Source organism: Podarcis raffonei, chromosome 10 (genome assembly GCF_027172205.1).
Source record: "Podarcis raffonei isolate rPodRaf1 chromosome 10, rPodRaf1.pri, whole genome shotgun sequence".
Lineage (NCBI taxonomy): Eukaryota > Metazoa > Chordata > Lepidosauria > Squamata > Lacertidae > Podarcis > Podarcis raffonei.
The window spans coordinates 71,235,413-71,363,333 of record NC_070611.1 but is presented as its reverse complement, the minus strand read 5'-3'; the positions used below and the strand labels follow the sequence as shown (position 1 = coordinate 71,363,333).

Below are 127,921 nucleotides of genomic sequence, written 5' to 3'. Positions count from 1 at the left end.
TCCAGTGAGCACTCAGGGCTGATTTCCTTCCGAATGGATAGGTTTGATCTTCTTGCAGTCCATGGGACTCTCAAGAGTCTCCTCCAGCACCACAAATCAGAAGCATCAATTCTTCGGCGATCAGCCTTCTTTATGGTCCAGCTCTCACTTCCGTACATCACTACTGGGAAAACCATAGCTTTCACTATACGGACCTTTGTCGGCAAGGTGATGTCTCTGCTTTTTAAGATGCTGTCTAGGTTTGTCATTGCTTTTCTCCCAAGAAGCAGGCATCTTTTAATTTCATGACTGCTGTCACCATCTGCAGTGATCATGGAGCCCAAGAAAGTAAAATCTCTCACTGCCTCCATTTCTTCCCCTTCTATTTGCCAGGAGGTGATGGGACCAGTGGCCATGATCTAAGTTTTATTTTATACTTTTTATTAAATTTTCTGGTTTTTTAAATTATTATTAAAGCTTCATTGCAGAACAATTTACATACTATGTAAAAAAACACACAAACCAATACCATACCCTCATAACAACTGAACACTAACTAACAACATATCATTTGACATCTCACACACTTTTCACTTCCTGTTCACCTCATTGTACGTTTTGCACACTACTGGTCTATTCTCACTTCCTTATTTTTTAACTGTCACATAGCAAAAGGAGATTTTTGCTTTTATGATTTCCTTAGTATACAAGGTTCAATCTAGACCTGTCAGGAGATATGCATTACCACACTTTTTTAGATATTCTTTGAATATTGCCCAATCTTTACTCACTTTCTGATTTGAGTTTCTTGTTAATCTCTCAGTCATTTTCACAAGTTCTAAATACAGCCATACCTCGGGTTACAGACGCTTCAGGTTGCACTTTTTCGGGTTGAAGACCGCCAAAACCCGGAAGTACCAGAACAGGTTACTTCCGGGTTTTGGCAGTCATGCATGCACAGAAGTGCTAAATCACGCTTTGCGCATGCGCAAATACACCGAATTGCAACATGCGCGTGCGCAGACGCGGCGCTGCAGGTTGCGGATGCTGTGGGTTGCGAACGTGCATACCGCACGGATCACGTTCGCAACCCTAGAGTACACTGTATTCTATTATCTTCGCCTGCCAGTCAATTTTTGTGGTCACCTTTCAAATTTTTTGCTATTAAAATTCTGGCCGCTGTGGTTGCATACATAAAAAAGGTTCTTTTCTTTTCTTTTCTTTTTTTTGGGTGGACATAATGCCTAACAGAAAGGCTTCTGGATTTTTTTGAAGGAGAATTTAAAAAGCTTTTTGAGTTTGTTATATATTATGTCCCAGAATTCTCATATCTTCACGCAGTCCCACCATTGTTTTGCAATTTAGATTATGGTAGTCATTTAAACATCCTTAAAAATATCAGTGACTCCTCCTCCTCTCTTTCCATGGTTCATTTTGCATATCATAAATCCCTGAATATTTTACATAAAGTAAACCATTCAGTCTTTGATTATTACATCCATCCAAACTTATTTACACTGCTGAATTTATCTTTATGCCGCCAACGTTTTCAGGTGTACACAATTTCCCCCCATGTATTCAATAAACATTTTCCGATCTTCTCTAAACATATATTCTTCTTGTTCTCTTATTCTATATGTTAAGTCTGCAAGCTGCGCATATTCCATCAGCTTCAGTTGCCATTATTCTTTGGTTGAGATCTCGCTCATTTTCCATTTGGGGCTAACAAAACATGGGCTGCTGTAGTGGCGTACATAAATAACCTTTTTTAACACCTGGGAATTTCCGTCTGAATTATACCCAGCAAAAAGGATTCTGTTTTTTTAAACAAGTACTTTTAAACATTTTTTTTCAATTCATTATAGATTATTTCCCAATACTCTTTTACCCTTTTACAGGTCCACCACATATGAAAGAATGTTCCCATTTCTTGTAACTTGAAACCATGGGTTCGGTTCCTACCTTTTGGAGCAGGAGAAAACATGTTTGCTTCATCCTCCGTGTGACAACCCTTGAGATATTGGAAGATGGCTCTCAGTCTCATCTTTTCCAGGCTAATCATGCCCAACTCCTTCAACCATTCCTCATCAGGCTTAGTTTCCAAACCCTTGATCATCTTTGTCGCCCTCCTCTGCTCCCGTTCCAGCTTATCAACATCCTTCTTAAATTGTGGTGTCCAGAACTGAACACAGGACAGCGGGTGTGGTCCATCCAAGACAGAATAGAGGGGTACATGAGCCCACAAATGGTCTCTGAAAGACCTAAAATGTTCCCTGGTGGGAGAAAGTCCTGGGTTTGCATCTGTGGCCACATTATTCTTTCTTTTATCAGATCAAAATGATCAGACAACAGCAAAGGTTGCTAGGTTTATCAAGGGTGCAATGAGATTAAGGGCCACTATCTGAACGACTGAATTCTGGTGCTGGAGGAGACTCTTGAGAGTCCCATGGACTGCAAGAAGATCCAACCTCTCCATTCTGAAGGAAATCAGCCCTGAGTGCTCACTGGAAGGACAGATCCGGAAGCTGAGGCTCCAAGACTTTGGCCACCTCATGAGAAGAGAAGACTCTCTGGAAAAGACCCTGATGCTGGGAAAGATGGAGGGCACAAGGAGAAGGGGGCGACAGAGGACGAGATGGTGGGACAGTGTTCACGAAGCCACAAACATGAGTTTCCCACAAACTGCGGGAGGCAGTGGAAGACAGGAGTGCCTGGTGTGCTCTGGTCCAGGGGGTCACGAAGAGGAGGACAAGACTAAACAACTAAACAACAACAACAACATCTGAATGATAATCTTGGCCATTTGATTGTCCCTTTTACCCATTGTCATCTTTTTATTTGTATATATTGCTTGTTTTATGTAGCCATGGCCGTTGGCTAATGCGAATAAAGATTATCTATCATCTATCTATCTATCTATCTATCTATCTATCTATCTATCTATCCTGGGCTTGCATACAAATAATGTGCTTGACAGCTAAACCATCACTGCCATAGTGCTTTAGAAACATAGTAAATTCAGTAGATTTGCCTAAATGCAAATTCAACTCACATCCCCCCCCCTTTCAATTCCTATGGGGAGGGGGGCGACCACAAATTTCAGCCTCGATGATGAGAAATATTCTAAAACCAATATGGAAAACAAAACAAACCAACAACCTTGTTTTCAGGAGTGACAAATATCTAAATATAGAGTTTCCAAAAATATGGCATTTTTGCAGAAATTCTCCGGAGGGGAAAAGGAGAGAAAAACAAGCTCCCTTTTATTTTTAGACCTCGTTTTCCAAGCTCCTGTTCTTTCTAATTTTGGGATGTTTTATTAGCGAAGCCTTTTTGACGTGGGTTCGAGTCGAATTCTTCCGAATACATCACCATGAATGGTTCCCGGTAAACGTTTGCTGCTTTCAATGTGGATAGCGAAAAGGGGGGGGGGTAAGTATTATGGACTGCATCCAGAAATGACAGCCTTGTTCCAAGAAATTGTTTCGTTTATTTTTGGTGGCATCAGTCCTTGTGAGTTTTGTTTGGGTGGCTGTCCTGGACAGATTAATCCCATGAGAAGTGGGGAAGCAGAAAAGTGATTTAAGGGCCACCCAGAGGGATTTTTAATTTTTTTTGCTTCGCCTCCCTTGAGACTGCAATGCTGGTGCCGAAGAGCATTGTGGGAAGAGAACGGATTAAAACGTTGCAGACTACAGCATCAGAAAAGCAAAATTACGGCACAGTGATGTCCAGGACCTGGCTAGAGCGCAAGGAGGACACGGCGATGCTGCCAGTTTGTGGTTTACAAAGGAATAATAATAATAATAATAATAATAATAATAATAATAATAATAACAACAATAATTTATTATTTATACCCCGCCCATCTGGCTGAGTTTCCCCAGCCAGTCTGGGCGGCTTCCAATCAAGTGTTAAAAACAATACAGCATTAAATATTAAAAACTTCCCTAAACAGGGCTGCCTTCAGATGTCTTTTAAAAAGAAGATAGCTGCTTATTTCCTTCACATCTGAAAGGAGGGCATTCCACAGGGCGGCTGCCACTACTGAGAAGGCCCTCTCTCTGGTTACCCTGTAACCTCACTTCTCGCAGCGAGGGAACTGCCAGAAGGCCCTCGGAGCTGGACCTCAGTGTCCAGGCTGGATGATGGGAGTGGAGATGATCCTTCAGGTATACTGGACCGAGGCCGTTTAGGGCTTTAAAGGTCAGCACCAACACTTTGAATTGTGCTCAGAAACGTACTGGGAGCCAATGCAGATCTCTCACGACCGGTGTTATATGGTCCCGGCGGCCACTCCCAGTCACCAGTCTAGCTGCCGCATTCTGGATTAATTGCAGTTTCTGAGTCACCTTCAAAGGTAGCCCCACGTAGAGCGCATTGCAGTAGTCCAAGCGAGAGATAACCAGAGCATGCACCACTCTGGCGAGGCAGACCATGGGCAGATAGGGTCTCATCCTGCGTACCAAATGGAGCTGGTAGACAGCCGCCCTGGACACAGAATTAACCTGCGCCTCCATGAACAGCTGTGAGTCCAAAATGACTGCCCTGTATCAAAGCAGACCATTGGCCCATCCAGCCCAGTATCTCCCACACTGATTGGCAGCAGCTCCTCAGAGTTCAAGCAGAGGACATTCCCAGCCCTGCCTGCAGACAGAGTCGTCTTTCCCATTGGGTTTACTGGTGCGCTACGCCAGGGCGCCGGCCTCTCAGGGGCGCCCCAGCGAGTGATCGACAACTTTGGGAAACGGGGGGGGGGGGGGCGGGGCGGGACACCCGAGGCATCTTTGCACCATAAGAGAAGCAGGCAGGTGGATTAAGGCCCCATCTGCAGTATACGTTTAAAGCGCCGTTATACCCCTTTAAGGTCCAGTGAGAGCTGGACCATCAAGGAGGCTGATCGCCGAAGAATTGATGCTGTTGAATTCTGGTGATGGAGGAGACTCTTGAGAGCCCCATGGACTGCAAGAAGATCAAACCTCTCCATTCTGAAGGAAATCAGCCCTGAGTGCTCACTGGAAGGACAGATCCTGAAGCTGAGGCTCCAAGACTTTGGCCACCTCATGAGAAGAGAAGACTCCATGGAAAAGTCCCTGATGTTGGGAAAGATGGAGGGCGCAAGGAGAAGGGGACGACAGAGGACGAGATGGTGGGACAGTGTTCTCAAAGCTACCAGCATGAGTTTGACCAAACTGCGGGAGGCAGTGGAAGACAGGAGGGCCTGGCGTGCTCTGGTCTAGGGGGTCACGAAGAGTCGGACACGACTAAACAACAACAACAATACCCCTTTAAACAGCCATAGAGTCTCCTAGAGAATTATGGGAACTGTAGTATGTGAAGCATGCTGAGAGTTGTCAGGGGAGACTCCCATTCCTCGCAGAAAGCTACAGTTCCCAGAGTTTCATGCGAAGATTGTTCAACCACTCTGACAGTCAGCATGGCGCAGTGGTTAGGGTGTCGGACTGGGACCAGGGTTCGAATCCCTGCTCATCCACGAAGCTCACCGGATGATGTGGGGCCAGTCGCTGCATCTCAACCTGACCTCCCTCACAGGGTTGTTGTGTGGATTTCATGAGAGGTAGAATCAGGCGCACCACTTTGAGCTCCTGGTGAAAAACAGGGGGCTGTGAATGCGAGAAATGAATCATAAATAAAAACGGTATCTCTGTTTGAGAAATAGGTAAAGGGACCCCAGACCATTTCCAGTCGTGGCCGACTCTGGGGTTGCGGCGCTCATCTTGCTTTACTGGCCGAGGGAGCTGGCGTATAGCTTCCGGGTCATGTGGTCAGCATGACTAAGCCACTTCTGGCAAACCAGAGCAGCGCATGGAAATGCCGTTTACCTTCCCGCCGGAGCGGTACCTATTTATCTACTTGCACTTTGACGTGCTTTCGAACTGCTAGGTTGGCAGGAGCAGGGACTGAGCAACGGGAGCTCACACCGTTGCAGGGATTCGAACCACCAACCTTCTGATCAGCAAGTCCTAGGCTCTGTGGCTTAACCCACAGTGCCACCCACGTCCCTGGAGGAATAGAGGTCTCCTAAACAAGTCTCTTAGCCCCCTTAACATTTCCCAGGAACTTTGAGGAATGCCATGACTGCTTAAAGTGGTATAATACTGCTTCAAAAAAGTAGTGCAGATGGGGTCTTTAATCCGCCTTCCCCTATTAAACCAGTCCTTTTTCCTGCCAAAGACATTTTAGGGTTATCTGACCTGGATATATGTGGCTGCCCCCCCCCCCGGGGCTTTTATGCCGATTTGCTGTTGGAGAGCATCTCACAACACTTTTTGAGCCACCCACTATAACCCAAACAGGAATGGTTAGGAACTTAGAAACTGGTTTTGCTGGGTTTGTTTGTCTCACAATGTCTCACATTGTCTCGCAGCGGCTAACGTGAAGCTGAGATCTGTTTATCTTCGCCCTTGACATGTTGCCTGAAGTGAATATCACTTCCCTTCCTTTTGCAAAACGTGGGCTCCACGATGCATTTTTAAAATCCCTTTGAATGAGCCCATTATTTTGTACCCTCTTACAAATTTCTTGCTTCCCTCCCACCCCCAACGGCAAGTACCGAAACACTTTGTGTTGTTTGGGGTCTGAGGAGCCTCGTATTTATATCTCTCCGGTCCAGATCTCTGCGGCGCCCAGTCCCAGCCTAGCTAATTGCCAGATGTCATGCAAACTCCTGCGCCGCCTAAGCCTAACAACAGCTGAGTCGAATCTTCATTGTGTACTTCCATTCTTTTTGGGGACTGTGCCAGAGGAGGGGGGAAATGTTCAGTCCTGGTTTGTGTTAGGAGAGGGAGGGAGGAACCGAGAAGGGCAGCGAAACGGCCTTGTTCTACTACCCCAAGCAAGGGATAGATCAAACAGGAGGATTTCCTTAACTTCTCTCATGGGAGCAAGAGGCAATGACCACAGGCTAAGGGCATATTCCAGCCAGGCAAAAGGAGTCAAGGAGGGTGCGGGACAGGGCCGGCGAAGGGTGCGGCCTTGTGAGAGGGGGTGTGGCCTGAGAAGGGGTGTGACTAAGAGATGGTGGCTGGCCCAAGGTCAGCCAGGGAGCTTCATGGCTGAGTGGGGACCACATGGCTGAGTGGGGACCACACTGCCTGATTTAAGGGCACCATGCAGATTTGTCCTCAGCGTCAGGCATCTTCATGCATTCAGAGGCCTGATGGGTCCTTCTCTGCATCTCTACTAAATAATAATAATAATAATAATAATTTATTATTATTATTTATATTCCGCCCATCTGGCTGGGTTTCCCCAGCCACTCTGGGCAGCTCCCAACTGAATATATTGGTACCTCTGGTTGCAAACAGGATCCGTTCCGGAGTTCCGTTCGCAACGTGAGCAGAACGCAACCCGCGCCTGCGCGTGCGCAGGTCACGATTCGCCGTGACGTCATTTTGAGCATCTGCGCATGCACAAGCGGCGAAACCAGGAAGTAACCTGTTCTGTGAAGTAACCTGTTCTGTAACAAGAGGTATGATGGTATTAAAAACACGAGAAAACATCAAACATTATAAACTTCCCTAAACAGGGCTGCCTTCGAATGTCTTCTAAAAGTCATGTAGTTGTTTATTTCCTTGACGTCTGATGGGAGGGTGTTCCACAGGGCGGGCGCCACCACCAAGAAGGCCCTGTGCCATTGCGAGGGTTGCGGGGGGTGCAGGGCTTGCGCCTATTGGATTCTATGTGCCCTGATCTCTTCTTTCAACGCAGCAATTCTCCTCCTGGGTTGTTCCCCCAGCTAACCACCATCAGCTTATCACTCCTGAAGCTCATCTTGGGAGCAGCTCCACCCAGCGTGGGAGGGTACAAAAGATAACAGCAGAGACAAAATCATCTGGTCTTCCGTCGAAAGGCTAAACAAACTCCGGCGCCTTGTCATCACTTTCTCTTTCCGGCTAGTTGTGCTGGGTGCAAGGAATTGGGGGGGGGGAAGGTTGATAATAAAAAGCCCCGCTGAGTCACCGAACTTCCGGCCTCTTCGCCAAAGCTCATCAAAACAAGCCTTTATCAGCCACACCTAAATCCACTTTGCTCACAAGGCCAATATAAGGCAATAAAGATATAAACAAACAATCCTCCCTTCTGTGGAAGGGTTGCAAGTGGGGATGTCTCTTTTGAAAACCGACCGGAAACTCCTCAATTTGGAAAACTACAAAATTTGCTAAGTGGGGCTGGGAGGATGAATCAAATTGTTCCGTTTACACAGGCTCCCAGTTGGATTCCTGGGCTCAGTTCAAATCCCTTTCAATTCCTGAAGTATTGGAAAGGGAATCAGTTACCCACTAGGGGAGAATGGTTGTGTAAGCTTTCAGAACATTTAGAATTAGCCATATTGACAGATATAATAAGGCAAAAACCAAAAAGTGAAGTGGAAAAGGAATGGGAGTGTCTAAATGAATACCTTAAAAGCCAAGGTTCGAGGACAGAAATCTGGCGGAGTCTGGAATAACCTTGTGAAGTGAAAGGATAAGAAAGAGGGATTTATATCTAGATGCTAGGATAGAGATGATCAGGAAAACAGGAAGACACAATGAGAGGTAAAGGAGGTGTTGTGGGATTGGTGGAAGTCAATGTTTGTTTTTCTTTTTAGTGTGTATATTATTAACTTGTAAGATATGGATTTGTTGTTTTATTTGTATGTTGGGGTTTGAGTATTGTTATTTTTCAATATTTTTCGTGTTGTTGTTGTGTGGAAAATACTAGTAAAATTTATTATTATTTTTTTAAAAAAAATAAAATTCCTTAACGGCTTGGAACCAGACTGCCTGCATGATCACCGACAGATTCAAACGACAATAAAGGAGATCCTGACGAAACATTAGGAAGAACTTTTTGATGGTAAAAGCTGTTTGACAGTAGAGCAGACTCCTTCAGAAGGTGGTGAATTTCCAGCAGAGGTTGGATGGGCACCTGTCAAGGGTTTTTTAGTCGTGATTCCTGCATTGCAGGGGTTCGACTAAAGGACTCTTGGGGTCTGTTGTAAACAAAATATGCCCTTCTTCCCTCATGGGGTACCCAAGAGCCCGTACAGAGTCCTTAAGTGGGTTCCCTATCGGTAGGAGAAAGTCACAGAGGCCAACCAGAGAATATTCAGAAGCAAAGCACCTAGTAAGCCTGATCTTTATTAAAGCTGTTGCAACAGGGTGCTCCCCTCACACGCAGGAAAGGAGGAGGACCCAGAACAAAGGTGTGCCTGCCCTTATATAGAAATTTTAAATTCCCTGCCCTGGCGCTCAAGACCACCCCTCCATACCTACATCACAGAAGGGGTGTAACCCAAGACCCCCCCCCCAAACATCATACCTACATCACAGAAAAGGCGGTCTACAACAGAAATTTGAATGTTGTTGTTTTTCCTGTCTGCCAGGTTATCTGATAATGTCTGGAATGGATCAATCCATTTTGCAGTACTTTCTATGGGAAAGTGCACCTCGGTTTTGGAACACTTTGGTTTCGGAACAGACTTCCGGAACGGATTGAGAACCAAGTGTACAGCTATATGAGGGTGTCGCTTTGACCATCAGCTGCATGTTTACGATCGGAGTGGAGTTTGGCTCCGAAAATGGCCTTTTCTTTCCTGGCGATTTGTCACCACCCAGTCTCATGTAAGAGCAGGTGAAGCGAGGCGGGGAGAGAAACGTCTCAGGTGTTGGGTTCGCGGTTGAACTTTTGCACCCGGAGCTCCAGGTAAGCCCTTTATTATTCCTCAAATCCAGGGCGTGACGGTGCTGGGTGAGTTTGGCAAGAAAGGAGACGCCGTCCATTTCTGTGGTTTGGTCCCAGCCGTGTCCAATAACCGCCTTCTTCTCTCTCCCTTCCTCTCTCTTCGCCACGGTGTCTCCTGGTGAGCCTTATGAAATGTTCTTGCAAATGACAAGCTCTGTGGGGGGGGGGAGCAAGTCCTCGCTTGTCTGGAAGGAAAATAAACAAGCCAAGGAGGTTTCCTCATAACAGGGAGGGGATGGAGGCCTCGATGGGTGTATCTCGGTGTTTGGCTTGGCAACGGCCTCTTTGCTTTAACATTTCAAAGCCTGCACAGGTAAAAACATGCAGGTAGAAAGGGGAGATTGCTCCAGGAAGCGTTGTTCAAGAAGGGGCCGAGAGAAAATTGAGGCTCCATTTTTTGTTTCCTTTGAGGCTCATCCCAGGTTTGGTCATTCCTGCTTTTTTAATATATATACATAGAGGAAGAGCCTCGCAAAATGAGATGCAGGACAGCAGAACAAGAGCCGACCTTCAAACTTTCTTTTTATTATTATTTTATTTATGATTTTCAATTTTATGTTGTTGGTGTTTAGTCGTTTAGTCGTGTCCGCCTCTTCCTGACCCCCTGGACCGGAGCACGCCAGGCACTCCTGTCTTCCACTGCCTCACACAGTTTGGTCAAATTCATGCTGGTAGCTTCGAGAACACTGTCCAACCATCTCGTCCTCTGTCGTCCCCTTCTCCTTGCGCCCTCCATCTTTCCCAACATCAGGGTCTTTTCCAGGAAGTCTTCTCTTCTCATGAGGTGGCCAAAGTCTTGGAGCCTCAGCTTCAGGATCTGTCCTTCCAGTGAGCACTCAGGGCTGATTTCCTTCAGAATGGATAGCTTTGATCTTCCCTCAGCTCATCTCTCTGGTTTTACAGCACATATTATTCTCTGCCTATTATAAAATTGTAAAGATCCTTAATTTATCTATCCATATGTTACCAATAAAAAAATTGTGTATGTTTATTCAAAACCTGCCAAGGAGTCCAGTTCATTTTGTTGTTTCTTTAAATACTTTGTAAAAGGTTCCCATTTTTCTTTAAAGTCACAGTTGTCCTTATCACGTAGTTTGTGTGTCAATTTTGCCAAATCCGCATAGTCCATCAATTTCTCTTGCCACAGTTCTTTAGTTGGGATTCCCTCGTTCTTCCATCCTTGTGCTATTAAGACTCTTGCCGCCATTGTTGCATACATAAAGATGTTTTTCAGTTTCCTTGGCAGGTCTTTTCCTACAATCCCTAACAAAAATGCTTCAGAAGTTTCTGACAGGAAGAGCTGTTCAAGAGTGGAACAGTCTCCTGTGAGAGATTGTGGACTCTCTTTCCTTGGAGGTTTTTAAGCAGAACTTGGACGGCCAGCTGTTGTGGATGCTTTAGATGAGATTCCTGCATTGCAAGGGGTTGGACTAGAGGACCTTTGGGGTCCCTATGATTCTATGATCCCACTGGAAATCTATTGTGTTGATGGCACCACCAGCAGCAAGTCCCCTGTCAGTTCAATCTCCCACAATGCACCAGAGCATTGTGGGTTATTAGAATGGCAGGCATCTCCCCGATGCAAGCCCTGGTAGGGGGAATTTAGGGGCAGCCTCAGCAGTGAGGGGTCTCTCTGGTGGGGCACACAGGCAATTGCATAGCTGTCAACCGTCCCTTATTCGGCGGGAAACTCCCTTATCCTGGCGCCGTGTCCCGCTGCTGTCCCGGATTGATGATGTCCCGTAAATTTCCCGGGTTTCAAAGGAAGCAGCTCCTCTCCCTCCCTCCCTCCCTGCCGGCCAGGGAGGAGGGAGGCTCCAACTGGGTTGCTTGGCTGCGTTGCTCACCCAATAAGGAGTCTAAGAACGACTGGGGGGGTGGAGCTTGCATGCCTTGTGCCGATCAAATCGGCCGCTTTGCCTGGGGACTCGCCTTTGCTCAGCGCTTCCCAGCGGAGAGGTGACGGTGGTTTTCCTTGCTGCATCCCCTTTGCCGGGTTGCTACGCTGTGGGAACCACCGCTTGAGGCTTCGTTTGGCTGCTGGCTGGTTTTTCTGCCTTTGGCTCGGAGGGGTTCAGAAGTCGAACCTAGCTGTGCCCTGAAAATCCCTTATTTTGGCTACTGATCCCTTATTTTCAAGGCTGCTGGCCCCTTATTTTCAAATTTGTAAGTTGACAGCTATGGGCAGTTGCCCTCGGGTGCCAAGCCCTGGCGCTCCAGACCTTGGGTGATGGGATCCTGACTAGAAACAAGCCTGCCATTTTAAATGGAGAGTTCACCCCCCTTCGCTTTGTCCAACGTAACGCAGAACAAACATTACATACTCCCCTAGAAAATGCAGATATCCCACAGAGTTGGAAAACTGGTCCTCAGTCTGGGAAGTTTAACAGCGACACCTTTGCAGAGTGAGAAGTCGAAGCCAGCAGACTTGAACCCCAGGAACAAAGGCCCCTACTAGCCAAAAAAACAAGATTTGGCTCCTCGCAGACGGTCTGAAAACAAGTCGCTGTAGGGCATGGAAAAGTCATCAGGAAGGAATCTGTCCAAGTCTGCCTGTTTTTCTTTTTCTCCTTTTTTTAAATGGATTCAAATGCCTCGCAGCCCCTCTCCGCATCACTTTCTCTAATTAAAAAAACAACAATTTTCCATGTCTCGTTTCTTTATTGTACTGAGGCAAGAGGAAGGGGAGGGAATGTGGACTTTTCGGCTGTCTGCGTCCCGGAATGACTATAAAAACTCCTGCTGCATAGGAGAAACGGGCTTTGGAAAGAAAGGAACAAAATCTACCTAAAAGAAACGAGAGATCTTTGCAGCCTGAGAGGGGAAATGTTTGAATTTAGGAACCTAGGAAGGCGCCTTGTGCCAAGTGACAGGAATGGTTCTTCTAACTCGTAAGAAGCAGCTACTGGATCAGGCCCATGGCCCATCAAGTCCAGTATCCTGCTCTCAGCGTGGACAATGGGAAAACCGCCAGCAGGATTCGAACCCAATGGGGAAAATTTATGTTATATATAGAGAAGATGATGTGAAACAGGGAAACCAGTAGAATTAAAATAATATCTCATAACGGGAAAATACAAGAAATTTACTGCATAATATAATATCAAAATGAATTAAAAATGTATATTAGGATTATTACTGAACAATATTTGTAAATGAATATAGACAGACAGCAAGAATTTGTAGATATAGAAAGATTTATTTGTTTACGGGCATTTAATGGAAAAAATGAAGAACAATCTTGTGGGAAATGGACAAAGACAATGCGAAAAGTCAAAGAGGACACAAAAAAGCCAGAAGAAGGAAGGAGGGAAGTTAGCTCGGGAGAGCAAGAATAAATGTGAAATATAATGTATGTGCATGTACAGTATGTAACTAAAAATTCAATAAAGATCATCTGGAAAAAAAGAGCAACTCTCCCTTCCTGCAGTTTAATCAATAGCTCTCTCCTCCTCCATGAATCTGTCTAATCCTTTTTAAAAACTGTTTAATTTTGTGCCCATTTTGGCCTCCAGTGGCAGGGAGTTCCACCGTTTAACTATGTGCTTCCTGAAGAAGGTCTTCCTTTTATCTGCCCTGAATCTTCCAGCATCCAGCTTCATTGGATAGCCACAAGTTCTCAATTTTTGTTTTTGTTTAATTATGAAAACATATAATACGCAACCATTACATAACCTTGACCTTTAAAGCCCTTTGTGGCTTAGGGCCCTCGTATTTACGGGACCACCTCTCCTGGTCTGCCCCGCAGAGGACCTTAAGGTCCATGAATAACCATAGTTTAGAGGTCCCTGAAGAAGTCAGACTATCCTCCACCAGGGCCAGGGCCTTCTCAGTGATGGCTCCGACCTGGTGGAATGCTTTGTCCCATGAGACCAGGGCCCTTCAGGATTTAAGCTCCTTCCGTCGGGCCTGTAAGACAGAGCTATTCCACCTGGCCTTTAATTTGAATTCAGCCTGAGCTTTTATTTCCCTTCTCTTCCCTCCCCCTCCCTTTTTATGAAGATCACCCGCTCTGAGACCCCACAGTTAATTCTCCCCTGGCCTCCTCACTGGCCCAATTCAGCCAGCTAGCCCTGGGGATTATCTAATTGATTATTTATTTTTGAGCTGGATTGGGTGGCTCCTGCGGACCAATCAGACTACTGTATTCTGCATCCTATTGTTCTAGGACCAATCAGGCTGCTGCATTTTGGATCCTATTCAACTCAGTACATAACAGTTCCATTATCAGATACTTGTTCATGCACGCCCACAAAACATTACTGTATATCAAGCATCCCCAAAATCAGCCCTCCAGATGTTTTAGGACTACAATTCCCATCATCCCTGACCACCGGTCCTGTTAGCTAGGGATGATGGGAGTTGTAGTCCCAAAACATCTGGAGGGCCGAGTTTGGGGGTGCCTGCCTTATATACTTAACATTCTTTAAAATCTTCTTCATCTTATTACAAAGTGACTTTCAAAAGTTATACGAATGTAAGAATCTATACCCAAAGCTTAAAAAATATGCTTCGAACAGTTGCCCTTTTTTGTAATAATTTGTCGTGCATAGTTCAGTATTTTATTTTGCCAATCTTCTTCTTTATCATCTTCTTTGACTGAGGCTTCTGATAAGGGCTGGCTGATCTTGGCCTGGTATCCAATCTCACGTATCGGAACAAAGTCTTTCGCTCAAACAATCCATCAAGTTTGATGGATTGCCAATGGCAGTCCAAGCCCCTCCTACCTGCCTCTGTGACACGAGAGCAATTCAACCAATCAGATGTTCTGTAACACTCACCACTGCCCAATCTTTTGGGGCAAGCCAACAGAGGTTGCTCTGTTCTCAGTCTAGCATGATGCTTGGACTTTGGACCCTACAGTCCTTTCTGAAAAGAATTATTTATGTATGCGACCACAGCTGCGAGGATGATATATGCCCAGGGATGGAAGGAAGAAAAACAGTCCCAACCAAGGAAGATTGTAGCAGAAATTACCGGAGTATGCAAAAATGGCAAAACTTACCGGAAGAATAAGGAAAAGTTTTTAATTTAGAATGGAGATCATTTATGGAATATTTGCAAAAAGTAAACAACTTAAATCATTAGCAGGATTGACATAAAAGCACGGAGTGAAATATTTTAAATCTGATTGTTTTGGACAAAAAATAATTAGGTTTAACTTGGATATGCAGAGGAAAAGATATAACTTAAGTAACCGCAGAAAAATGGGGGTCGATATTAATATTGGGCATTTGGAATTTATGGGACGCGGGTGGCGCTGTGGGTTAAACCACAGAGCCTAGAACTTGCCGATCAGAAGGTCAGCGGTTCGAATCCCCGCGACGCGGTGAGCTCCCGTTGCTCGGTCCTTGCTCCTGCCAACCTAGCAGTTCAAAAGCACATCAAAGTGCAAGTAGATAAATAGGTACCACTCCGGCGGGAAGGTAAACGGCGTTTCCGTGTGCTGCTCTGGTTCGCCAGAAGCGGCTTAGTCATGTTGGGCACATGACCCGGAAGCTGTCTGCGGACAAAAGCCAGGTCCCTTGGCCAGTAAAGCGAGATGAGCGCCGCAACCCCAGAGTCGGCCACGACTGGACCTAATGTTCAGGGGTCCCTTTACCTTTACCTTTATGTGGAATTTGTTGCGTTAAAAGATGTTTAAATTAGAAGATGGAAAGAATTAAATATTAAGAATAATAAAGAATAATGCCGTCCTTTCTGAAAAGAGTGAGAAGCGAGAGGCGCTGTTATGTCACCACCCCATCCGAGTTTGCAAGCCGCCGTATTTTCGCAGCGTTTCCCAGCCGCTTTGCCAGTAGCCAAAAAGGATTAAGGAACACCTGGAAATGTACGAGACAAGCGTCTCGGTGTGTTTGATCGAACTGTACAACTGGAGGCTTGTGAATGGAAACGGGATGGCAAACAGCCACATCAAAGAGGGGTTCTCAGAGAGCAGCTTGTCCATTAGTCCCAGAGTTTTTCTGGGTAACAATTCTGGAAAGAGGAGCTGGGGGGTGGAGAAGGGAAGAGTTAAAACAATCCAGCTGTTTCTGGGGCCTCCTCCCACCTCTGCCCCTCTTGAAACCTTCTTCTTCTTCTTTGGCGATCCCTCGTAGCCGAGTAAGATTTTCCTCAATTTTATTGCTCTGTCTTTTTGCAAACTGCTTTGAGGTTCTTTTTACAAACCAATTTTACGAAATATAGCCGATCCAGCCTAGGTAAGGATGGTAATCCGGGCTCGAGGCTGATTCCAGAAGAATTTCCCACCCAAGTCAATCCCTCTTTGTGTGGAATTCCTGGAATTGTAGATGTTATGTACTGAGTTGAATAGGATCCAAAATGCAGCAGTCTAATTGGTCCTAGAACAATAGGATTCAGAATGCAGCAGTCTGATTGGTCCTAGAACAATAGGATTCAGAATGCAGCAGTCTGATTGGTCCTAGAACAATAGGATTCAGAATGCAGCAGTCTGATTGGTCCTAGAACAATAGGATTCAGAATGCAGCAGTCTGATTGGTCCTATAACAATAGGATTCAGAATGCAGCAGTCTGATTGGTCCTAGAACAATAGGATTCAGAATGCAGCAGTCTGATTGGTCCTAGAACAATTGGATCCAAAATGCAGCAGTCTGATTGGTCCTAGAACAATAGGATTCAGAATGCAGCAGTCTGATTGGTCCTAGAACAATGCAGCAGTATGATTGGTCTACAGGAGCCACCCAATCCAGCTCCAGATGGAAGTGAATCCACAACCTGATTGGCCTACAGGAGATAGGAATTAGCCAATCACGTGCAGCCCATTGTGTAAATAATGTATATAAAGCAGATACTTTGGGGAAATTTTAATTCCTCCTCACCACTATGAGCTGAATAAAGAGCATGAAATCCACTCTCAACTCTGAGTATATTTTAGTAGATCTTTGAGGGGACTTGGGATCTCCCAGCAAATTTCGGCACCCGGAACAAACAGGTAATGGCTGTTTAAAGTGACATCATGGAGCAATGAATATATGGTGTGTATTTGGCCAAACAACCCCTGGATTGTTCCCTAGTAAAACATGCTATAGCTAAGTCAGTAGAGTTTGAGACTTTTAATCCCAGACTCATTGTTTTGAGACCCATCTTCTTTGGTGATCCCTTATTTTCATATTCCGTATTTTTCTGTGTATAAGACGCCTCCCATTTATAAGACACCCCCTATTTTTGGGGACTCCAAATTAAGAAAACGCCCCCTCAGCACTACCCACGTATAAGACAAGCCCCAATTTTAAACCTTTTTTTTTGGATAAAAAAACCCTAGTCTTATACACAGAAAAATACCGTAATTTTCTTTCAGCATACAACGTGCTGTGAATTTTAAGTCACATTTCCATAACTTTTCCCATGCTGTAAATTTTATATAATACCCAATATCTTTCGCCCAGTGTATCATTACAGATTTACAGATAAAACGTGTTCTCCCTAACAGCGAGCACGTGTTGCGGTGGCGGCCTACAGGACACCCCACTGTTGCTGAAAGGATGTTGGTAGAGACCCGGGCAGGGATTGGTCAAATCAGGTCTCTGGGGAGATTTCCTTGTTGCCAATTTGGAGGAGGGGTCAGAGGTTTTAAATGCTGGACGCCCAGCCTTGGGCATCCTCTTGGCCGAATTGCACCGGATCACCAGCCCACCCTCCCTGAATTGGGGGGTTGTTTGCTTTGACCTTGCTATGCCTGTCATGGGGTCGTCTGCTTTTGAGGCAGGGGCCTGGTAGGAATTTTGTCCATTTGGCTGATTGTCTGGTGCCATTTGGTTTTTGCCTACTGCATAGCAAATCCTCACAACTTGTAAGGTTGGCGGTTAGGCATTGGTTAAAATTGGTTGGTGGAGGGGTAAGTGTCTACCCCTCCAATGGTGGTGCTGAGAGGGAATTCTGTTAAAGGAATCCAGGGGCTTGTCATCCTTTTCGTCCAAGTCCCTGGCATCGGGCTTGGGCCGTGCAAGCCCCCGGGAGCATGCGGGTGAGAAGTGAGGGACTGAGGCCCAGCTTCATTTCTCCCCAATATTGTTTCCCTGACTGGCTTGAGCTGGAATCCGGAAGTCAGTTCTGTCCCTGGGGCAAGGGCAGAGAGTCGTAACCAATGTCTAAGCAACCACTCGTATGTGTGTATTTAAATAAAGTTGTGGCCAAAAACCTTAAACAAAATTGATGTGTGATGTGTGAGTTATTCAGGGGTGGCTTGGGGACCTCGACACGCAAATCTGTAAATCTGGAATGAGAGGCGCTTATTCTTGTTTGTGTGAGTCCGCAACAGGTAACTCAACTTTCAAAGGTTGTGGGTGTCAGGAAGCTGCTCTCTGTGACTCCCCGCTGACTTAACTCTTGGGCCAGACAGGGGCAAGTTCCCTCAAGAGGATTTGCCGGGCTTTCCCTGAAAAAACAACAACACAAAAGTTGGTGCTAGAATGGATAGCTGTGCCTTGAGGGAAAGTCTCTCTCCTGTGGCTCAACTCTGAGTCACCAAATCTTTCTGGAATCTCTGCTAATGCACACATCACAGTGGTTAGCTCCCCTCTTTTGCAGAAAAGCTTCTTCTAGGATAGATGAAGCGTGAGAAGTTTTCTTAGAGAGCTTAGTCACATTTGAGGCTGCCCCTTTCTTGCGTCATCTGCCTCGAACGACAGCCGGACACGGCAGAATGAAACAAGAAGAGACCAGGTTTCCAGGAAAGAGAAATCACAAATCTGGTTGTTGGTGTTGCTGCTGCTGCTTCTATCAGGTTTAACTCTAAACCCATGTCCATGTTAGGAGTTCTCGTTCCCTAAAAGGAATTGTTGTTGTTATCCGACTCTTCGTGACTCCATGGACCAGAGCACGCCAGGCACTCCTGTCTTCCACTGTTTCCCACTGTTTGGTCAAACTCATTCTCTAATCAGTTTGTGCATAAGGTCCATATTTGTGAAAGTGTCTATTCCACCTGCCTGAGAAAAGCAAATCTCTCCCCTCCTGCGGAGCGCTGGAAGAGAGGGCTTCAGGTGAAACGTGAAGCTGGCCCGCTCTGATTTCAGCAAGCGTTGAAACCAGACCCCCATGGAAAAAAGGGGAAAAGGAAGGGCAGGTCTGGAGGGGAGGGAAGGGAGTTGCAATATGTGAGCAGGCAGCTATGGGGAAAGGAGGTCAGGCAGAGAGCGAGGAGGGGGAGCCAGTGCAAAACGCAGGGAAGAGATTTGTTGTTGTTTAGTCGTTTAGTCGTGTCCGACTCTTCATGACCCCATGGACCACGCCAGAGAACGCCAGGCCCTCCTGTCTTCCACCGCCTCCCGCAGTTTGGTCAAACTCATGTTTGTCTCTTCGAAAACACTGTCCCACCATCTCGTCCTCTGTCGTCCCCTTCTCCTTGTGCCCTCCATCTTTCCCAACATCAGGGTCTTTTCCAGGGAGTCTTCTCTTCTCATGAGGTGGCCAAAGTCTTGGAGCCTCAGCTTCACGATCTGTCCTTCCAGGGAGCACTCAGGGCTGATTTCCTTCAGAATGGAGAGGTTTGATCTTCTTGCAGTCCATGGGACTCTCAAGAGTCTCCTCCAGCACCAGAATTCAAAAGCATCAATTCTTCGGCGATCAGCCTTCTTTATGGTCCAGCTCTCACTTCCATACATTACTACTGGGAAAACCACAGCTTTAAGTATACAGACCTTTGTTGGCAAGGTGACGTCTCTGCTTTTTAAGATGCTGTCTAGGTTTGTCATTGCTTTTCTCCCAAGAAGCAGGTGTCTTTTACTTGCGTGACTGCTGTCACCATCTGCAGTGAATAATAATAATAATAATAATAATAATAATAATAATAATAATTCCATTGCAGGGGGTTGAACTAGAGATGAACACTGGGGTCCCTTCCAACTCTACCATTCTATGACTCTTGGGAAGGAAGGAAGGAAGGAAGGAAGGAAGGAAGGAAGGAAGGAAGGAAGGAAGGAAGGATAGGGACATAAGGCAGTGTGAGCCAAACTGCGTTTGGTTCTGCGGACATTCAAGGCCCCTTTCAGACACACAGGCCAAGCGCTCAACAAACACACTTGTCGTCCTCCCTTCTTTAGTCCCTGAAGCTACGCCAAACCGGTTATTTGGGCTCTCTGTTTGTTTTTCCCAAAGTCAAAACCCCACCAGAGATAAGTAGTGTTTTCAACTCAAGCCGCAGGTGACTGCTGTCCCCGGCCGCAGGGCCAGCGATGCCCTCATTAAAGGCTAAGCGTCCTGCCCCATCGGATTGATGTGGTCGTAGGGCAGATCTGGAAATTGCAGCTTTGCAGCCGAAAAAAGAGGGGAAGGAGAGGCTAGTCGTCCCCTCCATCCTTTGCAAGTGTGGCGGCCGTCACGAATCACCTTTCATCCCAGCCGCCTGAGCGCAAAAGCTGCCTCACCTGTTATCGTGTGGCTCACAGCAGCCGCCTGGCCCACCTGCCACTCAGTTGCTCCACACCACTTGCCCACAAATACTGAGATAAATCCTTTATTTTCCTTCCCTGTGCAGGATTTCCAACCAGAGTTGGCTGGCAGGTTATATTGTTTTTCAGAATGCTACAGGTGTGATAAATGTTTTATAGGTAAAGGTAAAGGGACCCCTGACCATTAGGTCCAGTCGTGGACGACTCTGGGGTTGCAGCGCTCATCTCGCTTTATTGGCTGAGGGAGCCGGCGTACAGCTTCCGGGTCATATGGCCAGCATGACTAAGCCGCTTCTGGCGAACCAGAGCAGTGCACGGAAATGCCATTTACCTTCCCGCCGGAGCAGTACCTATTTATCTACTTGCACAGGTGTGCTTTCGAACTGCTAGGTTGGCAGGAGCAGGGACAGAGCAACGGGAGCTCGCCCCATCACGGGGATTTGAACCACCGACCTTCTGATTGGCAAGCCCTAGGCTCTGTGGTTTAACCCACAGCGCCACCCGCGTCCCCATAAATGTTTTATAGATGGTACTTAACACCTACCAAAATAGCTAAAATGTAGAAGACAAAAACAAATCTGTGCTGGAGGTGTGGTAAAACAGAGGGGACACTTATACACGTTTGGTGGACCTGTGGAAAAAAAAACACAAAAGCTTCTGGAGCACTGTGTATGACGAGCTTAAAAAAAATGTTTAAGTATAACCTTATGAAAAATACAGAAGCTTTTCTACTCGGGATAACGGACACAGGTATAGCAAGAGAAGATCAGAAAATATTCCTCTATGCCACAGGAGCGGCAAGGATTCTGCTAAAAACTGGAAAAAATTGTGCCAACAAAAAAGGAATGGCAAGACAAACTCTTAGAGTATATTGAACTGGCTAGATTAACAGAGGCAATTAGAGATTACACTAGACAAGAGTTTCAAAAAGCATGGGGGAAATGCAGAGAATACTTCACAAAACAGTGCCCTAAAATACATACCTGGACTTGTTTCAGTTAATGTCTGCAGGAGACTTTGTGGATATTTAAGTTATAATTGGAAAAATCTTAATAATTACTCATAAAGAAACAGCTTATAAGAAGTAAATAAGGAGCCCAGATACAGGATAAAGGAAGTCTTTTATTTGGTTGTTTGTATTGTTGTATGTTATGCTTATTGTATGTTATGTTCACGTTTAAAGAGGGTGGATTTCTGTACTGGGGTGGGGGGTTTATGTTATGTTGTAAATAAAATTTCCAATAAAAAAGAAAAAAAACGAAAAAAACAGAATGCTGCAGGTGTGATAAATGAGGCTACGGCGTCACGTCTCTGTGTTTTCGTTAATCCTTAATCATTCCACTTGGCATCTTTAGGATGGATGGTGGATTGGACCCCTACGGCTGTCGCTTGCTTGTTTATTGCATTGATATCCCAGCTTTTCCTGCAAGGAGCTCAAGGTGGCCTACGTAGTCCTCCACCTGCTCCTTTAAGCTCCACAACAACCTTGTGAGGTAGGCTGGGTTGAGAGCATAGCTGTCAACTTACAGATTTGAAAATAAGGGACCAGCAGCCTTGAAAATAAGGGACCAGCAGCCAAAATAAGGGACCCTGCAGCCTCACCTGTTCCAGGCACTCCAGTCTTCCTGTCCTCCTGCAGTCTGGTCAAACTCATGCTGGTAGCTCCGAGAACACTGTCCAACCAACTTTGTAACCAGAGGTTCAACTGAATAGAATCTGAATCACATGCACCACAAGGCCTATGCAGCCTCAACTTAAGACGGCTCCCCGGCCTGGCTTTGCACTGCAAAGTTTGCAGCAGCACGTGCAACAAAATGGCGTCCAGCATTCAAAAACCCCCTCAGCTTGCATTAACTAGCCACACACAAGGCATGCAAGCTCCACCCCCCAGTCATTCTTAGACTTCTTATTGGGTGAGCAACACAGCCAAGCAACACAGTTGGAGCCTCCCTGCTCCCTGGCCGGCAGGGAGAGAGGGAGAGGAGCTGCTTCCTTTGAAATTTAAGGGACATTTAAGGGGCATCTATCAATAAGGGACAGCAGCGGGACATGGCGCTGGAATAAGGGACTGTCCCTTCAAATAAGGGACACTTGACAGCTATGGTTGAGAGGTAGTGACTGCCCGCCCCACCAGAGTCACCAGGGAGCTTCATGGCCAAGTGGAGATTCAGAACTTCATCTCCAAGGACCTAGTCCATCACTCTAACCACTGCACCACACTGCCTCCGACATATGGAACATGCCTGTATTTATAGCTGGCAAGAGCACCTGATGGCAAGAAATTCCTTAGCAGACATGCCCAGCCACCGTGAAGCCATCGAAGGGTTTCTGGCTCTTGCCGTCCCCAATGGAAGGGGAACTGGGGGTCAGATCCTGGTGGCTGAATCACCGAAAGCTCAGCAGTGATGCTGTCGTTTTCAGTGAAGGCATGAGAAGGGTGGGATCATCTGAGCATCGGCTGAGTGAACAGGTGAGCCCATCGTGAGTCACAAGGGATGGGTGAGGGAGCTGTCCCAATCGGTCGTTTCCATCTTCCTTTTCTGTGACTGAGACAGCGAGGAATTCAGAGTCACTGTTGTGCTTTCAGATCCGGTTACATAAGGAGATTAGAAAAGTGTCTCGTTGCACTTCGCTGCCCAACAATAACGCTGCCCTGAAAGGCACAACAATGGCATTGCTAATATTCCGTCCTTCTTGAATGCTTGCACCATTGTAAAGGCTGATAATCTGAGGCTAGACACACAACGGTGGCAGAGAGGAATGGGCAGAGGCCAGACAGGAAAGGTGAGGTTCACCTTTGGATGGTGGCTAACAGATTGAGGTTGAATCCTGACAAGACAGAAGTACTGTTTTGGGGGACAGGAGGCGGGCAGGTGTGGAGGACTCCCTGGTACTGATTGAGGTAACTGTGCCCCTGAAGGACCAGGTGCGCAGCCTGGGAGTCATTCTGGACTCACAGCTGTCCATGGAGGCGCAGGTAAATTGTGTGTCCAGGGCAGCTGTTTATCAGCTCCATCTGGTACACAGGATGAGACCCTCCCTGTCTGAGGACTGTCTCACCAGAGTGGTGCATGCCCTAGTTATCTCACGCTTGGACTACTGCAATGTGCTCTACGTGGGGCTGCCTCTGAAGGTGACCCAGAAACTACAACTAATCCAGAATGCGGCAGCTAGACTGGGGACTGTGAGCAGCCGCCGAGACCACATAACACCAGTCTTGAAAGACCTACACTGGCTCCCAGTATGTTTCCGAGCACAATTCAAAGTGTTGGTGCTGACCTTTAAAGCCCTAAACGGCCTCAGTCCAGTATACCTGAAGGTGCATCTCCACCCCCGTCGTTCAGCCCGGAGGTCCAGCGCAGAGGGCCTTCTGGTGGTTCCCTCCCTGCGAGAAGCCAAGTTACAGGGAACCAGGCAGAGGGCCTTCTTGGTGGTGGCACCTACCCTGTGGAACGCCCTCCCACCAGATGTCAAAGAGAAAAACAACTACCAAACTTTTAGAAGACATCTGAAGGCAGCCCTGTTTAGGGAAGCTTTTAATGTTTAATAGGTTATTGTATTTTAGTGTTCTGTTGGAAGCCGCCCAGAGTGGCTGGGGAAACCCAGCCAGATAGGCGGGGTAGAAATAAATTATCATTATCATTATCATCATCATCATCATCATCATCATCATCAGGACTGAAGAAGAGAGTCATGGATCAAGCCAATGTTCTCACAGTGGCTGAACAGACGCTTGTGGGAAATCTGAAAGCAGCATTGGTGCACAAGAGCACTTTGGGTTGGTGGTGACCATTGTTTCCTGCAGGAAGGAGTTCCAGAGGTATCTGAACAGGATGTTGGAAGCTCGAGCCACAGAGACCTGCTTGCTCTGAGCTGGATCCAAAGCTGTGGCTAATGGAGAAGCGAGATTTGTTGGGGGTGTTGATGCTGTGAGCCCCTCCATCTTATTCTCAGGTGGTGTATGCATCAGAAAGACACCACAGTTTCCTCCAACCTTCATTCCAAGTACAGGGGTCCCTTGGTTCTCAAACGCCTTGGTACTCAAACAACTTGGAACCCAAACACTGCAAACCTGGAAGAATGTGTTCTGGTTTGTGAACCTTTTTCGGAAGCTGAAGGTGCTCCACTTTGAGTATTATGCTTCCGTTTTGAGCAGGGGTCAGCAAACTTTTTCAGCAGGGGGCCGGTCCACTATCCCTCAGACCTTGTGGGGGGCCGGACTATATTTTGGAGAAAAAAAGGAATGAATTCCTATGCCCCACAAATAACCCAGAGATGCATTTGAAATAAAAGGACACATTCTACTCATGTAAAAACACACTGACTCCCGGACCGTCTGCGGGCCAGATTTAGAAGGCGATTGGGCCGGATCCAGCCCCCGGGCTTTAGTTTGCCTACCGATGGTTCTGAGTGCCACACTTCCGTTTTGAGTGTTATGCTGAGGTCTGTCTGTTTTTGCTATTTATTTTGCGTATTTGTGGCTCTTTTTGTTTTGTTTTTGTGACTGTGTGGAACCCAGTGGAATCCACCCAGCTACTGATGGATTGGTTGTGTGACTGCAGTACATTGTTTATTGCTTTCGTTTCATGGATCGATGATCTCGTTAGATAGTAAAATTCATGTTAAATTGCTGTTTTAGGGGTTGTTTTTAAAGGTCTGGAACAGATTAATCCGTTTTGCATGACTTTCAATGGGAAAGCGTGCCTTGGTTTTGGAACGCTTTGGTTTTGGAACGGACTTCAGCATATGATGAAAACTACGTAATGAAAATGGTGTTCCTAAAGACCTTCCTTTCTAGAGATGCTGGCAGCCCGAGAATCAAAGCCAATGGGATTTTACTCCCCTCGTTTTTATTTTTAGATTGGGGAGGGGGTTGAGGGTGGGGCAGAGAAGGCCGACCCACAGCCCAGCATCCTGCTGTTTCTGTTTATTATTCTTTCCTAGCTGCTTTGATGTGATTATAGAGTCCAGGAAACTGGCTGCCGAGACCTATGAACTGCTGCTATCGATGGGCTACGCTGGGAGTTTAAGTGTTACCTATAAACCACAAAGCGAGTGGTCAAGAAGGCAGAGAATGACCTCCTGATGGGGCAGTTTTTATAAAATGAGCAACCAATCAGAAGGCTGTTCTAGCAGCCAATCAGCAATGGGAGCCAAATGGGTAATGAAAAATATTTAAAGGGTGGGGGGAAGAAATGGGTATGTTCCATCTCCCCCTAAAAAAAAAAAGACTCCCGCAAATGGTTGTTGTTGTTTAGTCGTTTAGTCGTGTCCGACTCTTCGTGACCCCCCGGACCAGAGCACGCCAGGCACTCCTGTCTCCCACTGCCTCCCGAAGTTTGGTCAAACTCATGTTCGTAGCTTCAAGAACACTGTCCCACCATCTCATCCTCCGTCGTCCCCTTCTCCTTGTGCCCTCCATCTTTCCCAACACCAGAGCCTTTTCCAGGGAGTCTTCTCTTCTCCTGAGGTGGCCAAAGTCTTGGAGCCTCAGCTTCAGCATCTGTCCTTCCAGTGAGCACTCAGGGCTGATTTCCTTCAAAATGGAGAGGTTGGATCTTCTTGCAGTCCATGGGACTCTCCAGAGTCTCCTCCAGCACCAGAATTCAAAAGCATCAATTCTTTGGCAATCAGCCTTCTTTATGATCCAGCTTTCACTTCCATACATCACTACTGGGGAAACTATACGGACTTTTGTTGGCAAGGTGATGTACAGTCATAGAATTGGAAGGGACCACAAGGGTCATCTAGTCCAACCCCCTTTGCAATGCAGGAATCTTTTGCCCAACACAGGGTTTGAACCCACAGACCAGAGATTAAGAGTCTCACAATTTATAATAACTTGAACTTCTGGGTCCGGTCCAAATACCACCACCTTTACTCCCTCCTTGCCATTATCAGCCTGGAAATGAAGTGAATCAGCTTCACCTGTTGATTTCCGCCTGTCTTGCAGCTGCTCAAGGCATGGCGCCTCCTGCGTTGCAGAGGGTTGGACTAGATGTCCTTTGGGTCCCTTCCAACTTGATGATTCTATGAAAAGAGAGGTCTCCTGGTCTGAGGAGCCTGAACTTCCTGGTTCATTTGGAAGCCATGGTGGAGTTCTCCGTGGTTCAGAGTTGTTATCGCTAGATTCAGACAGTGGATAAGCACGAAGGAACAGGCAGATATTCTAAACCACGCAGCGCAGAGGGACTTTTCCCATGCAACAATGCGCAATTGCCATCAAAGGACAAGGAACTTCCTGACTTGTTGTGAACCCTGAGCATTTGGCAGTTCTCCTGTGCATAATTATATACCTGCCGTTCTGACATGTCTAGCTACAAAGGCAGAAGGCAGAAATGCCCGGAGCTTCAACAAAAGAAAACTACCGTTTCCAGGAAGCCAAAGAGACCCCAAGGGACGCGGGTGGTGCTGGGGGTTAAACCACAGAGCCTAGGACTTGCCAATCAGAAGGTCAGCGGTTCGAATCCCCGTGACAGGGTGAGCTCCCGTTGCTCGGTCCCTGCTCCTGCCAACCTAGAAGTTCGAAAGCACGTCAAAGTGCAAGTAGATAAATAGGTACCACTCCGGCGGGGAGGTAAACGGCGTTTCCATGCGCTGCTCTGGTTCGCCTGAAGCAGCTTAGTCATGCTGGCCACATGACCCGGAAGCTGTACGCCGGCTCCCTCAGCCAGTAAAGCGAGATGAGCGCCGCAACCCCAGAGTCGGCCACGACTGGACCTAATGGTCAGGGGTCCCTTTACCTTTAAAGAGAACCCAATCAGTATTTGGTCATGCTTTTCTAAAGAGAGCAAGCTGGTTGTTTTCCGATGCTGCTTCGCTGGGGTGGAGGCCCACGTGGCATTCGCCTTCGCAAATTGTGCCTGTTCTGAATCAGGGAAGCTGTTCTCCCCTCTCCACCAGAACCACCATTTGGAACTGATTACTGGGGCCTGGGACTCCCTCTAAGTACTTTAGGGCAGGCGAAGAACAGCACGTAGCAAGCGTGTAATGATATTAATGAGAGACAGGTCTGGCTTTGAAGAAAGCCTCCATAAGGGTTGGGATATGGTGGTGGGGATGAGCTCAGATGCGCGCACACACAGAAACACCCCCCCCCCCAGACCCTCCAAGTGTCCCTGTTTTCCAGGGACAGTCCCGGAATTACAGAAGCCATCCCAGTTTCTGATTTGATCCCAGAAAGTCACTCTTTTCCTTGTTGTTGTTGTTGTTGTTTAGTCGTGTCCGACTCTTTGTGACCCCCTGGACCAGAGCACGCCAGGCACTCCTGTCTTCCACTGCCTCCCGCAGTTTGGTCTAACTCATGTTGGTAGCTTTGAGAACATTGTCCCACCACCTCGTTCTCTGATGTCCCCTTCTCCTTGTGCCCTCCATCTTTCCCAACATCAGGGTCTTTTCCAGGGAGTCTTCTCTTCTCATGAGGTGGCCAAAATATTGGAGCCTCAGCTTCAGGATCTGTCCTTCCAGTGAGCACTCAGGGCTGATTTCCTTCAGAATGGAGAGGTTTGATCTTCTTGCAGTCCATGGGACTCTCAAGAGTCTCCTCCAGCACCAGAATTCAAAAGCATCCATTCTTCGACGATCAGCCTTCTTTATGGTCCAGCTCTCACTTCCATGCATCGCTACTGGGAAAACCATAGCTTTAACTGTACGGACCTTTGTCGGCAAGGTGATGTCTCTGCTTTTTAAGATGCTGTCTAGGTTTGTCATCTTTTCCTTAGCACGTCCCTATTTTCACTGGAGGAATGTTGGAGAGTATGGAGTTATCTGACCCCTGAACCATCTGAAGGCAGCCCAATTTAGGGAAGTATTTTTAAAAAAATGTTTAATGTTTTTATATATGTTGGAAGCCACCTAGAGTGTCTGGGGCAACCCAGTCAGATGGGCAAGGTATAAATATTATTATTATTGTTGTTATTATTATTGAATAGGTAAAGGTAAAGGGACCCCTGACCACTAGGTCCAGTTGTGACCGACTCTGGGGTTGCGGCGCTCATCTCGCATTACTGGCCGAGGGAGCCGGCGTACAGCTTCCGGGTCATGTGGCCAGCATGACTAAGCCGCTTCTGGCGAACCAGAGCAGTGCACGGAAATGCCATTTACCTTCCCGCCAGAGCGGTACCTATTTATCTACTTGCACTTTGACGTGCTTTCGAACTGCTAGGTTGGCAGGAGCGGGGACTGAGCAACGGCAGCTCACCCCGTCGCGGGGATTCGAACTGCCGACCTTCTGATCAGCAAGTCCTAGGCTCTGTGGTTTAACCCACAGCGCCACAGTGCTGCTCTTATTATTGAATAGGCTGCCCCTATTTCCATCAGAGAAATGTTGGAGGGTATCCTCCTTCTCATAGCTGACACCTTGTCTCGAAGACAACCAGAAATGTGAAAGGAAAAGGAGGGTTTTGTGTATCTTTAATTCGAAAGAGGATCTGTACTGCGCCGGTACAGTTTGGCCATGCAAAGTGAAGGGAAACTTGCACCCATTTTGGCAACCAGCTCCTGTACTCAGATATTAAAGGTAGAGGAAGTGATTCTGCCTTTTCATCGGTCTGGCCCAGGAGCGGCCCATTTGGTCGCCCAAGGCAAAACAGGAAGGTGCAAAAATGCTTTAAAAATCTCCTCCATTCCTAGTTTTTTGGAGGGAACCTCAAATTTTGCAGCAGTGTGAACAATCTTTAGGGAGACATGCTTTGAAAAACACCCCCAGAATGATGGAAGGTGCAGAAATGGCGAGACTGGCGGGAAAGATCAGAAACCAGGAAGCCCAAGTATTTTTTAAAGAATGGAATAACATTCTAACAGCTGAAATCAATGGCAGGAATACAATGTCACTTGTAACAGTAACATGGGTTTTGGATACTATGATTATATAACAGATAAAGGTAAAGGTAAAGGGACCCCTGACCATTAGGTCCAGTCGTGGCCGACTCTGGGGTTGCAGCACTCATCTCACTTTATTGGCCAAGGGAGCCGGCGTACAGCTTCCGGGTCATGTGGCCAGCATGACTAAGCCGCTTCTGGCGAACCAGAGCAGCGCACGGACACGGCGTTTACCTTCCCACCAGAGCAGTACCTATTTATCTACTTGCACTTGACATGCTTTCGAACTGCTAGGTTGGCAGGAGTAGGGACCAAGCAACGGGAGCTCACCCTGTTGCGGGGATTCGAACCGCCGACCTTCTGATCAGCAAGTCCTAGGCTCTGTGGTTTAACCCACAGCGCCACCCGTGTCCCTTACATAACAGATAAGTTACAGTAAAAGATGCAGCAATAAAATTTAGAACTGGAACCCCTGGAGGGAAGGAAGGAGGTCTCAAGGTTCAGAAAAACCCTTTTTAAAAAATGTGTGAAAATGTTATGTTTATGGTGTATAACTTTTATGTAAAACTAATAAAAAATTGTTTAAAAAAGAAAAGAAAAAGACCCCCAGAAATTCAGATTAATGAAGACTTGTGGTCCTCAGTGCCCATAGGATACAGACTGAATGCTGGGTGGGTGGGAAATCCGGGAAGAGGGGAGACTGGAGTGGAATGGAGGAGCATAGTAATCCATAGGTCTACTCTCTACTGCTGAAGGAAATCAGCCCTGAGTGCTCACGGGAAGGACAGATCCTGAAGCTGAGGCTCCAAGACTTTGGCCACCTCAGGAGAAGAGAAGACTCCCTGGAAAAGACCCTGAGGCTGGGAAAGATGGAGGGCACAAGGAGAAGGGGACGACAGAGGACGAGATGGTGGGACAGTGTTCTCGAAGAGACCAACATGAGTTTGACCAAACTGCGGGAGGCAGTGGAAGACAGGAGTGCCTGGCGTGCTCTGGTCCACGGGGTCACGAAGAGTCAGACACAACAAAATGACTAAACAACAACAACTCTCTACTGCAACATTTTACTGCAGTTCCAACTTGCAGTTGTAACAATAACACACTTTCCCCAGGCGCCCTCCTGCCTTGTTGGAACTGTTCTCTCAAGAGACAACTACATTAGTACATTACATTTCCTGCAGTTCTACCACGAGGCCACACCCAGAATTTTTTGGAACATTTTAACACTCCGAGAGATCCAACATCCAGTGTTTCCTGCAAGCCGCGTGCTCAGGAAGGTACTGTGAGGAAAATTGGCTTTCGATCGGGGAAGAGCTGCATCTCAGTGGGGCAGCATTTGTTTTGCATGAAGGAAGTCCCAGTAGATCTGAGAGAAGCTCCTGTCTGGAATCCAGGAGAGAAGCTGCCAGTCTGAGTGGGCAATACTGAGGTGGATGGACCAGCGGTCCGATTTGGTATCCCTCAAGTTTCCCAGGTGTTTTCCTGACGATACCAAAAAAGAAAAAAGCAGCGGCAGCAGCCTGCACGCTCTCAGGAACAGGGGAACATGCGTGGGTTTTGGAAAAGCTAAAACCACACCCCACACTATTGGTGAAACACCTCTGGATTAAAAGTGTGTCTGGAGGCTGTTGGAGGATGGATGGCGGCTAACAGATTGAAGTTGAATCCTGACAAGACAGAAGTACTGTTTTGGGGGGACAGGAGGCGGGCAGGTGTGGGGGACTCCCTGGTTCTGAATGGGGCAACTGTGCCCCTGAAGGACCAGGTGCGCAGCCTGGGAGTCATTCTGGACTCACAGCTGTCCATGGAGGCGCAGGTCAATTCTGTGTCCAGGGCAGCTGTCTACCAGCTCCATCTGGTGCACAGGATGAGACCCCACCTGCCTGCAGACTGCCTCACCAGAGTGGTGCATGCTCTGGTTATCTCCCGCTTGGACTACTGCAATGCGCTCTACATGGGGCTACCTTTGAAGGTGACCTGGAAACTACAATTAATCCAGAATGCGGCAGCTAGACTGGTGACTGGGAGTGGCTGCCGAGACCACATTGGCTCCTAGTACGTTTCTGAGTGTTGGTGCTGACCTTTAAAGCCCTAAACGGCCTTGGTCCAGTATACCTGAAGGAGCGTCTCCACCTCCATCGTTCTGCCCGGACACTGAGGTCCAGCTCCGAGGGCCTTCTGGTGGTTCCCTCGCTGCGAGAAGCCAAGTTACAGGGAACCAGGCAGAGGGCCTTCTCGGTGGTGGCGCCCGCCCTGTGGAACGCCCTCCCTTGAGATGTCAAAGAGATAAACAACTACTTGACATTCAGAAGACATCTGAAGGCAGCCCTGTTCAGGGAAGTTTTTAATGTTTAATAGGTTATTGTATTTTAGTGTTTTGTTGGAAGCCACCCAGAGTGGCTGGGGCAACCCAGCCAGATGGGCGGGGTATAAATAATAAATTATTATTATTATTATTATTATTATTATTATTATTATTATTATTATTATTATCATCATTAAGCCACAGGTTCAAACCATACTTAACAACAAATTCTGCCTAGCAATCTTCGGCAAACCACTACTGTCTAAATCAGGTGTTCCCAACCTGCAGCACTGCTGCTCCTGTCACCCCCAGCCTGCCCCCCCCGAGGGGCACTGATAATTCATTGTGATTCCTGCACCTCAGGGGGTTAGACTAGATGACCCCTGGGGTCCCTGCCAACTCTACCGTTGTGTGATTCCATGACTCCATAATTCGCTGTGCCATAACTAGGAATTCAAAGGTGGAATTGACGTTCGGGGTGTGTGTGGATTTCTTAAAGGTGGCACTTTGTCCTGGATCTTAGGCAAGTCAATCAAAAAATTGCATTTATTTGACGTTACTGTAATAACAGCTCAACAATTTCTGGGTTTTCCTTTAAAATGCTCAACAATTATAGGCGTACCTTGGTTCTCGAACACCTTGGTAGTCGTACGTTTTGGTTCCCGAATGCTGAAAACCCGGAAGTAAGTGTTCCAGTTTTTGAACGTTCTTTGGAACCCAAACATCCGACGTTGCTTCTGTGGCTGCCGGTTGAGTGCAGGAAGCTCCTGCGGCCAATTGGAAGCTGTGCCTTGGTTTTCGAACATATTTGGAAGCCAAATGGACTTCCGGAATGGATTGTGTTTGAGAAGCAAGGTATGGCTGTGTTTGGGTTCCAGAAAAAGCTCAACAACGTTCAGGGTGTCCTGATTTTTACTTTGGGGGATATGGCAACCCTAGCTGCAACCCCACAAATTTTATGCAAGACTTCCCCCAATATACACTGAAGAACTGTGAAGCAAAATTTGGAGCCGTGCAAATTTTGAAGGATTGCTGTGGTTTGTTTTGAAATAAAAAATTAAGGTCTTATATACTGTATATTTAACAAATGTTCATGGATTTGCCAGGCAAACACGTACATAAATCAAAACAAAAAAAATTTTTTTTTCTTTTTTTTCCCTTCCAGTAGCACCTTAAAGACCAACTAAGTTAGTTCTTGGTATGAGCTTTCGTGTGCATGCACACTTCTTCAGATACACTTGAAACAGAAGTTGCCAGATCCCTCTATATAGTGAGAAGGTGGGGAGGGGTGTTACTCAGAAGGGTGGTGGGAATGGGTGATTGGCAGATAGCTGTGATGAGCCTGTTGACGACTCTTAACGACTGCAATAGGTCTTACAGGAAAAAGCAAGGGGTGAGAAGGTGAAAAATGGCTTTGTCATGTATAATGAGATAAGAATCCAATGTCTTTGTTCAGACCAGGTCTCTCCATGGTTTTAAGTTTGGTAATGAGTTGCAATTCAGCAGCTTCTCTTTCCAGTCTATTTCTGAAATTCCTTTGTAGTAAAACAGCTACTTTGAGATCTTGTATAGAATGTCCTGGGAGATTGAAGTGTTCTCCTACTGGTTTCTCTGTCTTGTGATTCTTGATGTCCGATTTATGTCCGTTTATTCTTTGGCGTAAGGTTTGGCCTGTTTGTCCAATATAGAGAGCTGAAGGACACTGTTGGCATTTGATGGCATATACAATGTTAGACGATGAGCAATTAAATAGTCCCGAGATGGTATGTGTGATGTTGTTGGGGCCAGTAATGGTGTTGTCCGGGTGTATGTGGCAGCAAAGTTGGCATCTGGGTTTATTGCAGGCTCTGGTGCCAGTGTCCGTGTTACGTCTGGTTGTAGTATTATTGTGGGTTAGGAGTTGTTTAAGATTGGGTGGCTGTCTGTAGGCAATGAAAGGTCTTCCTCCCAGAGCTTGAGAAAGAGAACTATCATTGTCCAGGAGAGGTTGTAGATCTCTGATGATGCGTTGTACTGTTTTAACTTGGGAGCTGTATGTGATGACTAGAGGTGTTCTGTTATTTTCTTTTTTGGGTCTGTCTTGCAGCAAGTTCTCTCTGGGTATCTGTCTGGCTCTGTTGATCTGTTGTCTAACTTCATCTGCTGGGTATTTTAGTTCTAAAAAGGTTTGCTGTAGATCTCTTAGGTGAGAGTCTCTGTCTGTAGAATTGGAACAGATACGGCTGTACCGTAGTGCCTGGCTATATACAATGGACTGTTTGGTATGTTTGGGATGGTAGCTAGAGGCATGTAGATATGTTTGTCGGTCAGTTGGTTTACGGTATAAGGTGGTGTCTATGTGCCCATCCTGTATTTTTATAGTAGTGTCCAGAAAATGTATTTCTTGCATAGATTGATTCATTGTTAGGTTGATTGTGGGGTGAAAATCATTGAATTTCTGGTGGAAGGTGTCTAGGGTCTGTTGACCATGTGTCCAGATGATAAAAATATCGTCAATGTATCGCAGGTACAAGAGAGGTTTGAGTGGGTAGGAGTTTAGGAAACGTTGTTCTAAATCTGCCATGAAGATGTTGGCATACTGTGGGGCCATGCGGGTGCCCATTGCTGTGCCGCTGATCTGAAGGAACAGGTCATCACCGAATTTGAAGTTGTTGTGGGTAAGGACAAATTGGCAGAGTTTGGTGGCAAAGTCTGCTGTGGTTTTATCTGAAATGGTGTTCCTTACAGCTTGTAAACCATCGTTGTGTGGGATGTTGGTATACAGAGATTCCACATCCATAGTAGCTAGTATAGTATTGTTGGGAAGATTATTTAAAGATTGTATTTTCCTCAGAAAATCTGTGGTGTCACGTACATAGCTGGGAGCACTGATGGCATATGGTTTCAGAACAGAGTCCATATAACCGGAGACACCCACTGTAATAGTGCCAATACCTGAAATGATGGGGCGTCCTGGATTTCCTGGTTTGTGTATTTTAGGTAGAAGATAGAAAGTTCCTGGTCGAGGTTCTGTTGGTGTGTTGGTGAGGATCTGTTCTTGGATGTGTGGCGGTAGCTCCTTAATGGTAGCTCCATTGCACAGCAATGGGCACCCGCATGGCCCCACAGTATGCCAACATCTTCATGGCAGATTTAGAACAACGTTTCCTAAACTCCTACCCACTCAAACCTCTCTTGTACCTGCGATACATTGACGATATTTTTATCATCTGGACACATGGTCAACAGACCCTAGACACCTTCCACCAGAAATTCAATGATTTTCACCCCACAATCAACCTAACAATGAATCAATCTATGCAAGAAATACATTTTCTGGACACTACTATAAAAATACAGGATGGGCACATAGACACCACCTTATACCGTAAACCAACTGACCGACAAACATATCTACATGCCTCTAGCTACCATCCCAAACATACCAAACAGTCCATTGTATATAGCCAGGCACTACGGTACAGCCGTATCTGTTCCAATTCTACAGACAGAGACTCTCACCTAAGAGATCTACAGCAAACCTTTTTAGAACTAAAATACCCAGCAGATGAAGTTAGACAACAGATCAACAGAGCCAGACAGATACCCAGAGAGAACTTGCTGCAAGACAGACCCAAAAAAGAAAATAACAGAACACCTCTAGTCATCACATACAGCTCCCAAGTTAAAACAGTACAACGCATCATCAGAGATCTACAACCTCTCCTGGACAATGATAGTTCTCTTTCTCAAGCTCTGGGAGGAAGACCTTTCATTGCCTACAGACAGCCACCCAATCTTAAACAACTCCTAACCCACAATAATACTACAACCAGACGTAACACGGACACTGGCACCAGAGCCTGCAATAAACCCAGATGCCAACTTTGCTGCCACATACACCCGGACAACACCATTACTGGCCCCAACAACATCACACATACCATCTCGGGACTATTTAATTGCTCATCGTCTAACATTGTATATGCCATCAAATGCCAACAGTGTCCTTCAGCTCTCTATATTGGACAAACAGGCCAAACCTTACGCCAAAGAATAAACGGACATAAATCGGACATCAAGAATCACAAGACAGAGAAACCAGTAGGAGAACACTTCAATCTCCCAGGACATTCTATACAAGATCTCAAAGTAGCTGTTTTACTACAAAGGAATTTCAGAAATAGACTGGAAAGAGAAGCTGCTGAATTGCAACTCATTACCAAACTTAAAACCATGGAGAGACCTGGTCTGAACAAAGACATTGGATTCTTATCTCATTATACATGACAAAGCCATTTTTCACCTTCTCACCCCTTGCTTTTTCCTGTAAGACCTATTGCAGTCGTTAAGAGTCGTCAACAGGCTCATCACAGCTATCTGCCAATCACCCATTCCCACCACCCTTCTGAGTAACACCCCTCCCCACCTTCTCACTATATAGAGGGATCTGGCAACTTCTGTTTCAAGTGTATCTGAAGAAGTGTGCATGCACACGAAAGCTCATACCAAGAACTAACTTAGTTGGTCTTTAAGGTGCTACTGGAAGGAAAAAAAAAAATTTTTTTTGTTTTGACTATGGCAGACCAACACGGCTACCTTTCTGTAACGTACATAAATGTATGGGCCACATGTCTGAGGCAGCACAGGAAGGCAGTCCTGGAGCCATTTTGTCTCCCAAACTGACCAAATATTTTCTCTGCAAGGTCAAAGGGAAATGGAAAAGCCTCCCCCTTGTCTTTTCATTCACAAATCCTGTCTTAAGGGTTTATCCGTGAATGAATAGGGTAAGCCTGTGACCTGGCTCAGGAACTAAGTATTTATCATTACAAAAGACTGGCCAGGCTCCCCAGGGTATCCAATCAAGTAACCATTAATAGGTAACCTGCCAGACAGGAGGTAAACAACGCACTCAGATTTCTGCTGTAGACCACCCTTTCTGTGATGTAGGTATGATGTTTCTGGGGGTGGTCTTGGACTCCAGGGCGGGCAATTTAAAATGTCTATATAAGGGCCTTGGTTCAGGGTTCTTCCTTCTTTCCTGCGGGTGAGGGGAGCACCCTGTTGCAACAGTTCAATAAAGATCAGGCTTACTAGCTGCTTTGCTTCTCAATATTCTCTGGTTGGCGTCTGTTCTTTTCTCCGACCAATGGAGAACCTACAAAGGACTCTATAAGGGCTCTTGTGTCCCCCATAAGGGAAAAGGGGCAGATTTTCGTTTATTACTGCTTGTTCTGGGAAATGGGCATCAGGTAAAAGCACAAACCGGAGTGAATTTCTCTCCATCCCTAACTCAAAGGAAGAGTCTAGTCTGTTGCTACTAAAGCAACAATGCTTGCAATAATGTACCGTATTTTTCTCTCCATAAGACACACTTTTTTCCTCCTAAAAAGTAAGGGGAAATGTCTGTGCATCTTATGGAGAGAATGCGTGGTCCCTGGAGCTGAATTGCCCAGGGGCAAAAAGCAGATCATGCTTCTTTTCTTTTTTCTTTTTTGAAAGAGGGAAGGGAGTGTTGAAACAAAGCCGCTGATCGTTTGCCGATTGGGGAGAGAGATAAGGGACGCCAGAGATAAAGGAGGCTGCCTGGGAGGGGGGAGGTAAAGACAGCAAACTTGCAAAGGGGGGAAACAGGAAGACTAAAGCAATAAGGAGAGAAATTGGAAGAAAAGGAGGAGCAAAAAACTGCTCCAGCTAAGGAAAAGACACAAAGGCAAACAAGAGAGAAGGGAGTGTTGAAAGGAAACAGCTGATTGGAGGGATCAAAAGAGAGATAAGGGAGGCTAGCAGAGGCTGCCTGGGAGGGGGGAGGTAAAAGCCCATGGATCCTCAGGATTTTTACATTGGGTCAACCCAAATTCACCATCAGATCACATAGCATGTCCATGGCTACAACCTGCACCAAAGAAATCATGCACCCACTGTTGTGTGGGGCCGCAATGGCGCAAAAACATGGTTACAAAGCACGGGTGCACATGGATCCTCGCATTGGGTCACCCCAAATTCGCCATCAGGTCACATGTCTGTGGCCACAGCATGAACCACAAAAATCATACATCCACTGTTTCGTTCAGAATATTTTTTTTCTTGTTTTCCTCCTGCGTCTTATGGAGCGAAAAATGCGGTGCCCGAACTGGGGACGACAGACAGAAAGGCAACCTATCCTTTCTGATTCCCTCGTAAGTAACAGCTTTCTTTCTCTCAGGCTTTCCTTCCTTCCCGCTGCTGCTGCTATTCTGTTCTTTTGTTAAGCTCAGGACTGCCTGATGGCCACACGGACGCTTGTAATCAGAATGGCTTTGTTTGCCAGGAGTAACAAACCTTTGGCTCCTTTATTCCTTAAAGAAGCCTTAACAACTGATTTCTGCCCAGCGCTTGCAGCATGTATTCCAAACTGAGACAAAACCCTGCAAAAGTCAAGGGCCTGTGTTTTATCTGGGGCTGGGGGAGGCGTTCCCCGACTTGCCTTGGGACCCAGGCGAGACCCTCTTCCTCAGTTTCCCTGCTCCCCTCTTTGCAGACAGCCGCATTGCCAGAGGCAAATCTTGCTGGCATGGGCCCTTGTGATAACAGGATTCCATCCCTGGGCCAGCCACATTTTGCTTTCCTTGGCCAGGAGGAGAGAACAATGGTCCGGGAGCACGCCAGGAAACTCTAATAAATGGGATGAAAATATCTCAGAAAAGCAGGCATGGGGTCCGCAAATTATTTATAAAATGCATTTCAGGCCGGTGTAAAGGGCAGATGAGGAGGTCAGAAAAAACACAGGGCCCAGCCCAAGCTCGGCTGGAAAAAAAACAGAGAAAGAAAAATTGGCGCCATTTCAGAGCGAATGGTAAAAAATAAAGGCTGCACTCAGGGAAAAAATGCACAAAGGGAATTTTCCACCCTTCTCAGGCCTTTTTCAACCCTTCTGTAATTTGCTTGTACACTCAGAAGCAAAACAGACAGGATTCAGTGGGGTTTACTCCTAGGTAGGATTCCAGGCCAAGTCCTGCTCCGTGGCCAGAGAATCATATACAGTGGTACCTTGGTTCTCAAACTTAATCTGTTCCGGAAGTCCGTTCCAAAACCAAAGCGTTCCAAAACCAAGGTGCGCTTTCCTGTAGAAAGTCATGCAAAACGGATTAATCCGTTCCAGAGTTTTAAAAATAACCCCTAAAACAGCAATTGAATATGAATTTTACTGTCTAACGAGACCAGCGATCCATAAAATGAAAGCAATAAACAATGTACAGTGGTACCTCGGGTTAAGTACTTAATTCGTTTGGGAGGTCTGTACTTAACCTGAAACTGTTCTTAACCTGAAGCACCACTTTAGCTAATGGGGCCTGAAACGTATGTAACCTGAAGCGTATGTAACCCAAGGTACCACTGTACTGCAGTCACACAATCAATCGGTAGCTGAACTGGGTTCCACACAGTCACAAAAACAGAACAAACAGAGCCACAAAAACAAAAATGCGAAATAAATAGCAAAAACAGACCTCAGCGTAACACTCAAAATGGAAGCGTAACACTCAAAACGGAGCACTTTCGGCTTCTGAAAAAAGTTCGCAAACTGGAACACACACTTCCAGGTTTGCAGTGTTTGGGTTCCAAGTTGTTGAGTACCAAGGCGTTTGAGAACCAAGGTACCACTGTAACGGCAGAATTGGAAGGGATCACAGCTAAAGAGTCCCTGACAGATGGCCATCCAGCCTCTGCTTAAAAACATCCAGTGAAGGAGAGTCCAGCACCTTTTGCACTGTTGAATGGCTCTTTATGTCACAGAGTTCTTGCCAAAGTTTAGTTAGCTTCTCCTTTGTTGTCTTTTGAATCCATTACTTTGGGTCCTGCCCTCCAGAGCAGCAGCACCTTGCTCTCTACCTTCCACACGAGAGCCCTTCCGATATCTGAAGAGGGCTACCATATCAGCCAGGGATGCGGGTGGCGCTGTGGGTTAAACCACAGAGCCTAGGGCTTGCCGATCATAAGGTTGGCGGTTCGAATCCCCATGACGGGGTGAGCTCCCGTTGCTTGGTCCCTGCTTCTGCCAACCTAGCAGTTCGAAAGCACTTCAAAGTGCAAGTAGATAAATAGGTACCACTCTAGCGGGAAGGTAAACAGCGTTTCCGTGCGCTGCTCTGGTTCGCCAGAAGCGGCTTAGTCCTGCTGGCCGCATGACCCGGAAGCTGTACGCCGGCTCCCTCGACCAATAAAGCGAGATGAGTGCCGCAACCCCAGAGTTGGTCACGACTGGACCTAATGGTCAGGGGTCCCTTTACCTTTACCTTACCATATCAGCCAACTTAGCCATTTGGAGCAAAACATACATCAGGAGGCTTAGTTTGGTCAAAATCAAGTGCACACTTCTAGTGTTAATGCTATATACATTACTTCCGGTAAATGGCCCACCATAGCTGCTAGAGGGCCGTGAAAATTTGTATCCCAGGCTTTTTAGACTCGTCTACCCATGTATCATCTGAAACCAAAGGGGCACATTGTTTGCCAGATGTGATGTTTTTCCAGGTCTCCTTAGAAGCCTACACTGGCATTTAGAGATCAATCATTGTTATGTATTCAGTGGTCTGTGTTTGCCTGAGCTTGAGTCTGGACTAAGGATTCTGAGCCCGTGTTCTGATTTGATACATGATATCCAATCACAGAACACTTCTGGATTTGGGCCTCTGCCACTGGCCCTTAAACTCTGAGTCGTGATTCGCAGCTTGGAAGTTAGGCAGCCAATCACATTGGGAGTGGGAGTGGCCCCGGCCTTCAGAAATATATATAAGCTGTTGCTTTGCCCCTGTTGTCCAGTTTTCTTAGTTCAATAAAGGTTCTTGCAGTTATCGCTGTGTCTTGCTTCGTGTTCTGATTTGATACATGATATCCAATCACAGAACATTTCTGGATTTGGGCCTCTGCCACTGGCCCTTAAACTCTGAGTCGTGATTCGCAGCTTGGAAGTTAGGCAGCCAATCACATTGGGAGTGGGAGTGGCCCCGGCCTTCAGAAATATATATAAGCAGTTGCTTTGCCCCTGTTGTCCAGTTTTGTTAGTTCAATAAAGGTTCTTGCAGTTATCGCTGTGTCTTGCTTCGTGGGACCCCACCTACACTTCAATCATTATGAAGATTGCCCCCTAAAACAACCCAGTCCCCTCTTCCAATAGCCCCAAATAATGCTCTCAACTCCCATATTGGCTTTTTAATTTGAAAAACTTTACTACTAGAAAAGACAGTTAAAGATGCATCTAAGTTTATGCAAGTAATTATTTTTAACAAGTGCTCAGAAGACAAATAGGAAGAACCCCAAAGAGCCATTTATTTCACTTTCTTGTGGCTCGTTTCATTTCCTCTCCCGCCAGCTGGAGAAGGGTAACTCCAAACAATTATATCCAGTCACTTATTGAGCTAAATGTGCTCCACTGCGTCTAATACAACATTTGTCCCTCCCATTTCCTTTTGAAGAGAAACAGTCATGGCTGATCCTTGCTAAACTTTGCAGAGTAACATGCAAACTATTACCTGGAACTAGAAGATTGTTCAGCTGCCAGCCATTCCTCCACTGAAGTCTACTCGTTCTTTGAAAGGGAAAATTGCAGCCTTGATCCGAGAATATATTCTCATCCTCCATTTTTCTGTGTGGACGCTGGTTTCTAATAATGCCCCAATAACACCCAACGAAGTTTACTGGAAAACCAACAGGAGAGTCAAATAAATTCCTGGGACAAGGTGAGTTGTGGAAATTTGGCACCACCAAAAATCACCGTGGGGAACGCACGTCCATAGCTGCTCCTTCCTGAAGCAGGCTGACCAGAAATAAGTGAAGTAGAAAGCAAGTTGGTAAGACAAACATTGCAATAAAGATCTAGGAAAGGCCTTCAATTACATGGAAGACATCTTGATGGGCGTTTCTGCTGTCTTGCGTCTACGAGCTGAGACTCCAGTTGCACCAGTTCTTGGGCTTTCTGGACCCTGTGCTCGATGTACTGATGGGCCTCCTCGTCTTCCGGTTGCTCCTCGTGAGCCGTTTCACGCGAGTACATCAGGTCGTGATCCGATATGCCGAACATGTGCAAAGAGTGGAGATACGCAATGTGCTCGTCCAGCTGCAGGTCCGAGTTCCTTTGGTTGGCGTGCAAAGATTGGAGCTGCAGTTGCGTCACCGAGCTCCTGGTATCTTCCAGTGTGAACAGTTCCCTCAGCTCCTGCTTGGTGAAATACCTGTAGGGATTCTTCTTATCGCCCGTGCCCTGCCGTATGAGTGAGTCCTTGAAGACTTGGCGCCGGTAGATCCTCTCCTCCACCGTCCCACAGGTGATGAGCCTGTAGATCACAACGTTCTCCTTCTGCCCGATCCTGTAAGCCCGGTCGACAGCTTGGGCATCCGTGGCAGGGTTCCAGCTGGGATCAAATATCACCACACGGGAAGCGGCAGTTAAGGTGAGTCCAACACCGCCAACCTGCGTGGTCAGGAGGAAGACCGAATAGCCTTTGTCGTTCTGAAACGTGCCAATCCTCTTCTCCCGCTCCGCTAAGCAAGTCACCGTCCCGTCGATACGCATCACCTTAAAACGCCGATGAGTCAAGATGCATTCTATGATATCGAGCATTTTCCTCGACTGGGAGAACACGAGAGTTTGGTGCCCTTCTTCCCGCAGATTCTCCAGCAGCGCCAAGAGGAACCTCAACTTGCCGGACTCCTCGATCAGAACCTGACTGGGCACGTGTTTGATTTCCCGGGTCATGTCAGAAACGGCCCCAGCTTCCCCTTCCTCTTGCTCAGAGTAGCCCGAGACCTCCAAGCCGAGCTGGATGCAAGCTTGCGCCGACAGAAGCCTGGGGTGATCGCACAGTTTCTTCAAGACAGTCAACTCAGCCAACGGGGAACGAGTCGTCATGAGCAACTCCTTGATATGATCCAAGTCGAGGAAATTCCTATAGATTTCTTCTTGCATGGGCGCTAGGTAAACCCACACAATGAAGTCGTTTTTCCGCGGGAGAGACGGCATCTCTAGGACAGCAGTGCTGTTCTCCTCTCCGGGTGAACAGCTTTCTCGTTCTGAGCTCTGCGTCTGTATCGTGCCTTTACTTCGCCGCAAGAAATACGGCTGAATGATGGTCATCAGGTTCTCAGAGATCTTAAGGCCTAGGGCTTTTTCTCCGGGAGTTGCGTCCTTCTCCCGGGCCTTGGTGATGGGGTTTTCATACTCCATCCGGAAGGTTTTGGCAGTGCCAAGCAGTGCCCCCTGGCAAGCAAAATCAAAGAGAGCCCACAGCTCTCGTAGGTTGTTCTGCACTGGAGTCCCTGTAAGGAGGATGCGGTTTTTGGCGGGGATGGCATACACCGATTTGGTGGTTTTAGCCGACGGCGATTTAATCTTGTGCGCTTCGTCCAAGATGATGTAGTCCCAGACGAACTCCTGCTGGTCCGAAGTGGAGAGCTGTTCACAGTTGGCCAAGATCATTTGGTACGAGGTGAGAAGGACCCCCTTTTTGTTCTGCACCCGTTCCAAGTTTTGGCGCCGCTCCTTCCGGCTAGTGCCGTGGAAAACCTTCACCCGGATTCCCGGGGCCCACTTGACAAACTCTTGCACCCAGTTGTTAACCAAGGTAACTGGCATGATGAGTAGCACGTGCCTGACCAGGTTGGCATCGAACATCCCTGAAAGAAAGGCGATGATCTGGATGGTCTTTCCCAAGCCCATGTCATCGGCCAGAATACCACCTTTCCTTCCATCCCGGAAGAGACTGTACAAAAAGGCAACACCTTCCTTCTGATGCTCAAACAACTTGTCGTGTATTTCCTTGTACAACAGGAGTCCACTCCGACAGACGTCCACATATTCATCCGACTCCTGATCCAAATCCAGGGTCACCAACTTCTCCTCCAGGTTTTTGATGCACCCCTTCAGACTTTCGCTGGGCTGGATTTCATCAGCCTGGCTGTAAAGTTTGAGGGATTCCTCCAGATTTCCGTTCATGGATTCTTGCTCTGCTTGGGTCATGTATCTGCAAAGCACAACATAATGACTGTTTAGAAGAGCAGGTGCGGGGAAACCAAAAAATTGGGGGCTGCCAGTCCACTTTCTACAGGGATGGAGGACCTTTCTGGCTCCACAGGCCAGAGTTTACTGGTAAGCAGGGATGTCAATCACCTGACATCACAGGTGCAAGGTGCTTTGAAGTCCCCAAATTGGGACTTCAAAGCACCTTGCAAGGAAGGTGTTTTCCTCCATTTTAGCAGGGGTTTCCACTGAGACCCCTTTCCTGAGCCAATCCTGCTGAACTAAGCAGGATTTAACCCCCACTCACCGACTGATGAGTGGAGATTAAATCCTGCAACGTTTGGCTATGCACCCCGTTCCCTGATTGGAACAGGCAAGACAGGAGCTAAGTCTGCCATCTGGCCTGTCAAATGACATCACAACTCATGTCAGCTGGTGGGTGTGGTTGGGGGAGGGGAATGGTCTTTCAGGACAAATGGGACCCCCTGGTTGTTATTGTTTAATTATACAGTGGTACCTCGGGCTAAGTACTTAATTTGTTCCGGAGGTCTGTTCTTAACCTGAAACTGTTCTTAATTTGAAGCACCACTTTAGCTAATGGGGCCTCCTGCTGCCGCCGCGCCGCCGGAGCCCGATTTCTGTTCTTATCCTGAAGCAAAGTTCTTAACCTGAAGCACTATTTTTGGGTTAGCGGAGTGTGTAACCTGAAGCGTATGTAACCCGAGGTACCACTGTACATTGAAATGGAAAATGTGTTTGTATGTATGGCAGGCAAACTTCAATTGAGCTAATCTAGAAATATCAACAACCTCAGATATGCAGATGACACAACTTTGATGGCAGAAAGTCAGGAGGAATTAAAGAGAGTGGAACAGACCAAACCGCAGACATGCATCCCATAAAACGTCCACATGGTCATCTAATCCATCCGCTTGCATTGCAGGAATCTTTTGCCCAACATGAGACTCGAACCCAGAACCCTGAAATTGAAAGTCTTGCACTCTCTACTGACTAAGCTCTGCCTTACACCAAGTCAGACCATTGGTGCATTGGGATTAGTATTGTCTATGCTGACTGGACCATAAAGAAGGTTGATCGCTGAAGAATTGATGCTTTTGAATTATGGTGCTGGAGGAGACTCTTGAGAGTCCCATGGACTGCAAGAAGATCAAACCTCTCCATTCTGAAGGAAATCAGCCCTGAATGCTCACTGGAAGGACAGATCCTGAAGCCGAGGCTCCAATACTTTGGCCACCTCATGAGAAGAGAAGACTCCCTGGAAAAGACCCTGATGTTGGGGAAGATGGAGGGTACAAGGAGAAGGGGACGACAGAGGGCGAGATGGTGGGACAGTGTTCTCGAAGAAACCAGCATGAGTTTGACCAAACTGCGGGAGGCAGTGGAAGACAGGAGTGCCTGGCGTGCTCTGGTCCAGGGGGTCACGAAGCGTCAGACACGACTAAATGACTAAACAACAACAACACTGACTGGCAGCAGTTCTCCAAGTTTTCAGGAAGAGCCTGGGAAATCGAACCCACGACTTTCTGCATGCAAGGCAGATTCTTTCTTTTTTAAAAGGTCTTTTTTATACTTTTCAAATTTATACATTTCACTAATTTTACAATCATTTTAACATTTCAAAGTCTGACTTCCATCCCCCTCTTTCTGTGGTTTCTTACATTTATTTTTTATTATCTTCCGCATATCCAAATTCATTCAATTAGCTACTTTAAATATATACCGTATTTTTCGTTCTATAGGGCGCACCGGCCCATAGGACGCGCCTCGTTTTTTGGGGGGGGAAATGAATAAAAAAAATTTATTCCCCCCCAGCCGCGGCTGCCGCCCCAAGCCTTGCGCACACCTGCCCGAAGCACGGGGCGCCCTCCGGAGGGCTCCGCATGCTTCGGGGTGCAGGCTGCCGCCCCAAGTCTTGCGCGCCCGGCGGGAGCTCCCGCAGGGCGCGCAAGGCTTGCGAACACTCGCCCGAAGCACGGGGAGCCCTCCGGAGGGCTCCCCATGCTTCGGGCAACAGGCTGCCGTCCCAAGCCTCACGCGCTCGGCGGGACCTCCCGCCGGGCGCGCAAGGCTTGCAGACACTCGCCCCAAGCCTCGCGCGCCCATTGGGACCTCCCGCCGGGCGCGCAAGGCTTGCAGACACTCGCCCCAAGCACGGGGAGGCCTCCGGAGGGCTCCCCGTGCTTCGGGTGACAGGCTGCCGCCCCAAGCCTCGCGCGCCTGTCGGGACCTCCCGCCGGGCGCGCAAGGCTTGCAGACACTCGCCCGAAGCACGGGGAGCCCTCCGGAGGGCTCCCCGTGCTTCGGGCGACAGGCTGCCGCCCCAAGCCTCGCGCGCCCGTCGGGACCTCCCGCCGGGCGCGCAAGGCTTGCAGACACTCGCCCCAAGCACGGGGAGGCCTCCGGAGGGCTCCCCGTGCTTCGGGTGACAGGCTGCCGCCCCAAGCCTCGCGCGCCTGTCGGGACCTCCCGCCGGGCGCGCAAGGCTTGCAGACACTCGCCCCAAGCACGGGGAGGCCTCCGGAGGGCTCCCCGTGCTTCGGGTGACAGGCTGCCGCCCCAAGCCTCGCGCGCCTGTCGGGACCTCCCGCCGGGCGCGCAAGGCTTGCAGACACTCGCCCGAAGCACGGGGAGCCCTCCGGAGGGCTCCCCGTGCTTCGGGCGACAGGCTGCCGCCCCAAGCCTCGCGCGCCCGTCGGGACCTCCCGCCGGGCGCGCAAGGCTTGCAGACACTCGCCCGAAGCACGGAGAGTCCTCCAGAGGGCTCCCCGTGCTTCGGGCGACAGGCTGCCGCCCCAAGCCTCACGCGCTCCCGCCGGCGCGCAAGGCTTGCGGACACTTGCGGGGGCTGCTGGCTGCTGCCCGCAAGCCTTGTGAGCCCGCGGGAACTCCCGCCGGGCTTGCAAGGCTTCCGGATAGCTTCCTGAAGCCTGGGGAGCGAGAGGGGTCGGTGCGCACCGATGCCTCTCGCTCTCCAGGCTTCAGCGGAAGCCTGCATTCGCACCATAGGACGCACACACATTTCCCCTTCATTTTTGGAGGGGAAAAAGTGCGTCCTATGGTGCGAAAAATACGGTACTCTTAGGAAATTGCAGGTTATTACAATAGTCCTGCCAATGTTTTTATCTGCCAATGCAATTTATCTGTAAATATTAAATAATTCAAATTTCCATTCTTTTATAAAAAGTTTTTTATCTTGATTTCTTATTTTTCCGGTAAGTTTCGCCATTTCTGCATATTCCATTTTTGTATCCATTCTTCCTTTGCTGGGACCGTCTGCTTCTTTCCATTTTTGGGCGAGTAGCATTCTTGCTACTGTAGAAGTATACATAAATTTATTTCTATACAATTTAGGTAGTTCTGTCCCTATAATCCCCAAAATTCTTTTGCATTCTTTCGGGAATGCAAGGCAGATTCTCTACCAATGAACCACGACAATTCCCTAGAGTTCTTACGTAAGCCCTCCCTCGCAGGCTGAAGTAACACAGGGCAGACACTGGTTTGTCACCCGAGGGAGAATTCGGACTGGACTCTCACCTTTGATACTGCTCCACCTCCCTGCGAGACGTTTTCTTCTTCACTACTGTCATCATGATGCTGTGGAACCAGCCAGCAAGAAATCTGATCTAGCAACCCTGGAAACAAAGGAAAACAAGAGGCGAGTAGGGTGGGAAGGATGGGCGAACCGAGAGTCTTAAAAGTACCGAGGGTGATGTTGGAAGTGTAAAGAAAAAAGATGGCACTTTTTTCATATGTGGTGGGAATGCAAAATAATTCAGAATTACTGGGAAATGATTTGTAACGAAACGAAAAGAATGTTTAAGGTAATAATAATAATAATAATAATATCTTTATTGTCATTGCCCCCTCTCAGGGACAACGAAATTACTCGACTGCTCCATAAAAACACTAATTAAAACAATACAATATAGTACAGCAAGGAAGATTAGATGACTTTCAAAGTCCAGGCTTCCCATTCAGGGCTGAGATCGCTCTGGAGAAGAAGCTGTTCTTAAGACGGCTCGTTCTTGTCTTCATCGTCCTGTATCTCCGTCCCGACGGCAGGAGCTCGAAGAGACAGTGACCAGGATGCGATGGATCTTTTACTATGTCCAGTGCCTTCCTATGGCACCTTGTGGCATAAATCTGCTCTACGGTGGAGAGTGGGCAGCCAACAATGCTCTCTGCTGCCTTAACAACTCTGCACAACCCCATCCTGTCCTGGGTAGTACAGCTTCCGTACCACACACATAAGCCATAAGTGAGCACGCTCTCAATGGCACAGTGATAGAAGGCAAGCAGCAGTTTCTGCGGAAGATGGTTTTTCCTTAGAATTCTCAAAAAGTACAGTCTCTGCTGCGCCTTCTTCACAAGCCCCCTTGTGTTGACACTCCAGGACAGATCCTCTTGTAATTCAATGCCCAAAAATCTGAACGTTGTTACCCTCTCCACACAGATCCCATCAATCAAAAGTGGCTGGACATTGCTCTTCTGTCTCCTGAAGTCCACCACAAGCTCCTTTGTCTTCCTTGTATTTATGAGCAAGTTGTTAGCTCTGCACCACTCTGTCAGCCGCTCCACCTCATCTCTATAGTCCGTTTCACCCTCCCTTTCAGGGATGAGCCCAATCACGGTTGTGTCATCTGCAAATTTGACAACCCTATTACTAGGGTGAGCAGCGACACAATCGTACGTGTAGAGAATATAAAGGAGCGGACTGAGTACGCATCCCTGTGGTGTTCCTATGTTAGTCTTAAGCATTTTAGAGGTATAAGGGCCCAACCGAACCCTCTGGGAGCGGTCTGACAAAAAGTCCAATATCCACCCACAAAGTGATAACGGAAGCCCCAGATCTTCCAGTTTAGACATCAGACGCTGTGGTAGAATGGTAGCTTTGCTAAAAGTCCAGAAGCCTTTTTTATCAGGCATTATAGGTCAATCAAATATCCTTTATTAGGCATAGCAAACCACACATTCTCAAACAGACACCGTATACAAATTGTGCAAAATATGAGCTCAACTTAACAAGGTTTGTCCCCAGTCAGATCTTTAACTCCAGAGAAAATCAATTTGCATAAATAATACAATACAACATTACCGCATCACCAGTCAATTAAGAACCACTAAATCTCTTTATAATGGCCCAGTCTTTCTACATGGACATCACTCAAAAATTCAGCCACTATTAAAGTAATTTGTTCATTCTATAGGTCAAGGGTTGCCAAAAGAGAAGAAGAAACTTTTTATGTATGCTACAACGGCGGCTAGGATGCTGCTAACTCAAAAATGGAAAAGTGACAAGACACCAACTAAAGAAGAATGGAAAGAAAACTAATGGATTATGCTGAAACGGCGAAACTAACTGAAAGATTAAGAGACTAAGACAATAGAAATTTCAAAAAAGATTGGGAACCATTTATGTTGTATCTACAGAAGGCCTTCTGGGAAGATGAAAAAGATGTTGAAATATACATTTTTTAAAAACAAGAAGCATTTTTACTTGGTATTATAGGTCAGGACATTAATAGGCAAGATGTTAAATTGTTTTTATATGCAACAACTGCGGCAAGAGTATTGTTAGCCCAGAAATGGAAAGAAGAAGAAATTCCGACGAAAGAAGAATGGCAGATGAAATTAATGGACTCTGCAGAATTGGACAAAATGACAGGAAGGATTTGACATCTGCAGGACCAGAGATTCGCAGAAGATTGGAAGAAGTCTATGAATTATTTGAAGAGCAACTGTAATCAACAAATTATGCTAGAAGTTTTGTAAGGAGAAATATACGACGTGTTACAAAGTAGAAAAAGGTAGAGATATTGGTTATGAGTTTGAAATGTAATAGGGAAGATAAGGAATGCATACTAAGAGATTAGACTGGAAAATTTTCAGACAGGATTGATGGAAGTCAAAAAAATTGAGTAAGATGTAAAAGCATGTTTGATTACTGTTGGAAATGGTATGTTAAAAAACGAATAAAAAATTTATATATATAAAAAATGTATGTACAGAAACATTGTAAAGAAACAGACTCACTAGCAGGATTTGACTAAGCACTTACAACCAGCAAAAAGAATACAGAAAGCATTTAATTTAGAGAATATGATATTAAGGTACTATAAAATAAGCAGAAGAAGTTTATACAAAAAATGAGAAGAGGAAGCTGAGGGAAATCATGGGGGGGTGTTTGGTATTGTTCTTTGATATGATGTTATTGTGACAAAGATAAAAATGTAAAACTTAATAAAAACTACTTTTTTAAAAAAGGTACTGAGGGCGCAGGGAAGGAAAGCACCATGCAAAATAAGAGGCAGCGCTGTGCAGTGGTTAGAGTGTTGGACTAGGGCCTGGGTGAGACACGGATTCAAATCCCCACCCAGCCACGATGCTCAGTGGCTTGGCCCAGTCACTATGTCTCAGCCTAAACTACCTCACAGGGCTATTGTGGGGATTAAATGAGGAGTAGGGCTATGGGTTAAACCACAGAGCCTAGGACTTGCCGATCAGAAGATCGGCGGTTCAAATCCCTGCGACGGGGTGAGCTCCCGTTGCTCGGTCCCTGCTCCTGCCAACCTAGCAGTTCGAAAGCACGTCAAAGTGCAAGTAGATAAATAGGTACCACTCCAGTGGGAAGGTAAACGGCGTTTCCGTGCGCTGCTCTGGTTCGCCAGAAGCGGCTTAGTCCTGCTGGCCACATGACCCAGAAGCTGTACGCCGGCTCCCTCGGCCAATAAAGTGAGATGAGCACCGCAACCCCAGAGTCGGCCACGACTGGACCTAATGGTCAGGGGTCCCTTTACCTTTTAGGGGAAAACCATGTGCTGGAAATGCAACAAAGGAACAAAAGGATCATTGCGAAAAAATAATGATGATGATGACAAAATGCCAAAATATTTTAAGTATTGAAATGGAATTAGGAAATGTATGTTACACCGAGGGAAGAGAAACACTGTGAAAGCAGGAAGGAAGTCAACTTTTAAATTTATCTTAAATTTGAATTAGTTTGGTGTGGATTTGTTCAATTGATTTGAAAAGCGATACAAATCATTTGGCAAAAACAATAAAATTATCATTGCAGCTGGAAGATCTGTGCCTGCTATCAGAGAAGGCAGAAACCACCCAGGTTTTAAGCGGCGGCTATAAACCACACTCTTTCGGGGGTCTCCTTTGCAGAACCAGCCCAAACCCACTTAAAACTGGGGCTTTTTTTAACAAGGTAAAAAAGTGAAATATAGGAATGTGAAGAAATTGGTAAAGTGATATGGAAGTCTGTTAAAGGGAGGAAAGGAGGTCGATGCTTTATTTAAGCAATGCTTTAAGTTACAAATTCTTTGATTTTTGATTCTGAAATGTAATGAAATATGGAAAACTTAATAAAAATTATATTAAAAAAACACCAAAAAAAAACCTGGGGCTTTTTTCTCTTCTTACCAGCACAAATAATTCTACTTCAGGTTAGTCGGGCGAAGAGGAGGAGGAAAAGGAGAATAAACTGTGTCCTGAGAGGTTTGGATATCTGGGTGGAAAGAGAACTCTCTCCAGTCTGCAGCAATCTCATTCATTTACAGCTGTGCACAAACTTTGGCTAGAATGACACCCCTCTGGCCCAATGAGAAGTTGGGAGGAGGGCGGGAAAAGGCAAGGTACCTTAGCAATCACAGCCCCTCTCTCCAAAGAATCCTGGGAACTGTAGTTTGTTAAAAGGGTGCTAAGAGTGGTTAGGAGCCCCCTGTTCCCCTCCCGGAACTACAATTCCCAGAATACCTTGTACTTGTTAACCTGCTCTGGGAATTGTAGGAGGGCCTCCTAATAACGTTCAGCACCTTTAACAAACTACAGCTCCCAGAATTCTTTGCGGGAAGCCATGGCTGTTTAAAGCGGTATCGTAGCGCTTTAAATGTATGGTGTGGATGTGGCCTCGTGGAGCTAAGATTCTTTGAGTGGTTTAAGCAGTGCCGGATTTACGTATAGGGCCCCACTCTCTTGGGATCCCCCCAAATTTTTTAAAGGAAAAAAACCCTGAATGTACATTTCCAAAATATAAGATAAAAAACAGATAAAATAAAACCTACATACAGCAACAGTGTTTTGTGTTGTGTTGGCTCCTATGATGTAAGTCATGCGCCCCGCCTCCTAGCCTGCTCCCTAAAATATCACTGGTTTGCTCATTTCTAAAAGATGCCTGCTTCTTGGGTGAAAAGCAATGACATACCTAGACAGCATCTTAAAAAGCAGAGACATCACCTTGCCAACAAAGCTCTGGTTTTCCCAGTAGTGATGTATGGAAGTGAGAGCTGGACCATAAAGAAGGCTGATCGCCAAAGAATTGATGCTTTTGAATTCTGGTGCTGGAGGAGACTCTTGAGAGTCCCATGGACTGCAAGAAGATCAAACCTCTCCATTCTGTTTTTTTTTTGTTTTTGTTTTTATAAAATTTTTTATTGGTTTTTCCACATATAATATAAGACAATACAAAAGACAGACACAAACAAACACACATATAAACATGTAAAATTTCATAGATTTTTTCATATACCCAATTTCAGCGACTTCCCCATGCCCCCCTTTTCTACATCTCTATTTTAAACTTTTTTTTTTTCCAGCAACCCCTGGTCCAAATTATTATTAATTCCTATCTTTAACTCTTATCCAATCATTTATCGCTGCAAATCTGTTATGCTTTACCCATGACATTTTAACACTCAATAATTTTACAAGTATTTTTAAGATAAAGTTTAAATTTCTTCCGATCTTCTTCCGCCGTCTCTTTCCCTTGGTCACGGATTCTGCTCGTCATCTCTGCTAGTCCCATGTAATCGATCACCTTCGTCTGCCACTCTTCCAGTGTGGGTAGTTCTTGTGTCTTCCAATACTTTGCTAGTAGAACTCTCGCTGCTGTTGTAGCATACATAAAAAACATCCTATCTTTCTTTGACACCAATTGGCCTACCATGCCCAGGAGAAAAGCCTCTGGTTTTTTATGAAAGGTACACTTAAGCACCTTCTTAATTTCATTATAGATCATTTCCCAAAAGGCCTTAATCCTTGGGCACGTCCACCAAAGGTGGTAGAAAGTACCTTCAGTTTCCTTGCATTTCCAACATTTATTATTGGGCAAATGGTAAATTTTTGCAAGCTTGACTGGGGTCATGTACCACCTATAAATCATTTTCATAATGTTCTCTCTTAAGGCATTACATGCCGTAAATTTTATACCGGTGGTCCATAACTGTTCCCAGTCAGCAAACATAATGTCATGACCAATGTCCTGTGCCCATTTAATCATAGCTGATTTAACCATTTCATCCTGTGTATTCCATTTCAGCAGCAAGTTGTACATTCTAGACAGATTCTTCGTATTGGGTTCTAACAATTCTGTTTCTAATTTTGACTTCTCCACCTGGAAGCCGATTTTCCTGTCCTGTTTAAAAACTTCATTTATCTGATAATAATGTAGCCAATCTCTTACTTTAAACTTCAATTTCTCATAACTCTGTAATTTCACATTTCCACCTTCTTGTTCTACAATTTCCCAATATTTTGGCCATTTAGATTCCATATTAAGTTTTTTAACTTCCTTGGCCTCCATTGGTGACAGCCACCTAGGGGTTTTATTTTCCAATAAGTCTTTATACCGACTCCAAACATTATATAATGCTTTCCTTACAATATGGTTTTTAAAGCTTTTATGGATTTTTACCTTGTCATACCATATATATGCATGCCAACCAAATCTATTATTGAACCCTTCTAAATCCAAAATGTCTGTGTTCTCAAGAAGTAGCCAATCTTTCAGCCAGCAAAAAGCTGCTGCTTCATAGTAAAGCTTTAAGTCCGGCAGGGCAAACCCCCCTCTTTCTTTTGCATCAGTTAATATTTTAAATTTTATTCTGGGCTTTTTGCCCTGCCAGACAAATTTCGATATATCTTTCTGCCACTTCTTGAAACAATCCATTCTGTCCACAATCTGCAATGTTTGAAACAAAAACAGCATTCTTGGCAAAACATTCATCTTAATAACAGCAATTCGGCCTAACAAGGAAAGTCTCAAGTTTGACCATATTTCCAAATCTTTCTTAATTTCTGTCCAGCATTTCTCATAATTGTCTTTAAATAGATTCACATTCTTAGTTCTTAAATTAACCCCTAGATATTTCACCTTATTTGCTACCATTAATCCAGTTTCACTCTGAAACTTCTCTCTTTCCTCCACTGTTAGGTTCTTTCCCAATCCCTTTGTTTTTTGTTTATTTAACTTAAAACCTGCCACTCGACCAAAAGCTTGTATTGTCTCCAAAACTTTTTTTGTACTAGTGTCTGGCTCTTGCAAAGTTAAAACTAGATCATCTGCGAACGCTTTCAACTTGTATTGTTTGGCTCCGACCTGAATCCCTTTAACCAGCTGGTCACCCCTGATCATATTTAGTAAAACCTCCAGAACAGTTATAAAAAGTAGTGGGGATATTGGGCACCCCTGTCGTGTCCCTTTTTCAATAGCAATTTGTTCAGTAACCACGTTATTTACAATTAGTTTTGCTTTTTGTTCAGAATAAATTGCACCTATACCATTCTCAAAACCTTGACCCACCCCCATTCCTTTGAGATTCTTTTTCATAAAGCTCCAAGAGATATTGTCAAAGGCTTTCTCAGCATCCACAAATATTAATACTGCCTTAGTGTTAATGTTATTCTCAAGTAGTTCCATAATGTCTATTATATTCCTCACATTGTCAGATAAGTGTCTTCCTGGGAGAAAGCCAGCCTGGTCCTTATGAATCTCACCCACCAAAACCCTCTTCAATCTTTTTGCCAAAATGTCTGCAAAAATTTTGTAATCCACGTTGAGCAATGATATAGGGCGGTAGTTCTTAATCTGATTCTTTTCCTTCTCAGATTTTGGTATAAGTGTAATATAAGCTTCTTTCCATGATTCAGGTGCCTTCTTCCCCTCTAAGATTTCATTGCAGACTTCCTTAAACGGTTGAATCAACCAGTCTTTCAAAACTTTATAATATCTGGAAGTCAGGCCATCTGGTCCTGGAGATTTTCCCAATTTCATGTTTTGAATGGCTCCCTCTATTTCTTGCTCAGTTATTTTCTGGTTCAAAATCATTCTACTTTGATCAGATATTTTTTGTAGCAAACCTCTCCATTCTGAAGGAAATCAGCCCTGAGTGCTCACTGGAAGGACAGATCGTGAAGCTGAGGCTCCAAGACTTTGGCCACCTCATGAGAAGAGAAGACACCCTGGAAAAGACCCCCCTGATGTTGGGAAAGATGGAGGGCGCAAGGAGAAGGGGACGACAGAGGATGGTGGGAGTGTTCTCGAAGCAACCAGCATGAGTTTGACCAAACTGCGGGAGGAGTGCCTGGCGTGCTCTGGTCCATGGGGTCACAAAGAGTCGGACACGACTAAATGACTAAACAACAATAACAAATATGTAGGGTGCCTACATTCTACATGGACTGGTTGCATGGCAACATGGGCAAATGGCTTGAGATACCTATTCAGTCCATATATTACCATATAGCATATATTCAAAACAAAAAACAGCAGCAACTTGTTGTTGACAAAGGGCAGCTGGACATATAAAGGCCCCATTACCTTCAGTAGCTTAGGGCCTCATCAAACGTAAATCCGGCCTTGTGTTAAACTATCACTCTTCATGGGGAAACATAAGGATTGTCAGGCTCCAACAGGACTCTGGTGCCAAAATATCTTGGGCCAACCCTGATCTGGAAGGCCATGGGTTTTCCATCCCTGGTGGTTTATGCTAACCAGGGTTAAAAATCCACACCATGGTTTGGGCTTCCAGCAGACAAACAATGGTTTGGAGCTGCTTCCTTTCCCTTGTGTTCAACACTTAGCTTCCTCGGGGCAGAGATTTCCTCTTGTCTCTACGGCAAAACCATTGGCTGAAGCAGAACCAGGGTCCTAATCTGTGGCTTGTTAATGATGGGTTGATTCAGACCGAACCGCAAGCCATAGCTAGTGCAAACTGTGCTCTGCTGTCCTGTCTTGGCCGACCCCTCCAAACCATGATTTGTTAGCTAGCCTCAGCCCAGACACAAAGCCGAACGGTTTGGGGTTACAAACCATAGTTTGGCATCGTGGGTCCACACACGCTAAACCAGGGTTTCTCAAACTTGGGTCTCCAGCTGTTGATGTGGGATTTCAACTCCCATCATCCCTGCTGGTGATGCAAAGAGGTGGCGGGAACGTTTTTTCATATGTGGTGGACTTGTAAAAGGGTAAAAGTGTATTGGGAAATGATCCATAATGAATTGGGGGGCGGGAATGTTTTAAAGTACTTTCCCACCAAAACCAGAGTCCTTTCTGTTGGGGATAATTCAACTTGAAATTCCCAGGTGTCAAAAAAAGGTTACAGTGGTACCTCTGGCTGCGAACAGGATCTGTTCCAGAGCCTCGTTCGCATCCTGAAGCGAACGCAACCCGTGTCTGTGCATCTGTGCGTGCGCGGGTCGCGATTTGCCGCTTCCACGCATGTGCATGACATCATTTTGAGTGCGCATGCGTGAGCGGCAAAACCTGGAAGTAACGTGCTCTGTTACTTCCAGGTTGTCGCAGAGCGCAACCTGAAAATATTCATCCCGAAGCATATTTAACCCAAGGTATGACTGTATTTATGTATGCAACAACTGCAGCCCATGTTTTGTTAGCCCAAAAATGGAAAATGAGTGAGGTCCCAATCAAAGAAGAATGGCAACTTAAGCTGACAGAATATGCACAACTTGCAGACTTAACATAATAAGAGAACAAGAATAATAAACGGTTAAAGATGATTGGAAACGTTTATTGAATATATGGGAAATAATTGTGTACAGCTGAAAACAGCAGCAAGATAAATTCAACAGTGTAAATAAGTTTTGGTGGATGCAATAATGGAATACTGAATGGTACAGTGGTACCTCTGGTTATGTACTTAATTTGTTCCGGAGGTCCGTTCTCAACCTGAAACTGATCTTAACCTGAAGCACTAATTTAGCTAATAGAGCCTCCCACTGCCGCCGCGCTGCCGGAGCACGATTTCTGTTCTCATCCTGAAGCAAAGTTCTTAACCCGAGGTAATATTTCTGGGTTAGCGGAGTCTGTAACCTGAAGCATATGTAACCTGAAGCGTATGTAACCTGAGGTACCACTGTATAGTTTTTCTAAAATTTATGATATGTAAAATGAACCATGGAAAGAGAAGAAGGGAAGTCACTGATATTTTAAGGATGTAAAATGAGCATTTTAAATTGCAAAACAGATACCTATCTATATCTCCCATCATCGCTAGGCAGCAGAACCCAGTGGTCAGGGATAATAGGAGCTGAACTTCAACAATAGCTGGAGACCCTGCACTAAACCATTCAATAACATTCGAAGCAAATTCCTGCAAAGAATCCTGGGGCCTGTAGTTTGTGAAGGGTTGCTGGCAATTATAACTCAGTGAGGTGTAAACTACAGTACCCAGAATCCTTTGAGGGATTGTTCTGTTGTTGCTGGACTCGCAGTCCCCATCATCCCTGACCACGGGCAATGCTGGCTGGGGCTGCTGCCAGTCAGAGTCCAGCAGGACCCCGCCCCCACTTTAAGGAAAACAAGGCCTTTTGTCCCTTTAACAGAGGTTTCAGCTGCAACAATTAGCAGGTGTTGGCGATTATCTTTAGTCCCCTTGTGCCAACAAACTGACTTATGCAGATCAGATATATTTTAAGGACACAGGAGCAGTCCATACCAATTTGTTTTTTCTCCCCGTGGTCAGCTGGCAACACCAGTAAGCAAAAGTGGATTGTGGCAAATGCAAAGTTATGTTTATTTCTGCTGAGTCGCAGCTGGAATTAATGATGCGAGGGTTAGCCCAAAGGGGGGAAAGAAATTAGATCAGCTTGTTCAAGGAGTATTGGTTGCAGATTTTTAAAAATAGATAAATAGTTGTTTTTTATTACTGTAAAATCAAAAGTACAGAAACAAAGAAAGGGTAATGAAAGTTGCAAAATATCAGAGCACTGCAAAGGTTATATTTTCCAAACTGGGAGAGAAAGCAAATAATGTAGAAAAATAAAAGCAGCAAAACACACCATGAGAGCCAATTTCTCAATATATTGGGGAGAGTTTAGTGTATCTGAATTTGGCACGTAAGAAATGAACTCCCACAAGAGTAAAAATGTTCCAGGTCTTCGTTACCCTTAAAAAGGTTAAGGGACCCCTGACCGTTAGGTCCAGTTGTGACCGACTCTGGGGTTGCGGCACTCATCTCGCTTTATTGGCCGAGGGAGCTGACGTACAGCTTCCGGGTCATGTGGCCAGCATGACCAAGCCGCTTCTGGCGAACCAGAGCAGCGCACAGAAACGCCGTTTACCTTCCTGCCAGAGCGGTACCTATTTATCTACTTTGACGTGCTTTTGAACTGCTAGGTTGGCAGGAGCTGGGACTGAGCAACGGGCGCTCACCCTGTTGCAGGGATTCGAACTGCCAACCTTCTGATCGGCAAGCCCTAGGCTCTGTGGTTTAACCCACAGCACCACCCGTGTCCCTCGTTACCTTTAGAAACGCATAATTTGTGAGTTTTTTCCTCTCTGCAATATCCAGAGTCCACATATTTATATACAGTGGTACCTCAGGTTAAGTACTTAATTCGTTCCGGAGGTCCGTACTTAACCTGAAACTGTTCTTAACCTGAAGCACTACTTTAGCTAATGGGGCCTCCTGCTGCTGCCGCACCGCCGGAGCCCGATTTCTGTTCTCATCCTGAAGTGAAGTTCTTAACCTGAAGCACTATTTCTGGGTTAGCCTGTAACCTGAAGCGTATGTAACCTGAAGCGTATGTAACCTGAGGTACCACTGTTCTACAACACCAGTCCTGCAGTATCTTTCGTTTCTGGGCCAAATAAGTTCTTACTGCAGCCAGCATCCGTGGAGGGTGTTCCTTGGACTGGAAAATGACCGCTTGATCACCTTGCGAGTTCAAAAGAGCAAGCCGGTTGCAGATTTTTAACTAGTGGCCCTTTTAAGCCTCAGTCTCAGGGTCTGAACTCAGCAACCCTGATAAACAACAACATTGCAAGCTCAGAATTGGAAAAACAGGAAACTCATTTTGTTCATCTCAGTGGAAACCAAGAAGTGTGACTGCCAGGTTGACCATCTCCTTAGCAAACCCATTGACTTTGCGGCGAACTCTCTGACTTCTCGAGGGTTGCTGAGCAGGCAGCTGCTTTTAACACCGTGTAACACATTTCTGAAACAGGCAGACACCTGCGGGTATCGCATAACACCTGTATTATCTGTTTTAAAACAAGAATTGAGGTCACTCGGTTTAAAAATTGCCCAGGAGGCAGCCCAGGCTAATGATAGCTCAACCAGGGTGCAGATCTCAGCATGGAACCAGAGAGTTGTCAAGTTGGGAGGGACACCAAGGGCCATCTAGTCCAACCCTCTGCAATGCAGGAAAATGCTTGTTTACAAAGCTATTGCACTACCAACCTTACTGTACGCTTGTGAAACATGGACCACTTATAAATGCCATCTCCAACTCCTCAAAAGATTCCATCAACGGTGTCTCTGAAAATTTTTACACATCACTTGGGAAGACAGGTGGACTAATACCAGTGTACTGGAAGAAGCAAAGATCACCAGTGTCAAAGCTATGATTTTTCAACATCAACTTCGTTGGACTGGTCATGTTGTGCAGACGCCTGATGATCATCTTCCAAAGCAACTACTCCGTTCCGAACTTAAAAATGGAAAGCGTAATGCGGGTGGTCAACAAAAAAGGTTTAAAGACTCTCTCAAGGCAAGTCTTTAAAAAATGTAGTATAAACACCGACAACTGGGAAACACTGGCCTGCGAGCTCTCCAGTTGGAAAACAGCCTTTGCCAAAGGTGTCATGGGCTTTGTAGACACTCGAACTCAGGACGCAAGGGAGAAATGTGCTAAGAGGAAGGCACACTTCGCAAATCCACACCGTGATCAACTCCTGCCCAGAAATCAATGTTCCCACTGTGGAAGGACGTGTGGGTCCAGAGTTGGCCTCCACAATCACTTACGGACTCATTGTTAAAACCGTGTTTATGGAAGACAATCTTACTCGGCTACGAGGGATCGCCAAATAAGAAGAAGAAGAAGAAGAAGAAGAAGAAGAAGAAGAAGAAGAAGAGGAGGAGGAGTTTGGATTTGATATCTCGCTTTATCACTACCCTAAGGAGTCTCAAAGCAGCTAACATTCTCCTTTTCCTTTATCCCCCACAACAAACACTCTGTGAGGTGAGTGGAGCCGAGAGACCTCAAAGAAGTGGGACTGGCCCAAGGTCACCCAGCAGCTGCATGTGGAGGAGCGGGGAATCGAACCCGGTTCACCAGATTACGAGACTACCGCTCTTAACCACTACACCACACTGGCTCAAGAAGATGGGGCTCAAAACAATGCCCCTGAGATTAAAAGTCTCTACTGACTGAGCTATAGCATGTTTTACTAGGGAGCAAGCAAAGGGTTGCTTAGGCCAAATACACACCATATATTCCATGCACCATGATGTCACTTTAAACAGCCATTACATGTTTGTTCTGGGTGCCAAGAGTTGCTGGGAGACCCCAAGTCCCCTCAAAGATCTACAATTCCAGGAATTCCACATGAAGAGGGATTTACCCGGGCGGGAATTTCTTCTGGAATCAGCCTCGAGCCCGGATTACCATCCTCACCTAGTCTGCATCAGCTATATTTCGTAAAATGTGTTTGTAAAAAGAACCCCAAAGCGGTTTACAAAAAGACAGAGCAATAAAACCGAGGAAAATTTGCAGTACCTACTTTTAAACATACAAAAGCTCAAATACTAAAACCAGTTAAAATGACCTCCGCTTTCTAAGCACCTGGGTAGGTTCTTGTCTAAACAAGAATAGCAGGGGAAACACAGCCAGCTGGGGGGTAGAAATAATAATTATTATAAGAATGTTTTCAGCAGGCACCAAAGGGAGTACAATGAAGGGGGCCGCTTGATCTCAATAGCCAGGGAGTTCCGAAGTGTAGGCGCCACCACACTAAACAATCACATTCTTACCAATAATGAAACAGGTATTATGTGGCACGTGTGGTAGTGCTGATTCCACCGATCGAAGCAGATATTGAAAGCACATTGCTGCCAAAGAAACCTGGGAACCATTTGTATTGTAATAATTTGGATTAATTGGTATGATATGTTTGATTTGGTAAATGGAAACTTAATAAAAATTATTTTTAAAAAAAGAAACCTGGGAACTGTACTTTGTTGTGGGCGCTGGGAGTTCTAGTTCATCATGATCATGGCCACTTGTCCCATCACCTCCTGGCAAATAGAAGGGGAAGAAATGGAAGCAGTGAGAGATTTTACTTTCTTGGGCTCCATGATCACTGCAGATGGTGACAGCAGTCACGAAATTAAAAGAAGCCTGCTTCTTGGGAGAAAAGCAATGACAAACCTAGACAGCATCTTAAAAAGCAGAGACATCACTTTGCCAACAAAGGTCCGTATTGTAAAAGCTATGGTTTTCCCAGCAGTGATGTATGGAAGTGAGAGCTGGACCATAAAGAAGACTGATCGCTGAAGAATGGATGCTTTTGAATTCTGGTGCTGGAGGAGACTCTTGAGAGTCCCATGGACTGCAAGAAGATCAAACCTCTCCATTCTGAAGGAAATCAGCCCTGAGTGCTCACTGGAAGGACAGATCCTGAAGCTGAGGCTCCAATACTTTGGCCACCTCAGGAGAAGAGGAGACTCCCTGGAAAAGACCCTGATGTTGGGAAAGATGGAGGGCACAAGGAGAAGGGGACGACAGAGGACGAGATGGGTGGACAGTGTTCTCGAAGAGACAAACATGAGTTTGACCAAACTGAGGGAGGCAGTGGAAGACAGAAGTACCTGGCGTTCTCTGGCGTGGTCCATGGGGTCATGAAGAGTCGGACACGACTAAATGACTAAACAACAACAAATCTCTTCCCTGCATTTTGCACTGGCTCCCCCTCCTCGCTCTCTGCCTGACCTCCTTTCCCCATAGCTGCCTGCTCACATATTGCAACTCCCTTCTCTCCCCTCCAGACCTGCCCTTCCTTTCCCCCTTTCTTCCATGGGGGTCTGGTTTCAACGCTTGCTGAAATCAGAGCGGGCCAGCTTCACGTTTCACCTGCAGCCCTCTCTTCCAGCGCTCCACAGGAGGGGAGAGATTTGCTTTTCTCAGGCAGGTGGAATAGACACTTTCACAAATATGGACCTTATGCATAAACTGATTAGAGAATGAACTGATCCACTGGGTCTTCTACTTTTTCCGTTGAGCTTTATGAGCTACTTCTGTTGAAATCTACAATTCAATACAATGAATAGTATACAGTATATCATTTTTTCAAACGTACAGCCGGTTACGTCTTGTGTTTTTTTTTAATATGTTTCATGTAACCAGAGGTTTGTTGTTGTTTTGCGCATGGTTAAATCATCTGCATTGGCCACCCATCTACTACCAAGCAAGGTTCGAGGTCGTTGTATTAATTTACAAAATACAGCAGTACCTTGCTTCTCAAACTTAATCCGTTCCGGAAGTCCATTCCAAAACCAATGCGTTCCAAAACAAGGCGCACTTTCCCATAGAAAGTAATGCAAAATGGATTAGTCCATTCCAGACTATTAAAAATAACCCCTAAAACAGCAATTGAACATGAATTTTTCTATCTACTGAGACCATTGATCCATAAGATGAAAGCAACAATCAATGTAAAAAGGTGAAAGTAAAGGGACCCCTGACCATTAGGTCCAGTCGCGACCGACTCGGGTTGCAGCGCTCATCTCGCTTTATTGGCTGAGGGAGCCAGCATACAGCTTCCGGGTCATGAGACCAGCATGACTAAGCCGCTTCTGGCGAACCAGAGCAGCGCACGGAAACACCGTTTACCTTCCCGCTGCAGTGGTACCTATTTACCTACTTGCCCTTTGATGTGCTTTCAAACTGCTAGGTTGGCAGGAGCAGGGACCGAGCAACGGGAGCTCACCCTGTCGCGGGGATTCGAACCGCCGACCTTCTGGTCGGCAAGCCCTAGGCTCTGTGGTTTAACCACAGTGCCACCTGCGTCCCAGCTTAGCAAGTCTACTTGGAGTTAAAGACCATCTGTTGATCATTTTCAGATAGTTCTCCTTCAGAGAATAACATGCTGTGAACTTCAAACCACTCTTCCAAAGTTTCCCGCAGAGATTCAAATGTATATTATGTCCTCTATTTCCTTGGCCATTGTGTCATCCCCAGGCCTGGGCAAGGAACCCAGGTGCCTGCTTCATTGAGACATGGAAACGGTCTTTCTCATCAGCCGGTAGCGCAGCCTGGATCGGGAGGTTATTAATAGCCCCCTGGTCCAAATCCGTCTCGTGCTGAGCTCCACCACAGCCGCCCGCCGGTCTCGGGTGTCAGCTGAGTTCCATCAGAGGTGTCTAGTCCAGCCGCCCATGTAGCAAGGCTGGCGCCTGGTATCGCGTCAGGCAGAGATGAATAGCCGGTCGCATGTGCTTCTGAATTCCTCCCAGGCCCCCTGAAGTCTGCGGGCCACATGGGAGAGAGAGAAGGAGCCGGCATGAATCTGGCACATGGATGTCTTGGGTGCAGACATGCATATGTACAGGCTGAGCATGAGCTTAGGGCATCAAGGGAAAGGGGCACCACAGAAATCTTCAAATGCCCATTTTACTATGGACCATACGATGCTGCTGAACCAGGTTCCACAAAAAAGGTTCCCACATTAAATGAAAAAATTACATACATACACATATATACATAAAAATAATAAATAAAAGAGATTAATGATATATGGTTCATTTACATTTTGAATTACAGTCGTACCTCGGCTCCCAAATGCCTTGGGAGTCAAACGGAAGTGAGTGTTCTGGCTTTTGAATGTTCTTTCAGAAGCCAAACATCCGACGGGGCTTCCGATTGGCTGCAGAAGCTTCCTACAGCCAATCAGAAGCCGAGCTTTGGAAATCGAATGTTTTGGAACTTCCAGAAAGGATTCTGTTCGACTTCTGAGGTAGGCCTGTAGATATATATGGAGGCACCAAAATCTTAGCGCTTAGGGACTCTAAAGATCTTTATCCATCCCTGGCTAATAATAATAATAATAATAATAATAATAATAATAATAATTATTATTATTATTATTATTATTATTATTATTATTATTATTATTTATACCCTGCCCATCTGGCTGGGTTTCCCACTCTGGGGTTCATACTCCTGAGTAGGGATGTATTTGGTTCAGTTCCCATTTAAAAGTGACCCTATCTCATTCCCAAACAATGTGGAGAACTGAGACACGGGTGTCCTTCGAAATCTGCACTTCTCTGAATTTTGCAATGTAGTTATTCAGCCAAGGGGTGTGCAAAACAACCCACATATTCTAGTGTATTGCATGCATATAAAGGCATGCGTTTGTGGAATATCTTATCCAATAAAACTGGTTAGGAGAAATTGCTTTGCAAAAAAAAAATAATGTGCAAATTGGGGGGAAATGCATACAAACAGGTGTATATTAGGAGAAATTCATTTCAAAACCCTGGCGAATTTTCATGAATTTTCGTTAAGGTCACAAACTGATGAGGAAATGTGGAGTAATGAATATTGGAGGGGAGGAATAAGAGTCCACATATGGAGAGGAGACTTGGTTTGGTTACCTAATTCATACATCCCGAAGCAATACACAAAATGAAACCAGAGCTGTCCTTGGAGAACTACACGCCTCTGAATTTTGCTCCTTGCCACAATTGAATTTTGTTTAAAAAGCCGTACGCGCTCTTGTCCTTGGTTTGGGTTTCCTGGCTCCATCACTGAATTTTCCAAAACAAGAATTCAATGAAGAACAGAGGACATGTCTCTTTCCTTGATGTCTCTCTGCATCGTGACCACCATAGTGGCGGTCATTGTTCTGTGTGTTAGTTAAGAAAACGCCGCTGTAATTTGGCCCTTTATCCTGAGAGCAGCCTTCTCTGAGCTGGTGCCCTTCAGATGTTTTAGGAGTTGTAGTCCGAACCATCATAGTTAAAGCTATGGTTTTCCCAGTAGTGATGTCTGGAAGTGAGAGCTGGACTATAAAGAAGGCTGATCGCCAAAGAATGGATGCTTTTGAATTCTGGTGCTGGAGGAGACTCTTGAGAGTCCCATGGACTGCAAGAAGATCAAACCTCTCTATTCTTGAGGAAATCAGCCCTGAGTGCTCACTGGAAGGACAGATCCTGAAGCTGAGGCTCCAAGACTTTGGCCACCTCATGAGAAGAGAAGACTCCCTGGAGAAGACCCTGATGTTGGGAAAGATGGAGGGCACAAGGAGAAGGGGACGACAGAGGACAAGATGGTTGGACAGTGTTCTCGAAGCTACCAGCATGAGTGTGACCAAACTGCGGGAGGCAGTGGAAGACAGGAGTGCCTGGTGTGTTCTGGTCCAGGGGGTCACAAAGAGGCGGACACAACTAAACAACTAAACAACAACAAGAAGTCCAAACCATCTGGGGGGCACCAGCTTGCAGAACGCCGACTCCAAGTATGAAACATAGCTCTGGAGTCGGGCTGCAAGGCTCCTCGGCTGGAATGTGCCGTCCTGGCTTGCTGCACGGTCGGATATCCCAGGAAGCCGATCTCAAAACCGTGCCAACACCTGTCTCTGCATTTCACGGGGCTCTTTGCCTTTCCTGAGTCTGCACAAAGGGAGTCTTTCATGGGATTTGGAGAGAGAGAGAGAGAGAGAGAGAGAGATATTCCCGGGTTAAAATCCCAAGTTGAAATGCAGGAAGCCGCTCTCCTTAGCTGTGACTAAACGGTGGCGGAACAGGCACAACAGGCAGGGCAAAGGAAGAGCCAAAAGGCCACAGGCCCACCTGCTTGCGAGAATTAAAAGTGCACAAAGCCCTTGCGATCTACAAGGCGTCCCCGACTTGACAAATTGTTCCGAGGTCTGGAATCGGAGAGCAGGGCCAGATCCCCCTCCTTCTGGCTCTTCTGCCAATTCGGAACGGGATTCCCTCAGCATGAAGCGTGCCCAACAGGTGTCCATCTGACCCGTTGCCTCTGAAGCCCCTCTGGGGAGACCGTCTTCCCCAGAGAAGGCCTCCCGTTGCCTCGATAATTAAGCGAACAGCCCAGCGAAGGGTTGGGGGGTCAGGAGGTTGGAGAACGCCAACGGAAACAGAAATGGCTGAGGAAAAGAAAGTCCTTCTTCACAGGCCGTGGAACCCGTTCCCACAGGAAACAGGGATGGCCACCAACTTGGATGGATTTAGAAGAGGATGAGATAAATTCATACAGGGGAGAGGGCTATCGATGGTTACCAGCCATGATGGCTAAGTTCTGCCTCCGCAGCAAATCAGTCTCTTAAACTTAAGCCAAGAAAGAGTATTCTCTATAAGATTGAATATCAATACACGTGTCAAGGGGACGTGGGTGGCGCTGTGGGTTAAACCACAGAGCCTAGGACTTGCCGATCAGAAGGTCGGCGGTTCGAATCCCCGTGACAGGGTGAGCTCCCGTTGCTCGGTCCCTGCTCCTGCCAACCTAGCAGTTCGAAAGCACGTCAAAGGGCAAGTAGATAAATAGGTACCACTCCAGTGGGAAGGTAAACGGTGTTTCCGTGCGCTGCTCTGGTTCGCCAGAAGCGGCTTAGTCATGTTGGCCACATGACCCGGAAGCCGTACGCCGGCTCCCTCGGCCAATAAAGCGAGATGAGCGCTGCAACCTGAGTCGGTCGCGACTGGACCTAATGGTCAGGGGTCCCTTTACTTTCACCTTTTTACATTGATTGTTGCTTTCATCTTATGGATCAATGGTCTCAGTAGATAGAAAAATTCATGTTCAATTGCTGTTTTAGGGGTTATTTTTAAGAGTCTGGAATGGACTAATCCATTTTGCATTACTTTCTATGGGAAAGCGCGCCTTGTTTTGGAACGCATTGGTTTTGGAACGGACTTCCGGAATGGATTAAGTTTGAGAACTAGGGCCTGGGAGAGACACGGGTTCAAATCCCCACCCAGTCACGGTGCTCAGTGGCTTGGCCCAGTCACTATGTCTCAGCCTAAACTACCTCACAGGGCTATTGTGGGGATTAAATGAGGAGTAGGGCTAAGGATTAATTCACAGAGCCTAGGACTTGCCGATCAGAAGGTCGGCAGTTCGAATCCCCGCGACGGGGTGAGCTCCCGTTGCTCGGTCCCTGCTCCAGTGGGAAGGTAAGCGGTGTTTCCGTGTGCTGCTCTGGTTCGCCAGAAGTGGCTTAGTCATGCTGGCCACATGACCCAGAAGCTGTACGCTGTATGTTCTGTGTATATTAATCGCCAATGTGTTGCACCTCCAACACTCCACAGCTGGAGATGGCAATGTTCCTGGGTGCCGGTTGCCAGAAACCACAGGAGGAGAGAGGGCTCTGTGTTTGAATCCTGCTTGCGGCTTTACCAGAAGAGGCCTTTGGTTGGCCACTGTGAGAACCTTTGGCCTGACCCAGCAGACTGTCATTGTGTTCATACTTATCCCATGCTCAGAATGGAAATCAATCCAGTGAATATGGGCAGTTCTTGCCGATTTCAGACCGCAAACAAGACACAATTTATTATGCTTTCCCCTCACTCCCATCTGCATTGAAATGAACAGGGTGGAAGAAGTTACAAAGACAGTAGATGAAGAGCTGTTCAACCTGGAACGGTCTCCCTCTGGAGGTTGTGGGCTCTCCTTCCTTGGAGGTTTTTAAGCAGAGGTTGGGTGGACATCTGTCAGGGATGCTTTAGCTGAGATTCCTGCATTGCAAGGGGGTTGGGCTAGATGACCTTTGAGGGTCCCCTTCCCACTCTACAATTCTATGATTCTATGAGGAATGTGATGACAACATAATTTAAGTACCGTATTTTTCGCTCTATAAGATGCACCAGACCACAAGACGCACCTAGTTTTTGGAGGAGGAAAAGAAGAAAACAAATATTCTGAATCTCAGAAGCCAGAACAACAAGAGGGATCGCTGCACAATGAAAGCAGTGATCCCACTTGCTGTTCTGGCTTCTGGGATAGCTGCGCAGCCTGCATTCGCTCCATAAGACGCACACACATTTCCCCTTACTTTTTAGGAGAGAAAAAGTGAGTCTTATAGAGCAAAAAATACGGTAATAAGAAGAGCCTGCTGGGTCAGGCCAATGGCCCATCCATCCTGTTCTCACAGAGGCTGACCAGCTGCCTGTGCGAAACCCACAATCAGGATTCGAACACAAGAGCCCACTCCCCTCTTCAGAAGCATTCACTGCCGCCAACCATGGAAGCAGGGCATAGTCGTCATGGCAAGGTTTCATATAACAAAAGGGCAGAAGCATACAGTACTTATTAGGAATTTTGAGTAAGGATATCCCCAAAGACAAAATTAACATATTTCTATACACAACAACAGCAGCGATAACGTTGGTAGCCAGTTATTGGAAAGGAAATAATATCCCAACAAAAAGGGAATGGTTAAGTAAATTATGTGAGTATCTGGAGTTAGCAAAATTGACGGATCTAATAAGGCATAAATCCAAAACTATGGTACAGAAACAATGGGAATGCTTAAATGAATATTTATACAAGCAGGGCTCAAATACGAAAGTTTGGTTGTGCTTAGACTAACCTTGAGAACACAAAGATTTGATGGACTAGGAAAGAACTTAAGGAAAGGAAGTGACTGAAGAACAGGTGTAAAGGTGAACTAGATAACTAAGAGACGTGTGGTGAATGCGGTGGAAGTCTTTTATAATATTTTAACTAGGATTTATATATTGTAATGTTTGAAGTATTAATGTGGTATTATTGATTATGAAAAGTATTTTTTCTCTTTTCTCTTTTCTTTTTTTTCTTTTCTTTTATCTTTAGTCTCTTTTCAAGTCTGTATTTTGGAAAATACATAGATAAATGTGTTTACAGCGTAAAAAAATAAAATTAAGTCATCAGGGCAAGGGGTCATCAATCGCCCACTCCTCCATGAATTTGCCCGATCCTCTTTTAAAGCCAGCCAGGCAGGTGACTCTCACAGCCTCCTGTGGAAATTAGTTCCACAGTTTAACTACACTGCCCCAACGATGGGGTCCAGAAGCAGACTTGTTGAAGGGTTAACTCCCAAGTAAGCGATGATGTTGAATGCTGGCGGCCTTTGGAGATTTGCTGGGCGAGGAAACTCCTTCGGAGGCTTTCTTTCCTGGAAAGTTGATCGTGGGGCAATTGCGCTAGATGGGGGAAGCAAACAGAACTGCTCCTTTCCCGTGGTACTGTTGCTGTTCTGGAGACACTAGATCACCCTGCAGGGAGACGGCTGTCTGTCTGTACGCCACATGTTCCAGGAATAAAGTGGCCCCAGGGAGGGGATTGGCTGCTTGTCGCTGGGAGCATGTACTCTTTCCAGACTTCAATGCAAAGCCTGCGCCAAATTAACGTGCGGTTCTTTAAGAAGAAAAGCAAAGAACACAGCGCTTTCTAGTTCTTCTGCAAATCGTGGCTCTTCGTTTCTGAGTCTGTAGACATGGCTGCTACCTGCTGGCTGATTTTCCATCACTCATTGAATCACCAACCGGCTACAATGCAGGAATGACCATCAATCTCTTGCCGTCCGTTAGAGATAAGCTGGTGCAATGGTGAGCACTTCGTAGGACAGCTTGATCCTGCGGAACGCTCCAGACAGAAGTGTTTTTGAAATATGACATTGAGGTGAGAATATTGCATCTGTGGTGGATTAATAATAATAATAATAATAATAATAATAATAATAATAATAAATTTTAATTTATTTATACCCTGCCCTCCCCAGCCAACACCAGGCTCAGGGCGGCTAACAACCGATATAAAAACAAATTGATTGTAATACAACTTAAAAACAAGATTAAAATACAACATTAAAATGCAGCCTCATTTCAGTAGAAACTCAAATCAAAAACTTTTGGGGGGATGAAAACATCAGATCTTCACCCAGGCCAGCTATCCAGACTGGTCCTACGTGGGCCAGAAAAAAGCCAGGGAAGTCCCCAAATAGGAGTTTCATCACAGAAGGAGAAAGGAAAAAGGGAAGGGGGGAGGGGATCAAGTTGATTCCAAGCCAAAGGCCAGGTGGAACAACTCTGTCTTACAGGCCCTGCGGAAAGAAATCAGATCCCGCAGGGCCCTGATCTCATGAGACAGAGCATTCTAACAAGTCGGGGCCAGTGCTGAAAAGGCCCTGGCTCTGGTTGAGGCTAATCTGACTTCCTTAGGGCCCGGGAACACTAGGGCATACCAGGAGAGGCGGTCCCATAGGTATGAGGGTCCATACTGGATTGTCCACACATTGTACTGCTTTGCTAGTTGTTCGGAGGTGCTTTTTCAAGGATAATGCATTCATGCCCCTGGAGGGGCCCTCCTGCACCTGCTGGTATCTGTCTGCTGCACTAGGTAAAAGGTAAAGGTACACCTGCCCGTACGGGCCAGTCGTGACAGACTCTGGGGTTGTGCGCCCATCTCACTTAAGAGACCGAGGGCCAGCGCTGTCCGGAGACACTTCCGGGTCACGTGGCCAGCGTGACATCGCTGCTCTGGCGAGCCAGAACCGCACACGGAAACGCCGTTTACCTTCCCGCTAGTAAGCGGTCCCTATTTATCTACTTGCACCCGAAGGTGCTTTCGAACTGCTAGGTTGGCAGGTGCTGGGACCGAACAATGGGAGCGCACCCCACCGCGGGGATTCGAACCGCCGACCTTTCGATCGGCAAGCCCTAGGCGCTGAGGCTTTTACCCACAGCGCCACCCGCGTCCCTATGTCTGCTGAGCTAGAGCACAACAAAAGGGCTGGTGGGGAAACCCAGCCCCGGAAACGTTTCATAGAATCATAGAATTGTGTGGCGAGTTCCCGCCCCCCCCAGGTAGAAATATTGACACATGACACAATTATTAAGGTTAATGGGCTAAAAAAGGCTACAACTTTATTGGTTACAGGTTAGAGTGGTATTGGCTTAGGCATTGGTCCTAACCGACTATACCCGACTTCAGCCCATCCGCTTGAAGTCCGGGAAGGGTTAACCACCATTGGGTGAGTCCTGCTGATGCACATCAACTAGGAACTCCCCTGGGGCCACCGCTTGGGGGCGTGCCTTAGGCCCTCACCTCCATAGGCTTCGGACAGGGCCACGTCCCCCAGAATCCTTTATCGGACTACCCTTCAATATGCGGGGCAGGTGATGGCATTACCTCCCCTCTTCCATCTACAAAACAATGCCTAACCGCCAATACCAAGAAAGATGTGATGATTTGCTATGAGGTAGGCAGAAACCAAGTAGCTGGTGCCAATTTGTCAAGTGGGAAAATTCCTACCAGGCCCCTCAAAGGTCCAAACCAAGGTCCATAGCAAGGTCAAGGAACGAAAAAGGCCACGCCCCCAGAGCCAGCTGATTGGCTGGCCAGGGGGTGACGCGGCCAGGAATCCCCCCAATAGTGCAGGGGCTGGGCTCCAGCCGCCGCATGCATGGTGGGGCCGTGAAGCCAGCAACTCCACCTCCGCTGAAGGGCAGAAGTGGCTTTGCAGGGTTGGAAGGAACACAAAGGGTCATCCAGTCCCAGTGGCGGAGGAAGCCTCTTGGGCACCTGGGGCGGGGTGCCCTGCCCATAGGGACACGGCGCACGTGGCTTCCTCTAGGGGCATGACGGCCCATCCCGTCTGCTGTCTGCCCGCTGCCTCCCCCCAGCTGTAGGGCGGCTGAGGCCCATGGCGCAGCAGGTCCCTATGGGTGCTGCACGTTCCGTCGTGTCCCTATCGACATGGCGCCGATCCGCCCAGGGGGGATTTTGTCACACACCCCTTCAGGGATGGCACCCGGAGCACGCCGCTCCCACGGCCCCTGCCTTTCTCCTCCACTGTCCTGTCCAGCCCCCTGCAATGGGGTAGTGTTAAGTTGTGGGTGAACATAGCAGACAATACAGTGATTCTTCAAACAGCTCTTGTTTATTCACAGGCCAGAACAGAACTGAACTGAAGGGTTCAGCCAGCCTGCTTATATAGAGCTCTACTACAATGCAACAGTAACCATTTTCTGCAACTATCCAATCACTGAACGTCACTTTCAATCCCTTATTTGCATATGTGGATCTGAGTGAAAACTATCTACAGTACCCCCTGCTAGCCCAGGGTGAGAACTTCAGTACATAATAGGTATAAAAGCTTGCAGGATTTCAGCAGGAAATTATGAGACAAGGGAAATGAAGCCCTGAAATTTCATTGGAGATGGGATTGTGCCGAACTGCCCCAATCCTACCATCAGCAAAAATAATCATAACGCACAATAGAAAAGATGGAGTCCTATATTGGGATCACACAGGAAGTACTAAGATGGCCATTTGTGTTTTGTTCCTATGCAATTTTGTTCCTATGCAGTTATCCCCTTGCCAAAATTTTATTTGTATAGCTTGCTCAAAGAGAGAGGGGGGAGGGAGAGAAAATAACTACTTTGGGAAGGTGTAACCAAATACCTCCAGCAGTTTTGTAATCCGTTGAATGTGGCTCCTGATTTGACCCAGCTTTGCTGCTCTCTTTGAAAGCACACTCCATTTCGAACGACCTAACCACATCACGTCATCGCCATTGTTTAGCTGGCTGGCTGCAGTTCTGAACCCTGGGGGAGCCTTCTGTGTAAATTGAAAGCGCCGTTCCAAATCCATCGAAACTCGTGGCTGAGGTCCTGCTGTCTTTTTTTGTGTGCCTGCATTGTATCAATTCAAGGAACAAGAGCTGGGGGTTAAAAACTAGACTGTTTATTTCTCAGTCGGCCTTCTTCCTACATGATACCTTCCGGACTACAACTCCCACCATCCCTACCTAGTGTGGCCATTTTGGACTACAACTTCCATTTTGGATTAACGTCAGCCCCTGACACTGCTAAATTCATCAGCAATCTCTAGGCAACACGACGGCCATGTACATACGCAATAGACAATAACAAGTCCAAAATGAAATCTTTAGTCTCAAAGTCTCTGGAAATCTTTAAATGAAGCGAGGTACCAGACTTTGTACAACTTTGGACAGATAACCACAGACTCTTGAACATATTGTGTTATTTGTGGAAAGCAGCCTTCTCTTCAGGAGGGTTACAAAACCAGCCTGTTTCTGGGATCTCCTGGATTCCCCCCCCCCGTAGCCCTCAAAGGAGGAGAGATGGTTGTGTGAAATGAGGGTCAAACCATCCCACAGGTTGAGGAACATTTTATCATATGTGGTGGGAATGTAAGAAAGGAAAGAACTTCTGGGAAATGATATAGAATCATAGAATCATAGAATCATAGAGTTGGAAGAGACCACAAGGGCCATCGAGTCCAACCCCCTGCCAAGCAGGAAACACCATCAGAGCACTCCTGACATATGGTTGTCAAGCCTCTGCTTAAAGACCTCCAAAGAAGGAGACTCCACCACACTCCTTGGCAGCAAATTCCACTGTCGAACAGCTCTTACTGTCAGGAAGTTCTTCCTAATGTTTAGGTGGAATCTTCTTTCTTGTAGTTTGGATCCATTGCTCCGTGTCCGCTTCTCTGGAGCAGCAGAAAACAACCTTTCTCCCTCCTCTATGTGACATCCTTTTATATATTTGAACATGGCTATCATATCACCCCTTAACCTCCTCTTCTCCAGGCTAAACATGCCCAGCTCCCTTAGCCATTCCTCATAAGGCATTGTTTCCAGGCCTTTGACCATTTTGGTTGCCCTCCTCTGGACACGTTCCAGTTTGTCAGTGTCCTTCTTGAACTGTGGTGCCCAGAACTGGACACAGTACTCCAGGTGAGGTCTGACCAGAGCAGAATACAGTGGCACTATTACTTCCCTTGATCTAGATGCTATACTCCTATTGATGCAGCCCAGAATTGCATTGGCTTTTTAAGCATATAATATATAATGAGATGAAAAAGATGTTGAAATATACATTTTATTAAAAAAAACAGAAGCATTTTTACTTGGTATTATAGGTCAAGACATTAATAGGCAAGATGTTAAATTGTTCTTATATGCAACAACAGCGGCAAGAGTACTGTTAGCTCAGAAATGGAAACAAGAAGAAATTCTGAAGAAAGAAGAATGGCAGACGAAAATTAATGCAGAATTGGACAAAATGACAGGAAGGATTGGAAACATGTGGGACCAGAGATTTACAGAAGATTGGAAGAAGTATATGAATTATTTGAAGAGCAACTGTAATCAACAAATTACACTAGCAGGACTACAAGTAGTTGTGTAAGGAGAAATATATGAAGTGTTACAAAGTAGAAAAAGATAGATATATTGGTTATGAGTTTGAAATGTAACAGGGAAGATAAGAAATGCATACTAAGAGATTAGATTGGAAAATTTTCAGACAGGATTGACGGAAGTAAGAAAAATGAATAAGATGTAAAAGTATGTTTAATTACTGTTGAAAATGGCATGTTAAAAAACTAATAAAAATTTATATAAAAGTAAAACCATCCGACTGGTCGAAGCGACCCGCATCTCCTGGTTTGTTAACATGCCAATATTATCAGTAGGTTCCACCTCATGTTCTGCCGCCCCTTTTCTTCCTAGTCACCCTCCCAGATGCCAGAGAAAACCATTTAGCTAAAATTAGCAGCGTCATTAGGCCCGAAGGTCAGCCGCCTTCTCCAAAATAGCAAGAGGGGTGGCTATGATGTCAGCGTTCAGGATCTGCCGATCGAGGCTTCCTGGATTCCTGGTGTCGTGCGTGACAGACTTGGAATCCAGGTCAACGCTCTCCTTCTCTGCTTCGCTCCAAGAGAAATTCCTCTCTCCAACGCTCCCCCAACCCGTCTCGGGTTGACTCACTTTCAGAAGATAATCCGATTTGCGCCCTGGCATCATTTCAGGGAAGTCTTACTGCGGGGAAACCTGACCCTGCAGACAGCGTTAGCATCAGTCTTTTGTGTTTGAGGGAGAGGCCCTTCTCAGAAGTGGCAAGATGGCCGACAAGGCACAGCGGCCAAGTGACAAAACGTTCTGTGAAAACCATTTTATTTATTTTTAAAGAAAAGCACAGCATCTTAAAAAGCAGAGACATCACCTTGCCAACAAAGGTCCGTATAGTTAAAGCTGTGGTTCGGGGGCCAGATAACTCCATACCCTCCAACATTCCTCCAGTGAAAATAGGGACGTGCTAAGGAAAAGATGACAAATCTAGACAGCATCTTAAAAGCAGAGACATCACCTTGCCAACAAAGGTCCGTATAGTTCAAGCTATGGTTTTCCCAGTAGTGATGTATGGAAGTGAAAGCTGGACCATAAAGAAGGCTGATCGCCGAAGAATGGATGCTTTTGAATTCTGGTGCTGGAGGAGACTCTTGAGAGTCCCATGGACTGCAAGAAGATCAAACCTCTCCATTCTGAAGGAAATCAGCCCTGAGTGCTCACTGGAAGGACAGATCCTGAAGCTGAGGCTCCAATACTTTGGCCACCTCATGGGAAGAGAAGACTCCCTGGAAAAGACCCTGATGTTGGGGAAGATGGAGGGCACAAGGAGAAGGGGACGACGGAGGACGAGATGGTGGGACAGTGTTCTTGAAGCTACCAGCATGAGTTTGACCAAACCGCGGGAGGCAGTGGAAGACAGGAGTGCCTGGCGTGCTCTGGTCCAGGGGGTCACGAAGAGTCGGACACGACTAAACAACTAAACAACAACAACAAGAAAAGCAAAGGCGCAGAAGCGAATTTCGGGGATCTCCTGACCAGTTTGGTCACACTAGGTCTGGAGCCTCAGGGCACCCCGTGTATATTGGCAGTGGCAGCCAAATTCTGCCACCATACAGAAGAAATTCCCTCTGTCCTGCTGCAGAACCTGGATGCAATAGCCCTCTCTCCTGTTGTTGAGTCTGGATGCAATAGCCCTCTCTCCTGCTGTTGAGTCTGGATGCAATAGCCCTCTCTCCTGCTGTTGAACCTGGATGCAATAGCCCTCTCTCCTGCTGCAGAACCTGGATGCAATAGCCCTCTCTCCTGCTGTTGAACCTGGATGCAATAGGCCTCTCTCCTGCTGCAGAACCTGGATGCAATAGCCCTCTCTCCTGCTGCAGAACATGGATGCAATAGCCCTCTCTCCTGCTGCAGAACCTGGATGCAATAGCCCTCTCTCCTGCTGCAGAACCTGGATGCAATAGCCCTCTCTCCTGCTGTTGAACCTGGATGCAATAGGCCTCTGTCCTGCTGCAGAACCTGGATGCAATAGCCCTCTCTCCTGCTGCAGAACATGGATGCAATAGCCCTCTGTCCTGCTGTTGAACCTGGATGCAATAGGCCTCTGTCCTGCTGTTGAACATGTCTGCAATAGGCCTCTGTCCTGCTCTTATCCCCCAGGAACTGATATTCAGTGTCATTCTGTCTCTGATCCTGAGGGCGGCTTATAGCCATCATCCACTGATCGCCTCCTCCTCTCGCTCCCTGGATTTCTCTAATCCCCTGTTTAGAGACAATTCTGGTTTCATCCAATGTGTTGTCAGCTCCCATGTTTTTATTAAGTCCTCACTCTCACTCGAACAGTACATCTCATCCCCTAACATAGAGCCGCCTGGCTGCGCTCTTGTAAATATGCGTTGATACTTTTAAGAAGCCGGGGAGATTCTGTTTTGCTTCAGCCCACCCCTGACGCCTCTGAAAACTCGCGGCTGTTCTCTGCTTCGCAGGATGGCTCCCTTTGCAGTGTCACATAAACTACTGATGGCATCAAGGAACGGCATTTTGGTTCGCAAACAACTAACAGAGGGAAAGGTCACGTATTTTTGGCCCTGGGAAGAAACAGCCAATAAACCAGAAACACGCCCTTTCCATTTCTATAATTGGAATTCCCTCGGGATGAGTTTTCTGCCCCTATCCCTGTTTAGGGTTCTCCTGTGCCCTTCTGTACTTTACAAGAGAGCCAGAGTGTTGCTGGGTCGCAGTTTGGAGATTTAAGCCACAACGGCACCAGACCCTTAAAGCACAGTTTTGCCACTTTTTCAGCCATGGCTTCCCTCCCAAAGCATTCTGGGAACCGTAGTTATTTAAGGGTGCTGAGGGTTCCCAGGAGGCCACAGTTCACCTCACAGAGCCACAATTACCAGAATTCCCTCAGAAGAGGGATCAATTGTTAAGCCACTCTGAAAATTGTAGCTTTGGGTGGCAGACAACTCTCAGCATATTGGAGCATCTCTGTGGGTCCGACTCAGGGGCACCAACTTGGGCCCCAGGTTATGGATGCCCAGCGCATGTGATGTGACGTCATGATGTCATGCGCCGCGCAGCCTCAGAACCTGACCTCTGGTGCCACCGGAAGTCAAGTTCTGAGGTCCCCCAAGGCCTCAGGCATGACTTCCAGTGCTTCGCGAGGCATCAAAGGTTGTATCGGGGGCCCAGCGGTCAGGGTGCTCGGGCCCCCAGGGCCCCCTAGAGATGGCAAGCCCCCTGGCCAGACTGTTTGGTACTAGATAGATCAGAGGTTGCCCCTCTTGATGGGCCAGTGGAATTCTGAGGACGTTTTCTGTGGACGCCAGTCGCAAAATGGCTGACGGTTGGGTGTGGCATAAAATAAAATGGCTCCCGCATCCAAAAGAGGCAGGAATGCAAAATGGCACAGGCATGTCCCACAATAAGTGAGTGGGGATGGCACCCACACCATCCATGAACAGTTTTGGAGAGGCCAAGCCATTACCAGCAGGAAGCGAGCAGGAAGTGCAGTCTCACATGATGGTTGACTTTTGAGGGGAGATTTGTGATGCCTTTTGCAGGTGCCACAGGAAGTAGCAGTGGGCAGGCTTGTACCTGCAGGTACACCGCATTGGCAGCCCCTGGGCTAGAAGGAGAATTTTTCTGACCTGGTATAAACCGGAATTTGCTTGTTAACCGTGAGAACCTGGATAGCAGACTGAACAGGAACACCTGCCACCTGGTCACAACCTTTCCTGCTTTGATGTGATGCCCTGTGTTTCTATTTTAAATTGTAATAGTCTGCATTTGCTTCTACAGTGGTACCGCGGTTTACGAGGGGGTGAGCTCCCGTTGCTCAGTCCCTGCTCCTGCCAACCTAGCAGTTCAAAAGCACCTCAAAGTGCAAGTAGATAAATAGGTACCACTCCAGCGGGAAGGTAAACGGTGTTTCCGTGCGCTGCTCTGGTTCGCCAGAAGCGTCTTAGTCATGCTGGCCACGTGACCCGGAAGCTGTGCGCTGGCTCCCTCGGCCAATAAAGCGAGATGAGCGCCGCAACCCCAGAGTCGTCTACGACTGGACCCAACGGTCAGGGGTCCCTTTACGTTTATTCTGCAGCAATAGTCATTAGCGATGGATTTATACTGGACCATCCACACCTTGTTCCATTTTGCAAGTTGTTCTGCAATGTTTCTGTGGCGTTGCCTCATTATTGCCGTCCGGAGGGTCACTCACACGCTATAGCCCAACAAAAGCGGGCAAAGAAGAACGCTGAGTATTTGTGCTGTGAAAAGTTTGAGAAGGAATTTTTGAGGGGGGCAAAGCGTATTGAAAGCAGGATGACTTCTAACCACCTTGATACCGTCATGAGCAAAAAGAAGGACATTTGAGGCAGCCAGATTTTTTGGGTGGGGTGGGGTGGGACTCTTAAGAAAGTCATGCATTGCAAAAGCATTTCTTGAGCTGAACCGAGTCGGTCTCAAAAAGGGAGGGATGCGAGTGATCCCTGAAAACAGACTACGGATGAAGGAGACCCAGTGCTGGATTTACATATACGCTAAACAAACTATAGCTTAGGGCCCCACTCTCTTGCCCCCCCCCCCAATTTCACTCTTAATATACTTCTTAATTGTATTTCAGATCAACAGTTACTTTGATAAAATACATATTTTGTTATGTGCAAATGGCTTTAAATACCTGATAAAGGTAAAGGTACCCCTGACCATTAGGTCCAGTCGTGGCCGACTTTGGGGTTGCGGTGCTCATCTCGCTTTACTGGCTGAGGGAGCCGGCGCACAGCTTCCGGGTCATGTGGCCAGCATGATTAAGCCACTTCTTACGCCGTTTACCTTCCCGCCGGAGCGGTACCTATTTATCTACTTGCACTTGACGTGCTTTTGAACTGCTAGGTGGCAGGAGCAGGGACTGAGCAACGGGAGCTCACCCTGTCGTGGGGATTCGAACTGCCAACCTTCTGATCGGCAAGTCCTAGGCTCTGTGGTTTAGACCACAGTGCCACTTGCGTCCCTTTAAATACCTATTTGTTGTTGTTGTTTAGTCATTTAGTCGTGTCCGACTCTTCGTGACTCCCTGGACCAGAGCACGCCAGGCACTCCTGTCTTACACTGCCTCCCGCAGTTTGGTCACACTCATGCTGGTAGCTTCAAGAACACTATCCATCCATCTCGTCCTCTGTCGTCCCCTTCTCCTTGTGCCCTCCATCTTTCCCAACTTCAGGGTCTTTTCCAGGGAGTCTTCTCTTCCCATGAGGTGGCCAAAGTATTGGAGCCTCAGCTTCAGGATCTGTCCTTCCAGTGAGCACTCAGGGCTGATTTCCTTCAGAATGGAAAGGTTTGGTCTTCTTGCAGTCCATGGGACTCTCAGGAGTCTCCTCCAGCACCAGAATTCAAAAGCATCAATTCTTCGGCAATCAGCCTTCTTTCTGGTCCAGCTCTCACTTCCATATATCACTACTGGAAAAACCATAGCTTGAACTATACGGACCTTTGTCGGCAAGGTGATGTCTCTGCTTTTTAAGATGCTGTGCTTTTCTTTAAAAATAAATAAAATGGTCCATCAATATTAGGTCCATCAATTACTCATATAGCATATAGTCAACACAAAAAAACAGTGACAGTTTGTCGTTGACAAAGGACAGCTGGACATATCAAGGGCCCCATTGCCTTCAGGAGCTGAGGGCCTCATCAGACCTTAATCTGGCCCTGAGGAGAGTCCTGTGTCTTCATAGCAGCCCATCTCCTCTGGGTAAACGCCACTCTTTCAACCGAGCTGTATTTCTTGGGATGGGAATGTAAACAGAGAGAGTCTCCTGAAGGTCAGGGGAGATTATAAAGATGTACTACCTAGGTAACCAAACCTCTGCGGGAAGAAAAATCTTTCTGTAAAGGCAGCCACTCTCCCCCAAGAAAGGGCTAAGGATTTCCACAGTTACACAAGGCTGAGTCCAAGCTCCTCTAGCAACTGGGTGGCTTTCAGCTGTGCACAAATAACAGTTTACATTTCGCGATGTGCAGTATGTACTGGTTTATTTTTGGGTATTCTTTTGCAAGCTGGCCTGGGGGATGATGATTTAAAAAAAATAAAATAGCAGAGTTGTCCAGCCCCATGATAATTTTGGTTGCCATTCCCGGAAACATTTTTAACTCTGACATTTCCTTTTTGAGCAAAGGCGACCCAAAGCGTCAGCAAATGTGGTCGCGCCATAGATTTGTATCACGGCGTAGGGATATCGGCCTTCTGTAGCTTTGTTGTTGCTCCCGGGAGAACATAAAAAGATCAGAAGAACGCTGCTGGATCAGGCCCACTTAGTGCAGCATCCTGTTCACACAGTGGCCAGCCACAGAGGAGGTTTTCAGGTGGCGCAACCAGTTCAGAAATAGCGTCCGGGTGGAATTTCCGAAATTTGTGGAAATGTCCAGGAAAACCTGGGTGTGTGGCACAACCCATGTCGGAAGTGTTGAATGCTTGCTAATTTCTTTTTTATTATTATTTTATTATTTTATTTTATTTTATTTTATTTTATTTTATTTTTGCAAAAGACATTCCAACAACTTTTGTGTCCAGATTTTCACTTTTTGAAATATGGCAGCCCTACTTAAACAGGGGGGACGCGGGTGGTGCTGTGGGTTAAACCACACAGCCTAGGACTTGCCGATCAGAAGGTCGGCGGTTCGAATCCCCACGACGGTGTGAGCTTCCATTGCTCAGTCCCAGCTCCTGCCAACCTAGCAGTTCAAAAGCATGTCAAAGTGCAAGTAGATAAATAGGTACCGCTCTGGCGGGAAGGTAAATGGTGTTTCCGTGCGCTGCTCTGGTTCACCAGAAGCGGCTTAGTCATGCTGGCCACATGACCCAGAAGCTATATGCCAGCTCCCTTGGCCAGTAAAGCGAGATGAGCGCTGCAACCCCAGAGTCGGTGACGACTGAACCTAATGGTCAGGGGTCCCTTTACCTTTAGCTTACAGAGCACCAAAACAATGCTGTAGAATGGAGTGCAGGGTGTCTGTGTATGTGCTGAATATGAGAGTTGCCCAGGGCGCCACTGGAATTTGAGAGCCCAAAATCTACCACTGCCAACCAGATGCCCATGGAAAACCTGCTAGCAGGATCCAAGCATAATAATAATAATAATAATTTATTTATACCCAGCCCATCTGGCTGGGTTTCCCCAGCCACTCTGGGCGGCTTCCAGCAAAATATTAAATTACAATAATTCATCAAATATTAAAAGCTTTCCAAACAGGGCTGCCTTCAGGTGTCTTCTAAAAATCAGTAGTTGTTTATCTCTTTGACATCTGGTGGGTGTTCCACAGGGCGGGTGCCACTACCGAGAAGGCCCTCTGCCTGGTTCCCTGTAACTTGGCTTCTCGCAGGGAGGGAACCGCCAGAAGGCCCTCGGAGCTAGATCTCAGTGTCTGGGCTGAACAATGGGGGTGGAGACGCTCCTTCAGGTATACAGGACCGAGGCTATTTAGGGCTTTAAAGGTCAGCACCAACACTTTGAATTGTGCTCGGAAACGTACTGGGAGCCAATGTAGGTCTTTCAGGACTGGTGTTATGTGGTCTCGGTGGCTGCTCCCAGTCACCAGTCTAGCTGCCGCATTCTGGATTAATTGCAGTTTCCGGGTCACCTTCAAAGATAGCCCCACGTAGAGCGCATTGCAGTAGTCCAAGCGGGAGATAATTAGAGTATGCACCATTCTGGCGAGACAGTCCGCAGGCAGGTAGGGTCTTAGCCTGCGTACCAGATGGAGCTGGTAGACAGCTGCCCTGGATACAGAATTAACCTGTGCCTTCATGGACAGCTGTGAGTCCAGAATGACTCCCAGGCTGCGCACCTGGTGCTTCAGGGGCACAGTTGCCCCATTCAGGACCAGGGAGTCCCCCACACTTACCCACCCCCTGTCCCCCGAAAAACAGTACTTCTGTCTTGTCAGGATTCAACCTCAATCTGTTCGCCGCCATCAATCTTCCGTGCTCCAACAAGAGCCCTCTCCCCTCCTGTAGTTTGTGGGAACTGCTATTCAGAAGTATTGCTGTCACCAAATGAGGAGACAGAGGACAGCCCTTGTGGCTGGTAGCCATCAACACCCCTTTCCTAGGACCCATGTACCAACGGCCTAGGACCCACATAAATACGGGACCACCTCTCCTGGTATGCCCCACGGAGGACCTTAAGCTCCACAAATGACAACATTTTGGAGGTCCCAGGTCACAAGGTAGTTAGATTGGTCACAACTAGGGCCAGGGCCTTTTCAGTACTGGCCCCAACTTGGTGGAATGCTCTGTCCCAAGAGACTAGGGCCCTGTGGGACTTGACATCTTTCCGCAGGGCCTGCAAGACGGAGCTGTTCCGCCTGGCCTTTGGTTCGGACTCCGTCTGACCCTTATGTTTCCCTCCCCTTATGGTTTTGATGAGGCTGCATTTTAAATTGCATTTTAACCTGTATATTAAATTGGTTTCCCTCCCCCCATTATTTCTTTACTATAATTTTACTGTTGTTAGCCACCCTGAGCCTGGCTCTGGCCGGGAAGGGTGGGGTATAAATAAAATTTATTATTATTATTATTATTATTATTATTATTATTATTATTATTATTTCCTCAATGAAAGGCTCAATGCAGCAGTAATAGATTCTCAGTCTGACCCCACTGAACAAAGGGACTCAGTCTCTCTCCCTCTTTCCCCCACATATATGTGTGCATGCATGTACGTTCGCATAAACTTTGTACTTCAATTTAGCTTGGGGGCTTTGACTTTCGGCCAGCGCGCTGCTTTTCCTTCGTACCGCTTCCAAGAGAGAAAAGCTGGGAGACAGATGTGCTCGGAAACCCCTGGGAAGCAGCTGGATCCCTCTATTAACACCAGCACGGTGGAGACTGGATCGTCCCCAACCTTAACATCTCTAATGTCTCCAGACATAAGCAAGGATTACATCACGAGGCTCTGCAGCCAGGTTCATGTGGAATCGACTGCTCAGCTGGCTGGATAGATTTTTTTCTCCCAAACAACCTGAGCTCCATGCGCTGCTTTTAGGAAGCCGAAGCGTCTAGGACAGGGGTCTGCAACCTTTAGGACAAAAAGAGCCACTTGGATCCGTTTCCGAAGGAAAAAAAAACTGGGAGCCGCAAAACTCGTCATTATAAAAATAACTTTTTTGTCACATTTTTTTTATTATTTCTTTGTTTGACCCCTCAGAATTACTCCTCCTCATAGAAATAAACGTTAAATTAACAAGTTACCTTTTTTGTGTGTGTGTTCTTCACTCCCCTTCAAAACAGTGACCAGCGTACTTGCCCCCTTTCAATGCAGTGACCAGCGTACATGCCCCTTACAATGTAGCGGGCGGGCGGGCGGGAAGGTGACGTCGGGACGGTGCGTGACTAACACACGCACCACCCCCATGCGACATCACAGCCGGTACAGCACCCGCCACAGTGGGGAGTGTCGGGGCGCACAATGCGCCTCCTCCCCTCGCTAGTATCTGCCCCGGAGCCGCGGCAAAGGTGTAAAAGAGCCACATGCGGCTCCGGAGCCACGGGTTGCAGACCCCTGGTCTAGGATAAGCCAGATGGTCACAGGACCGAGGCTGTTGCATGATGCTGCCCGCTACCTCGGACAATACACATCCGGGGTTGCCTTTAGGGCTAGCACTTCTAAGGCAAGCTTGCTTTTCCACAATGAGCTGAAAATGGAGTTAAAACAGTGGTCCTGTTGTTGTTTAGTCGTGTCCGACTCTTCGTGACCCCCTGGACCAGAGCACGCCAGGCCCTCCTGTCTTCCACTGCCTCCCGCAGTTTGGTCAAACTCATGTTCGTAGCTTCGAGAACACTGTCCCACCATCTCATCCTCTGCCGTCCCCTTCTCCTTGTGCCCTCCATCTTTCCCAACATCAGGGTCTTTTCCAGGGAGTCTTCTCTTCTCATGAGGTGGCCAAAGTCTTGGAGCCTCAGCTTCAGGATCTGTCCTTCCAGTGAGCACTCAGGGCTGATTTCCTTAAGAATGGATAGGTTCTTGCAGTCCATGGGACTCTCAATAGTGGCCCTACACAGTGCTATTTTGCTAGAAAATAGCAAACTTGCCATGGTAAAAAAAAATAATTTAAAAAAGGTAAAGGGCCTCTGGACGATAAAGTCCAGTTAAAGGCAGCTATGGGGTTGCGATGCTCATCTCGCTTTCAGGCTGAGGGAGCCGGCGTTTGTCCACAGACAGCTTTCCTGGTCGTGTGGCTAGCAGGACTAAACCACTTCTGGCACATGGAGGACCATGACAGAAACCAGAGTGCATGGAAACGCCGTTTACCTTCCCGCCGGAGTGGTACCTATTTATCTACTTGCACTGGCATGCTTTCGAACTGCTAGGTTGGCAGGAGCTGGGACAGAGCAACGAGAGCTCACCCTGTCGCGGGGATTCGAATCGCTGACCTTCCGATCAGCAAGCCCAAGAGGCTCAGGGGTTTAGACCACAGCACAATCCCCAAACTCGCAAGTGGTTTTGACCTATAAAGCCTTAAACGGCTCAGGACCCCAATACCTCAAGGACCACCTCTTTCCATATGAGCCTAGCTGGACCCTGATATCATCATCTGAGGCCCTTCTTTGTGTGCCTCCTCCTCAAGAGGTCCGGAGGGTAGCAACACGAAAACAGGGCCTTTTCTGCAGTGGCTCCCTGTTTGTGGGACACGCTCCCCAGGGAAGTTCGCCTGGTGCCTTCATTATACACCTTTAGGCACCAGGCAAAAACGATCCTTTTAAACCAGGCCTTTGGTTGATCTGTTTGACATCCATTACCCTTTTAAAATGTGGCTCTTTTCAGGGGTGGTATGGGCTATGCTGGTCTATGACCGTAATGAAGTTTTGTATTATTGTATTGTACTGGAGAGGGAGTTATTGGGTTGTTGTATAATGCTGATTATATATGTTGTGATGTCTCTGCTTTATAAGATCTTTCCAACAAAGGTCCGTATAGTTAAAGCTATGGTTTTCCCAGTAGTGATGTATGGAAGTGAGAGCTGGACCATAAAGAAGGCTAATCGCCGAAGAATCAATGCTTTTGAATTCTGGTGCTGGAGGAGACTCTTGAGAGTCCCATGGACTGCAAGAAGATCAAACCTATCCATTCTGAAGGAAATCAGCCCTGAGTGCTCACTGAAAGGACAGATCGTGAAGCTGAGGCTCCAAGACTTTGGCCACCTCATGAGAAGAGAAGACTCCCTGGGAAAGACCCCCCTGATGTTGGGAAAGATGGAGGGCACAAGGAGAAGGGGACATCAGAGGACGAGATGGTTGGACAGTGTTCTCGAAGCGACCAGCATGAGTTTGACTAAACTGCGGGAGGCAGTGGAAGACAGGAGTGCCTGGTGTGCTCTGGTCCAGGGGGTCACGAAGAGTCGGACACAACTAAACGACTAACCAACAACAACATATATGTTGTGGTGTTTTCACTGAACCGCCCTGAGATCTCCGGGTGTAGGGCAGTATATAAACTCAAGTAATAATAATATTAATAATAATAATGCGCTTTAACTGCAGAAACTGAAATTTCAGGTTCGAGCTGGAATTCCCCTTGCAAAATACTGGACGTCTGGAGGTGACCTAAGACCACACTTGGCCCTGAAGGAGGATCATTCCCTCTTTCCGGCCAAACTGTTATGTAAGGCACTTTACCAGGACATAAAACCCAAACCGCCCTTGAAAGTTTGGGATTCCCAGCGTTAAATCTGCCACCTTTTTATAGCAGGTCTGGGTTTGCGTGTCTTTGTGTTAACAAGACAATCCAGCTCCACTCTAAATATTTAGAAGTCAAGCTTGCTGAAGCCAGGGCTCCTTCGCCCGATCTGAACTCGGGATTCTACCTCTTTCCCTGTCCCCACCCGGCCAAGGAAGGATTACCAGTGGACATCTTGTTTTGCTCCCGACGGAACGCAAGAGCCGAGGGAAAGGACCATATAGATGTCAACGCTTTCAAATTCCCCAACTCCGGCCAAGATTTCCCTCTAGAACAACCTGCTCCTTGTGAGAAGCAAAACCACATCTCTCTTTCTGTCACCACAGTAGATTGCCGGCGGCGGTGGCTGCAAATGCTCAGAAGACGGTTGCAAAAGGCCATAATAGGGGCTGTTTCGTTCTTAAATCGTGTGTACTGTTTTTTTTAAAAATAGCCAGGATTTCTAGGGATTTGCAAAGCATGGTTGGTTGTCAATTATAGCAGAAGGTTGCCTGGGGTTGGACTTAGCGGAAGCTATCATGGGCTGGTTGGATGCAGAAGAATGGCGGCAGGAACCAGCTGGGGAAACCTCAGAAAGTAAGGCTCAGAGCCCGGGGAGTGGTGGTGGAACAACAATGGGTGGTCAGACGGAGAAGAGGGAAGCTGAGGAGGTTACAGGGCTTAGCGAGCTGAGAGAGTCTGTGGCAGAGAGCAGTTCAGACACAGAGGTAGAAGCAGAAGGGGGGGTCAAGAGGCAGCAATGAGGCAGGCTGGTGAAGAAACCAGGGTATCATAATAATAGATAATGCCAGTCTTGAAAGACCTACATTGGCTTCCAGTACGTTTCCGAGTACAATTCAAAGTGTTGGTGCTGACCTTTAAAGCCTTAAAGAGCCTTGGCCCAGTATATCTGAAGGAGCGTCTCCACCCCCATCGTTCAGCCCGGACACTGAGGTCCAGCGCTGAGGGCCTTCTGGCGGTTCCCTCACTGCGAGAAGCAAAGCTACAGGGAACCAGGCAGAGGGCCTTCTCGGTAGTGGCACCCGCCCTGTGGAACGCCCTCCCACCAGATGTCAAAGAGATAAACAACTACCTGACATTTAGAAGACATCTGAAGGCAGCCATGTTCAGGGAAGTTTTTAATGTGTGACATTTTCATGTATTTTTCATTTTTGTTGGAAACCGCCCAGAATGGCTGGAGAAACCCAGTCAGATGGGCAGGAACAAATCATAAATGATGATGATGATGTATAGTAAAAGGGGTTCAAAGCTCTGTGTGTGAGAGAGACAGAGACAGAGACAGAGACCGACAGACAGACAGACAATTTGCAAACAGCCTTGATTCCTGGTCCAGGAAAAAGGTTTCATTGGCAGCTGTCTGTCTCAAGAGAGAGTGCACCTCCAGGGCATGAAGTCAAACCACTGGAAAATCACAGCGCCTGCTGTGGCTGCAGAATCATAACTGCTGCCTCCCACGTTGTTTTTGGTGCCCTAGCAGCACCAAAGTGACACACACACCTCACCCCACCCGCCGGCAGTGTGTCTGGAGGTCCTGGGCTGCCCAGACGACTAGACCCCCATCTCTTCTTGGCCTCGTGGGCCAAAAGAAAGCAGATGTTTGGCTCCAGCTTGGCTTGCAGCAGTTGCCAGAAGAAGAAATACAAGGCGCCATCCAACCGTCTTGGGGACTCTGCTCCAGATTTGTGTAGGGTTTACTCCTGAGCCATTTAGGTGGGAAACAAAGAAGTACAGCGACAACATGGTGCGAGTTTGCTTTTTAATGCATAGCAGAAGCCCAAAGCAGCTGTGCTACAGCCAGTGGGTGCAAAGCGAGGCCGGTTTGAGGGCTGTGGGCTGCAAATAAATCAAAGGGCCACATAAGCAGGCCTTGAGGGCCACATTTGACCTCTGGGCCCAAGGTTCCTGAAATATACTCAGAGTCGAGAGTGGGTTTCATGCTCTTTATTCAGCTCATAGTGGTGAGGAGGAATGAAAGTTTTCCCAAAGTATCTGCTTTATATACATTATTGACACAATGGGCCACACGTGATTGGCTAATTCCGGGATTCTCCTGTAGGCCAATCAGGTTGTGGATTCACTTCCATCTGGAGCTGGATTGGGTGGCTCCTGTGGATCAATCAGATTGCTGCATTCTGGACCCTATTGTTCTAGGACCAATCAGACTGCTGCATTTTGGATCCTATTGTTCTAGGACCAGTCAGACTGCAGCATTCTGAATCCTAGAATCCTAGAATCATAGAGTTGGAAGAGACCACAAGGGCCATCGAGTCCAACCCCCTGCCAAGCAGGAAACACCATCAGAGCACTCCTGACATATGGTTGTCAAGCCTCTGCTTAAAGACCTCCAAAGAAGGAGAATTGTTCTAGGACCAATCAGACTGCTGCATTTTGGATCCTATTGTTCTAGGACCAATCAGACTGCTGCATTCTGAATCCTATTTTTCTAGGGCCAATCAGACTGCTGCATTTTGGATCCTATTGTTCTAGGACTAATCAGACTGCTGCATTTTGGATCCTATTCAACTCAGTACATAACAGTTCCCCACCACGAGTTGTGTAAATGCAACAAATGAATGTAAAGCCAGGCCCACAAGGCTGCAGGTCTCTGGCACCAGGAGAGATCTGCTTCCCCAACTCTTCCTGAGTGGAAAAATAAACCCCGTGTTTCCTTCTTGAAGAGGTGAGAGTGGGAAGGCACGAAAAACCAGGGAGGCCCCTCCTGAACAAAACACTCCTAGGTTGCGGTTTTATCTTGGCAACCCCACCAAGGCAACTCCTTGTTCCACATGAGATTAGCTCCCTGGCTCAATGCCAGGGGGAGAGGTAAGGCGAGGGTGGTGATTCACGCCTGACTCGCCCAGAGGAGCCTGGAGAGTTGCAGCAGAGAGGGGGTCTGAGCACAAGGAAGGTGGGAAGGGCGTCATGCTGGTTGTTTTCTAGACAACCTCACAAGGAATAAACTGGGAACAGTTGTGGACCACTGGGATTAAATTTACGGCATGCAATGCCCTAAGAGAGAATATTATGAAAATGATATACAGGTGGTACATGACCCCAGTCAAGCTTGCAAAAATATACCATATGCCCGATAATAAATGTTGGAAATGTAAAGAAATTGAAGGTACATTCTTTCACCTTTGGTGGACGTGCCCGAGGATTAAGGCTTTCTGGGAGACGATTTATAATGAAATAAAAAAGGTACTTAAATGCACTTTTGTGAAGAAACCAGAGGCCTTTCTCCTGGGCATAGTTGGCCAATTGGTGCCAAAGAAGGATAGAACTTTCTTTATGTATGCTACAACGGCAGCAAGAATACTCATCGCAAAGTATTGGAAGACACAAGAAATACCCACCTTGGAAGAATGGCAGATGAAACTGATTGACTGTATGGAAATGGCTGAGATGACTGGCAGAATCCGAGACCAGGGAGAAGAGTTGGTGGAAGAAGATTGGAGGAAATTTAAAATCTATTTACAGAAGTATTGTAAAATGTATGAATGCTGATGACATTGAAATAAAATGAAGGGGTTCTAGTAATAAGAGATAAAAATTTGAAATTATAAATTTGGGAGGTAAAATATATTAGGACAAAGTAGTAGGATATGAATTTGCTGAACTAATTTTTAAAAAGGGATATAAAAAAGGGAGGCGTGAGGAAGTCAGGAAAATAAGTTAAGTGAAGATGAATATTTAGAAAAGAGTGATTTGTGTTTTTCTTATTTTATTTTATGTGTGACGGTTGTTGTTTTCTTCTCTTGTTAAATGTTTGTATTTTATGTATTGTGAAAGTTTGTATTGTTGTCTTTCATATTTTTTCTGTGTTTCTCTGTGTTTTTATTGTTCTATTTTTCTATTGTTAAACTTAATAAAATATCATATTAAATAATAATAATAATAATAATAATAATAATAATAGTAATAGTAATTTATTATTTATACCCCGCCCATCTGGCTAGGCTTCCCCAGCCACTCTGGGCGGCTTCCAACAAAGTATTAAAATACAGTAGTCTGTTAAACATTAAAAGCTTCCCTAAACAGGGCTGCCTTCAGATGTCTTTTAAAAGTCAGGTAGTTGTTAATTTCCTTGACGTCTGATGGAAGAGCGTTCCACAGGGCGGGTGCCACCACTGAGAAGGCCCTCTGCCTTGTTCCCTGTAACTTGGCTTCTTGCAGTGAGGGAACCGGCAGAAGGCCCTTGGAGCTGGACCTCAGTGTCTGGGCTGAACGGAGGGGGTGGAGACGCTCCTTCAGGTATACTGGGCCTTTGAGGCCGTTTAGGGCTTTCAAGGTCAGCACCAACACTTTGAATTGTGCTCGGAAATGTACTGGGAGCCAATGAAGGTCTTTCAGGACCGGTGTTATGTGGTCTTGGCGGCCGCTCCCAGTCACCAGTCTAGCTGCCGCATTCTGGATTAGTTGTAGTTTCTGGGTCACCCCATGTAGGTAGCCCCACGTAGAGCGCATTGCAGTAGTCCAAGCGGGAGATAACTAGAGCATGCACCACTCTGGGCAATGATGGGCAAGTCGATCCCTTACAGTTTTCCCTCTCTCATTTTCCCACTCTTTTAACTTTTTTTTTGCACTGGCTTGCAAACTTTTTTTTTTCCTTTTTAAAAGTCCTCATTGGACAATTCACCAGCATTTCACAGGAAAAGAGATTATGGCTAAATAGTGGAACTGTCTCTCCAACTGTATGACTCTATTATTTTAGGACATATTTTCTTCCAATATTCTTGTATGCAATCTTGCCTAACGTACACCTTTTTGCAAAGCGATTTCCCCTAACTTAATACATTTTAATACACCGTTTTCACCAATACATGCATTTTGAGACGTACTTTATCCCAGGGGTCAGCAAACATTTTCAGCAGGGGGCCAGTCCACTGTCTCTCAGACCTTGTGGGGGGTCGGACTATTTTTTTTTGTGGGGGGGAATGAACAAATTCCTATTGCCCACAAATAACCCAGATGCATTTTAAAGAAAAGGACACATTCTACTCATGTAAAATCACGCTGATTCCCAGACCGTCCGCGGGCCGGATTGAGAAAGCGATTGGGCCGGATCCGGCCACTGGGCCTTAGTTTGCCTACCCATGCTTTATCCCAATACAGTGGTACCTCGGGTTAAGAACTTAATTCGTTCTGGAGGTCCATTCTTAAACTGAAACTGTTCTTAACCTGAAGCACCACTTTAGCTAAGGGGGCCTCCTGCTGCCGCCGCGCCACTGGTGCACGATTTCTGTTCTCATCCTGAAGCAAAGTTTTTAACCCGAGGTACTATTTCTGGGTTAGTGGAGTCTGTAACCTGAAGTGCCTGTAACTTGAAGTGTCTGTAACCTGAGGTACCACTGTATATGACTTTTTGGCCACTTTGCTTAGCTGGAGAAATGCTTTGCAAAATTCAGAGAAGTGTGTTTTGAAGGATTCCGGTTTGTGTAATGTTTTGGAAAGGGCGAGCTCAGTTGGTTAGAGTGTGGTGCTGAGAACGCAAAGGTTGCAGGCTTGATCCCCATCTGGGACAGCTGCAGATTCCTGCATTGCAGCGGGTTGGACTGGATGATCCTTAGAATCCCTTCCAACTCTACACTTCTATTATTTTCTCCACTTGAGAGTAAACAGCCAAAGAAAACAAGTGCCAGATCTAACTGCATATTTAATCTCTTTTACAGCAGATCGTGAATGCGCTGCCGAAAGCCTCATGTTGACTCACCTTTTCGTTTTTACAACAACCCTGTGATGTAGGCTAGGCTTATGCCCCGCAGAGGACCTTAAGGTCCATGAACAACCATAGTTTAGAGGTCCCGGGCCCTAAGGAAGTCAGACTATCCTCCACCAGGGCCAGGGCCTTTTTAGTGATGGCTCCGACCTGGTGGAATGCTCTGTCCCATGAGACTAGGGCCCTTCAGGATTTAAGCTCCTTTTGCTAGGTCTGTAAGACAGAGCTACTCCACCTGGCCTTTAATTTGAATTCAACCTGATATTTTATTTCCCTTCTCTTCCCTCCCCCTCCCCTTTTATGAGACCCCACAGCTAATTCTCCCCTGGTCTCCTTGCTGGCCCAAGTAGGACCAATTCAGCCAGCTAGCCCTGGGGATTATTTAATGCTTATTTCCCCTAAATTGATTTTTGAATTTTATTGTTATTCATGTTTTTATACTGTATTTTATGCTGCTTTTATAATTAAGTGTTTTAAATCTGTTGTTAGCCGCCCTGAGCCCAGTTTTTGAAACGGGAAGGGCAGGGTATAAATAAAAAAATATTATTAATTTATTATTAGGCTTAGAGGCAGTGACTGCCCCCACCCCGGTCACCCAGTGAGCTTCACGACGGAGTTGGGGGTAGGATTCAAACCCAGGTCTCCCAGCTCTTCGAACAGCACTCAAACCACTACACCACCACTGCCTGTCGGTACTACAGCTCCGACCACCCCTGGCCATTGGCCAAGGAAGCAGGGGCTGAAGGGATTTGGAGTCCGAACATCTGGTGGGAAACAGCCCCCCCCAGCCCCATATAGACTTACTTATCTGAGTGGAAGTGTGGGGTGTACCTGCGGCTTTGATCTGGATTTGGGAGGAAGCACCCTGTGCCCCAGGGAAAAAGGAAAAGCAATTGAGCACGCAAGTCGGAACAAAGGTTTGAGGTTTGGGTAACTCAGTGGCAGCTGGACGCGAGAATTGGGTGGGATTGCAGCTTGGAGCCGCTCTTGCTAAGCCGATACTTGTCTGCCTCCTGGCGGCCGAAATATTAGCTGCCTCCTAGTTTCAAACTCGAGGAACAAAGGCGAGCAACTCTCCTTACCTAACAGATTCAGGAAAGGCACACGATTCTTCATTCGGTGAGGGCTGGGCGGGGGAATGGCCTGTGGAACTCCTTGCCACAGAGTGCCACGGCGATGGAAGGGAGCGGAAAGGTGTTTGTGGGCTTCCCGCAGGCATCTGGTTGGCCACCGTGAGAAGGGGATGCTAGCCTAGAAGGGCTACTGGCCTTATCCAACAGACACACACACACAGACACACACACACATATATATATTCTTTATTGGAAAATAAATAAATAAATAAATAAATAACCAAATAAATAAATAAATACCCAGTATAAAATTATGAGCGCACAAGGTAAAACAAGACATGAAAAGGATCACAATAGTTAAGATAAAAAGGTAAAGGGACCCCTGACCCTTAGGTCCAGTCGTGACCGACTCTGGGGTTGCGGCGCTCATCTCGCTTTACTGGCCGAGGGAGCCGGCGTACAGCTTCCGGGTCATGTGGCCAGCATGACTAAGCCGCTTCTGGCAAACCAGAGCAGCACACGGAAATGCTGTTTACCTTCCCGCTGGAAGGTATCTACTTGCACTTTGACGTGCTTTTGAACTGCTAGGTTGGCAGGAGCAGGGACCAAGCAACGGGAGCTCACCCTTCGCGGGGATTCGAACTGCCAGCCATCTGATCAGCAGGTCCTAGGCTCTGTGGTTAAACCCACAGTGCCACCCACATCCCTAATAGTTAAGATACACCTGTGTAAAAAAGGACAACAGAAAGAAAAACTTATAAACTAACAAGGTTGTTACAGTGGTACCTCGGGTTAAGAACTTAATTCGTTCTGGAGATCCGTTCTTAACCTGAAACTGTTCTTAACCTGAAGCACCACTTTAGCTAATGGGGCCTCCTGCTGCCGCCGTGCAATTTCTGTTCTCATCCTGAAGCGAAGTTCTTAACCCGAGGTACTACTTCTGGGTTAGTGGAGTCTGTAACCTGAGGTACCACTGTATTGTACGTATCCTTAACCTAACCTTAACTTAACCTAATGCAGTGTTTATAATAATTATTTCCAAATATTGCGAAATTTGTCCACGGCAAGTCTACGTTTGTACACAACAGGCTTCCTTACAGTATAATAATAATAATAATAATAATAATAATAATAATAATAATAATTTGTGACTTATACCCCGCCCATCTGGCCAGGTTTCCCCAGCTACTCTGGGTGGCTCCCAACAAAATATTAAAAACACAATAAAACATCAGACATTAAAAACCTCCCTAAACAGGGCTGCCTTCAGATGTCTTCTAAAAGTCAGGTACAGTCATACCTCGGGTTACAGATGCTTCAGGTTGCGTTTTTTTGGGTTACGGACCCGCCAAAACCTGGATGTACCGGAACGGGTTACTTCCAGGTTTCGGTGGTCGCGCATGTGCAGAAGGGCTAAATTGCGCTTTGTGCATGCGCAGAAGCACCGAATCACAATCCACGCGTGTGTAGACACGGCGCTGTGGGTTGCTGAAATATACTCAGAGTCGCAAAGTGATTTCATGCTCTTTATTCAGCTCATAGTGGTGAGGAGGAATGAATGAAAGTCCCCTCAAAGTATCTGCTTTATATACATTATTTACACAATGGGCTGCACATGATTGGCTAATTCCGGAATTCTACTGTAAGCCAATCAGGTTGTGGATTCACTTCTATCTGGAGCATGATTGGGTAGTTCCTGCCAACCAATCATACTGCTGCATTGTTCTAGGACCAATCAGACTGCTGCCTTTTGGATCCTATTGTTCTAGGACCAATCAGACTGCTGCAGTTTGGATCCTATTCAACTCAGTACATAACAGTTGCGAACGCTGCGGGTTACGAGCGTGCCTCCCTCACGGATCACGTTCGCAACCCAAGCGTCCACTGTCGTTGTTTATTTCCTTGACATCTGGTGGGAGGGAGTTTCACAGGGCCTTGTGATCTGGAGGTTTCTCACTTTCCTCCAGATTCCTCAGATTTCCTTTTTTAAAACAACAACAACACACAACTCACTTGTCTCTGCATGCAAGTTGCCTCCTTGATTTTTTACATGCAGTGACAACCAGTCCACCAGCGCAACCTCTGTGGCCTCTCTGCTCCATGAAATACACATGTGGTGAAACCTGTTTGACAGAGAGCATTCAGCCCGAGGCTAGGAAACTGCTGAGATGGCTCCCTCGGCTGGAGACTTTCTGTATTATGGCTTGATACAGACAGATAAGGCAGAGGCACTGGCTGCACATCTGCATTCTGGAGGAAGAAGCTATGGAAAAGCCTTCAGTTTTAAGTGCTGAAAGCTCGCACCTTTCCCCCTTCTTCCCAAGAAACAAAAACCATTTTGGAAAAAGCATCGTTTGCAACCCAGGGTGTTCCCAGGTGGGCTGTCATTCAAACTTTGTCCTGATTCATTTGCAGGGAGATATGGGGACATTGCAGGGAGATATGGGGACATTGGGACGCGGGTGGCGCTGTGGGTTAAACCACAGAGCATAGGACTTGCTGATCAGAAGGTTGGCGGTTCGAATCCCCGCGACGGGGTGAGCTCCCGTTGCTCGGTCCCTGCTCCTGCCCACCTAGCAGTTCGAAAGCACATCAAAGTGCAAGTAGATAAATAGGCACCACTCCGGCGGGAAGGTAAACGGCGTTTCCGTGTGCTGCTCTGGTTCGCCAGAAGCGGCTTAGTCATGCTGGCCACATGACCCGGAAGCTGTGCGCTGGCTCCCTCGGCCAATAAAGCGAGATGAGCGCTGCAACCCCAGAGTCGTCCACGACTGGACCTAATGGTCAGGGGTCTCTTTACCTTTATGGGGAGATTGGCACTCTATACCTCCAAAGAGCATTCAAAGAATGTTGCTTCTCTCAAAGAATTCTGGGTACAAGCAACTCCCCATTTATGTGGGGGTTACGTCCGGGGGCACTGCACATTTACGAGAAATCACACACCTTTAAAACACCACTGGAGAAGCCAGCAAACACCATCTAAAACTCTTGGAAAACCCTTTTAAAAACCAGCGGCATTTGCCAAGAGCCAAACTCCACCACAATCGCTCGCTCCAAATTTCTTCGCTCAAACACCACAGGCCTCAATGTTCATTGCAAGGCACTGTTTTCATGATTTTTCACCCTTTCTGTGATGTTTTAGGATGGTTTTTGACATTTTTAATGTCCCAGATTCGGCACAACGCACGTGCGCGCGCAGTTGCACATCAATTGGACGCACGAGAATTGGTTGTTGACCCTACCGCTCACTAGGGTTGCCATATTTTTGGCAAAGTTGTTGAGCTTTTTCAGTTTTGCCCAGAGTTGTTGAGCTTTCTTTCTTTCTTTCTTTCTTTCTTTCTTTCTTTCTTTCTTTTTGAGCTCTTTTTAAGGAAACTTGCCAAAATCTGCACTTTCAACACGGGTCGCCGTAAGTCCGCACACTGAAGTGATTTCCACCTGGACACATTCCGACGGCCGAATCCTGGAAATGTCCAGGAAACTCTGGACAACTCCACCGCTCACAGAGTTACAATGCCCAGGAACCCTGAACTAACAAAATGAGCAAAACCCTTTATGGGTAATGAAAATGCTTCAAAGGTGCTTTGAGGGTAACAGAACTTCCAAGTGTACAGATTTTCCAAGGACAAAGTTCAGAATAATGAAATCCGTCCCAGCTTCTGATTTGATCCCAGAATGTCCCCATTTTCCCTGCCAGTAACTTTGGAAGTAAGGGGTTTCCTGAGGACTTGTGTGCCATATCCTGTTGGGATCGGGGTGGTGGAAATACTCTGTGGCAGGTTTTGTTTGGGATAACTCAGACTGAAATTCCCAGGTGTCAAAAAAGGTTATTTATGAATTTGCATTTAGGCAAATCTTGGGTGCCCTGCCCAGTAGAGATGTATGGAAGTGAGAGCTGGACCATAAAGAAGGCTGATCGCCGAAGAATGGATGCTTTTGAATTCTGGTGCTGGAGGAGACTCTTGAGAGTCCCATGGACTGCAAGAAGATCAAACCTCTCCATTCTGAAGGAAATCAGACCTGAGTGCTCACTGGAAGGACAGATCCTGAAGCTGAGGGTCCAAGACTTTGGCCACCTCAGGAGAAGAGAAGACTCCCTGGAAAAGACCCTGATGTTGGGAAAGATGGAGGGCACAAGGAGAAGGGGACGACAGAGGACGAGATGGTGGGACAGTGTTCTTGAAGAGACAAACATGAGTTTGACCAAACTGCGGGAGGCAGTGGAAGACAGGAGTGCCTAGCGTGCTCTGGTCCAGGGGGTCACAAAGAGTCGGACACAACTAAATGACTAAACAACAACAACATTTAGGCAAATCTACTGAATTCACTATGTTTCTAAAGCACTATGGCAGTGCTGGTATAGCTGTCAAGCACATTATTTGTATGCAAACCCAGGGAACATTTTAGGTCTTTCAGAGACCATTTGTGGGCTCCTGTACTCCTCTATTCTGTCTTGGTTAGACTGCACCTGGTGTCCTGCGTTCAGTTCTAGACGCCACAATTTAAGAAGGATGTTGACAAGCTGGAACGGTTGCAGAGGAGGGTGACAAAGATGATCAAGGGTTTGGAAACCAAGCCTGATTAGGAATGGTTGAAGGAGCTGGGCATGATTAGCCTGGAAAAGATGAGACTGAGAGGAGAGATGAAAGCCATCTTCAAATATCTCAAGGGCTGTCACACAGAGGATGGAGCAAGCTTGTTTTCTCCTGCTCCGAAAGGTAGGAACTGAAACCATGGTTTCAAGTTACAAGAAATGGGAACATTCTTTCATATGTGGTGGACCTGTAAAAGGGTAAAAGAGTATTGGGAAATAATCCATAATGAATTGGAAAAAAATGTTTAAAAGTACTTGTTTAAAATAACAGAGTCCTTTTTGTTGGAGATAATTCAGACGGAAATTCCCAGGTGTTAAAAAAGGTTATTTATGTATGCCACTATTGCGGCCCGTGTTTTGTTAGCCCCAAAATGGAAAATGAATGAGATCTCAACCAAAGAAGAATGGCAACTTAAGCTGACAGAATATGCACAGCTTGCAGACTTGACATATAGAATAAGAGAACATGAACATGCTTTTAGAGAAGATTGGAAAACGTTTATTGAATATATGGGGGGGAATTGTGCACACCTGAAAACGTTGGCAGCATCGAGATAAATTCAACAGTGTAAATAAGTTTTGACGAATGCAATAACGGAATACAGTGGGCGCTCGGGTTGTGAACATGATCCATGCACGTTCGCAGCCTGCAGTGTTTGCAACCCGCGTTTGCGCACACGCAGGTTGCGACTCGGCGCTTCTGCACATGTGCAAGCTTCTGCGCATGTGTGACCGCCAAAACCCGGAAGTAACCCGTTCTGGTACTTCTGGGTTTTGGCGGTCCGTAACCCGAAAAAACACAACCTGAAGCGGCTATAACTCGAGGTATGACTGTACTGAATGGTTTAGTTTTTGTAAAATATGCAGGGATATGTGATATGCAAAATGAACCGTGGAAAGAGAAGAAGGGAAGTCACTGATATTTTAAGGATGTTTGTTAAAATGAGTATTTTAAATTGCAAAACATAAAATTTAATAAAAATTATATCTAGAAAAATATACCTGTGGCCGGGTGTGTGGGTGTTTGTGTGTGCGCGCAGTTGTGTCTCTCGACGCAAGGTCCCTTTCCTTTGAACCCTAGACCTTGCACTTCTACGCTTCCAGCTGAGCCAGTAAGAAAATACAGGCATTCTGGGAGAGTATTCATTCAGAACTGCAAAAAATGTTAAAGATCTTTTTAAATAAAAAACCAGAGGCCTACCTCCTGGGAATTACAGATCTGGATATTCCGCAAAAGAAGAAGGGTATCTTTTATACACTGCGGCGGCAGCAAGAGTTCTTATCGCGGCAAAATGGAAGAGTAATGAAATTCCCTCTATACAAGATTGGATCCAAAAGCTGACAGAATATGCAGAATTAGATGGTATACCAGAAAAAAATAAAGAATAAATCAAAACAGGAATTTGTTTCAAAATGGGAGGTTTTCAAAGAATATTTGAAATATAAATATAGTAGTTTAAACTCGGTTGCAGCATTCGAGGATATAGGATATAGGAATTAAGATATATTAAGATATAGGAATTAAGATATAGGAATTAAGATATAGGAATTAAGATATATTAAGAAAAAGTTTAATAGTGATAAAAGTGTGTACTGGCAATAAGTTATATAAAATCGAAATATGGACTAGACGGGAGGTTGGGTCTTTAGTGTTAAGACCAATTTATGTCTTATTGTTCGTTAAGAAAATTCAGTATCTATTGTTATTCTTGTGTGTAATTTGGTATTAGTGTTTTCCCTTTTTTCTTTTCTTGCTGTATCAATAAAAATTTTAAAAAGCAAGCTTTAAACACAAGCTGTTTGAGGGTGAGAGCTGAGGAGAGTGCTGCAGCCTGTTCATAGCTCCTGAATTTCCTTAAACGCTAACACATGACGTGGGGCCCCGTACAGGAGACTTAAAAGCTCTCCGCCCCTGCATGAAGATAATATATATATATATATTTGGCACGCAAACAGCTCCTTTACTGTAAGGCCTAGCAAAGGGGCCTGGTTACGGCAAGGGGAAAATGTCGAGCCGCACCTCTCTGGGGCTTGGCTCTCTTGTCCCGACAGCGTCCAAGCTAAACAAAGAGTTTAGTTCACAGATGAAACTGGTTAAGTGGAAATTGGGGAGGGGGGCTACAGCCTGCCTGCAGGAAGAGGCCAATCTATGGGGCGAGGTGAACAACGTGGAAACAATTAAGCAAGTTCCCCGAAACAGGCAGGTCTGTGGGAAACCGGCAAGCGCACCCCACAAATGTGTCGCCCCCCCAAAAAAGGACGTCCCATTTTTTATCGCAAGAGAACGGCCGCCATTTTGGTTGCCAGTATCTCGCAAGATTTCGCAGCACAGTTTCCCCTCTGGAAAAGTGGCAGACTTTTGTGGCAGAGGTCTTGCTTTCGGGCACTGTGCCTGGAAAATGTGTCGGGGGTTGTTGGGGGGGGGAGGAAGGAAACTACGGAGATCACGGCAAACCCAAACGGCCGGCGTGCTCTCATGAGAAAGAACAGGAAGACGGCGTGCGGGAAAATGGCATTCCAAATTTTGACCACAGGGTCAAACTCTTTTAAATTCACCCAAGTTGGTGGCCATCATTGGCTCCTGCAGAACACAGTTCCCTAGATGACCAGCGCTGCACAAAGAATTCCTTTCTTCCATCTGCCCTGAATTTTGGATCCCTTCCAGTCGGGATTCAGGCCTCATCATGGGACTGAAACTGCCTTGGTCACACTGGTTGATGATCTCCGGCGGGCTAGGGACAAAGGTGAGAGCTGTTTCCTAGTTCTGCTGGATCTCTCAGCGGCTTTTGACACCATCGACCATAACATCCTTCTGGACCGTCTTGAGGGGCTGGGAGCTGGGGGCACTGTCATACAGTGGTTCCGCTCCTTCCTCCTGGTCCATCTTCAGAAAGTGGGGGGGGGATGAATATTCGGACCCCTGGGCTCTCACTTGTGGGGTGCCTCAGGGCTCTGTCCTCTCTCCCATCCTTTTTAACATCTACATGCAGCTGCTGGGGTTTGGGCTGGGTGTCCATCAATATGCGGATGATACCCAGCTTTACCTCTCTTTCAAATCAGAACCAGTGATGGCGGTGAAGGTCCTGTGTGAGTGTCTGGAGGCGGTTGGAGGATGGATGGCGGCTAATGGATTGAGGTTGAATCCTGACAAGACAGAAGTACTGTTTTGGGGGGACAGGAGGCGGGCAGGTGTGGAGGACGCCCTGGTCCTGAATGGGGTAACTGTGCCCCTGAAGGACCAGGTGCGCAGCCTGGGAGTCATTCTGGACTCACAGCTGTCCATGGAGGCTCAGGTCAATTCTGTGTCCAGGGCAGCTGTCTACCAGCTCCATCTCGTACGCAGGATGAGACCCTACCTGCCCGCAGACTGTCTCGCCAGAGTGGTGCATGCTCTAGTTATCTCCCGCTTGGAGTACTGCAATGCCTACTGACTCTGATATTAGAGGAGGTGCATGCATAGATAGAAAGGGACGCGGGTAGCGCTGTGGGTTAAACCACTGAGCCTAGGACTTGCCGATCAGAAGGTTGGCGGTTCGAATCCCCGCGACGGGGTGAGCTCCCGTTGCTCGGTCCCTGCTCCTGCCAACCTAGCAGTTCGAAAGCACGTCAAAGTGCAAGTAGATAAATAGGTACCGCTCCAGCGGGAAGGTAAACGGCGTTTCCATGCGATGCTCTGGATCGCCAGAAGCGGCTTAGTCATGCTGGCCACATGACCTGGAAGCTGTCTGCGGACAAACGCCGGCTCTCTCGGCCAGTAAAGCGAGATGAGCACTGCAACCCCAGAGTCGGTCACGACTGGACCCAATGGTCAGGGGTCCCTTTACCTTTACCTTTTATGCCTAGATAGCCAGTGTTGTTCAACTTCCCTATGAAGAGGGATTGACTGTTCACTCGGAGAATCGTAACTCCGGGCCAGGGCCAGCCCAAGACATTTTGCCACCCGAAGCAGACCCCCAAATGGCATCTCCTTTCTCCGTCAGGGAAGAAAGGGTGAGGGAAGACCTACGTTGCAGACAAGGGGAAAAGAATGATCAACATCATTACCTGCTGCCCCGTGGATCTTGCCGCCTGAGGCAGTTGCCTCATCTTGCCTCATGGGTGGGCCAGCCCTGCTCTGGACAAGGAATCAACGTCTCCTAACAACTCTCAACACCCTGAACAAACTACAGGTCCCAGGATCCCTTGGGGTGGGAAGCCATGGCCATTAAACTGGTCTTAAAGGTAAAGGGATCCCTGACCATTAGATCCAGTCGCTGCGCTCATCTCGCTTTACTGGCCGAGGGAGCCGGCGTACAGCTTCCGGGTCATGTGGCCAGCATGACTAAGCCGCTTCTGGCAAACCAGAGCAGCGCACGGAAACGCCATTTAGCTTCCCGCCGGAGCGGTACCTATTTATCTACTTGGGGATTCGAACCGCCGACCTTCTGATGGGCAAGTCCTAGGCTCTGTGGTTTAACTCACAGCGCCTCCCACGTCCCTACTGGTCTTAACAGTGCTTTAAATCCAAAGTACGGAATTGTTCCAGGTCTCAGCCGTGAATAAAATGGAACAATTATTTGTAACTTGGAAACTATGAACACAACTTAAAATCCAGACAAGCTTTTAATTTGCCGTTTTAGGGTGTTGTTGTTTTTTAAACAGCTGGTTCCGATATTTTACCTGGTTTTTAAGTTACTGCAGCTGACTGTTTGTTTCGTATGCTTTTGTGATATACTGGTTTTAAACAATCTAAGCCGCCCAGCGGTGCTGGGAGGGTGGAGTGCACGTTTTCTAAATTACTAAAGCAATAAATAAAGGGCAGGCTGTGAACCTGTGTGCGCGAGTGTGTCTTCCTCTCTTGAGTTCCTGAAATCCAGAGGTGGTGCGGAACATTAATGAGAAAACCAGATCCCCCAGACCAATAGGCCATTAAGGCTCAGCTTGCCCCTCCTCTAAACATTGCTGAAAAGTCTCTCTTCCCTTCCCCCCACTCTGTGTGTGTGTGTGTGTGTGTGTGTGTGTGTGTGTGTTTGTGTGGCAACTTCCTGTCTGGAAAATCCCTGCAGCTGTTTCAGCTCAGCTTTCACTGTGATTTCGTGTTACCACGAGCAATTTTTTTTTTGCAGGAGTGATGCCCAATCGAGTTGCCTGTCTCTGAACATCAGCTTCCTCCTTCTTTGCCCAGCTTTGTGAACAACTTAATAATAATAATAATAATAATAATAATAATAATAATAATAATAATAATTTTTATTTATACCCCACCCTCCCCGGCCAGAGCTGGGCTCAGGGCGGCTAACACCAATAAAATTACAGTAAAAACATAATAGGAAAAAACTAATCTAAAATGCAGGTTAAAATGCAATTTAAAATGCAGCCTCATTTTAAAAATAGCCCATAGATGATCTTCTTCTTCTTCTTCTTCTTATCATCATCATCATCAAACTGCAATGTTCATTCACTGCAGTGTATGTTCGACACCCCAACTTTGACGAGCACGGAGCACACAAGGGGCTGCCCTGAACTGAGCCAGACCTCTGGGTCCAATGAGTTTAGTACTGTCAACACAGGCTGGCAGCAGCCAGTGGCGTCAAGTCCATGGACTAGGGGCCTGGCAGCTCCTTCCCCAAAGCCCAGGAAGCTTCTGCCTGGCTATACGGCCTAGGACCCTCGTACCTACGGGACCGCCTCTCCTGGTAAGTCCCACGGAGGAACTTACGGTCTTCAAACAAAAACATCTTGGAGATCCTGGGCCACAGGGAGGTTAGGCTGGCCTCAACCAGAGCCAGGGCCTTTTCAGTACTGGCCCCGATCTGGTGGAACGCTCTGTCCCAAGAGACTAGGGCCCTGCGGGACTTGACATCTTTCCACAGGGCCTGCAAGACAGAGCTGTTCCACCAGGCCTTTGGCCAGGGCACAGCCTGACTCCCTCCTTTGGTAATCCTCACAGAACTCTGGCCCAATGGTTGCCATGAATTTGATTCTGAAATGATTTTAGAATGAATTGATTTTAGAATGCTGTGTTACTTTTATTGTTGTTAGCCGCTCTGAGCCCGGCTTCGGCTGGGGAGGGCGGAATATAAATAACATTTTTTTATGATGATGATGATGATGATGATGATGATTATTATTATTATTGGAGGCACAATGTTCTGACAGGGTCCAAGGGCCCTCCCGCCACCTGCCCAAAATCCACCCAGCTTTGGGGAGGCGGCAGCAAGGCTCCAACATCTTGTCAGAGGCCCCAAAGGCTGAGAAGCTTCTGCGTGGCTTAGGGAGGGAGGGGCGATGCTTCTGTGCGTGTTGCAACACCACCCCAGCCCCATATCGCCCTGGCAAGCTGGTGCCCCTGCCCTAACTGTTCCCCTACAAAAAAAAATGCACTGCTCGCCACTGGCAGTAGCCAGTGAGATGCCGTGATTTGAACCCAAGACCTTCTTAATGCAAGATAGATGTTCTGCCACCAATCATAAATCCTGGTTTGAATGTATTTTGGAAGTGTAAGAAGGAAGGCACATTCTACCACATGTGGTGGACATGCGAGATAACAAAAGCATTCTGGGAAATGCTTTATAACGAGTTGAAAAAAATGTTTAAAATAACGTTTGTGGAAAAACCAGAAGCTTTTTTACTAGGGATTTCCGGTGCAGAGATACCAAAGGAGCAGAAACTGTTATGTACTGAAGTTCTCACCCTGGGCCAGCAGGGGGATACTGTAGATAGTTTTCACTCAGGTCCACATATGCAAATAAGGGATTGAAAGTGACGTTCAGTGATTGGATAGTTACAGAAAGTGGTTACTGTTGCATTGTAGTAGAGCTCTATATAAGCAGGCTGGCTGAACCCTTCAGTTCAGTTCTGGCCTGTGAATAAACAAGAGCTGTTTGAAGAATCGCTGTGTTGTCTGATATGTTCACCCACAACTTAACAGAAACGACGACAACAGCGTGGAGACTACTGGACCAGAGATGGAAAGAAGATAAAGTTCCGACCAGAGAGGAATGGCTGATGAAGATGATGGACTACGCCGAAATGGGGAAAATGACTGGGAAAATCAGAAACCAGGCTAGAGAGAAACTTTCATAAGGGATGGGAGAAATTTACAAATTATCTAAGAGAACACTGTAAACAACTAGAAGCTCTGGCAGGATTTGAGTAAGGCTTGTAACGTACTATAAGGTAAAAATGGATTACAGTGGACGCTCGGGTTGCGATTCAGCTCTTTTGCGCATGCGCAAAGTGTGATTTAGTGCTTCTGCGCATGCGCGACCACCGAAACCCAGAAGTAACCCGTTCTGGTACTTCTGGGTTTTGGCGATCTGCAACCCGAAAACACGCAACCTGAAGCGGCTGTAACCCGAGGTATGACTGTATTTTAAGAAAAACGGAGAAAATATATGATGCAGTTGAAAAAGACTGAAAATGGAAACCATGGAAGGGTGGAAGGAAATCTAAGGTTTCAGGGAACATTTAGATGTTGATGATTATGTCTAACGTTTGAATTTAAATGTGTAGTGTAAAACTGAATAAAAGATATTATTTTTAAAAAAGAAATAAATCCGCATCTGTATGGCATTTTCCTGCTTGACCCTTCCCCTCTGGTTATTTGTTTTTGTTTTTGGAGAAGGACTGCTTCCCTGTCTCCCTCTTTGCAGGATGCCTGGGGTACGTGGACTGGGGGAGATTAGCCTGGGTTACACCGTCCAACACATCCGGACTGCAGATAACACAGGAGCAAAAACACCTCTCTTGCCCTTCCCCATTAAATGTGAGCTGTGGAACCAACCGCTTCACCCCTCACCGTTTTTTTGAGATTTCCACTGAGGCGCACAGCACCGGGCCACTGTGTTGTCTTTGGACCACGGTGACGACTTTGGAACGAAGCCGCAAACCATGATCCAGTTTCCCTTCCTCCTTGCGGGCCAAAGTCAACAAATTCTCCAGGCAGGAACCGGCAAAATGCAGAATCGGGAGGAATTGTTAGTGCTGTAGGGTCTGTAAGGAGAGAAGGGTCAACCCCAAAGCTGCATCTGGTGATGTCTGGATTGCAGAAGTCTTGAGTCAACTGAGATAGCTCAGCTGGTAGAGCACAAGACTCGTACTCTCAGGGTTGGGGGTTTGAGCCCCATGTTGGGCAAAAGATTCCTGCATTGCCGGGGGTTAAGCTATGGTTTTCCCAGTAGTGATGTATGGAAGTGAGAGCTGGACCATAAAGAAGGCTGATCGCCGAAGAATGCTTTTGAATTCTGGTGCTGGAGGAGACTCTTGAGAGTCCCATGGACTGCAAGAAGATCAACCCTCTCCATTCTGAAGGAAATCAGCCCTGAGTGCTCACGGGAAGGACAGATCCTGAAGACTTTGGCCACCTCATGAGAAGAGAAGACTCCCTGGAAAAGACCCTGATGTTGGGAAAGATAGAGGGCACAAGGAGAAGGGGACGACAGAGGACAAGATGGTGGGACAGTGTTCTCGAAGAGACCAGCATGAGTTTGACCAAACTGCAGGAGGCAGTGGAAGACAGGAGGGCCTGGCGTGCTCTGGTCCAGGGGGTCACGAAGAGTCGGACACGACTAAACGACTAAACAACACCAGACAACAACTAAATTACCCTTGTGATTTTTTTCTACCTCCATGATTATGCCGTGAGGTGCGCTTGCCTTTTTCTTTCCTTAATAATAATAATAAAATTTTATTTATATCCCGCCCTCCCCAGCCGAAGCCGGGCTCAGAGTGGCTAACAACAGTAAAAATAACACAGTTTACTTAAAATCACAATCAATTAATTGAAACACATTCTAAAATCAATTCATTCTAAAATCAATTCAGAATCAAATTAATGGCAACCACTGGGCTAGAGTTCTGTGAGGATTACAGAAGGAGGGGGTCAGACTGTGCCTTGGCCAAAGGCCTGGTGGAACAGCTCCGTCTTCCCTGCGGAAAGATGTCAAGTCCCGCAGGGCCCTGGTCTCTTGTGACAGAGCGTTCCACCAGATCGGGGCCACGGCCAAAAAGGCCCTGGCTCTGGTTGAGGCCAGCCTAACCTCCCTGTGGCCCTAGACCTCCAAGATGTTTTTGTTTGAAGACCGCAAGGTCCTCCATGGGACATACCAGGAGAGGCGGTCCTGTAGGTAAAAGGGTCCTAGGCCGTATAGGGCTTTAAAGGTCAAAACCAGAACCTTGAACTTGATCCTGTACTCCACCAGGAGCCAGTGCAGCTGGCATAGCACCAAGTGAATGTGATCCCGTGGCGAGAGCCCTGTAAGGAGTCTCGCCGCGGCATTCTGCACCCGCTGGAGTTTCTGGGTCAGTCTCACGGGCAGCCCCACATAGAGTGCGTTACAATAACCTTCTCTCCAGCTCAGGGGTTCTCGGCATAGCTGTCAACTTTTCCCTTTTCTTGCGAGTAATCCTATTCGTAATAAGGGAACTTCCCTTTAAAAAAGGGAAACGTTGACAGCTATGGTTCTCGGTCCTCCTCCACCCAGCTTTGGCTTCAGGCGCACATTGTTCCTAGGCCTTCTCTCCAGGAAAGGCAAATCCCACTTCTAACACCAATGTTGCATAACTCGGGCACCATCCCTGTTCTCTGCCGAGCGGTTGTAAGATTCCAGGGCGGTCCAGGCACTCACTCTGGTTTTGTGCTCCTTTGGGAGAACTGAAGTCAGAGCAGAGACTGTGGTAGCTTTAAGAAATGATTTGTTCACCTATTTACACCTTCAGTCTGCATGGAGGAAGCCCAGATCTTACAGCACGGTCATTCCAAGAGGCGCTGTTCCCCACACAGCAGAGTAGCCCCGGAGTCCAAGGCATCTCTCCCGATCATAGCTGTCAACGTTTCCCTTTTTTAAAGGGAAATTCCCTTATTCCCAATAGGATTTCTCGCAAGAAAAGGAAAAAGTTGGCAGCTATGCTCCTGATCACAAGAATTGGGAAGGGACAGATAATCCCAGCACCTCCCGCAGGTAAGAAGGGTGTGTGTAGATACTAAGCTATTGTTCCAAAGGCAAAATATACTGTATTTTTTCCGTCTATAAGACGCCCCCCCCCATGTATAAGGTGCCCCCTATTTTGGGGGACTCAGATTTAAGGAAATGGGGGGAGATGTATCCGTGTATAAGACGCCCCCAAATTTTGGACATTATTTTTAAGGGGGGAAAACCTAGTCTTATACATGGGAAAATATGGTATATCCATTGTCCCACCTGCCTGCGATGGGTGTGTGGCCCTCAGAAGATGGCCCAGCAATGAACGCGGACCTCAGGCTGAGTGATGGTTCCCCACTCTTGGCTCAATGTATAGATTCAGGTCAGACCAAATAAAACGTCCACACGAAGAGAGACATTGCGCAGAGCCAACATAAACCCAAGATGCCGACTGCATTATTAGAAGAACTGAGGTTTATTTGTGCCTTGTTAAGACGGAGGCCATTCCACAGAATCCACTGAAGAGGTAGTCACCAAAGGATATACTCCTTGTCTCCTACGACTGGGTTGTCTCTGAAGGATGCCCATCTTCAGGGGGAAAGTCTCAGACCAGCAGCCATCACACAACAACAATACAGGGCCTTTTCCGTGGTGGCTCCCCATTTGTGAAATGCTCTCCCCAGGGAGGTCTCGCCTGGCTCCATCATTACATATCTCCTTTTTAAACCTGGGCTTTTGGGCCTGAATTGGAAAAGTTTCAAGGATCTGTGGCAGGGCGGGATCTGTCAGACCTATATTTTATCTGCACAGTTGTGTTTCTAGGTTTTTACTTGGTTGTTCTACTTGGTTCTAATGTTTTGTCATTTTTGCAAACTATTATTTATTAAATTTGGATGTGGGTGGCGCTGTGGGTAAAAGCCTCAGCGCCTAGGGCTTGCCGATCGAAAGGTCGGCGGTTCGAATCCCCGCAGCGGGGTGCGCTCCCGTTGTTCGGTCCCAGCGCCTGCCAACCTAGCAGTTCGAAAGCACTCCCAGGTGCAAGTAGATAAATAGGGACCGCTTACTAGCGGGAAGGTAAACGGCGTTTCCGTGTGCGGCTCTGGCTCGCCAGAGCAGCGATGTCACACTGGCCACGTGACCTGGAAGTGTCTCCGGACAGCGCTGGCCCCCGGCCTCTTGAGTGAGATGGGCGCACAACCCTAGAGTCTGTCAAGACTGGCCCGTACGGGCAGGGGTACCTTTACCTTTACCTATTTATTAAATTTATCGGTCGCTTTTTGTTTTTTACCAAGGTAACTCAAAGCAACTCGCAACAGGTAAACGTGTGGATGCATACATTAAAGCCAGAATGAAAGAAAACAAAAGTCAGTGTGCAGATCAAGGGAAATCAGAGTACCAAATAAATCTGCCTTGATCAAACCCTGCCTGGAATACTGTGTCCAGTTCTGGGCACCTTAGTTTAAGAAGGATATCGACAAGCTGGAAGGTGTGCAGAGGGGAAGGTGACCAAGATGATCAAGGGTCTGAAAACTGAGCCTGATGAAGAATGGTCGAGGGAGTTGGGTATGTTTGGCCTGGAAAAGAGGAAACTGGGAAGAGATACGATGGCCATCTTCAGATATCAGAAGGGATGTTACTACTGCATGTGCTCTACGTGGGGCTACCTTTGAAGGTGACCCGGAAACTACAACTAATCCAGAATGCGGCAGCTAGACTGGTGACTGGGAGTGGCCGCTGGGACCACATAACACCGTTCTTGAAAGACCTACATTGGCTCCCAGTACATTTCCAAGCACAATTCAAAGTGTTGATGCTGACCTTGAAGCCCTAAACGTCCTGGGCCCAGTATACCTGAAGGAGCATCTCCACTCCCATTGTTCAGCTTGGACGCTGAGGTCCAGCTCCGAGGGCCTTCTGGCAGTTCCCTCGCCGTGAGGTTACAGGGAACCAGGCAGAGGGCCTTCTCGGTAGTGGCACCCGCCCTGTGGAACGCCCTCCCATCAGATGTCAAGGAAATAAACAACTACCTGACATTTAGAAGACATCTGAAGGCAGCCCTGTTCAGGGAAGTTTTTAATATGTGATATTTTAATGTATTTTTTATCTTTGTTGGAAGCCGCCCAGAGTGGCTGGGGAAACCCAGCCAGATGGGCAGGGTACAAATAATAAATTATTATTATTATTATTATTATTATTATTATTATTATTATTATTGGAAATGATGGTGCCAGGAGAGCCTTCCCTCTGAAGCATCCTTGACGCTGGGATTTGAGAGTCCATCAACGTCTCAAGGGTCCCAACGATCCGCGTTTCTGACCCACGAAAATGAACTCCGCTTCAAAGTTTGCACCCATCGTGAAGCAAGGACGACAGCCTCTCCGCTCGCACCCGCAATTGGAGCCTTGTGATTGGAGCCCCTGCAAATTTGCTGCAGGGATGACTGGCGGTTGTGCAAAATATCTTGCGTGCTCAGAAAAAAAAAGCAACTCAACTCAAACCATTGTTAGGGGAACAGCCGGACAACGCGTCAGATTTTAAACTACGGAAGTCTCATAAATAGTATTTACACCCGTTAAAGCCGTTTTCTTTCTGTTTTTTGTATGAGATTAGCAGGACCGCCAGAGCTTCCTCGCACGAGATTGACTCGGTGCTGTCCTCCAGCGGCTCCTCTGCGCTAATTATCACTGGTAGGAGAGGAATCTGATTAATCTGGCGGGGATGTGGAGCTGGGCGATCTTCTCCAAGGCTGGCTGACCGACGGCGCGTCTCAGGCTGAGTCGGCAGAGCTGGGACAAACTCAGAGGCGTTTCTGGAGCGGGAAGGAAGGAAGAAATCGCAATTGTCACTTCAGAGCTCTACAAACCCATTGGGACAAATAAGGACGGAAAAGATCGGTCAATTCTAAATTCTCTCCGCTTCTAATTCTTCCACTCTTAAATTCCATTCTCCATATTTCTGCAGCAATTTGCGATTTTTTTAAAAGCAAAAATAAAGCTTACGGAAATTATTCCGCATTTTAGTGCAAATTTCTCCCAAGAAACACATTTTCGACTGCAGCTTTGACTAATGCATAGATTCCTGCAAGCAATTCCTCCTTTTTTGTACTTTTTATGTACTCCCCCACCCCCACTGAAAGCATGCATATTTTGTAAAAGTTGTTTGGCTGGAGAACTGCAACACAAAATTCAGATATACAGTGGACGCATCGGGTTGCGAACCGTGATCCGTGCAGGAGGCATGTTCGCAACCCACAGCGTCCGCAGCTCGCAGCGCTGGGTCTGTGCACATGCAGGTTGTGATTCGGCATTTCTGAGCATGCACAAAGAGCGATTTAGCGCTTCTGTGCATGCACAACCACCAAAAAACCAGAAGTAACCCATTCTGGTACTTCCGGGTAACCTGAAAAAACGCAACCTGAAGCGGCTGTAACCTGAGGTATGACTATATTAAAGGACCCCTGCCTGTTAGGTCCAGTCGCGGACGACTCTGGGGTTGCGGCACTCATCTCGCTTTATTGGCCAAGGGAGCCGGCGTACAGCTTCCGGGTCATGTGGCCAGCATGACTAAGCCGCTTCTGGCGAACCAGAGCAGTGCATGGAAACGCCGTTTACCTTCCTGCCAGAGCGGTACCTATTTATCTACTTGCACTTTGACATGCTTTCGAACTGCTGGGTGGGCAGGAGCAGGGACCAAGCAACGGGAACTCACCCCGTCGCGGGGATTCGAACCGCCGACCTTCTGATCAGAAAGTCCTAGGCTCTGTGGTTTAACCCACAGCGCCACCCGCGTTCCTTATGACTGTATTAGCAGTGCGTCTTCAAGAAACAGGGGCACACAGCCTAGGAAGGCATCGTCAATGCAAGATGACAAAGGTGCCGCAACCCGCCAACAGGGGGCAGCGACAAGACCCCACTCACTTTCGAAATGCTCAAAGCACTTGGCGGCCTGGCTGCTCCTCCAGGCATAGTCGGAAGGCTTCTTTCCCCGGTTGTCCCTGGCGTAAACGTTCCCCCCGAACTCCACCAGCATCTCCACCAGATCGGCATTCTTCACCTTGGCGGCGTGGTGGAGGGCCGTCTCGTGCAGCTTGGCCGCGTTGACGTTGGCCCCTGGCGACAACAAAGCTGTCAGGTTGGAGGAAGAGTTGCTTGCTGCCTCCGCGCGGAACTCGAACCTTTGCCTAAAGCAGCGGTTCTCAACCTGCGGGTCCCCAGATGTTGTTGGACTACAACTCCCATCATCCCTAAGCTAGTAGGGCCAGTGGTCAGGGATGATGGGAGTTGTAGTCCAAAAACAGCTGGAGAAACAAGTTTGGGAAACTCTGGTCTACAGTGCAAAAAGGGGCACAGGCTTTGGATTGTAAAACAGGCCAAAAAAGAATGGCAAAGTGAATTACAAGAAATACCAACAGTGGAGGAATGGCAAATGAAGATGATGGATTTTCTGGAGCTGGCCGACCTAACCGGTAGAACCCGCGAACAGGAGGAGGACTACCAAGAAGAATGGAAGAAATTTAAGGACTATTTAGCAAAATATTCTAGGATAACCTAAGTAGAGTCATTTGTGAGTACCATATTGGCATAGGGGTTAAATGTTTTAAATTTAATAATACCATGGATACGAGTGAATAGGGTAAGAAAGAAAGATGTTAAATTGATTTGAAATTAGTATTGGAAAACTGCTACAATGAGTTATATGGAAACACAGCTGTAGGGATTTGAGGAAGTCATTTAACAATGGTAATAAAAATATTATAATGGTTAGGATAAATGTTTGCATGTTTGTTTTTTATATAGTAATGTTTTTTCTTTTTTGTTGTTTATGTTTTAAGAAATTTGGAAAACCAATAAAAAATAATAATAATAAAAGAATGGGGAAGTGAAAGTGTTAAAATCAGATGTGGAAAATATGGAAACAACGAGAAGAGTTAGGACTGAGATGTGGAGATATGCTTCAGAGGTCCAGACCGTGGGGAGCTCCGAAAAATTAATAATTATAATTTGGATTATAATTTGGTCTTTTTTAAATTTTAGTTTTTTTAATTTTAATTGGATTGTTATGATTGGATAGATTATTTGGATGTTCCTATTGGAAAATTAATAAAAATGATTTTTAAAAAACAAGCAAAAAGACTGGCGAAGTGGGGGCTAGCCCACGTCCCCCCCCCCACACCTGCGTTGAGCAGTATCTTCACGCAGTCCAGATGCTCTCTAGCGCACGCCACGTGCAAAGGCGTCCCAAAGTGACAATCGTGAGCTTCCAGGTTGGCACCGACATCAATAAGGAGACGCACGCACTCAGCGCTGCCTTTAAAAAAAAGAACAGAGGACGGTAACTCAATGGAGAACTTCGAAGGTTGTCAGGAACAAGGTGGGGAATCATAGACGTCTAGTCCACACACACCCCTGCAATGCAAGAATCTTTATGCCCAGGGTGCGACTCGAACCCACAGCCCTGAGAATAAGGGTAAGGGACAGCCCCACGGACTGAGCGATCTCTTGTTTCTGTAAATGCCAGTCACAGCTGTAACTTCACTCATTGGCTAAGAACACCGAAAGGGGGGTGGGAGCAGGCTAGTATTTCGCAAAACTATTGGCCAGGACAGTGCTGGCATGTTTTGCCTTATTTATTTGTTTGTTTCTGTTATCATTCATTCATTCATTTTGTATACTGTCCTTAACTCGTAGGTCTCAGGGCGGTTCACAACATGGAAAAAACACCAAGATAAAAAAAACAACAACTCAAAATACATAACGAAAACAAGAACAAACCAAAACAAGACATAACGAAAACAAGAACAAACCTCTCCCACCTCATCCCACATGTTAGGTATTTCCATTAAAAAAAAAATATTATTATTATTATTATTATTATTATTATTATTATTATTATTATTATTTCAATTTATATACAGTGGTACCTCGGGTTAAGTACTTAATTCATTCCGGAGGTCCATACTTAACCTGAAACTGTTCTTAACCTGAAGCACCACTTTAGCTAATGGGGCCTCCCGCTACTGCTGCACCACCAGAGCACGATTTCTGTTCTCATCCTGAAGCAAAGTTCTTAACCCGAGGTATTATTTCTGGGTTAGTGGAGTCTGTAACCTGAAGCGTCTGTAACCCGAGGTACCACTGTACCGCCTTTTCTCCCATAGACTGCTTGATTGCAGAAAACTTCAAAGTGGTTCACAAAAGAGAATGTGGGGCTCAACAGGGACTAGAAACTTGCTTTTTTAAAAACAAAATCAAAGCTGGGAATCTGGGCTGGCCAGTGTTGGCGTGGCTAGAATCCAGGCAAAACCAGTTGAAATAGGCCGTGTAGCAACCGTGTTCAAAGTAACCCTCGGAGCAATTGCAGACCCGCTCAGGCAGTTGTGTGGGAATGTTCAGGGTGGCAGGAGAGGAAATATTGTTTATTCATATCCTTCCTAACTTGTACTCACAAGTTTCTTTATTTAGCAGAGTTTACATTCCCCTTTTACATGCACAGTAGAGAGCTGGTTGCAGGCTCGTGTGAGCCTCTCACTATTATACAATTCAGTCTGTCTCAGATTGAATTGTACGTTCCTGGCAAGTTCCTTCGAATCCCTCTTAAAAGAATAAAGACACCACAGTCTTATTCATTAGCAGAGTTTACATTCCCCTTTTTACATGCACAGCAGAGAGTTGGTTGCAGGCTCGTGTGAGCCTCTCACTATGACACAATTCAGTCTGTCTCAAATTGAACTGTACGTTCCTGGTCAGTTCCCTTTAATTCCTCTTAAAAGGATGAAGACACCACAATCTTATTCAAAGTCAATAAAAGAAGTTGACTCACATCGGTTCACAGTTGGATGCCTGAAGGCAGACTTAGTTGCAAATGTGTACCTGTGGATCTACCCCATATGGGGGAATAATCCCAGTGCTTCTGCCAGCTGAGAGCTAGCAGAGCAGTCCTAGCTGAAAGCTGGTCAAACGAAGAAGGAAGTGAAAAAGAGAGAGGTGTGCCTCTCACATCCCTTCTGCATTGAAGGTATACCACGCAAAAGTGGTTTCCACCCTCTGTTATGCTGCCCCGCTCTGGGCCCCAGGGTCCAATTTAACATCGCTGGGGACATTGCAGAATCAGTTTCTCCGTCGCCTTCTGAAACTCCCCATGTGTGTGAGCAACGCAGCCATACGTCTGGAGTTAAGGATTGCATCATTGGAGACTGTCATCTGGAAGCGAGTCTTTGGCTATTGGCTGTCCAGCTGGCATAGGCTTCCCGACCATTACCTTTTTCAGTGCCTCTGGCGGGACGTCTTTGTCAATCCGTGGGTAGGAAAAATCCATGCCAAACTTCTGAGCATTGGAATTTCCCCAGCGGACTCCTTAAAGATGAACTTATGCTCAGCCAAAAGCCTTATTGAGCAAAGATTAGCGGACATTGAAAATCAACACAACCTCGCCAGGGGTGGGGGTGTCTGCTCCCCCAGGTATCACGGAATAACCCCACCACTTGGCCTTCCATCATACATGTCATCTCTTTCATCAGTACCACACCGACTTGCATTTATTCGTGCAAGGTTCAATGTCCTTCCATCGAACCAGCTGAGCCACAGATTTTCCAAGGGTTTGGTGTCTCCGCTATGCGTGTGTGACGGGGAAACTGTTGAATCTCTTTCACATATAATGTTCAACTGTCCCCTACATAGCATAGCCAGGACTAAATTCCTGGGTCCTGCTTTATTGCGCTTGGTTGGCAGGCCTGTTGAGTCACACGCCGCACTGCTTTTGCAGGATACAGATCCTTCTGTAACTCTGCAGGTGGCAAGATTCCTGAATGCGGTTATCTCACACTCAAAAACCACCAAAAAACAACAACAACATCAAAACTAATCGGACTGTTATGATGAGAGTGCATGTCGGATTTCGTCTTCAGTTTTCCTTTTTCTGTGATCCGTCCCTTGGAGCTCTCCTGGCCCCAAGCTGTCATTTGGCTCTGCTCACTGACCCACCCTTGCATCGTGGTGTTCACCTTCTGTGGTCGGATATATCGGTTTTTATGTCTCTGTGTTTTTATGTTTGTACATATTTTATGGGCTAATAGCCGTAAATAAATAAATAAATAAAGAGAGGTGTGCTGCGTGACTCGTCCTTTTGTTACCTGGACAGGTGAGGTCACACCCACCTTTAGTCACATGCAAAAGGGAGGGTGCTCCAGCCCAGGAGGAACAGGAAGTTTTGACTGGCTAGACCAAGCATCCCCTTGCATGTCCACTCTAGGAAAACAAGGAATGTTGTACTTGACTGCCTCTCATGGATCACACCCCACAAGTTGAACTCTGCCCCAAGCTGTTGTTGGCTTACGATACGATACGATCACCTTTATTGTCATCGTCCCATACAGAACAACAAAATTGACAAAATCTACATCAGACATTCAAAAACCAACAAGCCATCTATCCCAGCCTGGTTAGCCCCTAAAAACTCTGACACCCCATCATTAAATACAATATACTCCCACAGAGACTGCCTTAAAGGTAAAGGGACCCCTGACCATTAGGTCCAGTTGTGGCCGACTCTGGGGTTGCAGCGCTCATCTCGCTTTATTGGCCGACGGAGCCGGTGTACAGCTTCCGGGTCGTGTGGCCAGCATGACTAAGCCGCTTCTGGAGAACCAGAGCAGCACACGGAAACACCGTTTACCTTCCCGCCAGAGCAGTACCTATTTATCTACTTGCACTTTGACGTGCTTTCGAACTGCTAGGTGGGCAGGAGCAGGGACTGAGCAACGGGAGCTCACCCCGTCGTGGGGATTCGAACCACTGACCTTCCGATCAGCAAGCCCTGAGCTCTGTGGTTTAACCCACAGCGCCACCCGCATCCTTACACTGTATTTAAAACCAAAATCGCATTTGGATAAAAGCTGTTTCTCAGGCGGCTAGTCCTAGTCTTTATAACCCTGTACTTTCCTCCAGAAGGCAGAAGCTGAAAGAGATCATTTCCGGGGTGCGCACTATCCTGCGCTATCCCTGCAGCTTTCTTATGGCACCTGGAAGCATAGATTTGGTCCAAGGTGGGAAGAGTGCACCCAATTATTCTCTCCGCAGTCTTTACAACCCTGGACAGCATTGGTTTTTTTCTCTGACCGTGCAGCTCCCAAACCACACACACTGACCATAAGTTAATACACTCCATCCAGGCCTGCTTACCGTTCATGCAGGCCTCGTGGAGCGGGGAGGCTGTGTAGAGCGGAGGGTTGACTTTGGCCCCGTGCGAGAGCAACACTTTCACACAGTCGATGCTCCCAGAGGCGCAGGCATCACATAGAGGGGTGCTGCCATCTATGTTCCGGGCATCCACCTGCGAGATCGTAGCAAAAATCACAGAATGGTCGAGTTGGAAGGGGAACCTCAGTGGTCATCTAGCCCAACCCCTTGCGACGCAGGAATCTTTTTGGCCCAACGTGAGGTTTGAACCCACAACCAGGGTGGATAAAAATCAATGAATTGTTGTTTTTTTTAAAAAAATGGATATTCAGGCCAATACAGTATTATTATTATCATTTTAAAAATTGATATTGCCCTACATCCATAGATCCCAGGGTGGTTCACAACATAAAATTACAATATGGAAAGCTAATAATAAAAATAAGAGCAAATATGACCCAACGACCCCCCATTTTTGCCTGATGCCCAAAGGTGTACAGTGGTACCTTGGTTCTCAAACACCTTGGTTCTCAAACGCCAAAAACCTGGAAGAAAGTGTTCCGGTTTTTGAACGTTTTTCAGAAGCCAAACATCTGATGCGGCTGTCGGCTACAGTGGTGCCCTGCAAAACGAAAATAATCTGTTCTGCGGGTGCCTTCGTCTTGCAGGGATTTTCGTCTTGCGGAGTACCGCTTATCAGCTGACAGATAAGCGGCTTAGCGGCTTTTAGCGGCTTAGCGGATAAGCGGCAATTTACAGATAAGCAGCTTAGCGCCTTTCAGAAAAGGCAAAAAAAAAAAAAAGGGAGACCACGGAAAAAAATTCGTTTTGCGAGACAGCCCCATAGAAAAATTCGTCTTGCGAAGCGGAAAAAATATCGGAAAGCCCTTTCGTCTTGCGCATTTTTCGTTTAGCGGGGCATTCATCTAGCGGGGTACCACTGTATTGTTTCCGGGGCGCCTGCACCAATCAGAAGCTGCGCCTTGGTTTTCAAACATTTCAGAAGTCAAACGGACTTCCGGAATGGATTAAGTTTGGTGCCTTTGTTTTTGCTATTTATCTTGCGTTTTTGTTTTTGAGGCTTTTTTGGTTAATTTGTTTTTGTGACTGTGTGGGACCCGGTTCAGCTACTGATTGATTGATTGATTGATCGAGTGACTGCAGAAATGGATAAAGGCCCCCCATCCGAACAATGGCTATCATCAGTGCAGGTAAGAAAAAATAATAATGTTATTTTTTATCATCTACAATACTGTCTTCTTTATTTTATAGTACAGTGGTACCTTGGGTTACAGACGCTTCAGGTTACAGACTCCGCTAACCCAGAAATAGTACCTTGGGTTAAGAACTTTGCTTCAGGATGAGAACAGAAATTGTGTGGCAGCAGCAGAAGGCCCCATTAGCTAAAATGGTGCTTCAGGTTAAGAACAGTTTCAGGTTAAGAACGGACCTCTGGAACAAAGTAAGTTCTTAACCCGAGGTACCACTGTACAGCACATTAATTATTGCTTTCATTTTATGGATCAATGGCCTCGTTAGATAGTAAAATTAATGTTTAATTGCTGTTTTAGGGGTTGTTTTTTAAAAATCTGGAACGGATTAATCTGCTTTGCATGACTTTCTATGGGAAAGCGCGCCTTGGTTTTGGAATGCTTTGGTTTTGGAACAGACTCCCGGAACGGATTAAGTTTGAGAACCAAGGGACCACTGGATAATGAAGGCACCTGCTGGGCCCCCCTGCACAAAGTGGGGTTCCCTGAGCTACAAACCTGGGCTCCCGCAGCTAGGAGCATTTGCACGCACTGCGTCTGTCCGCGCAAGCTGGCTTCGTGCAACGGCGTGATGGAATCGTACGTGACCAGGTTGACGCAGGCGCCGTTGGCAATGAGCTCCTGCAGCTGGAGGATCTCCCCTCTCCTGGCCGCCTCATGAACCGGCGTCCTGTCCACCCAAAACCCTGCAAAGGCAAGGTTGTTGAAAGAAAGAATAAAATTTACAGCCTGTAATGCTTTGAAAGAGAATATGGTGAAAATGATGTATAGATGGTATATTAGAGGCAGTGAAGGTCCTGTGTGAGTGTCTGGAGGCGGTTGGAGGATAGATGGCGGCTAACAGATTGAGGTTGAATCCTGACAAGACAGGAGGCGGGCGGGTGTGGAGGACTCCCTGGTCCTGAATGGGGTAACTGTGCCCCTGAAGGACCAGGTGCGCAGCCTGGGAGTCATTTTGGACTCACAGCTGTCCATGGAGGCACAGGTCAATTCTGTGTCCAGGGCAGCTGTTTACCAGCTCCATCTGGTACGCAGGATGAGACCCTACCTGCCTGCAGACTGTCTCGCCGGACTGGTCCATGCTCTGGTTATTTCCTGCTTGGACTACTGCAATGAGCTCTACGTGGGGCTACCTTTGAAGGTGACCCGGAAACTACAACTAATACAGAATGCGGCAGCTAGACTGGTGACTGGGAGCGACCGCTGAGACCACATAACACCGGTCCTGAGAGATCTGCATTGGCTCCCAGTACGTTTCCGAGCACAATTCAAAGTGTTGGTGCTGACCTTTAAAGCCCTAAACGGCCTCGGTCCTGTATACCCGAAGGAGCGTCTGCACTCCCATCGTTCAGTCCAGACACTGAGGTCCAGCTCCGAGGGCCTTCTGGCGGTTCCCTCCCTGCGAGAACTGAGGTTACAGGGAACCAGGCAGAGGGCCTTCTCGGTGGTAGCGCCTGCCCTGTGGAACACCCTCCCACCAGATGTCAAGGCAATAAACAACTATTTTACTTTTAAAAGACAACTGAAGGCTGCCCTGTTTAGGGAAGTTTTTAATGTATGATGCTGTATTGTTTTTAATATTCGATTGGAAGCCGCCCAGAGTGGTTGGGGAAACCCAGCCAGATGGGTGGGGTATAAATAATAAATATTATTATTATTATTATTATTATTATTATTATTATTATTATTTCCTGGGAACGGGGTGTTGAAACAGCAAGGGAGCAGAGAAGAGGTGTTGCAAGAAAAAGCAGAAGCTCAAGGCTGCACGGATTCTAGGAAAACTATTTTGGTCCCTTGAAATCACGAGAGGGTCACATTCAAGGCATCATCCGGCAGTCCATACCTTGCAAACGTCCAGGTTTTCCAGGGGCAGTCCCAGAATGACAGGAGCCATCCCAGTTTATGATTTGATCCCGCAATCTCCTGCCTTTCCTTTTTTCCTCCCCTCCACCTCTTGGAGATCAATTAAAAGTGGAGTTTTGGGTGCAAAAACAGAGTCCCGTTTCTGCTGAAAATAAAATCCCTGCTCCTAATGAAAGAAATGGCAAAACTGACAGACTAAGAAGGCCTTCCTGTAATTCTGAAGGAAAATGTCACCAATCCACCTAAAAAAAACGAATTGCAATGCTTCCGCAGCCAGCCATTTCTTAGGAAACACAGGGAATGTTTATTCCTTTATTGTAAACGGAGCCTTACGCTGTCTACTCAGAAGTAATCCCCACAGTATTCAATGGAGCTTACTCCCAGGGATCTGGGTAAAGGCTGGACAGCCTTACGCTGCAATAGGAAGCTTTTTTACCCAGAATTATGTCCCACTGAGTTTAATAGGATTTACTCTCTGCTGTGTTCCTGATACAGTGGTGCCCCGCAAGACGAATGCCTCGCAAGACGAAAAACTCACTAGACGAAAGGGTTTTCCGTTTTTTGAGTTGTTCCGCAAGACGAATTTCCCTATGGGGTTGCTTCGCAAGACAAAACGTCTTGCGAGTTCTTGTGAGTTTGTTTCCTTTTTCTTAAAGCTGCTAAGCCATTAATAGCCGCTAAGCCGCTAATAGCCGCTAAGCACTAATAGCCGTGCTTCGCAAGACGGAAAAACCGCAAGACGAAGAGACACGCGGAACGGATTAATTTCGTCTTGCGAGGCACCACTGTAATTCTCAGTTTCCACCATCATTATTATATTCTGCCTTTTTCTCTGTAGTTTACAGCTACAATTTTCTTCCCTTCCATTTATCTGTTGAAGGTATTGTACATCATCCCTTCCCTTGCACATTTCAAAAATATATATGTTGGACGTCGCACAGAGTGACTGGGGCAACTCAGTGAGATGGGCAGGGTATAAATAATAAAGTATTATTATTATTATTATTATTATTATTATTATTATTATTATTGAATAGGGTGTTCCCTATTTTCATTGGAGAAATGTTGGAGGGTATGTAAATGATGATTTAGAATATTTCTTAATTTCTCATATATGGAAGTTGATACATGGCTTGAAAATGCGTTAAAATAACGACCATTTAACACTTGTGCATATTGCCTGTAGGCTTAAAAGGTGATTCCTTCCTGTGTCAGTGAACCCAAATACCCAAAAAACCAGGGCTACACTGGAGCTATTGGGTGAGTTATATATAACGTGCTATTGCAAAACTAATGTTTAACACGCAAAAAAACAAAAAATCAGTAAATGATTAACAATGGATTCCTCTAGATTTTACCTAGAAGTGAAGTGTGATTTAGGGATGCAACATACGAAACTTTGACCCTAACAGCACCCATTGGACTCACCCCATGAGGATTCTTGCTCTGTCCTTAACTTCAGGAAGGGCAAAGGGTATAAGAAAGTTAGCCAGGGAAATTCAATGTTTCCCAGCTCTGGTCGCCTATCTGGCATGGGAGAAACCCAGGCCTCGATCCCACCCAAGTTAAGCACTTAAGCAACCTGACCAATGCACGTTTACTCAGAAGTAAGGACGCGGATGGTGCTGTGGGTTAAACCACAGAGCCTAGGGCTTGCTGATCAGAAGGTCAGCGGTTTGAATTCCCGTGACGGGGTGAGCTCCCGTTGCTTGGTCCCTGCTCCTGCCAACCTAGCAGTTCGAAAGCACACCAGTGCAAGTAGATAAGTAGGTACTGCTCTGGCGGGAAGGTAAACAGCGTTTCCGTGTGCTGCTCTGGTTCGCCAGAAGCGGCTTAGTCATGCTGGCCACATGACCCGGAAGCTGTACGCCAGTACAGTAAAGCGAGATGAGCGCCACAACCCCAGAGTCGGCCACGACTGGACCTAACAGTCAGGGGTCCCTTTACCCTTAAGCTCTGCTGTGTTCAATAGGCTTAATTGACTCAAGTGCTTATGATACTATAAAATAATAATAATAATAATAATAATAATAATAATAATAATAATAATAATAATTTATTATTTGTACCCCGCCCATCTGGCTGAGTTCCCCAGCCACTCTGGGCGGCTTCCAACAAAGATGAAAAATACACTAAAATGTCACATATTAAAAACTTCCCTGAACAGGGCTGCCTTCAGATGTCTTCTGAATGTCAGGTAGTTGTTTATTGCTTTGACATCTGATGGGAGGGCGTTCCACAGGGCAGGCGCCACTACCGAGAAGGCCCTCTGCCTGGTTCCCTGTAACTTGGCCTCTCGCAGTGAGGGAACCACCAGAAGGCCCTCGGAACTGGACCTCAGCGTCCGGGCAGAACGATGGGGGAGGAGACGCTCCTTCAGATATACTGGACCGAGGCCGTTTAGGGCTTTAAAGGTCAGCACCAACACTTTGAATTGTGCTCGGAAACGTACTGGGAGCCAATGTAGGTCTTTCAAGACCGGTGTTATATGGTCTCGGCAGCCACTCCCAGTCACCAGTCTAGCTGCCGCATTCTGGATTAGTTGTAGTTTCCGAGTCACCTTCAAAGGTAGCCCCACGTAGAGTGCATTGCAGTAGTCCAAGCGGGAGATAACCAGAGCATGCACCACTCTGGCGAGACAGTCTGCAGGCAGATAGGGTCTCAGCCTACGTACCAGATGGAGCTGGTAAACAGCTGCCCTGGATACAGATTTCACCTGTGCCTCCATGGACAGCTGTGAGTCCAAAATGACTCCCAGGCTACGCACCTGGTCCTTCAGGGGCACAATTACCCCATTCAGGACCAGGGAATCCTCCACACCTGCCCGCCTCCTGTCCCCCAAAAACAGTACTTCTGTCTTGTCAGGATTCAACCTCAATCTGTTAGCCGCCATCCATCCTCCAACCGCCTCCAGACACTCACACAGGACCTTCACCGCCTTCACTGGTTCTGATTTAAAAGAGAGGTAGAGCTGGGCATCATCCGCATACTGATGAACACCCAGCCCAAACCTCCTGATGATCTCTCCCAGCGGCTGCATGTAAATGTTGAAAAGCATGGGGGAGAGGACAGAACCCTGAGGCAGCCCACAAGTGAGAGCCCAGGGGTCTGAACACTCACCCCCCCACCACTTTCTGAACACGGCCCAGGAGGAAGGAGCGGAACCACTGTATGACAGTGCCCCCAGCTCCCAGCCCCTCAAGACGGTCCAGAAGGATGTTATGGTCGATGGTATCAAACGCCGCTGAGAGATCCAGCAGAACTAGGAAACAGCTCTCACCTTTGTCCCTAGCCCGCCGGAGATCATCAACCAGTGCGACCAAGGCAGTTTCAGTCCCATGATGAGGCCTGAATCCCGACTGGAAGGGATCCAAATGGTCCGCTTCTTCCAGGCGTGCCTGGAGTTGTTCAGCAACCACTCGCTCGATCACCTTGCCCAAGAATGGAAGATTTGAGACTGGGCGATAGTTGGCCATCGTGGCCGCATCTAAAGATGGTTTTTTAAGAAGCGGTTTAATAACCGCCTCTTTCAGCGGGTCTGGGAAGGCTCCCTCACGGAGGGAAGCATTCACCACCCCACGAAGCCCATCGCCCAGTCCTTCCCGGCTAGCTTTTATAAGCCAGGATGAGCAAGGATCCAGGAGACAGGTGGTTGGCTTCACTCATCCAAGCAGCCTGTCCACATACTATTTTATTCTCTCGTGCATTTTATATCTAGCTTCCTTTAGTAACGTTTTCTTTCAAGGCAATTTTCGGGGGGGGGGGAACTTTGCTGCGTTAAATGCCCCTTCTGCAGCCTGACTCCCTTTGAAAAACGTTTTGAAATTTTTAACCTGTGACTCCCCTGTCAATTACGTTGTTTTGAAGGCAGACTTTATATCTGACTTTCTACTGCAATGTTTTATTCTGGGTTGTTTTACTTTTTTTAGTTTTCGTGCGAGGCGAACCACTTTGACGGTTTTCCTTGAAAATATAAATACAGGAAGGAAATGAATAATTAGAAGCCCCAACGATTTCTGCAGAGCTGGACATCTCTTCCCAACAAGAGCTGACAGTATTGACCAAAGGACAGCATATGTCTATTAAATAGGAAAATAAATTGCACACACACAAAAATATATATACAAATATATGTACATACACACACAGACATATTTCTATTCCTTCCTCTCCCCCATCACTGGTTTCCAGAGCTTAAAAATCAAGGACTGTTTGATTTCTCGAATACCCTACACCTAGATCTACACTTGTGTAACGTTACTTTAAGCAACTAAAACTTTCCATTGTAGCTTCTCAGAACCTGAGTCCGGAACTTAACAACAGTTGTTGGGCATAGATTTCTCTGCTTGTGGGACACCTAACGTCTCATAAGCTTGTTTCAATGGTCAGCTGGGAAAATATTTAACTCATTAGATGATCTAAGCTGGTGAGAAATGAAATCTCAGCTAATTCACCGGTTCATTGACAACTGGGCTGCAAACATACGCCCCCCTTCGGAGATGTCTTTAAGCCAGGCTCCTCAGAGTGCAGCAAAACCAGTCACAGAAATTTGACTGATGGTTAGCTCCTGTATTGCTTTGCATTTGTGGACATAAGCCTAGATTTTGTGTGTGTGTGATACTGAATTTCTTCTGCGTTTCCCGAATCGTTGCTTTTTGCCATCTTTTAAATTTACTGGCGTGTTCCAAATTTCTGGTATGCCCCGCGGAGGACCTTAAGGTCCACAAAAGACAACATTTAGGAGGTCCCGGGTTGCAAGGTGGTTAGATTGGTCTCAACTAGGGCTGGGGCCTTTTCAGTACTGGCCCCGACTTGGTGGAACGCTCTGTCAAAAGAGACCAGGGCCCTGCAGGACTTGACATCTTTCCGCAGGGCCTGCAAGACGAAGCTGTTCCGCCTGGCCTTTGGTTCAGACTCAGTCTGACCCTTATGTTTCCTCCCTCCCCTTATGGTTTTGATCTATGGGCTCCTTTTAAAATGAGGCTGCATTTTAAATTGCATTTTAACCTGTATTTTAAATTGCCCCCCCCCATTACAATTTTACTGTAATTTTAGTGGTGTTAGCCGCCCTGAGCCCGGCTCTGGCCGGGGAGGGTGGGGTATAAATAAAATTATTTATTATTATTATTATTTCACATACTGGACGCGGGTGGTGCTGTGGGTTAAACCACAGAGCCTAGGACTTGCCGATCAGAAGGTCGGCGGTTCGAATCCCCGCAATGACGGGGTGAGCTTCCGTTGCTCATTCCCTGCTCCTGCCAACCTAGCAGTTCAAAAGCACGTCAAAGTGCAAGTAGATAAATAGGTACCGCTCTGGCGGGAAGGTAAATGGCGTTGCCATGTGCTGCTCTGGTTCTCCGCCACGAGAGAGAGCGCACGCTGGCGCCGTCGTCCTGGCGCGAGGAGTTCCATCGGCCCTTCCCTGCCCGAGGGGGTGGGGGAGGGAGAGAAACTCTTGCCCACGCAAGAGCCTAGAGGCAGCGGTGGTGGCAGCTGAGGAGGTGGCCTGAGGGAGGAGGAAGACGAGGGGATGGGGAGGGACGCAGAAGGGCGGTGCCGCAACTGCCTCATGCCGGATTGACAGCATCTGTCAATCCTACCAATGTATGTAACTCTTTACAATAGCAAAATCCCTTATTTCGGCTGCTGATCCCTCATTTTCAAGGCTGCTGGTCCCTTATTTTCAAATCTGTAAGTTGACAGCTATGGGTCAGGGTCCCTTTACCTTATTTCACCTATTATGTATTTCTAAGGCTCTGAATTGTGACGTTTGCTGTTAAGTTGCCTTGGGCGCAGCCTCTTGTGGGAAAAAGGCAGATGGTATGAGCAAACTCAAGCCATCGATCAAATCACCCAAGTTATGCATCCATACATTTTAAGCTTGATGCGCAATGGACTAGCAACCTGAGAAGGCGAAGTCCCAGTGGTACCCAAGCTGCTTCTGATGGAGAGGGGATGGGGGGGCACCAGCTTCCCCCCTCCCCATCCAGGCTCCCCAAAAACATGCCCCCCTCCCTCCCTACATTTCCAGCCCCCCACCCCTTCCTCCTTCAGTCCCTCACCCCCCTCCCCAGCTCCCACTCACCAATCTCGCCCAGCACCGAGCTGCTAGCCATGGTCCTCTCCATACTTCCTGAGCCCAAACTACAACTCCCAGCAGCACCCAGAAAGGAGGAGGAGGAGGAGGGAGGCGGGGGGAGGAGGAGGAGCTCCCAGGCACTCCTGGGTCCCTCTTTTCTGTTGTTTATGATGGTGCTCCAGCGACATGGGGGTGGGGATCCGACGTCAGCCGGGAGAGGTGTCGCAAAGGATGCTGGGAGTTGTAGTTCCGCGCGCAGCTCCCGGGACGCCGGTCCTTATGTAATACTGCAGGGGGGGGGGAAATGGGATTTTGCAAGCGCGCGCCCGCGGCTCTGGGCAGGCTGTGGCTTCCTCTGGTCGAATAATCCGATTTCCCCCCTTTTTTGTTTGTTTCTTAGACGCATTGTCTTTATTTCTTCCCCAAATGCGTTGCTCTGCCTTCCAACGTGCAGGTTTTGCTGCATGGATACGTGGCAGGAACGATATATCCCGTTAATAATCCTCGGTGCAATGAATTCAGAATATCGCGATCTGGATTTGGCTGCTGACATCCACAATTTAAGAAGGAAGATTCGGCTCTGAACCATAACTGTCAACGTTCAATCCTTCCCAGGGAACTCTGGGAATTGTAGTTCTCTGAAGGTAGTAGGGGGTCTCTTAACAACTCTCAGCCCCCTTAACAAACTACAGCTCCCATAATTCCTTGGAAGAGTCCGGGAGTGTTGTCATAGTGCTTTATTTTATTTTTTTATAGAGATTTATTAAAATTTTCACAAATAAAGCAAAGAATAATCATAACCGAAAAAAATGCATACAAAAACAGAAAAACCACAGAAAATACATCAAAAAGAAGAAAAAACACTCAAACACATAACAACAGAAAAAAAGAAGAGAAAAAAATTAAAAATTAAAAACCAACTCAATTTTCTCATTTTTTCAAAATTCTCATTCACTTATTTCTTTGACCTCCTCACGCCTCCCTTTTTTGTATTCCCAGTCATAACATTAGTTCAGCATATCCTTACCCCTTTTTCATTATAACATTTAGGTTGATTTTCATCGAATTTACAACTTTATACCTTAACCAATTGTCCCACCATTTTTTCGTACTCTTACTGATCTTATTACTAAGTCCACTTAGGTCCTTCCAGCATCATTTTAACATTCGTTAATTTTACAGTGTTTCTGTAAATAGTCTTTAAATTTCTTCCAATCTTCTTCCACCAACTCTTCTCCCTGGTCTCGGATTCTGCCAGTCATTTCTGCCAATCCCATATAGTCCATCACCTTCATCTGCCATTCTTCCAAAGTGGGTAAATCTTGTGTCTTCTAGTACTTTGCGATGAGTATTCTTGCTGCTGTGGTAGCATACATAAAGAAAGTTCTATCCTTCTTTGGCACCAATTGGCCGACTATGCCCAGGAGAAAGGCCTCTGGTTTCTTCAGTGCTTTAAATGGATGTTGCAACTATGACCTATATTGAAACAAATATGATCAGAACTGAACCCAGTGGTACCTTGGTTCTCAAACTTAATCCAATCCAGAAGTCCGTTCCAAAACCAAGGCATGCTTCGCCATAGAAAGTCATGCAAAACGGATTAATCCGTTCCAGACTTTTAAAAACAACCCCGAAAATAGCAATTTAACATGAATTTCACTATCTAACGAGGCCATTGATCCATAAAATGAAAGCAATAAACAATGTACTGTACTATAAAACAAATAAGACAGTATTGTAGATGATAAAAATAAAAATTATTATTATTTTCTTACCTGCACTGATGATAGTCATTGGATGGGGTTTTTTTTTTAATCCATTTCCGCAGTCGCACAATCAATCAATCAGTAGTTGAACTGGGTTCCACACAGTCACAAAAACAAATGAACCGAAAAAGCCTCAAAAACAAAAGCGCAAAATAAATAGCAGAAACAAAAGCGCCAAACTTAATCTGTTCCGGAAGTCCGTTTGACTTCTGAAATGTTCGAAAATCGAGGCTCAGCTTCTGATTGCTGCAGGCGCCTCAGAAACAATAGCCGACAGCCACATCGGACGTTCAGCTTCCGAAAAACGTTTGAAAACCGGAACACTTTCTTCCGGGTTACTGGCGTTTGGGAACTAAGGCGTTTGAGAACCAAGGTACCACTGCGTGAGGAAAGTGGATTAGTAGCTGAATAATCTTCAAATGTACACATTTTGTGGGGGGGGGGGCTGTTGATTATAAAGACACCTGTTGCAAATAAACCACCTATTTCCATACAGGCTGCTGTTTATTGGTGCAGTTCATTCAGGCTGCATGTGAGCCAGTTAACCAAACCAGGTGCAGCCCCTAAATGCCATTAAGGAAGTGCTAACGAGGTCTGTAAAAAAAAATGATTCCTTAGCATCACTTGGAGACCCAAGGGAAATTGAGTCTAACCCTGCAATGTCCTCCAGCCTGTGGTTCCAGTTCCAAGGTGTGTATGTGGGGAGAGCATGTCAAGAGTGCAGTTTATTATGACAACCCTGTAAATATCCAATCTAGGGTTATTATTCCTCTATCCCATGGGGCAGGGAAGGAATAGTGGTAGACAGAGTAACTTGAGGACTGGGGCACCCCGTAAATGTGATTCAGTTTTAACAATCCCCTTTTGTTGATTTTGGGGTCGGTGTGGATTACAACAACCCTGTACGGTGGGCCAGTATAATTATTCTTACGATGGCAAAGATGTGGGGCGGTAGGTCCCCAAAAAATATACAATTGCAAATTCGGGAGGCAAGGCTGCATGTCTTCTCTGCTGCGTTTGTTGTCACCCTTGCAAATGAGTAGGCAAACTAAGGCTCGGGGGCCGGATCCGGCCCAATCGCCTTCTAAATCCGGCCCCCGGATGGTCCATGAATCAGCGTGTTTTTATATGAGTAGAATGTGTGCTTTTATTGAAAATGCACCTCTGGGTTATTTGTGGGGCCTGCCTGGTGTTTTCACGAGTAGAATGTGTGCTTTTATTAAAAATGCATCTCTGGGTATAAAAATTCGTTCATTTATTTCCCCAAAATATAACCCGGTCCCCCACAAGGTCTGAGGGACAGTGGACCGGCCCCC

The 127,921-nt window shown here is 46.7% G+C and overlaps 2 protein-coding genes and 1 long non-coding RNA gene across 3 annotated transcripts; 1 reads left to right on the top strand and 2 right to left on the bottom strand.

Annotated features, from left to right (window-relative positions):
- Positions 1-41,088: 41,088 nt before the first annotated feature.
- On the bottom strand, positions 41,089-43,240 carry ERCC6L (ERCC excision repair 6 like, spindle assembly checkpoint helicase). The gene has a single exon (XM_053405073.1). It carries the CDS (start codon positions 43,226-43,228, stop codon positions 41,102-41,104), a length of 2,127 nt encoding a protein of 708 aa, XP_053261048.1. The 5' UTR covers positions 43,229-43,240; the 3' UTR covers positions 41,089-41,101.
- Positions 43,241-55,912: 12,672 nt separating this feature from the next.
- Positions 55,913-97,066, top strand: LOC128421840 (uncharacterized). Its single transcript, XR_008332379.1, has 2 exons — positions 55,913-56,039; positions 97,036-97,066. It is a non-coding gene; the product is annotated as an uncharacterized LOC128421840 (long non-coding RNA).
- Positions 97,067-108,408: 11,342 nt separating this feature from the next.
- Positions 108,409-125,025, bottom strand: ASB13 (ankyrin repeat and SOCS box containing 13). The gene is made up of 6 exons (XM_053405086.1): positions 124,846-125,025; positions 117,396-117,583; positions 115,630-115,780; positions 111,626-111,760; positions 110,371-110,562; positions 108,409-109,262 (listed from the first exon to the last, which is right to left on the bottom strand). The coding sequence occupies exons 1-6, from the start codon at positions 124,886-124,888 to the stop codon at positions 109,135-109,137; spliced, it is 837 nt and encodes a 278-aa protein (XP_053261061.1). The 5' UTR covers positions 124,889-125,025; the 3' UTR covers positions 108,409-109,134.
- Between the last annotated feature and the right edge of the window lie 2,896 nt (positions 125,026-127,921).

Coding starts and splice junctions, on each gene's coding strand:
- ASB13 (XM_053405086.1), bottom strand. CDS start 124,888: ATGGAGAGGACCATGGCTAGCAGCTCGGTGCTGGGCGAGATTG. Junction 111,761..115,629: donor CCACGAGGCCTGCATGAACG/GTAAGCAGGCCT, acceptor TTTTTTTTAAAG/GCAGCGCTGAGTGCGTGCGT. Junction 109,263..110,370: donor GTGCTTTGAGCATTTCGAAA/GTGAGTGGGGTC, acceptor TTCCCGCTCCAG/AAACGCCTCTGAGTTTGTCC.
- ERCC6L (XM_053405073.1), bottom strand. CDS start 43,228: ATGACCCAAGCAGAGCAAGAATCCATGAACGGAAATCTGGAGGAATCC.